The 140709-nt window shown below is 38.1% G+C and overlaps 13 protein-coding genes and 2 non-coding genes across 24 annotated transcripts; 8 read left to right on the forward strand and 7 right to left on the reverse strand.

The window, feature by feature from the left end:
- Positions 1–9035: 9035 nt before the first annotated feature.
- Positions 9036–11576, forward strand: LOC112195376. Of its 2 annotated transcripts, none has more exons than XM_024335794.2 (9): positions 9036–9194; positions 9831–9907; positions 9999–10064; positions 10159–10256; positions 10359–10396; positions 10491–10578; positions 10666–11001; positions 11093–11158; positions 11292–11576. In XM_024335794.2, the coding sequence occupies exons 2-9, from the start codon at positions 9844–9846 to the stop codon at positions 11442–11444; spliced, it is 909 nt and encodes a 302-aa protein (XP_024191562.1). In that variant the 5' UTR covers positions 9036–9194; positions 9831–9843; the 3' UTR covers positions 11445–11576. The 2 variants fall into 2 exon arrangements, with proteins under 2 accessions (XP_024191562.1, XP_040372803.1); XM_040516869.1 differs by lacking the exon at positions 9036–9194 and adding an exon at positions 9221–9686.
- Positions 11577–12767: 1191 nt separating this feature from the next.
- On the forward strand, positions 12768–15564 carry LOC112195375 (uncharacterized protein At5g02240). Its single transcript, XM_024335793.2, has 7 exons — positions 12768–13121; positions 13618–13889; positions 14006–14042; positions 14136–14233; positions 14365–14426; positions 14898–15021; positions 15150–15564. The coding sequence occupies exons 1-7, from the start codon at positions 12848–12850 to the stop codon at positions 15267–15269; spliced, it is 987 nt and encodes a 328-aa protein (XP_024191561.1). The 5' UTR covers positions 12768–12847; the 3' UTR covers positions 15270–15564.
- Positions 15565–16029: 465 nt separating this feature from the next.
- LOC112195377 (UPF0161 protein At3g09310) lies at positions 16030–16983 on the forward strand. The gene is made up of 4 exons (XM_024335795.2): positions 16030–16226; positions 16326–16385; positions 16469–16609; positions 16687–16983. Exons 1-4 carry the CDS (start codon positions 16049–16051, stop codon positions 16743–16745), a joined length of 438 nt encoding a protein of 145 aa, XP_024191563.1. The 5' UTR covers positions 16030–16048; the 3' UTR covers positions 16746–16983.
- A 118-nt stretch (positions 16984–17101) lies between these two features.
- Positions 17102–20530, reverse strand: LOC112195372 (scarecrow-like protein 9). The gene is made up of 2 exons (XM_024335783.2): positions 20312–20530; positions 17102–19853 (listed from the first exon to the last, which is right to left on the reverse strand). The coding sequence occupies exon 2, from the start codon at positions 19739–19741 to the stop codon at positions 17438–17440; it is 2304 nt and encodes a 767-aa protein (XP_024191551.1). The 5' UTR covers positions 19742–19853; positions 20312–20530; the 3' UTR covers positions 17102–17437.
- Positions 20531–22003: 1473 nt separating this feature from the next.
- Positions 22004–26991, reverse strand: LOC112195373 (telomere repeat-binding protein 5). Of its 4 annotated transcripts, none has more exons than XM_024335784.2 (12): positions 26869–26991; positions 26746–26774; positions 26214–26279; positions 25510–25676; positions 24566–25409; positions 24192–24383; positions 24016–24075; positions 23845–23924; positions 23373–23608; positions 22960–23274; positions 22818–22881; positions 22004–22421 (listed from the first exon to the last, which is right to left on the reverse strand). In XM_024335784.2, the coding sequence occupies exons 4-12, from the start codon at positions 25588–25590 to the stop codon at positions 22269–22271; spliced, it is 2025 nt and encodes a 674-aa protein (XP_024191552.1). In that variant the 5' UTR covers positions 25591–25676; positions 26214–26279; positions 26746–26774; positions 26869–26991; the 3' UTR covers positions 22004–22268. The 4 variants fall into 4 exon arrangements, with proteins under 4 accessions (XP_024191552.1, XP_024191554.1, XP_024191556.1 ...); XM_024335786.2 differs by having other exon boundaries at positions 26199–26279; XM_024335790.2 differs by having other exon boundaries at positions 22407–22548; positions 26869–26986.
- Positions 26992–28174: 1183 nt separating this feature from the next.
- LOC112195374 (oxysterol-binding protein-related protein 3A) lies at positions 28175–32538 on the reverse strand. The gene is made up of 10 exons (XM_024335791.2): positions 32296–32538; positions 31766–31859; positions 31064–31180; positions 30883–30955; positions 30645–30763; positions 30222–30343; positions 29848–30024; positions 29194–29338; positions 28848–29026; positions 28175–28616 (listed from the first exon to the last, which is right to left on the reverse strand). Exons 1-10 carry the CDS (start codon positions 32379–32381, stop codon positions 28373–28375), a joined length of 1356 nt encoding a protein of 451 aa, XP_024191559.1. The 5' UTR covers positions 32382–32538; the 3' UTR covers positions 28175–28372.
- Positions 32539–36135: 3597 nt separating this feature from the next.
- Positions 36136–39431, forward strand: LOC112193454 (RHOMBOID-like protein 1). The gene is made up of 6 exons (XM_024333601.2): positions 36136–36692; positions 36787–36950; positions 37222–37385; positions 37470–37729; positions 38482–38608; positions 39120–39431. Exons 1-6 carry the CDS (start codon positions 36364–36366, stop codon positions 39240–39242), a joined length of 1167 nt encoding a protein of 388 aa, XP_024189369.1. The 5' UTR covers positions 36136–36363; the 3' UTR covers positions 39243–39431.
- Positions 39432–45051: 5620 nt separating this feature from the next.
- On the reverse strand, positions 45052–45203 carry LOC112195620. Its single transcript, XR_002934676.1, has one exon. It is a non-coding gene; the product is annotated as a small nucleolar RNA snoR135 (small nucleolar RNA).
- A 19296-nt stretch (positions 45204–64499) lies between these two features.
- LOC112194966 (cyclic nucleotide-gated ion channel 1) lies at positions 64500–76461 on the forward strand. 3 transcript variants are annotated; one of them, XM_040517212.1, is made up of 7 exons: positions 64500–64699; positions 64902–65337; positions 65416–65634; positions 66488–66768; positions 66964–67075; positions 75337–75618; positions 75787–75946. In XM_040517212.1, exons 1-7 carry the CDS (start codon positions 64605–64607, stop codon positions 75796–75798), a joined length of 1437 nt encoding a protein of 478 aa, XP_040373146.1. In that variant the 5' UTR covers positions 64500–64604; the 3' UTR covers positions 75799–75946. The 3 variants fall into 3 exon arrangements, with proteins under 3 accessions (XP_040373146.1, XP_024191005.1, XP_024191004.1); XM_024335237.2 differs by having other exon boundaries at positions 64501–64699; positions 75774–76461; XM_024335236.2 differs by having other exon boundaries at positions 64502–64699; positions 75337–75621; positions 75774–76461.
- Positions 76462–78013: 1552 nt separating this feature from the next.
- Positions 78014–85498, forward strand: LOC112193385 (ribonuclease II, chloroplastic/mitochondrial). Of its 3 annotated transcripts, none has more exons than XM_040516845.1 (15): positions 78014–78403; positions 78853–79012; positions 79145–79258; positions 79353–79430; positions 79499–79642; positions 79983–80204; positions 80438–80620; positions 80889–80951; positions 81068–81174; positions 81251–81400; positions 82281–82440; positions 82861–83256; positions 83906–84130; positions 84788–84983; positions 85074–85498. In XM_040516845.1, the coding sequence occupies exons 1-14, from the start codon at positions 78147–78149 to the stop codon at positions 84914–84916; spliced, it is 2388 nt and encodes a 795-aa protein (XP_040372779.1). In that variant the 5' UTR covers positions 78014–78146; the 3' UTR covers positions 84917–84983; positions 85074–85498. The 3 variants fall into 3 exon arrangements, with proteins under 3 accessions (XP_040372779.1, XP_024189292.1, XP_040372780.1); XM_024333524.2 differs by having other exon boundaries at positions 78015–78403; positions 79511–79642; XM_040516846.1 differs by having other exon boundaries at positions 78265–78403; positions 78842–79012.
- Positions 85499–99038: 13540 nt separating this feature from the next.
- LOC112192943 (expansin-A6) lies at positions 99039–101080 on the forward strand. Its single transcript, XM_024332891.2, has 3 exons — positions 99039–99257; positions 99380–99698; positions 100322–101080. The coding sequence occupies exons 1-3, from the start codon at positions 99110–99112 to the stop codon at positions 100629–100631; spliced, it is 777 nt and encodes a 258-aa protein (XP_024188659.1). The 5' UTR covers positions 99039–99109; the 3' UTR covers positions 100632–101080.
- A 4011-nt stretch (positions 101081–105091) lies between these two features.
- TRNAK-UUU lies at positions 105092–105164 on the reverse strand. The gene has a single exon. It is a non-coding gene; the product is annotated as a tRNA-Lys (tRNA).
- An 8-nt stretch (positions 105165–105172) lies between these two features.
- On the reverse strand, positions 105173–106135 carry LOC112192675 (16 kDa phloem protein 1-like). The gene is made up of 4 exons (XM_024332520.2): positions 105945–106135; positions 105763–105828; positions 105524–105671; positions 105173–105401 (listed from the first exon to the last, which is right to left on the reverse strand). The coding sequence occupies exons 1-4, from the start codon at positions 106072–106074 to the stop codon at positions 105260–105262; spliced, it is 486 nt and encodes a 161-aa protein (XP_024188288.1). The 5' UTR covers positions 106075–106135; the 3' UTR covers positions 105173–105259.
- Positions 106136–107345: 1210 nt separating this feature from the next.
- Positions 107346–110761, reverse strand: LOC112192674 (receptor-like cytoplasmic kinase 176). The gene is made up of 6 exons (XM_024332519.2): positions 110299–110761; positions 109610–109899; positions 109126–109261; positions 108851–108993; positions 108620–108743; positions 107346–108131 (listed from the first exon to the last, which is right to left on the reverse strand). Exons 1-6 carry the CDS (start codon positions 110348–110350, stop codon positions 107668–107670), a joined length of 1209 nt encoding a protein of 402 aa, XP_024188287.1. The 5' UTR covers positions 110351–110761; the 3' UTR covers positions 107346–107667.
- An 11710-nt stretch (positions 110762–122471) lies between these two features.
- On the forward strand, positions 122472–125493 carry LOC112193592 (transcription factor AS1). 2 transcript variants are annotated; one of them, XM_024333781.2, is made up of 2 exons: positions 122472–123117; positions 124195–125493. In XM_024333781.2, exon 2 carries the CDS (start codon positions 124245–124247, stop codon positions 125322–125324), a length of 1080 nt encoding a protein of 359 aa, XP_024189549.1. In that variant the 5' UTR covers positions 122472–123117; positions 124195–124244; the 3' UTR covers positions 125325–125493. The 2 variants fall into 2 exon arrangements, with proteins under 2 accessions (XP_024189549.1, XP_040372706.1); XM_040516772.1 differs by lacking the exon at positions 122472–123117 and adding an exon at positions 123678–124023 and having other exon boundaries at positions 124191–125493.
- The last annotated feature ends 15216 nt before the right edge of the window (positions 125494–140709 follow it).

The following is a 140709-nucleotide window of genomic DNA, read 5'->3' on the forward strand; positions in this document are numbered from 1 at the left end:
GAAGGTTAATGATTTTTTTTTTTTTAACTCCACCCCTCCCTACCCTTGATGGGGCTCGAACACACAACTTTTCAAATGAGAAATCATTGTCTTACCATTCCACCAAACACACACTCCTAGTTAATAATTGGTTTATCTAATAATAATTTTATGGTAAAATTTTGTAGCTTAAATGGCTTGAAAATATGGGTTTAATTAGGTAATGACTCTTTCTGATAACCTCACTCAGGTGGGTCGTTATGTGTACTATTGCTGAACTATGAATGTGCTGACAATTTTCTTTTAAAAATAATCGCAAACCTTAGTAAAATGGAATTCTTACGTATATACCAGCAACATTTTTGAAAAACGAAAACAATTAAGGATAAAATTGAAAAAAAATAATAGTTATTTAGATCTCCTATTATATTTAAGTGGTAGCTAAAAACCTAGCAATCGCTCTGCTGAAGTTGGGATTGAAAATCCTTATTTTCAATTTAGAATTTCATCCATGATTATGGATGCCTTCCCTTCTTGGGGCTTGACCATAAGTCATTAGATTGGAGGCGGTTCAGGTTCTGCTTCTTCTTTCTTATCCTTATTGGTTGGCCAGCAGATCAAGGAGGAGGGCTGTGGGGTCCCAATAGCGTTAGGTCGTCAGTGTGGATGAGTTTTGGAGCGCGTTGGTGGTTGGAGTTGCCCGCAACTATGGCAATTCTGTGCGATGGGGCAAGGGTAGAGGAGGCTAAGATATGTCCCTAAGAAGGTTCACTTCACCTGTGCCTTTTGATTTCTCATGACCAATGTAGAACAATTTTTCGATGTGCTTTATTGTTCCTTAAAAAAGTGAAACTATTTAGGCAATTGTTTTTCAAACAGCCTCCTTTGGGTAATTCGTTATATATGATTTCTATGTAATACCACCGATAGTTGGGGTTGTCCAGAATACGTCGAGTCTTTTATGCGCTGATATATCGCTACATGTCAATGACAAACAAGGGTCAGAAGGAGACCGTGGCTGTCAGTTTATAACCCACTGATGCCTAATTCAGTATCGGTGAAAATGTTAACAAGTAAAGGTACGAAAAGGGAATAGAATGTTCTTACTAGATTTGGCAACATGTGGCTTTTTTATAGCAATTATTGGGACTTTCTTGTCTGCTGTTTTCGATGTGGGAAGACTTTCTTCCATATTGGGGATTGCTCAATAATATTAAGTTAACTTGGAGGGTGGCCATGAGGCGTTTGGTTGTTGTCTAGATATTTCGGTGTGTTGCCTCCAACTCTGGCAGATTCTCTAGGCATGTGGTGCCAGTGCTCGTGTGCCACTTGTACATGGTATGAACAACACGTTTTCTTTATTAAAAAAAAAAGATAAAATTAATTGCAATAAATTGGAAAAATAAGAATTGTTGTAAATGATTTTATTTTAAGAAACAATTATATTTTAAGAAATAAAAAAAGAAATTAGAATTCATATTTCAATGAGTAGCTACAATTGCTAAAATTAAGGATAAGTTATCATATCATATTAATTTTCACTATCCAAAGGATACATCAGGCATATAGGACAATACAAAAAATATTAATTATACAACAATACACTACAAAGAAAGTTTAGTTACTCCCAGTAGGGCTGGTTTCGGTAGTACCGGAGCTTATGAGTCAATACCATGTACCTTACCAACTTATATTGGTATGTAAAAAACTATACCACTACTGGCCACATAATCCGGTATACTAAGAAGTCGGTATACTGATTTAATCGGTTAGTTCGGTACGGTTCGGCACCATCCCGAAGCAGATGAATGAGGGAGGAGGAGAAGAAGAAGAAGAAGAGAGCAGGAAAAAAAAAACTGAAAAAGGAGAGTCCAGAAAGAAGAAAGAAGAAAGAGGAAAGAAGAAAAAGAAGAGACGGGCCGGGAAAAGAAAGAAGAAAGAAGAAAGAGAAGAGAGTCAGAAAGAAGAAGACACTAAAAAGAAGAAGAAGACAAGAAGAGAGCAGAAAAAAAAAAACTAAAAAAAGAGAGTCCATAAAGAAGAAAGAGAAGAGTGTGAGAGAGAAGAAGAAGAAGATAAGAAGAGAGCAGAAAAAAAACATAAAAAAAGAGAGTCTAGAGAGAATAACTCAAGAAAGAAGAAAGAAGAAAAAGAAGAGAGTCAGAAAGAAGAAGAGAGAAGAATAAAAAAATGAGTATTGTTGTATTATACATGAGTTCCGTACGGTATGGTATACCGTGTATATATGAAAATTCAAACCATTACCGTACGGTGTATGTGGAGTCGGTACAGTTGTACCATACCAAGAGTTCGGTTACCGCAATGTTGGCTACCAATTTCTTTAGTTCGGCACGGATGCGGTTGGTACGGTTTTTCTCGGCACAAAATGCCAGCCCTAACGCCCAGTACCATTTGGTCTAGTGGTATAGTCTCGCCTTTATAAGTGGGAGGTTGTGAGTTCGACTCACGAAAGACTTGTAGCTAATGTAGCATTTGGATTGTTTATCTAATAAAAAAAAGAATTAGTTACGTGAATTTTTTTATTATTTTTTATTTTTAAGAAAAGACGCCACTCCAATATATTAGCAAATATAGATAACATTATACAATGAACCACCCCAGAGAGACTATGTTGGAATTGAGCCACTACCTAGGAACCCAAAGGACCCTGACATAATACCACCCTAAGATTAAGGTCCGAGAACCAAGAACCCGATAATACTAAGGCTAAAAACCAAACAATTCAAGTTATAGCTTCAATTCTTCTTAAACTAAAAGCAAAAGACCTTCTTTCAAAAAAAAAAGAAAAAAAAAAGCAAAAGACCTTAATGAGAAGGGATAAACCCCAACTCATCAGCAAAGGGCCTAAACCCAACAATACAAGCCCATATCCCAATCCTACCAACATAAGCCCAAAGCCAAGGAACCTAAGTATATAGGCCCAACCACCATGCAGGAACCCTAGCTTCCACAGTGCCGCCATCCCACCCGACAGCCACTTCTCTCGCAATTCCACTAGTTTGGAACCACCTCAACCTCACGAATCGACCACTATTAGCGGCAACGACCATCATGGAATAGACCCAATCATCACCGCCATAACCTGGACTGCCGCTAGCATTACTCCACTCTTTGTCCGCAGCCTTAGTCATAGCAACATGCTGCCAGACTCTATTTCCGCCATACTTAACGAACCCAGTAGCAAACCCCCATCCAACCAGTCCACTACCACCCAAAGAGAAGGAGATAGACTGCCACCCGAGGATTCAAACCCACATAATCCGTTGTAGGCAAAGACGGCCTGAGGTAAGTCAGTCCCATCTTTTCCACCCTATACCTACCAACTTCTAATAGAGATGAAGGAAAAGAGGGTAGCGGAGGCCACCCATATGCTTGAGACTGGACATCGCCGCCATCAAAAGATGTAAGGCCTCGAGTACAAAGACTCACCGCCAGAGAGAGGAGGCGAGAAGCCATCTTTTTCCTATGGTAACACATAAATTTAGATTTAGTTACAATTATCAGATACATACTTGAAATCTTTGTTATGTGGATTAGGTGTAAATCAATCAAAAAAGGGAAAAATTTAGGAACAGTGCACAAAGTTTGGCCCACTATTAATTTTCGTACACAAAGTTACAAATTATGAACTTTGGTACATGAACTTATAAACCCGACCAACTTTTTATACACGACGTCAATAACCCCGTCAGTGGGTATGTCATTATACATATAATGAAGGGTAGAATATGGTTTTCACCGCAAACCCATCTCTCTTCTCCTTCGCAGTTCGCATAACCCTTCTTTATAATCCCTCCTCTCTTCTTCTTCTTCCTACACCATCCTCCGATCATCCCTCTCTCCCCACCACCTTCCTTAATGACGTTATCAACGTCAAGGCATCGATGCTGATTTGAATAGCAGTGACACAGACTCTCACATAGACAAAGCGAAAGAGAGAGCTGCATAATCACACTGGAAGAATCTGAATGATACATGCTGGAGAAGAACCACACCTTTTATGGCGTGTCGGTTTTTTATTCCACGGCCAAGAGTGGTTCGCTGCATTTGAGAACTAGAAGAAGAAAAAGAAGCTAGAGACGAAGGAGAAGCTGAAATTGCGGTGGATTGCAGTTGGAATCGTCATCGTGGATGGGGAAATTTATAGTGGTATGATATCGGATTAGGAGGCTACGGCGGCGAGAGAGAGAGAGAGAGAGAGAGAGAGAGATGGCATACGCCGGAAAGAACAGATGGAAAGGTTTGGTGGTAGGAGTCTTAGACCTGGTTCTGCTTTCTATGCTCGTGCCTCTTCTCTTCCTTCTCGGTATTCACAATGGCTTTCAAGGTGAGTAGAGGAGTGAAGCCTCTACTCCTTTCACACTCACTTAGATTTGTTTCCTTTGTTTGTATCAGATCTGATTTGAAATCGATTTCGTGACTCTAGTTATGGATCTCTCTCTCTCTCTCTCTCTCTCTCATTTGTGTTACCTCTTGCTTTTTGTGTTTGCAATGTGCAGGATATGGTTCGGAGCAGCCGAATTCGCCTACAGTAAGGACTTAGTTTCTGGTTTGTTTTGGTTAGGTGGAGATTTTGTGCAAGAATTTCCCAAAAAACGTTTTATCAGAGTTTTGAGAGAGATGAATCTGTGGAAATTGATACTGTGGAAATGGGAGGTGCTGATTTTGGTTTCGATTTGTGGGAGGCTGGTTTCGGGTTGGATTAGGATTATGGTGTTCTTTGTGGAGAGGAACTCATCCTGAGGAAGGGACTGTTATATTTTGTTTATGGGATCAGGAAGGCTGTTTAGAACTATATTTGGCTTGGCCTTATTTGATGGGTTGGCATTTCGGGTTGATCAAGAAGGTGAGAAGGAAACAAATGGTAGAATCCAAATGAAGAAGAAGAACAATTTGTATTGAGGTATGAAGAAGAAGAAGAAAAAAAATCTGATATTGCAGAGAGAGGGGAGAGAGATTTGCAGAAGATGAACAATGAAAGGACATATTTACCCCTAAAAATTGCCACGTTTCACACCTTCTAATGGCGTCATTAACGTCGTGTACAAGTCTTTGGTCGGGTTTATAAGTTCATGTACCAAAGTTCATAATTTGTAACTTCGTGTACGAAAATCAATAGTGGGCCAAACTTCGTACACTGTTCTTAAAATTTTCCCATCAAAAAAATATGTATGGATTTTTCCAATACTTCTTTAGAAAATTGAATTTATATTTAATTTCTCTATAAACATCTGAAATAAGAATTCTAATATACAAACAAAAATAAGTGGATGTGCACTCTTATCAAGATCAGGGAAGCCTCCGAGTTTTGAGGAGCAACCTCGACGGGCAAAACCTAGGTTTCGTGGAGCAGCGGTGGCGTTCTTCCCTCAGGCAAGGCGACGACCGTGGGAGTGACGAGGTACGGCGACGGCGCCGAGCTGGTTCTCGGTGACAATCGTGGGGTGCGGCAGGAGTTTTCTGATCGAAGGCTTCTCTGATCATGGGTGCGGTGAGGGGTTCTTTGTTTAGAGGCTTCTCAGATCGTGTTGGCGGGTTTCGATCCAAGCGGTGACAGACTTTGATCGCGGCGAGGGCAGGGGTGGTCCACAACATTGTTTGATCCAGGTGTGTCCGGCTCCGTTCGAGTTTAAGGGTGGTTGGGCTGTGACGGTGCTTGGATCCGGATTCTGATCCGTCCTGCCAGGCTAGGTGGCGAGGAGGCGTCGGGGTCCAGACTTGACCATGGCCACGGTGGAGGTCCACGACCGGCCGTCGAATTGGTGAAGGAGGCTGCTCTCTTGAAGCCTGACGAGGGCGAATCTAGGAAGGTGTGGGTAAGAGATGGGCCTTGGCCAATGGGCCTCCGCCTGCCTGGGCCGTTCCTAGTGGTCTGGCTGGGTAAGTCCATTCTCTTATTCCCTTCCTTTTCTTGGACCAGGCCTGATTTAGGTTTTTTTTGGAGAGTGGTAGTTTTTCAGTTTTCTTGTTTTGAATAGTTGAGTTTGGCTCGGCTCACCTCCTATTTTGTCCTTGATTGTGGCTGTGTGCTGCTTGATGAGTGACGATGTACACCATGAAGGTCTGAGGCGTCAGTGCTTGTTATGTCAGTTGCTTTGATTCGGGGTTGGATAGGTGATGGGTTATTTATTTGTTGCATTTTCTTTTTCTAGGTTTAGCTAGTAATAATTTGGCTGCTTTAGACAATCTGATTAGGTGTTTGCCTGCTTTGCGCAGTCTATATTGTGCTTATATTTGTACTATGAGTGGTTTCTTGAAACCCTCTAGCTTGACGGTGTGACGTCGTAATATATTGAAACCTGATTCCATTTCCCTAAAAAAAAAAAAAAAATTCTAATATACAAATGTTAAACATTTACTGAACTTGGGAAAATTAAATCATTAGGAAACTAGTAAAGCAAGTCAAGTTTAGGTGAGAGATATATATATCTGTACGTACAGATCCACTTGCAAATAAAAGGGGTTCAGTAAGGCCAACATAGAAAACGTTTTATTGATGTCATGCATCATATATTTAGTATTAGAATTTGAAAGAAGCAAGATGGATCACAAATCACAATATATATCTTTGCGTTGGCAACTGGCTAAGCGGATGTAAAGTATTGCCCATATAAGACGTAAATTTGCATCATTGCAATGACACCTGTATTATTTAAAGACTACTTCGACCAATTATTCATACGAAAATTGTATAAGATAGATAGCACAGCAATCATATATACCATCAACAATCATTTAAAATTGAATATGACATATTGACATGCCCCCGCCCCAATTATGGAGGTTATTAATCTCTGGTATATTATTCACAGAAAATTAATATTGAAGATACAGACATATATCTAGCTAGCTAGCTTCATCCACAGTCTATTGATTTAAAATACTGAACCAACTAGCTAGTATTGGATATTTTGGCATACAAGTTTTATCATCTTTGTTTATATTTGTAGGCAGTATGACCCTACAAAACCAGTGCGTGTTCTGCATGTTGATGTAATAGCTAGCTTTTCTGTTCATGATCGAGCATGGAAAATGTGTATATATAGCTTAACTATATGATTTTGCTCGCTAGAGATACCACAACTGTATATACATATCTAGACCAAAAAAAACTGTATATACATACGTGAAAGTATAATCAAGTACAAATTCAACCAAAACTTTGATAAAGAAATAAACCAATCTACTAAGTCAGCAGTAAATGAACATCTTCCATGATTGTTTGAAATTGAATGCATAAAATACCAGTTTTTCTGATTGACCAATAATTGGTCTTTAGACTTGATTTGCCTTGCTCAACTTCCCTTCTTTCCAAAACAAAATGATTAAATGAATAAAGTTTAAATGATTATAAAGTAAATACCATATGCAATGACAAGTGTGGACGCTCATTGATTAACATCGGCCGTATGTGAGCATTGTCGTGCTCATCTCATTGATCAAAACCGACCCGACGTCGAACTCTGATTTATTGAAAAATTAAAATACTTTAATATAAAAATATAATAAAAGATAATATTTTATTAAAAATTATAAATTTATTTTCTTTATTATATATACCAGAGCAATTACTTAAATTTCATTTTTAATCTTTTTATTCATCGTTAAATCCTAACTCTTTCTTTCTTAGCAATCATCATCTTCAATCGTTTTCATGTTGTGTGCCAACAACTTTTATGCCTCAAAATATATCATGATGAAGTCTGAAAACACCAACTTGGAGCCTAAAAATGAGATAATTGCATTTTTATTTTCATGTTTCTTCGTTTATGAGACTGATTGACTAAGACTTCATGAGACTAATTGATTGAGAGAAACGAGAAAGAAACCAAAAAGAACTGAGAGAGAGACGCAGAGGAAGCCAAATAGAAAAGAAAAAGAAAAAAAAAACAGTTAAATCCTACATTGGAAAAATGTATTTTAGGTACTACAAATGGGTGAACAAAGTAAACTTACAATTAAAAAAAAATATGTAAGGTGAGAAGAAAATTAGGATGAACAAAGTGGTAATTAGTAGGATGACAATAGCAGCACCCATTTATTTATCAAATAATGTGTTTGCAAATATTATTACTTCTCTTGTTAGAAATATCCAGATTCAAAATGGAACTAGAGTAGGACACTATAATATGGTGAATTTAGTATTGTTTAAACCAAGCTATTCATGAAATATTTTTTGATGATAGTGTGAAAGAGTGATTCAGACCATCCAACTCCTATATATGCTGGCTTTTGTCCTTACTGGTGATCACAACATGATTCCAGAAGGATCCAGATTAATGGATCCAAAACTAGACATCCTAGGTCGCAACCATATTCTCAAAACAAAATTTAGTACCATATTCAGAAACTTAAAAAATCTCACACAACTTAATTTTCTCAAAAAAAAAATATATATATATATATATGTATATGTATGAAAAAATAGAGTTGTAAGCCAGTTTTTTTCCTAATAACTCCTTAGTTATTTAGACTTTTTTTTTCTTCCAAATTAGCCATCACACTTTCTCACGGCATATTAAGCTAAGTATGTTCCACACGCATGCATCATAGCATATACCTCCCTGGCTAGAATTAATGTTTGATTTTGATTAGATCAGACATCAGAACATAATATAGAGATTATCATGCATGGTTGGCATCCACTAGCTAGTTTTGGACAATTAACCAGTCACCACTAGTCAGTCTAGTTTTCTAACAAGGGTGTGTTTGGAATTAGGAAAATTTGTAAGGGATAATTTGGACCTGAAAGGGTAGTGTAAGGTGGTGGCAAAACTGGAAATTTCTGGACAAATAGAGGGAGTCCACAAAATACAGCATCCTGTTCAACTTTTTCAACCCTTCAGAATTTCCTGCTTTCTTTCCTGTTAACTTCGATCTCCTCCTCCTCCTCATTTTATTGTTTACTTTAATGGAATTTTTTTAAATTAACCGAACGTGATTAAGATGAAAAAAATAATTGAGTATAGGCGTATTAGCCATTAAAAAATTCAGAAACTCGTGGGAATAAAGCCAAGCTTTGCCTATATAAACCCGCCTCTGCCTCTCTCATTCCTCCTCCCACTCCATCATTTCTTCAATACCTTAAGCAAAGAGCATTGCTTTCTCTCTTCAGAGTTCTCTTCTTGCAAGGAAGAAACTCTCTTTCAGTTTCTTTCTTTCTCTCCCTTATCGGGTAGTCACATTCTAATCTGGTGAGTTTCATGGTCATAGAAATGTTATTGCATTTCCAGTACTCCTTATTTTGAAGATTTGGGTTTTGATCATACCAGATTGCCATGATCATCTTTTTCTTCTTCATCCAAATAAAATATCATTGTTTTTAGTTCTTCTTGGAAAGACCCTTCAATGAGTAGTACCTGCTCCCTAAAGTTATGATACACTGGGGAAAGTGCTTCATAAAACACATGAACTTTGTTTAAACTTACTTTGATTGTAGCTGCTTTAGGCAGTAATCTATGTGCTTACATAAAGTAAGCACATCTTTTAAGTTATTAGGTGAACATACATTAGAGTTTAGATAACACCAATCAAAGCCATTGGTCCACCTCTTCTTGATTCAGTTTATACTAGAGGTTGTGGATTGTCCATTCAGAAACTAGGAAAGCCTTATCCTACCTAGCTTCCTGGTGCTGGCCTCAGAATCAGTTTGTCCCCCCTGTGCATACCCTTTTCCTCTTTTGGTGGTAATCTGAGTCAATAAGGGCCACTAATTACTTCTGCAAGGAAAAAACAATCAGTTTCAGCCTCAAAAGAAACTTAATATAAGCTTGTTTGGGTTAAAGCTATCATGCAACTTGGTATTCACTTCTTTTTGCCATCTTCTGAAGGTTTTCTGATCAAATGGAGTTCCATGAAGACCGTTACAGGCAGGCTCAGAGGCCAAAATATGATTGTCTTCTATTTGGTAAGACTTTTCCTTATGGTAATTTTCATGTCAAATTTTGAAAATACCTTGGAAAGTTCCATCTTAACCACTTGTTTGAACTTATCTGCAGATCTAGATGATACCCTTTATCCCCTAAGTACTGGTGTTGCTACTGCTTGCCGCAATAACATAGAAGGTAACTAATTTTGTTAACTCGGGTATAAGTTCAGAGACTATTTATTTTCTACTAATGCATATATTTGATCTCCCTATGTTCTTTTTTATTGTAGATTATATGGTTGAAAAGCTTGGCATTGAGAGGAGCATCATCCCTGAATTGGGTAACCTGCTGTACAAGAATTATGGAACTACAATGGCTGGACTTAGGGTACTGTTTGATATTTCCCCCATCTTCTTTTGGAATTTGTTTTTTTTTAATTGCTAAGAAGCTCATTAATGAAATACGTATTTTGGGTTTTCTTCCTTGCAGGCAATTGGCTATGACTTTGACTATGATGAATACCACAGGTGAGAAAAGCCTTTCTATTTGATTATTCTTTGACATATTCTTGGCGTTTTTGGTCCTGAAGTATTATTAACCTATGGATTTTCTATGCAACAGTTTTGTCCATGGTAGATTACCTTATGAGAACATAAAACCAGACCCTGTTTTGAGGAGTCTTTTGCTCAACCTGCCTTACAGGAAAATTGTAAGCACCTAGTCCTTTACTTAATATCCTAGTAAGGCCAAAGGTTTAAACTTCCTTCTAATTGATTCTGTTTTCTATGTGGAACAGATATTCACAAATGCAGACAAGGTCCATGCTGCTAAAGCACTAAGCAGGCTTGGTTTAGAAGATTGCTTTGAGGGAATTATCTGCTTTGAGACCCTCAACCCTATTCACAAAAGCACTGTTTCTGATGATGAAGATGACATTGAGTTTGTGGGATTAAGCACTGCTCAAATTCCTGCCACAACAACTACTAGTAGCTCTGAGATTTTTGACATCATTGCCCATTTTGCTCAAGCAAACCCCTCTTCAAAATTACCCAAAACCCCAATTGTGTGCAAGCCATCAGAAGCTGCCATAGAAAAAGCCCTCGAGATTGCCCACATTAACCCTCAGAGAACAGTAAGTTCTATATTTCTCTCTCATGGTTTTACTTGAATATCATTACCACACTACCATATTTACTAATGTTTTTAAATTTTGGATGGTTCAGCTGTTCTTTGAAGATAGTGTCAGGAACATACAAGCTGGCAAAAGAGTGGGTCTTCACACTGTGCTGGTAAGTCACTGGAAACTTTATAATTTTTATACCACAAATTATTGGCATAATTAGATAGGATAGGACTACAGATAACATATAGAATCAAGGATTTGGTCACTAACTGATGGTTTTAATTTTATTCAATGTACAGGTTGGCACATCACAGAGAGTTAAAGGTGCTGACTTTGCACTAGAAAGCATCCACAATCTGAGGGAAGCACTACCAGAGCTTTGGGAAGCTGATAGGAAATCTGAAGTTGGTTACCCTGGAAAAGTAGCAGTGGAAACTTCAGTCACAGCTTAGAGTAAAAATCATGTTTTGTGCCAACATGCACTAGTTTCTCTGAGGAAAAAAAAAATCATGTTTTTGGGGTCTCAATCCCCATTTGTCTATTTAAAATAAAGATATATAATTCATCTTTGATTTTAATTCTAATATACATGCTTGAGATTTACCAAGTAATTAGTCTGGATTTACTAATGGATCTTAAAAATGGGATAGTTTACGAGAGGAGCACAAATTGCTAATGGATCTAACTCGATAAAATCTGACAAGGGACTTCACAAAAATACTCATCAAGAAAATCACGATATGAGATTTAGGATTGATTATTTTGAGTATAGAATTGCTAAAGCATGAGTTTAGAGTTATGTTATGAAACTGAATGGAACATTCAATATTTTTCTTCAGACTATTAACGTGGACGTTTCTTTGACGTCTATCTTACTCCTTTGCCTCGTTCAATGGAAGCATAGGCCAAAGCAGTTATAATTATTAGAATCCAACTTCATGCTAATCACGCGATGTATATAATAACAAAAAGTTTAGTAGTATGTAAATAACTCGACATTTGTATCGAAAGGGACACACATGCGTATCTACATTTGATCATTCAAGTGCGTGGCGGTGGCATAATTGATCCGCTCCGCTAGAAGCAGTGTGAAAACGACATGTCCTAGATCACAGGTGATTATCATATGCAGTTCGATATTTTAAGCTTATTGATGACAATGAAATGTGGAGTCATTAGACACAACCAGACACTTGCGTTGACATCATTGACTAAAAATCACATGAAGTTTCTTGAATTAACTAATAACTTCAAAGAAAATTGCAATAGGTTTTGTGTTGTTTAGTGAGTAGTGTGTGTGAATAGCATTCATTTTCTTCACATGGCCTTGATTAGTTGGGTGGTTGGGAAAGAAACCGGTTTAAAGAATTTCCTTGGCTACAATTAGGAATGGGTCTTATAGAGTGACACGAAAATTTTAATACTCTATATCTGAAACCGTTAGATTAGTTCATGTTGTGAAGCTCCTAACAAATTAATCCAACTACATTGTACTGACTAGAGTTATGTGCATTATGAGCCGTGCAAACAGAGCTTCTGAGTTGTGGACATGTTTTTTTCAGTATTTTCTTCTCATATTTTGCCAAGTAAATAGAATCCATATATAGCAGAAAGATACATTATGTCATAATCAAGTGGTAAAGAGTTGTGAGAATTTACACCCACACAGTAACTGAGTAACAAAAACTTGATGAGGGTAAAAATTTGAAACTGTCAGAGATAAGGTTTTAGGTGATAGGCAAAGAATGAACCAGCAAAGGTTTTAGCTTTTCTCCTTCTATACAAGCTCTGGTTCAAGAATTTGGGGTTGCATTTTTGTGGGTTTATGGAAATTGTTCCGTACAACTAAGGTCTGATGGCAACGGTGGCAGCTGGACCACGTGTCCAGTTGGTGATATCAGATCATTACAATAATTTCCGTCAGTGTCATAAATGTAGTTGGGTCGCATTTCCACAAAGGTCGAGTCTTTCTTCTTATAAGTATTCCAGTTCATTGTTCTCTGCTTCATCTTTATCTTTGAGTCTTGAAAAGAGGGTGAGGAAGGGTTTTAGGAGAGGAGTGGCTATAACGGCGATGGCGGATTCGGGTACAAGCACAGTCCTTGTCACTGGAGCTGGTGGCAGAACTGGTACTTTTTTTTCTCATTCTCTCGTGGTTGTGTTGAATTGTTAAAAGATTGAATCTTTTTTATATTAATTGTTAAAGTCAAGATGGGTTCAGTTGTTTATGTGGTTTTGCACTGAAATTTAGATTTTTTTTTTTTTTTTTTTGCTGGGTTATTGATGCTGAGTCAGTGAGTCAATAGTCTTGTTTGTAGCTGCAATCGAAAATGGTTATTTAGGGGTGAAATTTGAAGTGGACCAATTACATTCATGAAGTCAACAGTGTAGGAGTTGAAACTAGAAAGAGAGATGCAATTAGGAACCGTGTGGAGAAGCATGTGTGATTGCAAGTTTGGCTGACAAATGCAATTAGGACTGAAATGAAGTCATTTTCTGAATTGTGTATATTTTGAGGTGTTGCTCAGATCTATGTCCATGAAAGTGGGAGGGGACCTTCTTCTTCTTTTTTTAATGTTAAGGAAGAGATTGTGAGTGTAATGTGTTGTTGGTTGATTTTCACAGGCAACATAGTTTATAAGAAGTTGAAGGAGAGGTCTGATCAGTATGTTGCTAGAGGTCTGGTTAGAACAGAAGAGAGCAAAGCTAAAATTGGTGGATCAGATGATCTTTATGTTGGAGATATAACAGATGCCGACAGCATTGTACCTGCGATCCAAGGTATCGATGCCCTCGTGATCCTTACAAGTGCTGTGCCAAAGATGAAACCTGGTTATGATCCAAGCAAGGGTGAGAGGCCCGAGTTCTACTTTGAAGATGGGCAATATCCTGAACAGGTAATTTTTCAACCATTGTTATGATTAGAATCTTGGTAAGTAGGAAGTCGTTGTAACAGTTGTTTTTGTAACCATTGTTTATCCTCCTTGTTTTAATACATGGTTTTGCTTCTTAGGTTGATTGGCTTGGACAGAAAAACCAAATTGATGCTGGTAGATTTTTTTATCCTTCTTTCCACTTGTTATTTGAACATGGTTTGTTCTAGCATTATGTCAATTTTGATTATGTATAATGATCCTTAACAGCTAAGGCTGCGGGAGTGAAGCAAATTGTATTGGTTGGGTCTATGGGTGGAACTGATTTGAGTAACCCCCTAAACAGCTTGGGTAATGGAAATATCTTGGTTAGTAATCCCTGTCTACATTTGAATTACCTCCTTTTCTGGTAGCTGTCAAGCCTAATATTTGTGGAAATGAAATTTCATCCTGCTTATATGATAATCAAAAAAGTATGATCCAAATGTCTGCTAAACAGGTTTGGAAGAGGAAGGCAGAGCAGTACTTGGCTGACTCTGGTATTCCATACACAATCATAAGGTTGGTCCAGTTGTAATCCTCAAGCACAGTATTCTTAGTTGGTGGATCTTATAATGTCATTGGCTGGTTTTTCTTATAATCATGTGTATTGATGACAGCAAACCTCGCAACTGAAAAAGTAGTAAGCCTGAGCATTGGTACCTACTTTGCTTTGACTTTTATACTCTAATCTTCAACAAAAGATGTTAGAGAACTTCTGAAACGCCCACAGAATACATTGTTCTTGTGGTCCCTCATAGCTTAGGGTACTGAAGCTTAGTTGCTTGAACCAAAGACAGAAATCTAGATTCAGTTTCCTTTCAAGTTTTACTGTGATATAATTACAACTTTTGGATATGAGCATACCAGTCAAGTGTATGCAAATCACCACATCTTGGTAGCTGGTAATGATGGATACCAGTCACTACATGATCATTTATTCGGTAATTCTCTTTGACTAGCCAATTAACTTGGAGCTTTATGGCTGATCAGGGCTGGAGGCTTGCAAGACAAACAGGGTGGTGTTCGTGAACTTCTTATTGGGAAAGATGATGAGCTTCTGAAGACGGAGACAAGAACCATTACTAGGGCTGACGTCGCAGAAGTCTGCGTTCAGGTATATATGTGCTGTCAAAATGAACAATTTCCTAATTTCCTGGGAAGCCGTCCATTTTTGGTCACTGGTGGAGTGGTGGTGCATTCTACTGATTTGCTTACTTTTTCATGCCCCTTTATTTTGATCAGGCATTGCAATTTGAGGAGGCCAAAAACAAGGCATTTGATTTAGCCTCCAAGCCTGAGGGAACCGGAACACCTACCAAAGATTTCAAGGCTCTCTTTTCCCAGATCACCACTCGTTTTTGATTTAATGCTGTCCCAATTTCCGCCTCAAGTGTTATGTTAAAACATCTAATTTCCATCTTGTTGTACTGCCTGCAAACAAGATTTGAGATTTACTCTTGTGGGGAAAGAAGAGTAATAACTAGTATATGAGCATGTCTATGGCAGTGAAGCAATCTTAGAGTTGTATTCAAGGGGTTTCATCCCCTAGCTTATGAAAGGGTACATCTTTATTGGGTGCTCTCAACTTCAAATAATCTAGGTTTGATGTATGACTACCCTTCTTGATAATGGGAGCTATGCTAGTTTTACAAGGAAATTTGGTGTATGACTACCCTTCTTGATAATGGGAGCTATGCTAGTTTTACAAGGAAATTTGGTTTTCCCCTGCTTATTTATATTGTTCATATGAAAAGCCTGTGTCCAATTTGGGTTAAAAAAAACATCACCAATTGATTGCAAATATATAATACTATGATCATTTCTACACAAGATGATAAGAAGACAATAGAAATGAAAGTGTTTTTATAAACAAATAGTACCAAAATTTTGAGTTATTTTGAGTCGGTCGACATTTTGATTTCCAATATTCTAAAACTATCACATTGTTTTAGAGTGTTGGAAATTGACCCAAATTATAGAAACTGTTTGTATCATTTACTCAAAATGAAATCGTTCAAATGTAGCTAACTAGCTATTGAAGGTTACTACTTTTTTTTTTAATTTTACTCGAACACACGAAACGACGTCGTCCTCGCGAACCTATAAATAAAGTTGGCTCCACTTCTCAAACGCAGCTGAAAATGGCGGTTGTTAACTACCATCAACCTCTGGGTTTAGCTGTTCAGCCCCAATCCCAAAACCCTAACTTCAATTCCCGCAAAATTTACCGAACCCAACTCAATACCTTGAATTCTCGACGGCGCGGAGTAGTCAATTGCTTGAATGGAGACTCAGACTCCAACCCAAACAGTCCACAAGGTACTTCTCTCTCTCTCTCACTCACTCACTCACTCCCCAAAAACCCTAACTTCAATTTCAGCAACAAATTGAAATCGTTCAAGTTGGATTGTGTATCAGATGAGGAAGTGAACAGTTTGGGAGTCAAAGCCGCGTTGTCGATGCTCAAATTCTACAAAAGTAAGCTTCTTTTTCGTTCTGTGAAAAACTGGGAATGGTGGGTTTAAGCAAATTGTTGCAATTTTGGTGTGGAAAAAAAACAGGGGAGATCTCGCCTTTGATGCCGAAAAGTTGCCGGTACGTACCGACTTGCAGTGAGTACTCGATGGAAGCTTACAAGAGATATGGGGTTGCAAAAGGTACAGTCTTGACTGCTTGGCGTCTCTGCCGCTGCAATCCCCTAGGTAATTTCTTGTTCTTGATTTTCTTGTGTTTGATTTTGGGGCTTTTGAGTTTATTTGAATTCGGTTGTTTTTTGCAGGTGGTTCTGGTTATGATCCTCCTCGATGGTTCAATGAGCCAAATATGCCCGAAGAATAACACAATCCCATTTGTTGTTCTGCTATGAAATTCTGGTTGTTTATGTTATAAGCAGTGTGTGCCATAGTCATACATGGTTGAAATTAAATTCGAAATGATTGCATAAAGATGAGCCTAGATTGCATTATTTTATAGGCAGAAGACTACTGTCTAATCCATGATATATGTAGTATAAGGATTGGTGCTAATGTGGTACCAAATCAAAGGAATAAAGGATGAATGATTATATTGGCAAATATCAGTTGGTGGGTCTCATTGTGCAATGAAGAAGCACCTTTGCTTCAGGGATGACTAGTGAACTATAATCAAAAGGGATGCTTTCATAACACACAAGCAGGTATTATACAAACTCGAAGAAAAGGAAAAATTGTATTTTATCTAGCTGAAATCAGAATACCCCTAGTGGAGTAAATGTACATCACAACTACTATCAACTAGTGAAGAGAAGTGTTGTATGATAATTCTGAAAGATTTCTACAAAGGAACATCAAAGCAGGGCTCTATGACAGTGTTACAATAATCAAAATCAACGATCGAAACCAGCTACCACATTTACCTGCCAAATTACCAACGAAGCAATCAACTTATGAAGAGCATAAATCGATTAACACAACTACCTTGACTCAACCCGGTATCCCCTTGAAAAGCGAAGAAGCAGATTACAAGCACTAATAATGTGGCTTTCAAGCTCCTTACGAAGGTTTCCAAGCAGAAATGGCAAATATGGTCCGTCCCTTCCATCCCTGCAACAGCCAGCGCCCATCTTCATCGATAACAAAATCCTTGTGGTAACTAGATTTCACTTTCCGAGCCGCCAGCTTCACAAGTTCTCTGTCGAAAGGTATTTGCACAAACCCAGCCCTCAAGTTGCGGACCTGCCACTGCTTGTAGGATTCTGGCCTTTCCACTCTTTCCCATCCCTCACAAGCTATAACATTCAAAGCCTCCCTGCCAATTATCTCTTTCTCAATCACCATCCTCTCCCGATCCTCGCGGGGTACAACTGTTTCGAGCATGTCAAACATTGAAGAAAAATGAAATAAAGCCTCTCGGAACCTGGTGACAAAGAAGGGGGCGTTGTACGCTCCATTAATAACTCCATGGATGAAAATGTCTGGATTAGTTCTCCTTATCAGATTAAGAACCCTATTTCGAGCACTGTCCACAGCCACACTTTCATCAAGCAAGTTCTTACCCCGATACAAACAGTTCACAACAAGAAACTCATCCCTTCCAATTTTTAGTTCCTCAAGTGTAATGTTTTCCCATTTCTTTGCAATAGCATTGTACTCAAATGGCACGTGGAATGTCTCAGCATAAGCTGCCAAGCGACGTCCTGTTTCCTCTACTCCTTCAGCGGGCCGGAATCCTGGTTGCGGAAATTCAATTCCAGTAATCCGAAGCTTTGGGGGTCCACCCTCCCTCATTGCGATCCTCTGAATAAGGGTAGGCCATTGGAAACCATAATGGATACCAAAAACTATGACATGGAGTCTCATCGCTTTTTGTGATGAAGTCATTATGGTCTTGTTTGAGACAAAATTAGACAACTTAGTAAATGGACATGCAGCAAGGAAAAGATGGTAAGCTTTCAAGACATCAGCAGCAGGTGTTCTTTTGCTAACAAAGCCTTTATAGATCTGGCTACCAGTACCAGCCAAGCGAGCCTCGAGGCCATCAGCAAAGCAATGAGCCAGTCTCTGAGTCCCATCTCCAAAAGGCGAAGAATGCAGCCTCACCTTCTTCAGCAGCTCATTTGCAGTCCTATGATCATCAGCTGCAACTGCTTGTGCAACAGTAATGAGGAGACTTCTCAAATCCACAACATCCTTTTTGTTACCACTTTGTTTCTTACCACGACCTTTTCCTCCATTTGATCCTTTGGATTTCTCTTTCTGAGGCACACTTTTGATCATTCCATTCTGCAACTGCTCCCGTTTGGATATTAAGTGCTCTTTACCCTCTCCTAAGCTACAAAGTAAAATCTTATCAAACATCTCTGATCGCAGAGTAGATTCAGTAGAAACTGCCGCTTGCTTGCTACTCCTATTTTCTTCCACATCCTCATCATCCTCCCTATACGGATTCTTCCTCCCCCTTGGACCACAGGAAGAACACTCCCCTTCATCCTTTTTCTCCGGTTTAACAACTTCCTCATCAGTCCTAACCTTCAAAGCTTGAGCCGACAACCAATTCACATCAAGATCAACAACCAAATTAGTCTCACCAGGCAGAAACCTACTAGCCTCTTCAACCCCCTTATTGAACTGCCAAACAGATCGAGTCTCAGTACTGAAATCAGGGACGTGAAGACTGCTACTAGGAGATTCCACCAGCCCATCCAGGCTACTGACCATAGTTGAAGAGCCATACGATGAATGGGAAATGTTATAAGGTGGAAGACCTTGAAATTGAGACATATATCCACCTGGACTTTGAATCCAGGTACCATCACTGAAATAGCTACCACTGTTACTACTACTAGTAATATAGCTGCTGCCATTTCCAGAGAAACCACTGTTACTACTACTAGAAGTAATATAGTTGCTGCTGTTTCCCGAGAAACCATCATCTGGGATCTCACCATATGGAACTGAAAAATCATGGTTTACTTCTGGGGAAGGGGGATATTTCTTTCCAAGGACATCATAGAATGACTTCTCGGCTGCTTGAAGTTCCAAAGACTCTTGAAGCATGCAAGTCTTATCCTCCATGTCTTCTTCCATAAGCATCTGGTTAATGTATTTCAAGACTTCATCTGAAAAGTCACAATCTTCCTCCTCATGACTCAAGCTCGAGACAGACGATAAATCATTTGGGGTTAGATCGGGTCTAGGGTAATTGAATTCCCTATAATCGCTACCTAAGAAAGGATGACTACTAAATGGGGATTGGGGCACAATGTTCTGATGTGAAAGAATGGAAAAAGGTCGGTTGCTTAATCGAACTCCATTTAAAGAATCAGAGAAACTCCGCAGACGCGGATCCATTGTCATCAACTTTGTTACCTCAACAGACAAATCCCAAATCCCAAATCCAACTCCAAATCCCAGTACAGTTTTTCAAAAGCAGCAGAATTTCCTTGCAAATTAGATTCCTCCTTCAATCCTATAAAAACCGTTAAAATACAAGAATGAAAATCAAAACCTCCCCAAGTAGATCTAAAAACATGGCCCCTTCAGAGATGCACAAGCAATCGAGTCTTAAACTAAATTTAATTATGAACTTCCAACTCTATCGTCTCCACAGAAAAACGCCAAATCCAAAGGCACTTGGTATCTTTATCAAAAGCAAAAGAATTTCCTTCCAAATTTAGTATCCTTCTTCAACCCATTACAATACTAAAGCTTCAAGATTCAAAAAACCAATTAAATTTTCTTAACCCAAGGAAAAGACTAAAAATTTCATAACATAATCAGAGAAAGAAACTGAATTTATCTATAAAATCTAAAGGGCATTATCTATTTCAATTTGAAGGTCAACCATAAACAAAGAAAACTTTAACAATAAGACAACAACACAGAAATGCTCAGGAACAGAACCTCAAACATAGTAAAAGCTCTCACCTTTGACTTGCCTGAGCTCACTGAGAGAGAGAGTCAGAACAGAGATGAAGCAGAGAAACGGAACTCAGAGGAGGTCTCGTGGTTTTTTAAGGTTGTGTTTACCGGGTTATTGGACGAAAGACAGCCGTTGATTTAGGGACCGTTCCAATGTCACCGCTTATAGACGGTCCTTTTCCCACTGACTATCTTTTTGGGGGTCAATTCTCCCACAGAATCGACCTCTTTCTCTTCCATTTGGCTTCCTAAAACTATTATGGTCGTCTGGACTTCAACCCCCATCCCACGTGGACACGTACTTTGTCTTTTGCAAGACAATCTCACTCGTCCTTTTTATTTTTGTCTGAAACATTGAACCTCAGTCATTGACCGTTTGGATCTTCTCTCACTTTCACGGGTTCACGGGCCATGGTTTTGAGTTTGATGGAATTCCTACCTTCACTGGTTTCGGTAGTTTGTCCATGTATTGCTAATTTGCTATAGTATTTTCTTTACTGTTATGAGGATAACCATACATTTTTGGGTCAAGTAGACAAGTCATAGATTTCAAACTAGGATGAGGAATTTGCATTTTAGGACAACCTTACTATCACAACGTTAAGAAATAGGAATCGATCATTCCTGAAAATTAGTGAAGTCTATATTACTCACCCTGTAGAAATATGCCTCCATAAAACTTAAAAATCAAGTATGTAACTTTGTTGATTTTAGTGGGAATCCCAATAATTCACCTTTAAAAAATGTAGTAGAGACACATATCAATGAGAGAATCCCATTCATTCTCAAAAAAATGTTACAGAATCACTCAGAAATGGAAATGAGTAAGAAAGATGGAAGGAAAACGAATAAGAACATAAGAGGGCGGGGATATTTCCAAAAGTAGTAAAGGACCACCAATCCAAGAAAGAAACTGTGAGCAGAAAAAAGAACAGGGGCTTGGTATCAAAAGCAGAGAGGACCACCAAATTGATGACCAAATTATCATTCAGATTGAGAGTGAAAAACGTGTCCATCGCGTTTGTAAGTTGACTCATCCTTTTGGGCTTTGTTTTCCACCAACAATGCAATGAAAAAATACCAAACTTTGAAGAATGGTGTTTGATGGTCATTGGTCAAAAACATGTTTGGCCATTACTATCATTTTCCATGCCAATGTATTTCATCGACCAAATACAAAGGACTTTGTTTTTAGTAGAAATCGAATCCTCTCCAAATCTGGAATTCAAGGCAAAATCTAATATTTAATCAGGGATCTTACAAGGTTGTGCTTATATTAAGAGCTGACCTGACCTAATACTTAATGCCATAGATGATTCTGGTTACAATGATCGACGAAATACAAAGGACTTTGTTTTTAGTAGAAATCAAATCCTCTCCAAATCTGGAATTCAAGGCAAAATCTAATATTTAATCATGGATCTTACAAGGTTGTGCTTATATTAAGAGCTGACCTGACCTGACCTAATACTTAATGCCATAGATGATTCTGGTTACAATGAGCCTTAAAATACTTTGGCAAACCCCAGCTGATCACATGCCTTTAACTAAGAGGATTGAAAAAATTGACTTGCGGGAGAATAAAATCTCTGACAGAGAATCCAACAATTGGTAATATGATGTGCTCATTTCCTGGTACATGTTATCAATAACACTTTCATTGCAAGAAAGAAAAAAAGAAAAAGAAGACAACAGATGTGAAAGTTCAACCAGGGGAGGACCGCAAGTGAATCAACTGTGAGCATATTCTTGTTGCAGAAACAATCATTTACATAACACACAACACTGTTACACTGGGAAAGAAAAGCTGGCTTGGCATCTAGTGAATCGAGTGAAAGTAGCATATTACATTAGGGTCATTTACATGACAATTTTTCTATCTGTCAGCTTTACATACAATTTACGAAATTGCGAGATTGCGAATTCTAAAGTTAAGCTTTATTTACCCGCTACATCTGAGTTCTCAAGCTGCTGCTCTGAGCTGCTGCTTGGCTTGCCGCTGAGACCAGTAGGCATGGGCGGCTAGGACTCTGTCCAAAAGCTCCTGAGGAACAGGTTCTCCTCTCCTTTGCTGAGGTGAGATCCTTGCTGTGTGCACCAATGTTTTCCACTTGTCCTGCACCATTCCCATTTTCCACATTTGCTTAAAATTTCTACATTTCCCGACTGCTTTGAGACCAAAGCCAATATTAAGGGTGCACATGGTGTTTAACTATTCAAACTTGACAAAGCCTTGATCCCAACTAGAAGAAGTTAAGAAAAGACTTGTTATATTCACAGCCAGAAATCTAATTCGATACAATTTGATATCTTATGCCATCTTACTATATGTTACATAAAAATAATAGAAACGAGGATGAAAGAAGATACAAAAAAAATAGCTTAAAATTTAATAGGCGAGGAAAGTGAATTTTTGTTGGTATAATTTACAAACCATTCAGGAAGTTTTGCCGAAAAATTGTTGAAAAAAGAAAAAGAAAAATCTACTCTGTAAATTAAATAGAACGCTCACCTTCAAATCCACATAAGTTCGATGTTTTGCATTATCAAAAGCACGCATTTTAACATCACGCCACCTGCAAAGCAAGAAAGTAGACGCGTTGTACGACTAAATATTCATCAACCCTAGCAAAAAGGACAATAAGCAAACCAACCTTCCTGTTCCAAGTTTCTCAACAGCCTGAACTAATGCTTCTACTTCTGAAACAGAGAAAGGTCTCCTCATCCGGCGCTGTACATATGCTGGATGCCCAGATCTCCTATGAAAAGGAACCACAGCCAGTGGCTTTGCGTTAATTGGTGGAACTGCAACCAGAGCTTGGGATGCTGGTGGGGTTTTGTCAATTGAAGTACTAGCAAAAGAGGGCACTGCATTCAAGCCTTTGTCAACACAGCTACCCAAATTGGTTGCTGGAGGATTCAGGGAGACATTTGAAGTCCCTGGTCGTGAGACCAAAGATGCAGAATGCCTGAAAACAGAACATAATGCCATATATATGAGCTTCAACAGAGGGTAAAGAACCACAACATGATTGTTCATTTCATTAGCTACTTATAATATCATTACCTGGTTAACTCTTGAGTTCTGCCAGAAACAGAGGAAGGATCATTGCCGCATTGAGAATATATAAGCTTGGAATGTTTGGGCTCCAAGGTAAAACCCAAATTGTCAAGCTTGTCATCATGCGAAATCCCAGTCTGAAGTAATGTTTTGCTGTCATCTCTGACCTTCTTTCCCTGAACTAGGATCCCAACATGTAATCCCTCTCCAAGTATAGAAGTTACAGCCTCCATTACTGTCCTCTACACAAAAATTATACATCAGATATATCACCAATTAAATTGGAATATAATAATATGACTTCCTTAATATACTCTGTTCCCAATTCCCAACATAATCAAGAGAATAACAATCTATGCAAGAAATGGAAAGAAAATGCCTCACAATTCTTCATACTGGTGTCGCAAAAGTACAAACCCAGGAAAAATATGCCACAACCAGTAATTTATGAGCCCGTGACCTCAGGGAGAACACATACCTTCAATGAACCAACAGTTGCAGTTGTAGGAATTTCAAAGAAAAGTTCGGGAACTTTGAAGGATTTAATACTCAGCCTCACTGATTAACAAAAGGAAGTGTGTAAGAAACTTTAGAGTAAACGACAAATATGAAGAAAGACTGCAGTAAAGGTCCTCACAGACACTCTTACCATTACGATCATTGGACTTGGAAGGTTCTCGACCTGTTGTTGAGGATGACCGTCCAATTGCTGCATGCAAGAGCTGGATTATTCAACCAAACTTGAAGATATACCTAAAACCTAAAGCCTAAGTGCAAATGAAGAGTATATAAGATATGAAAAGCAGACAGCAATCATCCTCGAACCTGCGTTGCAGTTGCCACCATCTTCTCTCTTGTCAGGTGAACTGCATATGTTTTCACAGTTACAGCCTCTATCAGACGTAGTAAATGGCCTCCGGTTAAAGAAATTTCTCTTCTTAAAAGGATAAATCTTCTGTGATCTTTGATGTGCGTAACAAGGTCTCCCATTACGGTAAACTTGCTTTATTTTCCCATCTAAAGGCATTAATTCAACATCAAAGCTATTATATATCATAAAGAACATAACTGTCTAGAAAGGTGTGATCAATACACCAGAAGTACACTAGTGAAAGAGGGTTCCATGGAACCTAACAGACTAATCATAGCACCTATACTGTACCTTACTTAAAACAACAGTGGATTGTAAAGCCAATTACCAGTTCTATGATAACCCCCAATCTTCATATCTGGAGCTATTCTCCAGTGCTTGGATGCTGACAGATTCTTTATTTTCCTATCACCAACAGATGTGTGCTCAAACTCCTCTACCATGGTACAGGGTTGGACATACCCAACAGAATTTTCGTCATCATCTCTACTAACTACTTTAACACAATGGCAGGGGAAAGAACCATGAATTTTGCATTCCCCTGAAAAAGGAACCTTTACATCATGTTCAGAACAGACCAATTCAGGAGGCTTTCCTTCCATTTCTAGCAAATCTTCTGAACAGACTAAAACATTGGCTTTTCCATCCTTTACACTTGTATCCTTTGATGGTTCAGCCTCTAGTTTCCTCTTTAGTACAACATGTGCTTTGTCTTCCTCTTCAATATAATCCCCAGATAAGAAACAGTCACTGATTACTTTGTTAGAATAGCTTCCACAAGAAGAACTGCTGTCAACCGTACCCAACTTTTTAGCAAAACAAACCTTCCCCGAGTGAACATTAGTTTTTGATGTCCCACTCATCTCAAAACTAAAGTTTTCTTGTAGATGTGAAAACTGATTCAGAGTATGACTTTGCCCTTGCACCCCACAGGCACGGAAAGAGGCTTCTTCATCACAGCTTCCCCACTCACAAGGTTCTTCCTTCAATGAGTTTCCTTTATTCTGTTGCTTCCTTATGGTATCATCAAATGTGTAATGAGGATCCTTTCCACTAGAAGCATTACTAGGTAGAGGTTTTTCACTCTCCAATAGTTTACCAGCTACACTAGCCAAAATCTCAAACGCATGAATCTGGTTGCCTTCAAGTTTCTTCCTGATAGGTCCCTTTCCCTAAACCAAGGATGACAGAATGAGATCAGGAGTAACTACTTACGCACAAAAGAAAAGTTACCACGCAACCATAAGATGGATCATGGGAGCTTTTATTTACCCTAGCTGATCTAGAAGCTCGAGGAACCTCAGGCACTTGGTAGCCATTGAAGCCATAATCCACCCTCCTCTGCGGTACCATATCTCAGAGATTCATCACAAGTAGAAAAAGTCATCAGCTAAACTTAACAAGCTTTCTTTATGTTCCAAGGCCGCCTGAATGAGACCCTGTCAAAAAACAAAAAACAAAAATTCATCAAACAGATCATGGCCTTTCTTTATATCAAATGATACTCTTTCCATGAATATGATCTTAGTTTTTTCATGCTTTTCAGCAGTTAGACCAATTGGTGAAGAAAAACAATTTTTAAAGCAGAATCTAGCTCTGCGGCTAACAAGTGTACAACAACAACCAGTTTATTGCAGCAAAGGAAAACTCAAGACACACTGAACAACAGGAGATCATGATAAAAACAAAATTCCCAAAAATTTCTGCAAAACCAAATGCAGTCCTCCTTATGGATCTTTACCTCTGCAATTTCATTTATTCACCCAATAACTTCTTCATTTCATCAAGAAAACGAGAAAAAAAAAATCATTTTCCTTACATCTACTTTCAAATCTTCGAAAGTGTTAACTAAATAAAAATGAAATTTAGACTAAGGTATCAATAAGCAAACAGAGGAAAATCAAATGCACAGGTGAGTGGAACAGTGAATGTCCAGTGTTAAAACAGACAAGAAGGCTAACAGTTAATTACAGAACCTCAAATTCATCCCATTGTAGAAAACAATATATGCCAACCAGAACCTAGATTGCACCCTTCAATTTCTGCAAAACAAAACAAAAATCACACTTTCTTATGTCACAAAGACCAATTTAAAAATGCATATTAACAATCTACACCATTAATAAAACAACAAGTAAAAAACGTTAAACCCTGGCAGGACATAGAAACGGCAGATCCCAAACACCTCATGGTCATGGAGACCAGACCTGACTCTCCCATTTGTTTAATCAAGGCCTCCATACAGTTAACTACTTCAAAATCATATATATATAAATATATATAAATTCACAAAATGTTGGAATTGAAATTCCACCAGAAAAGTGAGCGGACATGAAAATGACAGGAGAATTAAAGATCAAAACTTGAAGAAAATTGAAAAGAAACAAAACCAAAAAAAAAAAAACTGAGATTGTATAAACAGAAATGCAAGAAAAAATAATCTGGGTCCTCATTTTTCATGAACAAGTAAGTACCTTTGATCAGACCAAAAAAAAAAATAATAAGTACCTTTGATCGATGAACACAGAAACCTCAACCTGAAAAACAGAGAGAATTAAAGTTGTTATTTTTGTTTGGAAGAGGAACCAAAAAAGACAGTGCTTGTTGTAAATTACAAAAAATAATTCTCACCTATGAAAATGGGTTGTGTCTGATCACCAAAAACCCCCAGAAAAACCACCCAACTAGTTTTCTTAAACCCCCCAACTGTTTATAAAGTTTGAACCTCATCCTCATAATTGAGCCAGCCGGTAACTCCTGGGGGGGTTTACCGGTTGCACTAGTTAACAAAACCACTTGGACCAGTTCCTGCGTCTAGGACACATCACTTCTGTATCTGACACGTGTAGGTCTCTCCACTATTGGGGGTTAATCTTATCTCGTTCACAAAAATAGTAAAACCCCCTCGTTTTGGGTAGAGAAAAGTTTCCTTGGTCGTCTCATTTTGGGGTAAATTGGAAAATGCAATTGACCGTACCGTACACCAGTTTGAAGAAATTATCAAATTGTCCCAAACTACCACGTGTATGTGGCGGAAAAATATGTTCATGAAAGAATTTGTTTGCCTTAATTGATCAGTCTGTGTGTATTAAGTGTTTTTATCTTATTAATCGTGATTTACAGATACGTGTTATTCTCGCTTATAAAAAATTTATTTTAGAATTTAAATACCGGCCCGAACTTTAATAACCCTATCAAGGAGCAAACAGTTTGCAATATAGGATTGCTTATGTGCCCACTTTAGAATTCATGTCTAGGAATTATTGGTATTAATTTTTTGTGAATGTTACATTGTAGGGACCTTAAATTGTAATGTAGAGTCCAATGAATGGCATTAATGGTTGCAAAAGCTATAAAAACCCTTGTGAACATATTCTTGTCTTGATAAAGTTACAGACATGTCCCTCTTCTACTTGGGGTTTGTTGGAAAGAAGTTTAGATATGAAAGCTAATTTCTCATCCAATTTTAGCTAGAAAGTGCATATACGATGAGTCGATGACTACTATTCTAATCCCAAAATAAGCACCAACTAAACCAAACCCTACCCACATTACCACATCACAATGGCATGAGGTTCCCTGACCCCATGAGAGAGAGAGAGAGAGAGAGAGAGAGAGAGAGAGAGAGAGAGCAAACATAGTAACAAAGGCAAAGAACGATAAGCTAGGAGGGATATGGGTGGGGGTGATTTAGTTTGTGGTCAGAGAGAAAGTAGATAAGGGAGGACCAAGTGAAAAAAATGTCTGAAAACGTGACTGAAAGCAATGCAGGAGCCAAAATGGTCCACCACAAATTTCCCCATCGGTTACATCAGGCAGCTCCAAACCCATGCTTCTCTGAAAAGGCGCTTTGCCAAGAAATTTGGAAGCAGCTACAGTATCACACGTGCCACCATCACAATAGTCATAACAACAGAGCTATAGGAATTCTCAAGACTAAAACACAAGCCAGACATTCAACTGCTTTAATATATGATCTAGGCAACATACCAATGTCATAGCAAGGCAGAAAAGAAGCCTAGCAGACTTAGAATTCCATCGTGATACCGACTCTAACAGAGAGCCAAGGTGAAAAATAAATAAATAAATCAGCGAAAATATTATACAGACAAACACAATCACATTAATAACACCTTCAGGCAGCCAAATTCTCGTATTGCCAGGGGTTGAACTCTATTGATTTGACGTCAATTGCTTCAACGCTGTCCGAGTCATCTATTGCGGCCCGATGTTCGGTGTATTTGCCATTGTATTGGTACACTTGCAAGTCATCCCAAGTTGTGGGACAGATTTCATCTGTTTTGTCAAACCATCTTGGAGTGAACTCATGACCCTTTTCCTCTCTATTTTTCTTTTCAGCTCTCTGCCTCTCCTCCAGACTGAAAAATAAAGTAGGTAGACAGGTCTAAGGCGTCAGCTTCTTTATCCTGGTTGTCTTGAAAAAGAGTGCTAAATCATAAAGTTAAGCATCTGTGCAGTGGATTCTTGCCAACCATTAACAATGAATTCTGTTTATTTTCTTATTGTAGCATGTGTTGGTTTGTGTTTGTAGTGTTGTGTGTGTGTGTGTGTGTGTGTGTGTGAGAAAGAGAGAGAGAGAGATGGGGGACCTGCTCTTTTCAAAGCCAGCTTTAGGTATGTCACCTTGCTCCAGTGCAAACCTATCAGGACGCAACCGAGAATCTGATGCCAGTAACTTCTTAGGAGCAGTGTCGAAGCTGTTTATTTTATGCGCAAAATATGTGTACTGGAATTTGTCATTTTCTGGAACTTCAGCAACTTTCCAAGACTGAAATGAAACAATAGAAGAAGATTTTATCAGCTTTATAAAAGGAAGGAAGAAAAGAGAAAAGAAAAACACTTTTGTTTCTTAGGTCATCAGAAAAGAGCAGCATGTTTTCCTCAAAAAGATTCTATGAAGTTCGAGGTGTAGCTGGTAAGTAGTAAGAAACCAACCTCTTTCAATTCAGTGCCAGGAAGTGGTTCACCTTCTGCGTCACAGGGTTGATAACTCATTGACTCATTCCACTTTCCAGTCATCAATATCTTGGGTTCCTCGGTCGAATTATAAACATATCCATCAACTTCATAGCGACCAGCTCTGTAAACAATAATACACATGAGAAAAATCTGTACTCAACATAAATCTGACACTAGTTAATAACTTAAGTCCTTGAACCCAAACTATGTCAATGTCCCAAAAGACTTCAGTTAGCTACATAAGGCTTTTCCCAAACTAATTGTGATCCTCAATTATTGGATTTCCTCCCCTGACACTATGTCCTGCTTAAGATCTCAGCGTTACTAAATGTTTCTGATCACTGGATCCCATGCATAAATTATACCCAATCAGATATTGAGATCCACAAGATGCATTTGAATAGCAAGTCCTAAAAGCACATGTTTGCCACATCTTTATGGATAGTTGTTCATATGAGGCAACTCACAAAACAACATCAAGACAATTTTAAGATTTTAAAACTTCTCACTTAGTAGACGTCTAGAAGGTTGTTTTTGACCTGAAACTTTACTTAAATCACCAGATAACCCCCCACAAGATGCTGCTCAATAAGCACTCATTACACTATTTCAAGAAAAAGGTAGTCATACCCAAACCAGCCGCATGGTTGAAAATAGAGCACAACTTTATCCCCTGTGGTCAAATTGGTCAAAACCATATCTCCTGGTGAATCAACCCATGTCCTTCCAAAAATTAAGTTGTTGACTTTTGTTGGCGGGGGTGCCAAATCTAAGACTACACCAGACTTCTTGAGGGTCAAACGTGTCCTGCATTGAAAACAATCAGAAGTTAAGCAAGTTAACTATAAAAAGTATGCTTAATACGCGATTCCAGCATTCATTTGAGGAAGAAGTTTTTAGTTCCAAAATTCATAGTTTACCACTTGAGTTCAAAGGAGTTGACATCATAAAAAGGTATTTGTTCACAAAACTATAACCATAGAGGAAGATCAAATAAGAATTACCTTCCAACTGGATAGATATCAATCGAGTTCCCTAGAAATTTGGTTTTCACCTTTGAAGTTATGTCATATATGAAATGCTCATTTTCTGCATGAGCAGCACTCATAGGAGGGTGATGACTAACCTGAAATGTTTATTTAAAGAATATATAAGTTATTTGTGAGTTAATACAATAAATACTATTCATATTCTTAAACTACCATTTAAAAGCCGATTTAGGGTTTAATGTACCAAACCCTCATAATTTTATTTCAACTATTTTATTTATTTCAAAAAATCCACCCATTTTATTTATTTTAAAAACCTCAGTTTCAAACAATATGAGGTTTTCAAAACAAAAAAAAACAAAAAAAAAATCTTTTCTTTCCATCAGAAAGCACCAAAAATCATAATTGAGAAAGGACAGCTTTGCTCTAAGAACTCACCTGTTCTGCTACAAATGTAATGCCACCATGATTAACCATTTCGTAAGTCTCACCAAGAATGGGGTTGAATGGCTTCCAGGTGCGTTGAAAGGCATAGTAAACAGATATAAAGAAAGATGCTGCAACCATCAACAGTAAGTTAGTCTACAATAGAGTACATGCATGAACCAACATGGGGCGAGAGGAAAGCTAGAAAGAGGTATCAGACACACCAGAGAGAGAGAGAGAGACTACTTACCAGAATATACCAATTGCATGTATGGATCCTCACATTCATCTGCCAGATCTAACAGATGGGAGTATTCCATCAACTGTGACAAAAATGGAAAAGTGTGAGACACATTGGGAACTGGGGAAGTATGGGAGCAGATTGAGCAAAGTATACAAAATTTCTATTACAATCTACGGATAACACAAACCTCTGCCATTTTCTGTAGCATAGTCATTGGCTCAAAAATAAGAACGGGAAGGGTCACCATTGATGTGACGTCAGCACCTACATACTTCTGCATTACCTTCCAGTAACCATCCCGATCCTGAAAAGAATAAGGAGAAGAATACTTTTTTAATGAGTATGCTTGAAAGCACTAGCAAGTATAAAAATGGTGGCAGTTTTTTTCAAAATTAATACCAATAACCATATTACTATCACTGTGGGAAAAGCATCTGTCTATTGTTATAAAATTAAGAAGATGACATCTTACAGGACTTATTTACTTGGCAGCTAGGTGGGACAACTTCTCAAGGCCATAAAGGTGATTGCCAAAGAGAGTGAAGAAAAAATGGCTTTGACACTGAAAAAAGTCCTCAGACATGCTAGGTAGATCTCTCATGTTGGTAAGTCTATATTAGGCCACCCTGGTGGTGATCCACCAATGCTCCAAGGGTCCAGAATAACATAATTAACTTGTGTATTTATATCACCTATCGAATATTGTATTGTTATAAAATAAAATGCTACTCTATATGATAATGCCACTTCGAAGGCCTTCAGACACATCTAACTACGATCACGCTCGAAACACAACCTTTGATAAACCTTATGTTGCAACCTTTACAACTACACTAGACCAAATCCTTCATTTGCAAAACGGTTCTGTCATGGCAGAGAAGTAACATACCTCCTGCTTCCATCTTCCTTTACTGGCTTCTTCATGAACATCATCCGTGCCTCCATCTGGATTGATGACCTCCAGGCCCTCGTACCCCACTAATCTGCACAGCGAAAAATGCCACAACTCATCACACACTAATCTTTGAACCGGAAAACACTTCCACATCATGCATTTTGAATTCAGTCCTATGAATTAAGTCAACATGCTCTCATACAATCCCTAGATCACTGCAAACATTATACGAGTATCACAAGTCAAACAGTCAAGCACGCATCCAATTCGACCTAGAACCAAGATCATCACAAACCAAGCTAATCAACACCGATAAAAACTTCAAAACTAGCAAGCGATCCATTTCCAAGGCAAATAGAACACAGAAATCCAGATCAACCATCACAGCAACAGTTAGCAGTGCTTGAATTGAAGTAAAATTCAACAAAACAAAACAAAAAAAAACAAATCCGGTAGCTAAAAATTGCGGAAGAAACAAAGCAGCTGGAAAGCCTGAAATCAGAGCAAAAGGAGGGATTGGATACCCGTTGACGGATTTGGTGACGGCGCTGAAAGTGGAAGCTATGGAGGCGAAGAAGCCTCCGCCTTGCTTGGGATCCTTGGGCGCCATCTCCGATTACAAACCCTAGGGCCCCCCTTAGTCTGGTCTGAGTCTCTCTCAAGTCTTCCGGGAACAAAATTAAACGAGTGAGCGAAGCAAAAGAGAGAAGAGGAAGCGAGGCCTTTTTATTTTGAGTTTTTTTAGAGAGAGCGATAAAGGTGAGGTGGATATGTTGGGGTTTTTTTTTATTAATTTATAATTGGCGAGTGAGCAACAGCGAGGATTGTTGCTTTGCAAACGAGTCATCGTTGGCGCTACTTATGTTTGAAGTCAGAATATGGGAAAGGAGAATTTTGAAGGGTGGCGGCACGCGGTGCGGGGGGCGCGTGGGGAAAGATCTATAAAGGCGGCTAAAAGGGAGAAAGCAGTGGAAGCATCGAATCAAAGCCGGCGACGGAAGGAACGACGTGTCGTGGACGCGGGTTAACGCGGTGAAGGGAAGAATCGCTGGCTGACCTGGTTGTCCATGATTGTGGGTACGTGGCCATGTGGCACCCACTACGAGCTTCGTTAATTATTGGCTTAGTCAAGAAGAAAGTTCAAAAATCTTGTCGTTATAAAATTAGGTCGAGGGGGAAATTGAAATTCGTTGTGTTTTTGCACATGATATCATCAAAGGGAATAAATCTTCATAATATAAGTATATGAATGAACGGCAGCAAATCATTCAATCACGCTATCTAAGGAAATGATCAAGGAAGAAATTTGTTGTGTTTTCGTACATTATATTATCAAAGAGAACGAATATTTATGGTATAAGTATACAAATACACGGTGGTGAAGTAGTGAAACAACCTTCAAATTCGAGCTTCCGGCCTCCCTTACTCATGTTTAGGTCGAATTCCTCAATAATATCTTGCCACTTGTACAAGTTTAACAAAAGTGAACGTTTTTTGTCTTTTTATGTGCTTTGGGGATAGAATGAATCTTATCACACTGTTTGGTAGCACAGCCACACTTGTGTCCATGCTCGGGTCATTCCGGCCCATTTGCCACTTCCAAATTCAACTATTCAAGACTCAAGATCATTTGTTTTGGTCAAAGTCGAGCCCAGGCCACAAAGAGTAAAAGCCCACTAGCCGAAGGTTATGGAAAATGAAACAGCCTCATATCTTCAAAGCCCAAAATTATATCATTAGATTTTGGTGTTACACAAATTGACCGGATGTAGAAGGAAATTCCTTTTTGATAACTAGCAATTGACAAGACAGGAGTTCAAATCAAGTTTGATTTGTTCAAAGCTCCAGTTTGAATATGAGATTCTTTATCTCGCAATTAACAGCTGAAAACACACAAATGTAGAGAGATATGCTTCCACATTTCCTTTTTTATTTCAATTCTTGTGTTTTGACCTTTTATAGCTCCATTGTCGTACCGGTATCATTTCAATCGTCGTAGGTGTTCGAATGTTCATATGGTTATGAGATTGGTTTGGGCTGTTGTGAGGCTTAATTGTGATCTTTTCTCTTCGAAGTCTCTTTTCATGAAAATTGATCGAGGTTCTTCTAAACACAAACATTGACATCATCCCAAATCTAATATTATTGATAGGAAGGAACTTGGTTGAAATTTGGTGACTAGTGTGCGACACAGTACACACTAACTGCCTTGTTTGTTTTCTTCTCAAACTCAAACCTCAGCTAGCTTCACATTTTAGTTAGACATACATTTGTTCCAATCTTTCTTCCTCATACTAATCTTTTCCAATGGTTGGTGAGCAAACACATATGTAAATATTTAATTAGTAATTTTGTTACTGAATCATTTTGATCTTAGTTAGTTGTACAAGCATCAGGAAGTTTGCAGAATGCTTGAAATAATTCATTTCTACTGTTGGAAAACGAATCACATAATTAGACTATGTTTTTGAAGCATTAAAAGTTTTTTTTTTTTAAGTTTGGAATCCAACCTAGCTGGAACGCTCAACCCTATGTCATGTTCCATTTATTGAATTTAAATTAGACAACAAGGGGGATATAAAACTTGTACCTCGTGCCTCAGAAAATACATGATAATAATCCTCGTAGAGAACATCCGCAATAATAGCAGATATCTCCTCTAACTACACATCATCTATTACAAATATACTAGGAAGGTGAGTAAGACGATATGCTACATCATGTGCTTCCTTATAGAATGTTAGATTTCAATATATTGGAAGGACGACATATAGGACCTGCAATCTATAGACTCAAAGATTTTGCCTATGTTTATGCCCTGGAGTTGGCCCAAGTGATGAGAGGAATGAGAGGGAGTCAATTTTTTTTTTGTTTGAGAATTAGGTTAAAATTAGACTAGATCAGATATTCATTTCTCCTCAAATGTAAGCACAATTTTTACTAAAATGCTTTCAGTGAAGATCAACGGATAGGGAAAAAAAAATCAACGACTGAGGTCATTAAAGTAAATAAATCTGCATCTACTGTTGCATTATTTGAATTAATAATATCTCTTTGAAAAAACACAAATTTCTGTCAATCATATATCATATATCTCATCGGAAACAGTCAAACAACTTGATATGAAGATATTAATACATAAAATCATGCCCTCATTCCTCCATATAAATTGCTTAGTTTACTACTCAATCATACAACTCTTTTGCATTCCAAAAATATAGTATTTTAAGAAAACATTCTAGTCGGCTACATGTTTAAGAGGAGAGCCGTATTAAGTGCCAATTTTATATTTTTCATTAAGCACTAAATTTGATAAAAATTACCAATATAAGAATTTAAGAGCATAGTTAGGATATTTTTTTTAATTTTTTTATAAAAATCACACGGTTACTCAAATGTTTTCTAGTTACAGAGACTAATCCGTGCCGGGAAATCATGTCAGAATGCTTCCTCCCCTTAGCCACCAAGAATATATTGGGATTTAACTCCAATAAGTGTTTGCTGGATTTGAACTCGGATGTGAGGGGTTCCACACCTGGAAACTTTTACCAACTCGACCATCTATAGTGGTTAACATAGTTAGGATACTTGACAAAAGCGCAAAACATTATAGTCGGCTCCATGTTTAAGAGGAGACCCTTATTACGTATTAATATAAAATTTAGGAGTGTAATTAGTTTTTTTTTTTTTTTGATACCCTCTTTTGAGGATTGATCGCAGTATCCTCAAAATCTTTATAGACTAATCTGCTGGGGACCTGTACAGCCAACAAAACACTACAACCCCATCATGGCATAACACTAAACCAACTCAGTGTTCGAACACGTCGGGATTTCACCATCTTGAAAATCTCCATAAGGAAACCCAGCGCATCCACCGAATCACTTGCAATAGTTAGGAGCGTAGTTACTGCTTACACTAGAATAAAACAAATCTATTTAATGAAACTTTATCCGTATAAACAATAAATTTAATGTTAATTTATGAGTTTTGCTGTAAATCATGTCTTTTGAATCAACACGTGATAACGTTTAACTTATTGATTAAATTCTCGTTATGAATATTACGTATCCAAAATAGGACCCCGATCGGACGGTGGAAATTCAAAAAAATAACGAAGGCAACGGCCACCGGCGGCCCAGGAATCCTTCGCCAAAGAAACAAGGGCCCTACTAAAGTTTTCCGTACTTCATGTTCAAAAGAAGAAAAAAGAAGGTTTGTCCATAATTAAAGGCGTTCGTTAAATATCTCGTTAATAATAATTTGAACACACAGAACCTCTCCGCCGTGTGCCAGCTGTTACTTTTTAAACGCCACGTTTCCAAAGTTTTGAACAATCCAATTGAAAAATGCCGTAGCTTAAAGCTAAAGTATTGGGTGGGCGCCATCTCGCTGTCGGCAACACGAAGCAGTTCATTGCAGGCCAACCAAGCCAAGCCAAGCAGCTCAACTACTGATCCCATTGACTAAACTCATCTCACGATTCTCAACCCGCATTTTCTGACCCTGTTGTGTTCCCAAACCTCACGACTTTTCGTCACTTTCTTTCATCACCCAACTCGACTATTCCCAGCTCTGATCCAACATTTTCAATGGCGGCAGATCACTCTCAATCAGGCACCACCCAGTTGCGGCTGAACTCGCGGCGGAGCTACGTGGTCCACCCCGTTGACATTGAGACGCCACCTCTAACTTCCCCGGCTCCCGCCACGCCCGCCGTGTTCCGGGAAATCAAGCATTTCAAGAAATGGGTTGTCTGGTTGATACCTGCTTTTGTTATCATCAATACCATCATGTTTATCATCACTATGTATGTCAACAACTGCCCCAAGAACTCGGTCTCTTGCATTGCCACGTTCTTGGGGAGGTTCTCGTTCCAGCCTTTTAAGGAGAACCCTCTTCTTGGACCATCATCGTCTACGTGAGTGATCTTGGTTTTCTGGTTGGGTTTTTGTTTGATCTCAATTGGGTTTGACCCTTCAGATTGATTGATGGTTGTGGTTATTGGTTTTTAGGTTACAGAAGATGGGTGCTTTAGATGTGAAAAAGGTGGTTGATGATCACCAGGGGTGGCTTCTCATCACTTGCAATTGGCTACATGGTGGAGTTTTCCATTTGTTGGCGAATATGCTGAGTCTTTTGGTTATTGGGTACCGGCTAGAGCAAGAATTTGGTTTTGGTATGTATTTGAAAATCAGCATTGTTTTCAACTTTTTGTTACTACTTGTTTGATGAGTATAAGCGTTTTCATATCATTTAAGGACTTATTCTTGCAAAATGGGTGTATGAGATAAGTTACGTTTCCATTGTGATTGGTCCGAAACATTTTGATGATATGGTATTTTTAATTTGGTTGTCTATGATAGACACTAGGTATTGTCTGTTCATGTCAATTTACAAAATTAGCTCAATCAGGTCTCTTGCTCAATTCTTGTGTGCTTTTGTTGCAGTGCGGATTGGTTTGCTATATGTCATCTCTGGACTTGGTGGGAGTTTGATGTCTTCACTTTTCATCCAGTCAAATATCTCTGTTGGTGCTTCCGGTGCACTTTTTGGATTGCTGGGAGCCATGCTTTCTGAACTTATCACTAACTGGACGATATATGCTAGTAAGGTAAGAGTTCAACTGCCTAGAAAAGGCTCTTCACATTTACAAGAACTTTGGTGACAATATCACTAATTCCGTATTATTGTTCAGTTTGGAGCGCTTTTCACCCTCCTGATCATCATAGCAATCAATTTGGCAGTGGGAATTCTCCCACATGTGGATAACTTTGCTCACATTGGAGGATTCCTTTCGGGTTTCTTTCTGGGGTTCGTATTTCTTATCCGCCCTCAGTTCGGATGGGTTAACCAAAGATATGCTCCTCCAGAGTACAGATCATCTGAAGTTAAATCTAAGTTCAAGACCTATCAGTGCATTTTTTGGATCCTTTCGCTGGTTATTTTAATCGTTGGGTATGCCAATCTGTTTCTATGCTCTTCTAGTACTCTCCATATTTAGGTTGTCATCTCAATTTTCTATGGAAATGTCAAGTTCATCTACTCGTGAAGAAAAATAAAACAATTCTCTTTATAGAAAAACTAAACTAAAATTAAACCTTCTAATTTGAGGATATTATGGACAAGAGTGATTTGCTTGACAGCCAATCTCATAACTGTGACGTATCCCTGTCTTCTGTTAGTTGTTTCGGAGTGGCCAATTAATATCTTTATTACCATCTCCTTTGGAACTTCATTTTCTGCTCACCACCATTTCAGCCCCAAATTTGTTGGTACTTGTTCCGAAAGTTAGTTATAATTTATAAACCTTTTGATCACCAAAATGATGGAAACACTGAAGTGGATGATAACTAATGTTCTAGGTGTTCAATGTAATCATGGGACTTAGTTTCTTCAATAGGAATGTAGACCATAATTAAGCTTGGGTAGTATTGTAGATGCCTACACACAGAATGATAGAAACTTTTTGAAAAATAGTTGTTTCTCCAATATTCATCCAGAAATGAAACATCTACTGCGTGGAGAAGCTTTATTCTTCTGTTAGTACTAAAGAGAAATCCTATTCAAACTTGGAAGAATACATGAGGAAAATATAAACTGCAGTTTGTTAGTCTTGAACCTTCCAAAAAGCTATTGGAACATGGAATTTTGCTATATGTATACTGTCTAAAATGTAAAATCTTAATATTGTTTGGCTCATTTGACAGATTTACTGTTGGCCTGGTTATGCTTCTTCGGGGAGTTGATGCAAATGAACATTGTTCTTGGTGTCATTATTTGTCTTGTGTTCCTACATCAAAATGGAGCTGCAATTCAGAGCCTGCATACTGCTCGGTGAGTAATGCAAACACTTCCCCTTCCCTTCTGTGCACGCTATTAAGGATATGCAGTCATTTTTAAAAACCAGTCCATTTTCCCTAAAATGAGCCCTTTTCTTTGCTGAGTAAAGGGGCTTGATCTACTGAATATACCATCACCTGAATCATCAAATAACTAGGAAAGAAAATAAAGAAACTGATGGATAGGTAATTGTAATCAATACCCCTTGAAGTCATACCCTCGAGGTTGGAAATGACCCTGAAGTTGGTGTAAAATAATGAAAGCTTGGTGTATGCACACTTGTTTAATTGGTTATTACACGTGCTGATTTTGAAATTCCGTGTCAAATGGATTTGGTCATTAGCAAGAGTGAACTGTTTTTGGTGTGTCTTGTTCTGTGTACAAGAATGGTTCGAGTCCATTTACACATGGCATCAATGAGAGTTTGATTAAAAAGATTCCGTCTGATATTGTCTTGTGAGATACTGCATCAATCTGATTCGTGTGTGCCATAACCTTATTGCAGTCAACCCAGACAGGTGACCAGCTCTTTTTAACATGCTCAAGCAATGGAAAGAACGGCACATATACATATCCAAATGCAAGCAGTTCTCAGATCCAGGGGTTATGTTCTCAGCTTTGCAGTTGATTTATGGAGATTACAAGGGCTCAAGTTAATTTGGCATTACTGCCAGATGTATAAATTGATTTTCACATGCAGGTTTTTGTGATACCAGTTACCATACGCTTGTTGTTTCTTTGTATTTATTACCCTGTGATCTTCATTCTTGATCTTTACTATAAAAAGTTGGATATCATTGATTGCTCTGTTTCATACTATCATGTGTAACTTTGAAGTGGTGCGGCTATTAGCCCTACATAGAGTCCAAAGCAAATATGTTAATTTTACGAGCAAAACTTATATTTGAACTTGGAAAATGCTGGAGATTTCAAAAAAAAAAAAAATTGTAAAAATATACCACATAACGTGGCACATGTCACGTTATAATTTTAATCATTTTAATCTTAATAATTTTCTGCATGTCTTCTTATTTTATTTTATTTATTTAAAATAAAAATAAACCATTAAAATAGAAATTTTTATTTTAATATCTTGTTTATTAGAAAACTAGATGGTATTGATGAATGAGAGTTTCTATTGGGACCTCCAAATCTGCTCAATTGACCTCATTCTATTATGAATTATTAAATGACATATATAACCTACTATAAAATGACTATTAAGGACAATAATTATACCAAAAAAATATTATATTTATTTTATATAGACTTTCCAATTCAATAATATTAGATTGTATTCCTTATTATTTTCCTTATCTATTTTCATTTTCCAATTTCACTACATACTCATTAAAGCATTATATATTTAATAAGAATTAAAAATATGATTAAGATCATGTGATATAAAAATGTATGATATATATGTTGAACGCATATTAGTGAGGGAAAACAAAATAAATCCTCTTATGATTTATGATATAATCTAAGTCAATCCATTATATTTGCAAAAAAAAAAAAAAATTAATTAATCATTTGGTACAAAAAAAATACAGAAAAAAATAAACAATAAAAAAACGATTTTTTTTTTTAGAATAAAAACAAATGATTTTTTTTTTTTGCACAGCTAAAGTAGAAAAAAAAAACATAATAGTTCATGGCATTTTCTTATTGATTAGACATTAATTTTTGAGACTCATGTTTGATTAAGAAATGTATATTTAGTTAAGATTTATAGAGTGATTAAATCATTGAAATGACTAAATTTTTTATTTTAAAGATAATAATTTGTTTGCAAATTATATGAGTGAGGTTATTTGAGGAAATTTAGTGAGGTTTAGTGAGTAAATTTAGGGGGATGTATTGTAGTTGGATTTTAGTGGATTTTTTTTAAGTGATAGATTTCAATAGATTTTATGACTTTATTGATTTGTAAAGACTTTTCAATAGATTTGTAAAAAAATTTAGGATTTTATATAAATAGATTCGTATAGACTTTTTCTGATTTGTATAAACTTTTTGCTAGAATTTATGGATTTTGATGGAGTGTTTTTGTTGGCCCAAAACCAAAAGAGTGAAAAAAAACAAAAACAAAAAGAAACAGAAAAGGAAATAGAGATGAGATGGAGAGTGAAAGCAGATAGTGTGTACCCAGCATCGAGCTCCCAAGCAAAACTTCCCAATTCGATTCTAGCAGTGGCCAAATCGAAATCCCTTTTGGTTTGGGATGAGGCAAACGATATCCGTGAAGGTCCTTATCCATTCAAACTATCTCGCATTACTAGATATTATGTAGTGATAAAACCTTTGGTTGTTTTCTTGAAGATCTTTGCTCCTCAATTTTCTAGTATGTGAATTTAACTCAGATGCCAGGTTTTTGATTTGGCAATCTTGGGTGCTATATATATATATATATTCTGTTATCAATAGTTTTCTTCTTGGATCATAATTGTACTACCAATGTGAGAGTTTACAACCGCAGACCTTACTACCACTTGAAGGGGTAAATAACCTTGTCCTAGAAAGTATAGTTTAGGAAGATTTTCTCAAGAATTTTGCAAAGATGTTGTTGCACTATTCCCCTTTTCTTTTTGAATGGGATACTTAGGAATTTATGACTGTTGAACTGACAATTTACTAGTGGAACCATACTGTTTTCCCTAGCAATAGAATGAGGTTGAAACTCTAATCTTGTTTTGTATTACCACTCCCGTAAAAGAAAGGGGTGGACAACGAAAATCACAAGCTGATAGCCCATCCCCTGGTGTTAGACAGTGTACAAAGGCTAGACGATCAAAATTGCATGTCAAGAAGAGCAGTGGAATTGACAAAGCATATGAACAAAATCTTGAAGATGAGCATGTAATTAACGGAATCAATCTCCTAGGATCGGTATTATTTTCACACCAACAAGAATTCTACTGAAGTCAACCTAGGGCTTATGGTACAATTCATAGATGATCAAAATATGGATACATACAATAGCAATATGTACAGGAGCAAAGAAAATGATTGAAACGAGAGAAAGGAGATCCAAGTTTCAAGAAAAAACGAGAGAGAAAAGAAACCCTAGAAAAGAGAGAAGAGGTTTCACGTACCTACGTCGAGCTGCTTTGAAAAAAGAATACTGTGGAAATCTTTGGTGGAGACGTTGGATTTCTTTGGAGCTTTGGTATTTATACCTGAGGCTCTGCAATCCACAAGAGTTCACTACTTTATAAATTCTATAAAATTCGTAGATTTTTTGAATACCTTCAGATTTTTATGGAATTAAAATCTCCCTTTACAAATCCAAATTGAATACCCTAATACTTACAACAACTCTTTAAAAGTCTTATTAAATCATAATTGAATACCCATAGATTTTTCAAGTCCAAAAAAGTCTTTAAAACACCTTAGAAATCTAAATACAATACACCCCCCTTAGTATTTGAAAATTTGATAAGAGGTGTAAAAAGCATAGAGGTCAAGTGAGTAAATTTGGAGATTCTAATAGAAAAACTCTTGATGAATTAATATAGCTTTGAAGGGTTTGGTTATTAGAAAAACATAGCAGAAAATTATAAAGCAACTGCGTGATCGAGTTCTCTTCAATCTCGAAAAAATTTGTTCTCTTTGCCTTCCCAATCTCTCAAGAATGACCAAGGGCTTGAAATAGGGGAGGTTAATGTTTCTATGTATCCTAAGGGCTAAGAGCAATCAAATAGTCAAGGTTTGCTATGATTGTTCGTCTTGTGATAAAACTATATATGCTTCCTCTACGTGGTGCTATTGGATGAACTTACAATAATTTTTCAATGCATGGAAGGTAAGGGCAGAACTCTACCAATTTTTTTTTGTTTTGTTTTTTTTGTTTCTATCATGTTGATTCCTCTGATGTACTACAGTATCAAAAGTGGTAAATTCATAAGTTCAGACTTCAGAGACTACATGGTCTTTTTATGCTTTTCAAACCAAAATAGTTCATAGATGTCAAAACAGAAAATAGGTAAATTCATAAGTTCTGACTTGAGGTATGCCACGTAGGATGCCATATCATTTTTTTTTTAGAGAATAAACAATCTATTAATAACCAAACAGGTTATAAAGTTCCAGACCTTCAACGAAAGGGACTTACATGAGCTAAAAAAGCTCAACCCCAACCCAAATTAACCTATAACCAGACCTCTGTATAACAATACAACCCCGCCACCAACATTAAGATGAACTGTTTCCACCCGTTCAGATACCGCGTCCCAAAACAGCCAGACCACCTGTAAGGGTGATTCACCATCACGCTGATAGCCAGAAAGTACCGACAAAAGACCAGAAGCACCAAACCGACCAAGACACCAAATAATGATAACGACGCTACCTAAAAACACCCAAACCCTCGCTCACAAGAGGAGGGACTTATTCCCAACAAAAAAAACCACCAAACATATCGCCCAAGAACTAGGCCCAGCCCAAAAACCACCACTCCCATCCATGACCAAGCACAACCAGCAGATCCATCGACCACCAGCAAACGCCAAAGCCACCAGGCCATCGTCACGTGTCAAAACAGCATCACGCCTAACCCCTTCGCCGCAGCCCCGCCCTGACACGCCACAAAAACCACCCCAGCACTAAGCTAACAACCCCCACAGATCCAAAAACGAGATAGGACAGGTCCCTTTCGGGATCGGTACCGCCGCATCTAGATCAGGACAGCCACAACCCAACATGCAGGGATGGTGGTGAAAGAGATCATTGTTGAAGCCCCAAGATCCGTCTCTGCACCACCGCCGCAAAACCTCCATGAACCGGGATAGCAAATCGAGATCGATCCGACTACACCCGGAGTCGACAACCCATCCACCAACCCAGAGCCACGCCGCTGCCATGGACCCCCATCACTACGCAGAAACAAAACTCCCTTCCCGGACCATAACGCAGCTGCCGGGAAGCCACCGGCGTATGGCCGGGGGAGAAAACTCTCCTTCTATTTTTTTTTTCTCCCCGCGCGTGGGACTTGTTCCTGTGCCTCTCTTAGGTTGCCATATCATTTGGTATTAGTTTTTTGTATAATTTTTTTATGTATGTAGCATTGTAGCACTACTCTTTGAACTTTTGAAGTACGAAAATCAAAATTGAAATTTCAGGTTTCAACATAATCAACCACGTGGTGTGGTGTGTTGGTAGAACGGCCTAGTCTGGAATCCCCAAATCTAGAGTTCGAATCCCAGCTCCATCCCGTGACTATACATGTAAATAGACCGGATTTTGATCCAGACCCGCTCCAAATCTGTGGCTATTGGACAGGTTTGGATCGAAAATTTTGATTCGTTGATCGGTTAATGATCCAAACCTGTTAACATGTTTATTTAACGGATCAAATACGGATTTAGATCAATCCGATCCGTTAATGAACCGGCCCGTTTTCGTAATAATAAAATATTATTTAAAAAAATATATAAAATATAAAATATGAAGAATTTCTAATACAATTTTTTTGCAAAAATCTAAGGGACAGTCCATCACCCAAGATTCCAATAAACATTAAGAATTTTGATAATGTAATTCTACTTTTGATGTTGTTTTAATATTTTATTAATATCTTATGAGGTATCATGATATAAATTTAATATTACTATTTAAAATTTTAAAATATTTGAAATTATAAACGGGTCGGGTATCCATTAATCCGGCGAATACGGATTTGGATCAAGCTATCAATGATCCGCCGGGTTAACGGAGCGGGTTTGGATCAATTTTTTTTTTAAGTAAACGGGTTTGGATTTAGGTCGATCCGGTCCATATATATACAGGTTTACCCGTGACCAACATATTTGAGGGACCCTTTGGGTTCGTGCGTCTGCGGTGCAGTGGATTAGTTTGGCTTTGCCTGGCTTTCGTCACAATGTCGGTGCAGGTGTCCTAGCGCTGGGATACCACTGCATAGGTGTGTGATAAAAAAAATTTAAAAAAAAAAGGTTTCAACATAATCTATATTGTATATACTTGATTGAGTTGATTCCCTTAAAATTAGTTACCTTTCGAATATTTGGAAAATCATGTAAAAATCTAGAATGAGTGGTTCTATTTAGACCTCTCAATTTACTTCTTAAACCTATCTAAATTTTTGTTAAAATTTAATTCCTATTTTACCCCTCTTTTATAATTTGATAAAAGAAAACTAAATAGAATGAATATCGTTGGCTAGGCACTTAAAAGAGAAATTTTAAATACACCTACCTATTTCCGTAATATACACACTCATTTTTTGAAATTTTCTTTAATACATCTTTACCCTTGTAACTAAGAATAACCTAGGAAGAAGGGGAAAAAAAAACTTAGATCCAGACCACCATGGTTGAGAGGTGCAAAATTTATCATATTTTCAGTCTATCGTTATTCGCTATTTTATAATCAAATGAATAAGTTAGAAAAAAAGGGTAAAAGAAAATGGACAATACGAAAAGGATGAGATCGATGATTGTTGAAACTTTTGATAGGTTAAAATGAAATCAACTAACTGCACACATCTCTCGCAAATCAATATTGCATAGATTTCTCTAGGATCAATGTTCATTGCTTATAGCACTACGCCCATACACATAATCCATGTTATCGTCTTACCAACTTATAATATTCAAATTATAAATACAAATGAATAATCAAAACATAAATTAATAAACTTAGACCAGGGCATAGAGAAGAGAAGAGAAGATTAATGAGAATCATATGCCAGAGTGTCCAAATTAAATATAATTACAATCCAATTGAATCAGGAGACATAACTATACAGTCTATACTACAAGAACTCATTATTCAATCTAATTGTCATGGCTGTGAATAGGGGTGTGCAAAACACGGTACAAACCGGCCAAACCGGTCAAAACCGACCGGTAAATATGGTTTGGTTAAGGTTTTTTAACTTTAAAAATTGAAGGCTAGTTCAATACCGAACCAAACCATTTATGAATTGGGTTGGTTTGGTTTCTCTTTTACTTAAACCGCGGAACCCGAACCAACCGGTATGTTTGAAATATAATAAGAAAAAGTGTTAAATATATATATATATATATATATATATATTCATTTGTCCAGTCGTTGTAAGTAAGTTCTAAATATCTAATTATAAATTTATTCTCAAATGATATACTACCATATCAAATCTAATTCCCAAAGGCCTAGAAGTCTAATAAATAATCGCCACAATTAATTTGATCCTCTCATTTCACATATCTCAATCTCTCATTCTCTAACCTTTAATACTACCCTATTAAGCTAGTATTTATAGCTAAGCCATCAAATCATTTAATCACTTTGAATCTATTCTAGATTTTGATTTTTGAATATTAGTTTAGGATTCGATTATTGTATTTTAAATTTAGATTATGCTTATTTAATATAATTTTATTATTTAGATTGCATTTTACTAGAATTTTTTTCTTTCATAAATAGTATGTTAATATAATATAGGTTAAAACCACCTAACCGACCGAACCAAACCATCTTTAATTGGATTGGATTGGATCGGGTTAAGCTTATTTTTTTTTAATGATCGGTTGTCCAAAATGCTTAAACCGCTCACTTTAGTATAGTGACGGTTTAGAATCAAAACCGAACCAACCCAATCCGTGTGCAGCCCTAGCTGTGAATCTCTAATTTCTCTAGAACCCAAGCCTACATCAAAAAACACTAGCCAACCTTCATCAACTTTGCAACCTCCATCGCCATCAAGCAAACTCATAAAAAAAAGTATTCCTTCATAAGAGGAAATTGAGGAGAAAAGATTGGCAAAAAAATTTGAGAGGTGTGTATTAAGTAAATAGGCATGTGTATATAGAATTACTCCACTTAAAAATAGCTAGTATTTTTAAAGATGCTCTAAGCCCGTTTTAAGAACTTATTAAATGTATGGGAGAGAATTACTACAGCCATAATAGGGAAAAAAAAAACTAAATTTGGGACCTCATATAAGAGTATCTTTAGCAGACTCTCTATTTTGACTACTTAGCTATTTTAGAGAGTATGTTTAGCTTTTATCCATTTTAACAGTTGCACCAGACTCCTAAGTGGCTCTCCATTATAACTTTTAGCTATCTCACTCCTAAATATAGAGAGCGAGATGAGGCTCTCTATAATTTAAAACCATTTTGAGTTATTTTATGTAATTTATAAATACATTTAAACTATTTAATCTTCATTTTAAAAATAATATAAATTCAAAATTATCTAAAATAGAGAGCACTAATACAGACGTATTTCTAAAGTGGCTAGCCAAAATGACTTTTTAGCTACTTTAGCTAAAATTTGACTCAAAAATGACTAGCATTGGTAAAGATGCTCTAAAGCAGTAGCAAAATGGGATTTTCCTCCCAATATATATGAACCTCACTATAAAAAAATAATAATAATAATAATAATAAACTGTTTTTCTAGATGCGTTCTAGGTTTGAGCTTGCTGCAAATAAAGAGAACTTACCAGATATATTTTTAAAATGTTCAAACTAAATTTGGGACGTCATATAAAGCAATAGCAAAGTACCTAAAAAGCTTTTTAGCTAGGCACTTTTAAAGTATGTCCGATAAGTTTTTTTTTTTTTTTTTTGAAATAAAAAATATATTTTTTTTTTTCGCTAGGCACTTTTAAGTATCTTTAGCAGACTCTTCATTTGGTTCCTTAGATATTTTGGAGAGCATATTTAGCCCTTTATCTATTTTAGCAACTGCACCAAACTCCTAAATGGCTCTCTATTATAACTTTTAGCTATCTCTCTCCTAAATATAGAGCCAGATGAGGCTCTCTATAATTTAAAATATTCATTTCAAGTTATTTTATGTAATTTATAAATACATTTAAACTATTTAATCTTCATTAAAAAAATAATATAAATTCAAAACTAGCTAAAATATATAGCAATGGTGCATACATATTTTTAAAGTGGCTAGCTAAAATGATTTTTTAGCCACTTTAGCTAAAATTTAACTAAAAAATGGCTAGCATTGCTCTAAAAAGCTATTTTGGCTAGGCACTTTTATACTATGTCTGATAAGTTCTCTTTATTTTAACAATTTTTGAATTTATATTAATTTTTGAATAATAAGTCAAAGATCTATGTAAGTCTTTTAATTACATTGAATTGGTTCATGTAAATATGCAAGCAATTTTGTTGCTCATAGGTTGGCTAGCCTCCCTTTTGAATTTTCTATTCCGACTTAATGGTTCACTTCAGCTCCAACTATTATTTCGGATGCCCTATTATATGATCTAAATCATATTTAATTAATAAAATTCATTGTTTCTTAGTCAAATTTTTATTTTTATTTTTTAAATGAATAAAAAAGTGTTTTAAATTAGCATAAATTTGAGAGAGTCTCACCTCGCTCTCTATATTTAGGTGCGAGATAGCTAATAGAGAGCCACTTAGGAGTCTGGTATAGTTGGTAAAATTGATAAAAAAAAAAAGGGAAATTTGATTCTACACCCAAATTCACACACACCTTTTAGATTAAACCCATCTATAAGATTGTTTTAATATACACCTAAACCTATTAATTACGTTTAGCTATAAAAAAAACTACTAAATAGGATAAATATTAATACCCATTGTTGTTAAGAAATACTAATTAAAGCTGTCACCATCCCCAAACTTTCTGCAGATGCAAGTTTTGAAACGGTTGGGCAAAGACATCGCCCAGAATTAATCAACTCTTGATTCCAGCAATTGAAATCAATACATGGGTTGGAGATTATGTAATCTCCACATTCAAAAGCCTAATCTAAATCAATACATGGGTTGGAGGTTATGTAATTTCCAAATTCAAAAGCTGGAATTATAGGTGCCTAAGTCATTCTCTGAATAATTTAGGTACAAATTGTGAACTCCCTAAATGATAGGTACCTAAATCATTTGCTTATGTTACCCACACGATGTTTAACACCTGAATGATATACAAAATTATGCAATTTTACCTATGGTTCATTCTACCTAAGTTATTCCCTGATTGATAGGTACAAATTGTGAATTCCTAAATGATAGGTACCTAAATCATTTGCTTATATTAAAACTCACGTGATATTTAACACTTGTACATACAATAGGAAAAATTATACAGTTAGTCCAATGGTTCATCTAGAAATACCAAAATTAGCAAGTGAAAGTTAATGACAAGGGTGTTGGATTATTCTATTTCATTTCCGGTAAATGAGGTGAAATAAATATTTTACTAAAAAGTCAACCGCTATAGTTGAGGAATATTTTACATATTCTATTCAATCATAAAGGTTAAATAGTTAAACTAAAAAAACATGAAAAATCATAATAGACTTAAAACCTATAAGGAAGGTTTAATTATGTGAATGGGTGTAGATTAAAAGAAAATATAGGAATGGGTTTTTCCTAATAGAAGCTTCATTTTTTGGGTTTTTTTTCTAATTTTCCAAAAACATAAACATGTTCTCTAAAATAGTTTAGGGCGAAGATGGAGACTCTATTAGAGATTATCTTAAGCCCAATAGAATAAAAACATAAAATCCTCCGGCTGCTCTGTAATTCTTTTACACTGCACATATAAGATGGGAACATCATTCTTGTTTACTGCTACAGTTGTGGTTGCATTCATGCTGTTTAAAGTAAATTTAGAATAAGTTTTGAAACGAGACTACTTGGCATTCGCCATGAGCAATTGCAGGCTTCTTAGCTAGAGAAGTTGTTAGTAAATTTAATTAAAAAATATTAAATTCATTTAAATGAAAATTCAAAGTGATCGATATGTATATGTTCTTCTATTCAGGCCTTCTTATTTGGCATTTGGACCTCCTTAGATTTTTGTACAATTTGAAACTCCATTTTATCCCTCTGCAATCTGCATGTATTAAAAAAAAAAAAATCCACCATCTCCAATCACACCAGCAGCGACCATGACTTTATGTTGCTGTCCACTCAATAGGGTGCAAAGCCAGATATCAATAAAAAGACTACCTTTTAATCTTTTATTATCCTCAATCGGAATCGACCCCCTTCTCCGATGAAGAGACACAGAACTACAGGGGGGGGGGGGGGGGGGGGTGGTGAGGGAGAATCATGGTCTCATTTTCAAAATCTCAATTTGGGTAAATTAATCGATAATCTATTTAATAGGGGAAGAAACAAAACCATCAGAAAAAATTCTTTAAATTCAAAGAATAATCTGGGTAACAGAAGAAAAATCAATATGATATTCATGACACTGCTGAAGGAATTCCTAATTATGAACACAGTAGAAAACAAAGATCTGAAGAGAACATGAAACTGCATGTAATTCATCAGACCCAAAAGGATTTGGAAGCCAAAAAAACATAGTAAACAACTCCAACTTTATTTGGCATTTATCTTAGCCTTAAACGATGGACGTGTTGTGAGTCATAGATATTTTAGGATTACAATTAGGAATTTAATTATACTAATTGTATAGAATCGGGATTGTAATTGTGATTTGATTACTTTCCTTGTTAGTCCAGAATTAGGGTTGTATAAGATTGTATAAATATGCCTCTGTAAATTATAATAAAAAGTGTGTGAGAATTCATCCTCAAAAGCTTCTTGTTCTCTTAGTTTTAACTTGGTATCAAAGCCAAGAATCCGATCCCGGATTTTTGGTCTTAGTTTGTTGTTCGTTGCTTCTGCAATGTAAAAAGAGAAGAGTGTTGCAGTTCAAGTATCATGAGTGGAGAAGAAAGTTCCAAGCAGATTGTGACTTCTGATGTGCAGAAGGTGGAGGTATCTGTGAATCAAGAATCCTTAGGAGGGGGATTTGGGGGTGCCAAGTTGAATGGCACGAATTATCGTACTTGGAAGAAGATGATGACTGCTCATCTTTGCAGTATGGACAAGATGGGATATGTGAATGGATTGATTAAGACACCGAATGAAGAAGATGTAGGATATGCAAAGTGGGAAACTCACAATGGTGCTGTGATGTCTGTGCTTTACAAGGCCATGCAGATGAGGTAGTACAATTAATCATTGGGTGTGAAACTGCAGCAGAAATTTGGAGCACTCTGAAGCAATTGTATCTGAATGACTCAGATTTTGCACAGATACATGAGCTCCATACCAAGGCGTTCATGATGACTCAGGATGGGCGGCCTGTGGCAGTATACTATGCTGCCCTCAAAGGCTTATGGCTGGAAATTGATCAAAGGCGCCCTAACAAGATGAAGAATGCTGATGACATCAAGTTACACAATGAAGAGAAGGATCTAATGAGGCTGCATATCTTCCTTCATGGTCTAGACGACAAGCATGCTAGTGCAAAGGGTGAGTTGCTCAGGCGTGGAACTCCACCTACTCTTGAAGATGCCTTTGCATATATACGCAAAGATGAGACTCAACTTGATAGTACCAAAGCAATCCATTTGGAGTTATCAAGTCTTACTGTTCAAACCAAGCCTTCATCGTCAAAATATGTACCACCACCTCAACAACTTCGGCCACAACCAAGTTCTCAAGGAGGAACACGGCCGTACTGTACTTTCTGCAAGAATTATGGGCATTGGAGGACTAAATGTCACCGATCGAATGGGTATCCGAATCAAGAAAATACCTGGAATAAATCGGGAGCTAACCAGCATGGCCGTACCACTGCTGCAAATTTAATTCAGAACCCGGACTACCAAGGTATGGAGGAAAGGACGAAGATTCATCAAAAGCCCAGTTTGGCAATCATAAATTTGATGTTCTAGAATCCCTTTTTTTTTTTTTAACCACTTCAACATCAGTCGTTACCTTCGAAAAGAATGGAAATATGGAAATATCAACTATACCAAAAAAACTTCTAACTATACTAAGTAATTTCAAACTGCTTGAAGAAAAACAAAACAATTAACATCGTCGATCAGGTAAGACTAACAGGAGGTGTGTTTTTTTTTTTTTGGTACGTTAATAATCACGGATGTAGGTAGTTTGGAAAACAGATCAAGAAACGTGTAAAAGAGAAAGAAAAAAAAGGGTAAAATAAGAAGTTTATGATAGAAAAAAAAAAGTTAATTACATATAAGTGCATCTTTAAATGTTTTTTTAGCCATAAGGCTACCAATTAGTTTTTTCCCTTATAAGGCCACTTGATTAAAAAAGATGTTATATTTTATATAAAAAATTAACATATTTATATAAATGCCACTACAGTAAAAAGTCAACAATCATTTTCTCTTTCCTTCGGCGAGGTCTCAAGTCAACTCCAGCGGGTCTCCGACCGACCTCCGACCAACTTCAGGAGAACTCCGACGGGTCTCCGACCGACCTCCGGCGAACTCCGGCTACCACAAAAGCTACTGTCACTAACACCAAAAGCTACTGTGGCTAGCAACAAAAACTACTTTGATGAGATTTCCAGCAACCTCTGGCGAGGTCACAAAAGCTACTATCACTAGCAATAAAAGCTACTCTGGTGAGATTTCAGTTGACCTTCAGAGAGGTCACAAAAACTACTGTCATTGGCAACAAAATCTACTCTTGAGATTTTCGACAACCTTCGGTGAGATAATAAAATCTACTGTCACCAACACTAAAAGTCACTCTCACCAGCAACACAAACTACTCCAGTGAGATTTCCGGCAAGGTAAGAAAAGCTACTGTCATCAATAGTATAAGCTACTCTCACTAACCACAAAAGATACTCTTAACAAAAACTACTTTAGTGAGAGTTTCAACGAGATAAAAAAAGCTATTGTCATCAACACTAAAAGCTACTCTCATCAACAACAAAAGATATTCTTACCAAGAATAAAAGCTACGCTTACCAACAACAAAAACTATTATCACCAACATCAGAAAGTTGCTCTCACAAATAACAAAATCTACTCTCACCAATTACTAAAACTACTCTCATCAACAACAAAAAAACTATTCCTACCAACAACAAAAGCTACTCTAATCAACAACAAAAGTTAATCTCAATAACGTCAAAATCTACTCAAACAAACAACAAAATCTATTCTCACCAATAACAAAATGTCAAAATCTACTACCAAGTAACACAAAAGCTGATCCCTTAAATTAAGAATAATAACGCTACTCACAATGACTAAGAAATCTGTTCCCAACCAATACAGAAGCTACGATGAAACATCAAACAAATATAAATTGAAAATGTCCACTACTTGAATCAAATTACTCTGATTTCAACTTCAAACAAACGCAACTCAAGATCTTGATAAAGTAATCATCACATTCATCCATCTATACCAAAACAAAATGACAATCCTTCTTAACAGAAACTTCAACAATTCTCATTCTATCATACAATTATGAAACAATTTCAAAGTGGAACAACTTCAATCAAAATGGAACAATTTCAATCACAACATGACTAATCTGGTGATTTGTTAATACGAGATCAAGGATAACAGTGCTAGAATTCACCGAATCAAGTTATAGAGTGGAGACCGAAGGTTCCAGGCTTCTGGTCGTTGAAGGTCATCATCCGGATCCACGACCTCAGCTCGCTCGAGCTTCTCGACTATGGCTGCGCTATGCTTTGGACTCGCTGGCGTTCAATCGCGTTCAACAGACCTCGTTCTCGCCGTTAACCGAAACAACGGATCTCCCAACCTCAATCCGAGCTCAATCCACTGCAGCCGCGATCCAAGATCCAAAGGTTTACCTGCTTGTGGAGAACCAGATGTTTCGGGTTAGGCTCGAATTACTTACCGTCGACGATCAGATGTTTTGCCGGTGAGCTTGTGAGGTCTGAGGTCTGCAACGGCGTCTTGTGGGTTTAGGAAGGGGAGAGAGAGAGGCAACCGGGTCGTGTGGGTTTGTGAAGGACTGAAGGGGAGAGAGAGAGAGAGAGAGAGAGAGAGAGAGAGAGAGAGAGAGAGAGAGAGAGAGAGAGAATGTGTGGAGCAGAACATTTCAGCTCGTTTAGATAAGGTGGAAGGGCAAATTTGTCAACTGGAGAAAAAATTGAAGCATTAGGTTTCCTTATAAAGACAAAAAATATAAGATGGCCTTGTGACTAATTAAAGTTTCAAAAGATCACTTGTGTGTAATTTTCTAAAAAAGAAAATTAAGGGAAGTCTAAATGCCAAATTGAGATCTAAGAATAGAATCACTCAAGAGGGGGTCTCTGCGACACTATGTTTTAAGTATGAAAAGTTTGTGGGGGGTTTTGTCGAGTCTATGGCCTTCTTAAGCATCTACTGTCTCGGTCAACTGTTCTTGGAAGAGGCTGGGAATGTTGCTCCGTCGATTACCTCTTTTAGTTCTAACCCTAACCCTAAGCTCAGGATACTAGATGCCTGAAAACAACTCGTGGCGGCTTTGAATGGGGATGAGGTAGCCAAGGATTCTGCTCCAAAGTTACCGGAAACGCTGATATCCCCAGGGAACTGCGTTCCAGAAACGACATACCCAATTGCGGTGCGTCCGCGACCCAGATCGCTAGGTTGAGCGATCCCTTATCAGTCCTCCATCTAACTTGATGTTTACCCGCCTGGTGTTCTTGAATATGATGTTTCCTCCATCTTCTGCGACTCAATGGCTCTATGGAGCCCTCCCTTTGAAATAAATCGATCACTATAGTAGACAAGCCTTTGAATTCCACGGCTTGATTATCCTCTTATTCTATTTTTAGGTTGAAAAATGCTAGAGATCCCAAATTTTTATACAAAATTTAGATCCCAAATGATGTGGCATGCACCATGTTAGCATTTTGCCTTAAAAATATATTGATGAGGTGAAATTTATTCATTTTTTATTATATTATATTCAGCCTAAACAAAAAATTAAATTTAATCTCTTATCATTTTATGGGAATCGCCTCCACAGCTCCACCAGTCCACCCTCACCATACCAATTAATCTCCAAACTTGATCCCTTTTTGCTCTTGTTGGAGGTTCAGTTCATTCACCCATAACATGACATAAGCAAAAGCTGCTCTCTCTCTCTCTCTCTGAAGTTTTCTGTTGCAAATCCCCACCATTAAAATGTATTAAACCCTGCATGTTTAAGTTCTTCCTCTTGTCCATCGTGATTTTTTATTAATTGGGTTTTGATTCACATCCCTTTTCCTATATTTCCAATGAATGATATGAGACATGAATCATATTCATGTATCCTTGCTGGTAAATAGTCTAAATAACATAATTATCAAAATATGGAAAATCCACCTCACTAGTTTTCTAAACAAAAGCTGATGACATAGCATATGCCACCTCATTTGGTATTAAAATTTTGTAGTGCTTTTTGGGATCTGTAGCACAACTCTTTTAGGTTTATCTTTTTTTAATTTTTTTATAGAGAATGATTTATCCTCTTTCTTTTCTGGAAGAGATTTTTATTCTTATTACTTCTGAAATAAAAAATAATAACTATCCTTTTACCAAACAAGAAAGGATAATGAATATTTTCTATTATCTATAATTTTACCTCTTTACCCATTCTAATTAATGAGGTTTTCATAGTATTTGTATAAGGGATAGTTACGTAAAAATAATTTGCTATTAAGATTAAGATTAACTAATATATCCTAGCGTATCGCGTACCATAAAGACTGACGTACCACGTGCCCATACCGCAACGTTCCACGTTTCAGGAATCTGCTCTTTGGGCCACTGTTTTCAAATGGAGGTATGCCTACTTTCTTCACTATTTTATGCTCCGGCTCTGGCAGCACAGATGGCGTGTTTTCCATCACCAACTCCAGTGGTGACTAGAATAGAGGACCGTTGGTGGATGTTGACTTCTAGTGATCCTACTCCAACTCCTGGGTTGAAGCATCTGGCGTATAATGCGTTGATCACCTATTCTAAGATATCTAAATACCTAGTTCCTTTCACCCCGGTCTAGTTGGACTTTGAACCTTCTCTTAGTCTGGCTTCACAAGCAGGTATCCTTGAGTTTTCCCCAGTAAAGAAGTGCAAGATGGGACATCCAGTTGGTAGCAAAAACAAGTCTAAGGAGGAGAAGCTACAGCTCTAGAAGTTGAACCTTTCGAAGGACCAAAGTTTCCCAATGGTACTAGAAAACAAAGGAAGAAACAGGCGCTCATTGAGCTTGCAGGTCATGATGGATCTACTGAGTTAATTGATAGCCCTAGGGAAGCCCCTTCTGCATAGAGAGGTTCTAAGGATTTTAAATAAATTAGGGTCGGATCTTGAATTTTTCGGTGATAACCCTAGTAATGTCAAGATACCGGTTACTTAGACCTTATTTCTAGGGTAGCATTACATAGGTAGTTTTTGAACTTCCTAGAAAATGATACAATTAGTATGTAACCCGATATACGTGATTATTTTGTTTGGACCCACATTTATTTTTAATAGTTTGGCACCGGCTTTAAAAAGGGGAGTGAAATTCACACTCTATGTTTCCATTCTTAATATTTTAAGTTTTGTCTTTTTGTAGTGTAGATTATAAAAACGTGATGCTAGCTAGATATATACTAAAACAGAAAACATGAAGTGTTGATTATAAAATGGGAGTGTGGATTTCACTCCCATTTAAAAAAACATATATACATGGGTTATATTGTAATCAACAAATTACAAAATATTGGTGATGAAAAATTCAATGAAGGATTTTAACTCACCAATTAATGCGGATTGGAGCGGAGCTGACCAGGAATGATCAAGAAGCTTCCCTCGCCGTTGACTTGGAGTTGACCGTCGGCTCGAAGGAAAAGGGGGTACCTGCAGAAAACCCTCCGACGCTCAAGTTAGAAACTATTTGAGTCGTGTGTAATAGAAAGAGTCAAAATCAGATATCATAATTGGTCATCATGCCCCCTATTTATAGGTGATGGAGTGCTTGCACCACAAGTCGCTTTTAATATCGCCTTTATTACCTGTACTTATTATCGCCATCATGTCGCGTTAATTACATGATTTATGATCGTCATCATGCCGCGTTTAATAGACATATTTATGATCGTCATCATGCCGCCGTTAATAGCTTCCTTCATAACAGTATTAACAATGGTAGTTATCATCGTATTCATGATCGTCATTACTCGCATATTTATAGCGAAGTTTAATCGTCATGATGGTGAGTCAAAGTTGTTGATTACCCGTCTACCCCCATAATGCCCTCAAATTTTCATTTTGGACACTCGTCCTAAGAGGAAATTTCTAAAATCTAGCCCCGGCCAGAGCTCAACTCAGAGGCTCCCTATCTTTTGACACCATACGATCTCTTTCTCCTACTAACCTTGATGCTGTTGTCACCTCGAACCTCGATAAGATTTGACACCTCGATAAGGTGACACTTAATGCTTCACCAATATATACATTAAATTATTAAACATATCAAGTATCAACGCTGCCATATGCACTAACCTTCAATGTTCGGTGCGGTCGCCTCCTCGAGCATTTGCCTTTTCAAATCTACGTATCCTTTAGAGTTCACCTCCTCAAGCAATAACTTTTTTCCTTGCCGAGAGCTTTTGTCCTTGCAAAGAGATTTTTTCTCATCAAGAGCATTCTTCCTCGCTCAAAGCTTTTTTCCTTCTAGTCTGATAGACAACATTTTATTCATTTTGGCCACTGACCTCAGATATTTATATGTGGCCACCAGTGTCACGCCCCGAATTTCAGACACAATAATAATACAATTACATCAAATACAGAGCACCAGGCATGATGGTTCGGACACCAATACTAATTAACTGAGAAATTTTTCCTTTAAACAAGGCAACCAACGATGTCCCGAACCCACAATATAAATACAGACTCATTCTTCATAGTCACATATTACATTAAGCAAAATTTACAAATTAAACTGAAACATCAATTCAATAAGTAACTGCACACGCTACGCTCATTACACAGTGGAAGACTAATAAGTGCGTAGCACAATTAGGTAATAAACCTACCACTACAACAGCAAGGAAAATCTACGGCTTCAACTACGCTCACCCTAACCTGCAGGATAAACCCCTACACAGTGGAATATTGCACCGGGTTGCAAACACAAACTCAGTAAGTTTTTGCAAGCTTGTATGAGTAAATTCAAAACCAGCAACAAAAACAACATGCTTGAGTCCTCTCAATCTAACAGACAATAAGCATATTTCATAGTATCAACATTCCACTTAATTCAATAACATGCATCCACAAGGCTACTCATAAGGAATATATATGCTCATGTCTCAATTCAGCATTCAAATCCATGATCATAGTCCAAAACAAAACCCTTCAAGTAATGTTTGAAATCATATTTGACTCTCAAAGGCAAATTACCAAATCACCATATCCAAAGCCATGGTAATGCAACTCAAGGAAACAACTCACCCAAATGATGAGGAAAACAACTCACACTTTGATTCCTTAACACATGAAATAAAGGAGAACAACTCACGCTTTGATTTCCTTTCAAATCGTAATAAAAGAAAGCAACTCACACCTTAATTTCTGTCAACACGAAATAAAGAAAGCAACTCACACCTTGATTTCTTTCAAATCACGAAATAAAGAAAGCAACTCACATCTTGATTTCTTTCAAATCATGAAATAAAGAAAGCAACTCACACCTTGATTTATTTCAAATCAAGAAATAAAGAAAGCAACTTACATCTTCATTTCTTTCAAATCATGAAATAAAGAAAGCAACTCACACGTTGATTTATTTCAAATCACGAAATAAAGAAAGCAACTCACACCTTGATTTCTTATAAATGATATATAAGGAAAGCCACTCCTTGATTCATTAAAACACAAACTCATGAGTTAGATATAACTTTGCTCCGTTACCCCATGAATTACACTGACAGACATACTATGGCTCTAACTGAAATCGTAACCACTCGTCTTGCCAAAAACGTGATTACTCGATATACTGCCAAAAGTCAACTTGTGACATTAAATCCTCAGGCCTCTCGGTCCCTCGGAGTATAACATTTAAAGAAGTCGCGCAGGACTCAAAATGTTACACAAATCTCAATGCTTTTCAAAAGAATAGAAATCAACATTTCCACAATCTTTTGTTTTCCGAAAAGCCACACCACAAAACAATAAATGAGCATAATCATGCATATTATTTTCATCAATCAACAAAATCCACCATACATATATATTTCACGTAAATATATATACGTAGTCATTCACTCAGGAATACCTACTAATACCAACTATAGTTTGCAGTTAATAAATATGACTAATTTTAGCTTACCCCCTGAGGTTTGGGGTCGTCATCATATTAATTAGTCCCTCTAGTTTCAATTTAATCAGTAACACCCTTGTACTCTACAAATTCATCAGCCGTGTCCAATTTTTGGACCTCTGACCAAATTGGACGTTAAATCTGACATAGGGGCCCACTGTAAGGGGTAAAATAGTCATTTCAAGATAACAAAAAAATCAGAACAAAAAATACCCACTTTAGGGGGATAATTCAACGTCGTTTGGCCTATGCTCCACCATCCCCATCCTCCTCTTCACAGCCCAACTCCTCTTCCCCATCCTTTAGTGATGATTATATACCTTTTCCACCTTCTACACAGGTGCAGAACTTTCACAGCTTTTTCTTCATCTTCGAGCTCAGAATCCTCGTCAACTACTCTCACCGCTTGCATGCACTATTTGGCCTCTTGCTGCAAACCCAGCACCTCACCTCTTCTCCACCATCATCTCCCCAATTGACTCGAGCTCGCTCCTCTTCACAAATGATTGCTGCACTCTACTCTTCTTGCACGCCGATCTCCTCTCCAATTGACCCGGATAGCAAACCCGACTGGGTCTGATAGGAAATCAGTCCTCCGGTCACCTCTCCGTGGCGGACCATCGGCGATAGCTTCCTTTCCTCAATGCTGACAACCCTGTGGCCTTAGATAGTCCAAGCATTGAACGAAGGAGGAGAATCGATGACCCGAAGCTTTGAGTTTTCTCCAGCGAGTTCTGCAAATTGCCGCAACTCCGGTCACCGATAGAGCTACATGTGGTATGAAAATTGATCATTTCGTCGTGATCTATGCTCTAGTATAATAAGTTTTTCAACTGGATGAAGTTTTGACAAATCAGTTTCTGGGTTTGTTTTGGGTTCGGCGTCGTTGCTACCACCGCCGGCGTTACCATGCATTACAGCCGTGCTAGGGTTCCTTAAACACTTGGATATTGATTTTTAGTTTTAGAAACAAGGTTTGAGCCTTAGTTTCGTTTAATTTCAGAAATTAGAAGGAGGGATGCAACTCTGCGACTGATTGAGTTAAAGCAAGGCTCTGTCATTCGAGGACATCAGTTCAATTTCCTACTCATTCCCAAACTGCGTTTGGAATCAAGCTTGAAAACGGTGACCTGTTGTTGCTACGATGAAGGTATATTTATATTTGTATTATTTGGAAATTTGTGGAAATTAAATGGATTGTGGTTGATTAAGTTGAAATCGAGTTCTCCTTGGTTATTGATTTTATCAGATTGTGTAGCTTGGTAGTTATTTGAATTAGGGAGAAAATTTGGATGACTTGATGAATCTGTTATTGGTATTTGGAATGGAATTGGTTTCTTGTATTACATCCTTGACAGAGTTGACATTAAAAGAATGGTTGTGCAGAAGTGGTTGAAAGTATGCATCGGGTGTCCATAGTAAATTCGATGGAATTACTATCTGTGAAAATGACCGTTCTACCCCTAAAGGGAGCCCGCATAACAGATTTAACGTCCAATTAGGACGGAGGTCCAAAAATTGGACACGGCTGATGAATTTGGATAGTACAAGGGTGTTACTGATTAAATTGAAACTAGAAGGACTAACATGATAACGACCCCAAACCTCAGGGGGAGTAAACTGAAATTAAACCTAATAAATAACTCTCAAAACGATAAAGGTAACTCCGTTCGTAAATGAACATTGTGAGATTACTTACCTCTGAATCCCGCTGCGTCTTCACACATAAATCGAGATAAGCACTAATCGATGTAATCCACTCAACACACTTTCCACGTACCTAATCACATCAAGGTCACATCTTAATACCACTTGTGGTATGAAAGCATCTAATTTCAAAGAAACGATTAAAGTTCGAATCCCCAAATCAAACTACAAACCGAAAGTAACGTCAATTGAGGTAAAACGTCATCCGAGACCACCCAGAGTCTCCGGAATGCATCTACAATTGATATGCCAAAACCATAAGTCGATCGGACGTTCGAATCCACATGGATCGAACAATCGAACGGTCTGAACCGTAAAAATCATAACATATTCATACAATCTTCAAAAATTATGTATTATATATCAAAACGCTCGTATCGACGAGTAGATGATATATAAAACCAGAAATTGTTCCTGACATGGTCGGAACGCAGCCACAGGAAGTGGTGCACCGCCACCGGCCAAACTCAAAATCACAACAATCAAGCCATCCAAAAATGTTCGTCATGAAGAGTTGAGCAACTTTTATACCTAGAGCTAAGCCTAGATCGGTCTAAATCGTCCTAGATCAAGCTTGCAAGATTGACCAATTGATGCCGTCTGATCAAGCTCCAGATTTATTGTGCACAGCTGATCTTCAACCCTTGATCTTTCACTCCTCACGCAAAATCATCCTTCAAGGCGTGTATGGGGATGATCAAGAGGAGGAGGAGATTCCAAAACCGAGAAGGATCGGCTGAGACGTTGCCGGAAAAGTAGATTTCCGACCGAGTCCCGATCGTTTCAACTATTGGAGCTCTAATCTCAACTTTTCGGTGAACCACCACCACCACAGGGCGACGCGGGAGGCTGGTCTGAGTCGGTGTTGGCTTGTCCCATTGCTGAAGGTCGCCAAAAAAGCTGAGTCGGGTTTCTGGGTTTGGGTTGAGTCTGACGCAAAAAAGAGAGAGAACAAAGGATCTGATTTCCGAAAATGGAAGCCCAAATGAAAATAGTAAATTTCCCGAAATGGAAATTTCTATTTATAGTGGTTTCCAAAAATATCCGAAACTTCCATAAACCATAACTTCCACATAGAACTCCGATTTCCTCATTCCACATGTCCACGAACTCATATCAATGCACTCTACAACTTTCGTGAAAGAAGTTTTTGGAGAAACACAATGTATAAAAAGTCAACCTTTGCACCCCCCCTAAAACCATACTTTTCTAATAAAAATTTGTCCGAAACACTTCCGCTTCATCCACGAACCAAATACTCGTACCAACAACCACTAAATTAATTCCAGAAAATCCTTGGAAAATAATAATGAATTTTTGGGGTATTACAACCAGCCTTATATATTCATTTCGGCCACCGGCCTCATACATTCCTCTTGGTTCATCTTGGCCACCGGCCTCGCATAGACATTTTGGCTACCAGCCTCGTGCATTATTTCGGCCACCAGCCTTGCTCTTACATTTCAGCCACCAGTCTCCTGTATTTATTATGAAATGAGATTCGGTTATAGCTATCCTCGCTTGTTCGGCAGGCAAGGTTTACCATGAAATCACACGATTAAGCAAACAATATTTTATTTATTTTGGCCACTGGCCACAAATACATTTCGAATACAAAAGGAAGCGAAAATCAAACAAATGATTAGTAAAAGAAATAACGTCAGTCTACGTTACCTGGGTTTTGCCCCCTCAACCCGGATTTCACCCTCGACCCTTATAATAATATCATCCTTGTCTCTTGGCGGGTTGCATAATAGATTTTCATATAGGGTACCTGGGAAGAGTCCTTCTCTAAAGGCGATTGTCGCGCATTGAGGGTCACAATTGATGTGCATCATCTTTGCCTTGAATCTCTCGAAGAAATACCCGATTTTCTCTCCTACTTTTTGCTTGGTGTTGAATAAGGTCGCCATGTCCTTTTTTGCTTGAGATTGCAGAAATATTGAGAGTTGAAGGTTCGGCTCAACGTTTCGAAATCTAAGATTGGTTGGGGCTTGAGGTCTTAGAACCATGTCGATGCAGTCCCCGTGAGGCTTAAAGGGAAGAGTTTGCACATCAGTTTCTCGTCGGTTGTCTCGATAGACGTCTGCTGTTTGTACCCCTTGATGTAGTCTACCGGGTCGGTAGTCCTGTCATACTTTTGGAAAATGAGGGTGGTGAACCTGCGAGGTTTCACCGCATTGAGGATGTCGTCATTGAATGGAGACTCTCCGACGTCCCTTGCGATTTCGGCCGCGAGTTCTAGAGGGTCGGCATGCTTGCATGCACCAATCATTTTCTCCATCTTTTCGTGCCACGATTCGTTGCGTGTTCTCTTGGATTGGCCTAGTCTGGCTCAATCGTTTTGCCCCCCATTCGATGTGCCTCTCATCCCCTTAACAAAGGGCTCTCTGGAGACTCCCCTGGTAACGCCAACGCTGCTGGCCCCAGCATTTGGTATTATGTTGTTGGTTTGGGGACGGTCATCGCCAACGTCATCGTCTGACGAGTCGCTATCAAGTTGTAGAATTTTTTTGAGTTTTTGCAGTCGGCGGGCTTCGCGGTCCTGTTTTTCTTTCCGGAGTTGCTCGAGTCCTTGTCTCAGCCTTTGCTTCTCATCAACCGGAGGCAAGTTCAGGTCACCGATTGGGTTTGGGATGGATCCATTCAGGGGCTGGTAGGGGAAAATTTCATCACTTCCAATCTTTAGTGACAAAAATGGGATCCCGTCAGGGGCAGCTCCTGCCATCACTTTAGGGAAAAGTGTTTCCCATAGACGATGCCACTTGTTGGTGACGAAAAATTCCGTGGAGGATTTTGACTCACCAATGAATGCGGACTGGAGCAGGAGCTGATCAGGAATAATCCAGAAGCTTCCCTCGTCGTTGACTTGGAGTTGACTGTCGACTCGAAGGAAAGGAGGGGTACCTGCAGGCTGCAGAAAACCATCCAACGCTCAAGTTAGAAACTATTTGAGTCGTGTGTAATAGAAAGAGTCATAATCAGATATCTTGGTCATCGTGCCCCCTATTTATAGGTGAGAGAGTGTTGCACCACAAGTCGCTTTTAATATCGCCTATTACTTGTACTTATTATCGTCATCATGCCGCGTTAATTACCTGATTTATGATCGTCATCATGCCGCGTTATTTATGATCGTCATCATGTCGCGTTATTATGATCGCCATCATGCCGCGTTATTATAATCGTTATCATGTAGTGTTTAATAGCCTCCTTCATTGCAGTATTAACAATGGTAGTTATCATCGTATTCATGATCGCTGTTACTGGCATATTTGTAGCGAAGTTTAATCATGATGGTGGTGAGTCAAAGTTGTTGACTACCCCCACACAGAACAATAATAAAAATCAACTTTCCATATTTTTTTCTCAGCACAGAACTCTCCCATTCTTTAGAAATGAGTGCCCTACTGCTCTTGGTAAAGAGTGATTTTTGTGCAACAACTCTAGTATTGTCCTATCTTACGCTTTTTCTACAAAGTCAAAACTACATTAACTTTCATCTCCTTCATGTCAACTTTTGCAACTACGCATAGGATTCAAATTTGCTCACCACTACCACCATTCAATATAAAACTGTCATGTGTTATAAAACATAATTATAGTTAATTATGATGTTTTATTAAACAAATAAATTTTAAGTATTAAATTAATTATATATGATGTGACAAGTTTTAATTAGATAATGATATCACTACAAAATAAAAATGGTGAGCAAATTTGAATCCATACACGCATAGATCCCTTCTCATTTTTTTTTCCTTGTCATATTTCTTTAACAACCATCTTTGATCAATATATAATAGTGGCCAGTCAACTTTCTCGTATGATTCAACAAATAAGTGCACTACAAGTCTAGAGCGAAAATTACAACACGTGATGAACTCCTAGTATATGGCGGTCATCGTCTCGCGGTCTCGCGTCTCGCCCTTTATCATTATATGTCTGTCCTGTTTTTGCTGGTGGGAATAATAAATTGGTAAGCCAGCGATCAGCAGAAGAATACAGTATTAAAAAATGACTTTTGGTACCCAAACGAGAAGACCCATTAGAAAATGGCTCGCCCTGGGCTTCAACTCCAACACTAAATTGTCTTAATAAATTAAATCTTAATTAGTTATATATATCGACTTCTGTCTTTGAACATTTGATCAGATTTGCTGCATCTTCAATTCTTCATGGCTTCATCTGCAAAGTTCCAAAATAATTGCCCGCTTCAGCTTAATGATTCGGTACAAGTGGAGATGGGTGAAGTGTCTATTGACCATGCAAGGTAAGTTTATTCCAGTCTGAGACCATTTCTCTTGGCTAAATTTTAAACAAATAAATCAGACCTGCTCTTCAATTTTTCCTTTTTTTGTGCATCAAAAGTTCAACCGATAAAAAAAGATAGTATGTGATCGATTTTGGCATTCTGCATGCACGCAGTATGAGCTTCTATCAGTAGTCTAATTCAGTTTCTGTTTGTTGAGTAGCATGCCAGGAAATTCGATTTCAAAGATTGAAGAGCGGAAGTTGGCCATTATTAAAGAGCAGGATTCGGAGGATATGTCAAATATCGACATGCCTATTTTGTACATATTTAAGAAGATTATACATACAGTGTTTCTTATCCCAGCGGTGTTACTCGTAGCAATAATATCACCGGATGAGTCTCAATTTTTCATATTCTCTAGTTTCATCTCTATGTTACTGGATCCTTTGTTTCTGTACATTCCTCTCATCAAAGAGGAGACTAAGTGCCTCATGTTGGACAAGAAGTTGATGATAGCAGCTCTTATTCTGCGAATCGTCACAGATCTTCGCTATGTAATGAAAATAGGCTCTAAGATTAAAAAGTGGCGGGGATCTCCTAAGGAAATAGCTGGGAGCATCGCAACTGACGTTGTCGCTATTCTTCCTATTCCACAAGTAAGATCAATAACACTTTCTGGCGTAGCTAAATTGTTTCTTAATCCATATCTGATAAATGTTCTGTAATATCTGCAGGTTGTCGTCTTAGTTTTCCTTCCGAGAATGAGGAGCTCTGGATCTTTGAGTATAATGAAGTTTCTCAACTCGCTTATTCTATTCCAATATCTACAACGAGTTTATCCTATCTATAGATACTGCAAGAATCTTAACAAGAAGATACATTTGTCGAGTGCTCCTACACGGGCTTGGATACCAAGTTTATTCAATATTCTCATTTACATCCTTGCCAGTTATGTAAGTTTGCTTCCTACCTCAAAATATATATATATATATATATATATAATATTTTTTAGTTATATCCCACCTCAATATATTTACTCCCTAAGTAATATATTTTTTTCCCAACCAAAGAGTAATATATTTGTTAATGGATTATATCATCATAATGAATAATAGTAGGTAAGTAGTTCACATCCAAGATTGATACATGTGAATCCTTAAAAATTAATAATGATATGTAAAAATTCATCGATGAAGAGAGACATTGTCTTTATTTTGTTAAATTTGTCAACAAAAAAAGAAGAGAAAAGGAATTGTTAAAACCTAAATGAACCATATCTTACTGAAAACTAACTAAACTGAATAGATGAAGCATGTTTAATTCGGTGACGATGCTGGTTCTAAACCAAAATCAATCGATATTTAGAATTTAATAGAATCCCTCTAATTTTGTAGAAAATGAGATTTGAACCCCTCTCCTATCCATACCAATTTTATCTTTAACCTTAACCATCATGCCACAATTTTCTATTGTCGTGTATTTACTAACTCTAACCCGGTCAGCAACAATTTCAGATTTTGAAAACTGACATTAATTGGTTTACTATCGGTACCAACTTAAAATCGCCGGTAATTGTTCCAAAGCCCGGCTTACTTTTAGGGAGCCTTAAATTACTATTATTATTGTTTTTACGAGCATGCTCAAAATGTTAGGGAGCAGTAAATTATTATTGTCTTCAAAAAGTAATATATAACAAAATGAACGAAAGAATATGAAGCCGCGGTTGAAATTTGAGGTTCAAATAGTATCAATTGACTTAAAATTTAGGTACTGTTTATGAATTTTACATGTTTCTTCATTTATTAGGTACTAGGGACGTTTTGGTATTTTTTCTCTATCCAACGAGAGATAGACTGTTGGGAATATGCTTGCCAAAGTGAAAAAGGATGCGAGTTTAGCACTCATTGTGATGCCAATACATTCAGAAATGTTACATTGCTAAAACTTGCTTGCCCTATAAATCCACCGAATGCGGCAACATTTGATTTCGGTATATTTCTTTATGCTCTTCAGTCCGGTGTGCAAGAGTCAACAAACGTACCACAAAAGTTATTGTTATGTTTCTCGTGGGGCCTACGAAATTTGAGGTTTGCACTTTGCACTTCTCTTATATAACCCTTCTAATTTGTTCTTGCTTTTAGAAAGGTGAAACTGTAAAATTTTGTGACACACATCTTATGCTAGTGGTCCTAATTAATTCAAGAATGCTACAAGCCCTTGTGCTCCCATACATTTTTAATTATTGTATTTCAATTATTAATTACTCCATTTTATTTTTGCAGTTCTTTTGCTTCCAACCTCAATACCAGTACCTATGGATGGGAAACCTTATTTGTGGTTGCTATTTCTATAAGTGGCTTGGTACTATTTATATATTTCCTTGGACATGTGCAGGTTCGTCATCAATCTTTGTACCATTTGTAGGCTTAAAACTAATGCTGTTAGAGCATCTCCAAAAACATGATCTAAAATTCTCTTATTTTCTTCAAAAATATACCTCAAAGTTAGCTAATAGTTTTTGAAAATTTGCTCCAAAAATACTTAAAATTTAGTTATATTTGAATAATTCTTTATTTTTAATTGGTTAAGCAAAAAGGCATTAATGCATTTGTAACAAAAATAATAATAATGTTTTAGGAAATCAGGAATTGAGAGAAATTTGCTGTGTATTCTCATTGATAATAGGGGCCTCTTTATATAGAGGATTACGATGCATAGAGTTAGAATCATACAAAGAATGAGAATATCTAGATTCTTCTAATTGAACCTTATTACCACTAGGTCAAGTAACCTAGAGTTTGGATTAAACACAAATAGAGATATCCTTAAACACTCCCCCTTGTGTTGTCCAAACGCGGTGCTTCTCTCATTGCCTCGTTAAAAACCTTGCCGAGTAACAAAAACTCAGTGGGACAAAAATAACCTCGGTCGAAGGGGAAAAAGAGCACAACACACCCTTCACGATTCGAGACGAACATGTGACGAACATGTAGACATTTCCCCCTGATGTCTGTGCCTCCCCCTGATGACTACGATCATAGGAGTTCAGATAATTTCCACAAGCCAATTCTTGCCACATGTTTCTCGAACGTGGATTTAGGCAATGACTTAGTAAACAAGTCTGTCGCATTGTCCTCATATCTAACCTGGTTTACTTTGATCTTGAGGTACTTCCGTTGTTGCTGATTGTAGAAGAATTTGGGCGATATATGCTTGGTGTTGTCGCCTTTGATGTAGCCTTGCTTCATTTGTTCAATGCAAGCAGCATTATCCTCATAAATGCATGTTGGCTCATCTGTGGTAGACTTCAAACCACAATTGCTTCTAACATGCGTAACTATGGATCGAAGCCATATACATTCATGAACTGCTTCGTGAAAAGCAATAATCTCTGCATGATTCGAAGAGGTAGCGACTAAGGTCTGTTTTGTATACCTCCAAGATATCGCGGTCTTTCCCATGGTGAAAACATAACCAGTTTGGGAGCGACCTTTGTGTGGGTCAGAGAGATATCCAGCATCAGCAAAACCTTCCAAAACACTTATATCATTTTGGGTTGGGGAGAGGGAACGCAGTCCACCATGTGTAGCGTCCCTGGCACTTGATGGGTCCGAATCCATCATCTCTCTATAGGGATAGAACAAGCCCATATCAATCGTACCACTTAAGTATCGAAAAATATCTTTAACACCAGTCCAATGGCGTCGTCTTGGCGCAGAGCTATATCTAGCTAACAAGTTCACTGCGAATGAGATATATGGTCTTGTGCATTGTGCTAAGTACAACAATGCGCCTATTGCACTTAGATATGACACTTCTGCCTCTAGCACTTCTTCGTCGTCATCTTTTGGACAGAATGGATCAAGACTACGGACGACCATTGGGGTGCTTGAAGGCTTAATCTTATCAGTGTTGAAACGCCTAAGCATCTTTTGGGTATAAGCTGATTGATGAATCAGGATACCGTCTCTACGGTGCTCGAGTTCTAAACCGAGGCAAAACCGTGTTTTCCCAAGATCTTTCGTCTCAAACTCGGATTTCAAGTGTTCAGCGGTTTCCCTTAACTCTTTAAGGATGCCAATTATGTTCATGTCATCAACATAAACCGCTACTATTGCAAATCCGGAACTTGTCCTTTTTATAAACACACATGGGCATAGTTCATTGTTGACATATCCGTTCCTAATCAAGTAGTCACTTAGACGGTTATACCATATCCGTCCGGATTGTTTCAATCCATATAGTGAGTGTTTCAATATAATCACAAATGCGCTCTGTGGTCTAGAGCCACTTGATTTGGGTAACTGAATTCCATCTGGAATCCTCATATATATTTCCGTATCTAGATCCTCATATAGATACGTAGTAACCATATCCATAAGCTGCATATTCAGTTTTTCGGAAACTACCAAACTGACAAGGTAGCGGAACGTAATGACGTCCATTACGGGAGAGTAGGTCTCTCGTAGTCGATTCCAGGGCTTTGTGAGAAGCTTTGCTCCACAAGGCGAGCTTTATATCTTACAATCTCGTTTTTCTCATTACGCTTTCTAACGAATACCCATTTGTGACCAACTGGTTTGGTGTTGGGCGGTATTGGTACAATTTTGCCAAATACTTTTCTTTTCGCTAGAGAATCAAGTTCTGCCTGGATCGCATCTTTCCATTTTGGCCAATCAGCTCTACGTTGGCATTCATCAACAGAGCGTGGTTCGATGTCATCGGTCTCAATAATCTCACGCGCCACTGAATACGCGAATACATCATCAATGATGATGGAGTTTCTTTCCCACGTCCCATGTACACTAGTGTAATTTACAGAGATCTCTACGTTCTCATGGACAGGTTCTGACATTGAGGCGTCCCCCAATGATGTCTCTTGGACATAACTGTAATCTGGAACATTCTCATGGGACAGATTTTGAGTATCGATGATCAAAGGATTTATCTGTGCCTCATTCGCTTTCTTTCTAGGGCGACTATCCTTCGAACCAATTGGTCTACATCGCTTCCTTGCGGGACCTGCGGCCATAGATGCCACATCATTGCCATGTTGGGCAATGGCGCCATCCCCTGATGTCATAAGAGTGGTGTGATGGCCAGTATTTGGGACATCGATCCTTGCAGGCACGTTTACGGCAGGTATGTGTGATCTCGTCACTTTGGCAACATCAGAAAACGCATTAGGCAGAGTGTCTGCTACGTTCTAGAGCTCGATTATTCTTCGTACTTCTAGTTCGGACTGTGCGGTACGGGGATCGAGATGAGACATAGTGGGGACAGACCACGACAATTCTTGTCGTTCCTATTGAACATCTGTGTTCTTATCTCCCCCTAACTATGGGAAGACTGTCTCATCAAAGTGACAATCCGCAAATCTAGCAGTAAAGAGATCGCCTATCAAGGGTTCAAGATAGCGGACAATAGTTGGAGATTCAAAGCCAACATAGATGCCCATTCGTCTTTGTGGACCCATCTTAGTACGTTGTGGCGGTGTAATAGGCACATAGAAGGTACACCCAAAAATGCCTAAATGCGAGATATCAAGCTCATATCCAGTCACTAGCTGTAACGCAGAGTAAGATTGGGTTGCAGTGGGTCGTAGACGAATGAGTGTCGCTGCATGCAATATTGCATATCCCTAAGCAGAAATAGGGAGATTGGTGCGCATAACCAATGTTCGCGCTATCATTTGTAGTCGTTTGATAGCGGCTTCTGCGAGACCATTTTGGGTATGAACATGGGGACCTGGATGTTCTACATCAATCGCCAGTGACATGCAATAGTCATCGAACGTTTTCGATGTAAACTCCCCAACATTATCAAGTTGAATCGACTGAATAGGATGGTCAGGGTAGTGAGCCCATAGGCGGATAATCTGGGCGAGGATTTTAGCATAAGCAGCATTTCGAGTGGACAAAAGCGCGACATGTGACCAGCGTGTCGACGCATCAACCAATATCATAAAGTATTTAAAAGGTTCGCATGATGGTTGAATTGGTCCACAGATATCCCCTTGGATTCTCTGTAAGAACGGAATGAGTATTTTTGGATCCTTTGCGTAGGACGGTCTCGGTCCTAATTTCCCTAAGGAACAGGCTTTGCAAAATGAGCGAGTGGCCTTAGAAGTAACCAATGAGGATTTTCGTTGGGTCTGAGCATCTGTAGCGCTATTAGAAGTAAAGTGTGTGACTACATCTCCCATTATGGCGTTAGAGCCATGGAAATTGGTTTGTGTGGCGTCATGGCCACCAGGAGGAGCAACCATGGCGTCATGCTCATGGTTGGCGCCATTTATGGAGTCATCACTAGGAACAGGGGCAGCCGAAAGCAGCGCCAGAAGCTGCAATTTTCGCGGTCTTGCTAATTCCTGGAATCAATTTTTGATTCTTGCTTCTTCTTACTCTGAAAAAGTTATGCCCGTGTGAAGTCTTAAGTATACGGAGCATCATATCACGACCAGGATGTCCTAGTCGGTCATACCAAAGCCAATATGTGTCTGAATCCAAGAGATCTGCTCTTATGACATTATTGGATTCAATTGGTCGAATTGTAGTGGCATAAAGTCCACTAGATTGACACATAAGCTTCTCTAAGATGCGCTTCTGTCCGCAATCATTAGAGGTAATGCAAAGGAATTCTATTCCGTTCTCATTATGCGTTTCCGCATGGAATCCGTTGGCTCTAAGATCTTTAAAGCTTAATAAGGTTGGATTTGCCTTAGGAGCGTAGAGAGCTTCAGTGACTTTAATCAAGGTGCCATTGGGCAAAAGGAATTGGGTCATTCCATGTCCTTGAACTAAACTTGATGGCCCAGCCATCGTAGTCACAGATGAATATGTAGGCAACATCTCTAAGAATAATTGCCTATGTCGTAGAATGGTGTGCGTAGTCGCACTATCCGCAAGATATTGAAGTTCATCCATTCCTAAAAGAAAAAGCTCGTAATTAAAAAGGAGTCATAAAGAAAAGAACTCAACTTTTATTAATAGGCCAAAGGGAATTACATCATCGTTTCTTTTAACCAAAGAAAATCTAATCCAATAAACTAGTTAATACAAAACAATGGTAGTCGTCTAACTTCTTTCGGTAATTCTAATGTAAATGTGACCAGGTAAGTAGAGAGATGTCGGTGGAGCAAAGCTCGCTTAAGTACCACTTATCTCAAAACCTTTCTAGACATCACTTTTACATTGAGTACGCCTACTTTGAAGAAAGACTAATATCATTGGCATCTACTACAAAAGTAATATGGCAATTGCCTACATCTCTTGGAAAATAAAAAGACTTAATCAAAATCGCCAGTTTCTGGGTCTTGATCCTTGTAGTCTTCCACCCTTAGATCGAGATCTCCATCTTGATCGTCTTGTTCCATGTAATTTGCTTCCCTTGCTTCACGATACGTCTTGTATGCTTTGGCAACGTTCTGGGATGCAGTACACTTCCTTGCCCAATGTCCACTTGATCCACATCGAAGACAAACATCTTTATGGTCAGGCTCCCTTGATCGAGATGCTTTTGGTGCATGTGTTGGATGACTATTATTCTTGGTGGCGTCACCACCATAGCCGGAGGCTCCGCCTCTCTCTCTCTTCACACGTTGACCTCCATGGTTCTGTGCACGCCTCTCTTGGAGATTTCCTTCCTCTTTAGGGTGAGAATATGGACCAGAGCGTCCAAAATTGTCCCTACTCTTAGGGTTTCTCTCCTTGAGTCCTCCCTTGGGGGCGCGACTGTAGTTAGACTCCGGAATAGACTTAGTTCCCACGGGTCTAGCATTATAGTTCTTCACGAGTATGTTGTCATGCTTTTCAGCTACGTTCATGGCGCCAATAAGCTCATGAAACCTCGTGATACGTCCTGCTTTCACATTAATCCGATAATTCTTTGAAATCATTAGGGCAGAGACGGGGAAGGTAGAGAGAGTCTTCTCAATCAACATCATATCAGTTATGGTTTGACCATAAAACTCCATCAGGGACTTGATACGAAGAGCTTCCGAGTTATAATCAAGCACAGACTTGAAATCACAGAAGCGGAGGCTATGCCATCGCACTTCTAAATCAGGAAGCAGGGAGTCACGAACGTTGCCAAATCACTGCTCAAGTTCAACCCATAGCTTTCTTGGGTCTTTCTCATTGAGGTATTCAGTTTGGAGCGCGCCATTCATGTGACTTGTCATGAGAATGATGGCTTTAGCTTGATTTGCTTCAAAAACAGTAGCTTGCTCAATGGAGAGCACGTTCTGACTAGGCTCTTGGATGGCTTCCAGAAGTCCATCAGCCTTAAGATGTTGGCACACATCTCGAACCCATCTATGGTATCCTGCTCCAGTTGTCTCTAGTGGAACAAAGTTCAGCTTGTTCAGGTAACTCATCCTGAAAAACAACACAAGATTATGGTTAGTTTCGGAGCAAAAAGGCTACCACGAAAAACTATTAAATTTATGAGCATAGTCGCTTCCAAGAAATTAGAGATTTTTCTGAGCATAGTCGCTTCCAAGAAAGTCCGATTCCAATAGGGGTTTTGGATTTAGATCGAAACAATGATGTATGTGGTCGATCGTTTTCTTCTCAACAAACTCTAAGTTTGGAGGACTCTACAAGCTCCAATCTTGGAGTGAGCATGAACCCCCCACAGTTCGGTTTTTTTGGTCTCCCCTATAAAGAAGAAAGGGGGGTAGAAGAAGGGATGTTGGAAGTCCCCGAGAAAAGAAGAAGAAATTAAAAAAACTTCAAAAACGAGAACTTTTAGAAAAAATTACCTTAAAAAGTAGGCGGAAAAACTTGACTAAAAAGTTGGCCGAAAAAATGTCGCCGGAAAGTGGCCGAAAAAGTCACCGAAAAAGTGTTGACCGGCGTTGACTGACCGTTGACCGAGGTGCTGACGTGGCAGATCAGAGCTGACGTGACAGTTTCGATGCTGACTGGATGCTGACGCAGGCGCTGATGTGGCGCCTGAGGTGGGTGACGTCAGTGGGCTACTTTCTGGGTTTAGGCTTCTGGGCCTGAGCTGTTCCTCTGGGCTTCGCTGCGTCTGGGCCTCGCTGCTTCTGAGCTGGGCTTACAGGGATAGGGCAAAGAGAGAGTCTGCGAGCTGAGGGTGAGGCGGCGGTTCAGGGCAGGCGGACTTCTGGTGAGCGGTTCAAAGACTTTTTGGCCTGTTCCGGTGGTGAAATTTCCGGTTCCGGGTTTTTGGGGTGGAGACGCTGCAGGTGGTGGAATATGGCCGCAGGAGGTGGTGAGGAAGGCTTTGAACCGGGCAAAGGGACTTTTGCTACTTCCAGTGGGCGGTTCGATGGTTTTCAGGCCGGTTCTGGACTCCTGGAGTTGAGATCTTCAAGGTGGGCGGCGGTGGTTTCTGGGATTTGAAGGCTACGAATTTAGGATTTCAGGGTTAGGGCTTCGTGCTGATAACGTGTTTTAGGGAATCAGGAATTGAGAGAAATTTGCTGTGTATTCTCATTGATAATAGGGGCCTCTTTATATAGAGGATTACAATGCATAGATTTAGAATCATACAGGGAAAAAGAATCTCTAGATTCTTCTAATTGAACCCTATTACCACTAGGTCAAGTAATCTAGAGTTTCGATTAAACACAAATAGAAATATCCTTAAACAAATAATTGATTATGTACGTGTTACAATTTTGTTGGTTATTGCCATTTCCTATATTCTCTCTTTTCAGTATAGGTGCTGAAAACATAAAATTTAGGGGTTCCCTAGCCTAAAATAGGGAATGAGATAGGGAACCATTGAATTGTTGATATTGAGAAAGGGAGATGATATTCACACAAACTTAAAAAAAAAAAAAAACTATTATACACCCTCTTCATGTTCTAATTAACAGTTTAACACACAAAAGGCTGTGTTAGTAATTTCCAACAGAAAAGGTTGTGTGGATATCACTTCCTTGAGAAAAATCCTTTATATTTTTTTGTGTTAGGAGATATGTTGGAGTTGTAAGAGCATCTCTAAGAGATTCTTTAAACATATTTATCAAATGAAAATGATTTTATTTTTTCAAATTTTGGTTTCAATAGACCTCTTCTATTTTAGGGGGATTCCTAAAACTCATATTTTCATTACCTATTTGTATACTGAATGTGAGAGAATATAGGTGAGCGATCAAAATTCCAACAAGATTGTGGCAATCAGTCAATCACTCGATTTTATGTGGGAAATGTGATGAGTTACATGTGTTTAGTATTTACTCAGTAATTAAACACGGGAAGTAAAAATTGGCACTTTTTTTTTTTTGGAAAACTACGTCTCCCTTATTTTTCATGTGTTTTTACAATGCACATGTGCATGAGAAAAGAAAGAGGGGGTGTAGTTTATTAAAAAAAAAAAAAAAAACACAAAAACGGAGCAGTGTTAATTTCACCTGCTTTAAAAAACATCAAATTTTCAAATTTTGGTCATGATATATAAAATGGGCGGGAGACCTCTAGGAAATGAACAAAGAACATATAGCTCTTAGGTTAGACCAAGTGGTGTGGGATGAGATTGGGAATTAGATTAGGTCAATTGAACATACTTATTCATTGTCGGTTTGAATATATTTGTGACTTTACTGTCTGATAATTACTATATTCCATAATTCTATGTTATTTCAAGATTTAATTAACGAATTAAACCTTCATGTGGAACAGACATTTATGCAGGTTGCTGGCAAATCAGAAAGGTCCCGTCAAAAGTGGAAAAAGATTTTGGAACCAAAAATAGAATCCATGTTATCTGAATATGACCTCCCTGCTAAAGTGAAAAAAAGCATAGACTATGTAGTAAAAAAGAAAGATTTAGAAGACCCAGATCTTCTTCTGGAGAATATGTCTTCAATTTTTACCTTCAAGCGTGAAGTAGATGACCAGACTTTACTAGCTGAATTAACTTCCATCAGACATAGTCTCTTCTTGGAGAAGTTAAAGAGAGTAGTAAGTTCCTCTGATTTTGGACTATACCTAAGGAGCGAGAGTGAAATCCACACTCGTGTTTTTACAAACAGCACTCACAAATCCTTTAAAAGAAAATTATCTTGCCCTCTTAATTAATAATTCTGTTTCGTACGTGCTTGTACACTTCACCCTAGCTCCATCGCCCAGGTACTTGCATGAACGATATGGTGTTGAAGGAGATATGTAAGCACCTTGATCCAGTGATCTATCCTAAGGGAAGCTATATTATCCACGAGGGGGAGCCTCTTGATATGATGTTCTTCATCACCCAGGGCATTGCACTCGAGTACACCACTGACCGCTCAATAACCACTTCGCGTCTTGAGAAAGGAGACTGCTACGGTGAAGAGCTTATCCTAAGCTGGGCAGCAACTGCAACAACCTCGTTTTCCGACTTGCCTAACTCAGGCAGTACTGTCAAGGCCCATAAAAATGTCGAAATCTTTGCTATCCAGGCTGCCGATTTACAGAGAGTTTTGTCTCAGCCGTCGAGCCAATATTCCAGCAATGAGGTCACCCATGCAGCAGAGACCAAGGTTATACAGAGCGTTCTGTCTCAATTGCGTGATTTATTAATCAAACCACGTTGGCTCACTCTGGGCTAAGATACTCAAATTAAATTAGCTGTCTAGTAGAGGGCCGTTTACTATCTCTGCTCTAAAATATGAAGTAACCGCATTCACCATTAAGAGATGAATTTTTGTGAATTTTCGGCTACCCTTCAGTTCTTGACAAGCTATTGGAGATAACAGATGTGGTATAGCAACAGCTTCTAAGTTCTAACCTGACTAATCCTATCTTTTTTACTTTACCTCAAGTTGTTTATTGAACAGTTTTATGATAGCTATAAATCTATAATATTGCATCTCGCATTGTGAACTATTTTGTTATTTTTGTTTAATAATATGTCTAAAAATTAAACGAATCTACATACCGATTTATGATGTGCTTTTTGAAGTAAAAATAATAATAATACACTATGATAAAGAATGACAGTCTCAATATATTTGTCTAGACGATTTACTCGATATATTTACTTATAACTTTTTGGGATTCTTAGCTTCTCGGTCCTATTATGCAGCCTGCCTGATAGGTATTTTTCCCTCACCTGCTTTGATATCTTTTTGTACTCCTTGCATTTTGATCCTTGTGTTTTGATATTTCGTAATTAATTTCGATTATGACAAACATAATGTAGTGCAAAATTCAAAATACAAAGTTGCAAATCACGATATCACCCACCCAAAATCAAGTTGGTCCAATGAATAGAAATTCAATTAACCATAAACCCTTGCCCAAAATAAAATAAAATAAATTTTTCTTTTTTTTATGGAAATAAGTCAGCCCTTTTTTTTTTTACATTTCTTAGAACCTCATGAAACCCTATTCCAGAAAAATAAAATCCCAAAAAATTCCGAGTACACCCACCTTTTGGTAAATTCACGCACTTTTTTTTTTAGAAGATAAATTCACGCACTTTTATTCTAACAAAAACCTAGAAACCTCAAAACTTACATAAAAAGGTTCCAATTAAGGTACTGATTTTTGCGACCCAAACAAAAATTAAACAGCATTATGGGCCATAGAGACCCAATCCATCCAGCCCACTTGAGGCCCAATATTCCAAACCACGGCAAACCCTAGCATGCACAAAATCTCCATTGACGGCAGCAATGCCGCCGGTGCCGCTACACAACTTGGTCGTCCACCACCACAGCATGATCACTGCCACCATCACCAATTAGCGGATCCAACCCTTTTAACAGGGTAGCCTTGTCCCAATCTGCATCGTTGCTGCCAGCGCCAGCAAGAGTAGAGAATTGCGACCAATACCCAGATGCAGCACAACCACCGATGTAGCCTAAAACCCCTAAATAGCTACCGCCGTCAGAGACACGACCCAGCATATCTAGAACCCACAAGCCGCCGCCACCACCATCAATCGATGTCATCAACCAATCTGCCTCAAAGTCCATGAATCTAACCAGAAAAACCAAGAGCAACTCATGGTCACCAACATCCCAACTCAAGAAACCAGGAACAGAGTCTGCCCCATATTGATCTCCATCCCCAAACAATAATCCAATCCCAGCCCGAAATCCATCATGACGATGAATATCGCCATTAACCTCCGTCAAGATAAGGCAAACGGCAGCACCAACCACCACAATGAGGAGAAGAAGTAAGAGTAGGCCTCAACCTATACAAAGATCGCCAAGGACAAGCCGTGGAAAAGGTGTAGAGCCGTCAACCTTGATAGTCGGCCGTCACAAACCCTAACAGGGAGAGAGCTAGGTCGGGAGAGAGATTTCATGTTTCTAAAACTATATAGAGTAATAGTTATCATATGCTGAGTATCATAGAAGTTAAATAAAATAAATACTTATATAGCTCCATGTGACAAAAAGAAAGAGCGGGTGTATCTTCATCCATTTAGTCACCGTCATATCCCATTATCGTTAACTCCCTCGCCATTCCCCCCAAAACCTTTCATTCGCCGGACGGTAATGGCGGTGCGAGCCGTCAGCACCTGCTCAATCTTCCGCTCCGCCTCTTCCCCTACTCTCTTCGCCTTCCGCTGCTGCCCGTGCCACTTCCAATTCCGCCGCTTCTCCAAATTAGGCATCCGCTTCCCGCTGTTTTGGTCCGACAAGCCCAGTCCCGGCCATGGCGGCGCTCAGAGAAGCTCCGTCCACAGCCTCGTCGATAGCGTCATGGAAGAGCTCCAATTCTTGCGCACAAAAAGAGTTCGCGCCTCCGCCAAGTTGGTTCCCTCTCTCTCTCTCTCTCCATTTCTTCAATTTTTATTGCAATTGATGAGCTTGAATTGATGCAATTAGGAGCTTCTTTGGTTGGTGAGAACTTCATAGTTTAGTTAGAGCAAAAAAAAAAAAAAAAAAAAAAAGGCCAAATGGCAATGTCACTGCTCTCACTGAAGTAGCTTTTCCGAGTTTATATCGGAATTTCTATGAAGAAAATTGCAATTTTCCTTGATTACGTGCCGTTTGGTTGCTTAGTACTTTTACGTGAGGAGACAGAGTTAGAGTTTGAGAAAAAGAAAAAGGATTTATATAGTTGACTAGTTTACCAACCTTAATTTGCTTGGAGATTGAGACTCCAAATTGTATGGGACAGACAGTAATAGGCTTAATGTGATGATCAAAACCGCTAAGAATGTTATACGTGTAATATAAAAGTATAGTAATGGTGCAGGGTGGAACTCACAAGCAGTGGAGAGATACTAGAGGATAAGCTTGTGAACCGAACACTGCAAAAAGGGGTGCTGCTTGAGTTCAAGAAGGATGCGGAACGAGTATTGCTGGCTGTTGCTCAGAAACCCGATGGCAAGAAGAACTGGATGGTGTCCGATCAGGTTCTACTAGAAACAACTAATGCGGCATATTAATAGGTTGCTAGGTGTTGGAACTCACTGTTCTTTTTTACCTTGTGGCATGCTTTCCTGCTGGTTTAATTATTTTATTGGTATTTATCTTACCTATTTCAGAATGGTGTTACATCATCCATCAAACCACAACAAATTACATATATTGTTCCCGGTGTTGAAAATTTTGACCATGCAGAGATTTCAGACTTTATTCAGAAAGCTCGGGAAAACTTGGTTCGTTCCTACCCAATCAGTTACAGATGTGGATATCTTCTCCCATCTGGTGGTTTGTGTGTTTGTTAAAGAATTTTCTTTTGATCTGGTGCAGGATCCAGCACTGCTAGAATTCGCTTGGGTTGAACTCCTTGAAAAGAATAAGCGGGTGAAGGTAGAAGAACTAGCAGAGGTACTAAACTCTCTGAGCTAAATATATATTTATATTATATATACTGTTGCTCCTCAAAATGACCATAGCTCATTCCACAGATGATATTTGGTAGTGTGGAGTCCCTAGAATGCTACTGTGCTCATCTTTTGCTTTCAGGAGACGAAATATACTTCACTGTCCTAGAGACGAAAGGTTCTCGCTCTATATATGGACCTCGATCTGCTGAGCAGGTACATCTATACTTTGGTTTACCATTGTCTTCTTATAGTTGGTTTCCAAGAAATGGATCGTTTAACATTTCAACATTTTAAAGATGCTCTGTTCATCCTAGAAAGGTTTGATGCATGTTGGCATTTAACATTTTCTTCTTTTCGTTTGTTTTATGCATTTTTATTTTTTTGAATCCTATTATTTCCATGTTCTTATTCTTCCTCTGATATTCTTTGCATATATAAGGACAAAATGACAATTTGGGTAGTGAGCTGAGTAACTCAGATGTTGGCAACAGTGATTGCCTCCTTTCTTTTCTAATAATTTAACATGGAATTCTCTTTTTGTCTGAGAAACTAGGTTGAGGAACTTCTACGTAGGAAGCTTGCAAAGGAGGCTGCTGAGAAAGAGCAGCAGGAGTTTGTAACCCTGCTGAAATCTGCGAAGGCTATGCCTTTAGATGCTAAACCTCCTAAATCTTCTTGGATGGTTGAAGAGAAAATCAAACACAGAATTGAGTCTCTTGAATGTTATGCTATTGATGACTGCAAAACCGATGACCAAAGGAAAACAGCTGGAACAGTAAGCAAGTGTGACTTAAATGACAAGTTTATTTTATTGAGATAATAGGCATTTCTAAGGTGTGAAAGATTATTGCTTGTCAAAGATAAAAGTTTAAATAAAGAGATTATTTTTCGGAAGAGCAGCACTTATGTTGACCTGGTATTTGTATTGCTCTTTTTGTGGTACATCATACTTGTATAACAGCTCCATTCGTAATTGCTTATCCTTTCATATATACATTTTTTTGTCAGATCTTAAAGGCAATGGGTATGGTGAAAACAGCATCATCAGCTCTGAATCTCCTCATAGATATTGGGTATTTCCCTGTACATGTGAATCTGGACTTGTTGAAGTTCAACATTCATACGGATCATTCAGATGAAGTTATATCAGCTGCAGAGAGTCTTCTGTTAGATCCATCAGATCCAGATGAGGTTAGCTGCTTCCTATTATGAATGTTATGCTCATGGGGCTAGATATAATTCAGTAGTAGATTTTCAGATTCCTTATTCTACCACTGTATGATTATTAAGTGCCTTGTTGTAGGTTTTATATGCAACAGTATATGTGCGTATAATATATATATATATATATATATATATAAGGTCAACCCTCTTCCTGTTGTATATATTAGTACTTATGAGGGAAGATTAGGTTTAATAGTAGTAGTAAAGTTCTGAAAATATTTTTCTTCCTCTTTAGATTGAAAGGAAAGATCTCACTCACCTGAAGGTCTATGCCATTGATGTGGATGAGGCTGATGAGGTATTTATTACACTTGCCTAATAATGTTATCATGCTTTACTATCAAAACAATTAATGCTTACTCTTCCAAATTTGATATTTTTTCATATCACATTTTGTTGATTGTAATATGTCAGCTTGATGATGCCTTGAGTGCAACGAGGCTGCAAGATGGACACATTAAAATATGGATTCATGTTGCAGACCCGACTAGGCTTGTTCAACCTGGGAGCATACTAGACAGGTTATCTCTTGAAACACTCAAGGCATAGTGATAGATGTTTGTGTTTCACTCATTCTGATAAAGTCATAATGTGTAGGGAGGCTATGAGAAGAGGAACTTCCGTCTTCTTGCCCACTGCTACTTATCCCATGTTCCCAGAAAAACTTGCCATGGAGGGAATGAGTTTGCAGCAAGGAGAGATTTGCAGTGCTGTTACAGTATCTGTTGTGCTGCACTCTGATGGCAGGTAAACAGTTATTTTCAGGTGTTTTTCTCCATATTTGAGATTTCACCCGAAACAGGTCTGGTTTCAGTAAGTAGTTTCTTTTACCGGATACTAAATAAAGTATCTGAGCTGTAAAACTGTTTTCCAGGGTCTATGGACCCTCACTTCCCATCTAGATTTGTGAATATGAGAAGAATTATGTTGGGGTTGGAGATGGATTGGATCAGATATGTTGTGAAGTTGGAAGGAATCCATATTTCTCTACAGACTGAAAAGAGTAAAAGATCAGAGATGGTGGTTTCAATAAACAGTTTATTTTGCCAGATGCTAAATAGAGTATCTTAGCTATAGAACTGTTTTGTAGGGTCTATGGACCCTGGCTACCTGCCGAGATTTGTCAATATGGGTTTAGAATTATCTTGGGGTTGGAGATGGGTGGTATTAGAAATGTTGTGAAGTTGGAAGGAATCCATATTAAAGGGTAAGTCATTGATTCTTGCTTATCAGTCTGTTATCATGAGATCAACTGAAAAAAAAAAAAAAAAGAGACATTTTGGTTTTGTGCCACATCATATTTGTCTCTTATGAGTGACGAGCAATGAGTCAATTATACTTAAGTTTAGAATGTCAGACAAGTTCACTTCTCAATGTGATATCCCAACATAAATTTAGGGTCTTCTGGATTGCTAGATATATGGGTGAAGTGCTCTCACCTCTGTAGACAATTATGCCACAAAGTACAATCATCACGATCAAGTGAGGTGGAGAGTTCTTTGAAACATCATGGTGTTGGTTAATTTAAAGGATGTTTTTCTTTTCCACTCCTATACCAGAAAAGAACAGAAGAAATTTCACTGATGAACTCTATCACACATTCATACTCTCTATGTTTATTCAACAGTATTGCAGAATATTCAGTGGACAACTCCATCATCAGACCAACATATATGCTAACGTATGAGAGTGCATCTGAGCTTCTTCATTTGAACCTGGAAGAAGAGTCTGAACTAAAAATGTTGTCTGAGGCCGCAACTCTCCGGAAAAAATGGCGTCGTGAACAGGTTAGACTTGATAATTCAGACAAAACTTAATCCTATAGTCTTCATGTGTAGTAGAGTCCTGTGATTCTTCATGATCCTGTTGGTTGACTATTCATTTTCATGGTTGTAACTACCCATAACTGTACAGAGATCTAACATAGATACTGATGTGACTATGTTTAAATCCTTAAAATCATGGAATTCAAAACCATGTGGCATATTTAGCTTTACCAATCGCATTATCTGTTAAAAAATGTGACATAGATGTTTGTATGACATGGGTTTTGAATTTGTTTCACATTTTAATAGGAAAGATTGGTTCAAGATCTAAACAAGGATGTGTTTGATACTTGGTAGGCATGAAATAAATGTGTGTGTGTGTGTGTCTGTAGACTGTAACCCCCCAATTCTTCTGTGTCAGTAACTATATCATTTTTTCAGGGTGGCATTGACACAGCCACATTGGAAGCACGCATAAAAGTTGTGAATCCAGAGGATCCGGAGCCTGTAATAAATCTCTATGTTGAGGACCAGGCTGAACCTGCAATGCGACTGGTCTCTGAGATGATGATACTCTGTGGAGAAGTTATAGCTACTTTTGGTTGTAGCAATAACATTCCTTTACCATACAGGGGACAGCCCCAATCCAACATCGACACATCTGTATTTGCCCATCTTCCAGAAGGACCTGTTAGAAGCTCTGCCCTTGTCAAAATAATGCGTGCTGCTGAAATTGATTTCAGGAAACCTATACGCCATGGAATTTTAGGACTTCCTGGTTATGTTCAGTTTACATCTCCTATCCGCAGATATCTGGATCTACTAGCTCACTATCAGGTGAGGTGTTTCTATTCATCACATGGCTCTTAATAAACTACAGTCCTAATGTTGTCCTTATGTGGAACAGATCTTCCTGTCACCAAAACCATGTACTGATCTTGATCTTGTTCTGCCTTTCTCAAGCAGACAAGAAAGCTATGCCTTCCTAAATGAAGGGTAATCAGTTAAATGTTTTTGCAAGTGTGGGGAAAAATCAAAGTGTCTTTCTGTCTATGTTTCCTCTGTTGGTCATTATTAGCACTCTAGAATGTACTTGACAAACTAGATTTCAACCATGTATGCATTTACTAATTTTAAATCTTATATTAGCCACATTCTTCCTGCTGGGAGAGTTACACTGGAGTCTGGAGTAAAATTGTGCTTCAGCATTTTTTTTTTAATATATTTAACCTTATCCATCAAATCTTTTAAATCATGCTTAATTGAGCTCAAATTTGATTAAAACCTCATCCATCGACTCTTGTAAATTTCACAAACCCAAGCTTCAACAGTTGAGTGAAGGTGGCTGAGTCGAGAGCTATGACTACATGTTAGATTACTACTAATACATGTTTTTAGTTTTTAGTTTTTAGGTGAATTTATGTTCTAGTACTGTATTCAGCCAATCCATTGCTTAGTTGTTAATCATTTTTGAATGGATATGCAGATCAAAGCATTTCTTATTGGAGATTCTCCTCCTTTCTCAGCTGGTCAGTTGGAAGGGATAGCGTCTATAGTGAACATGAATACTAGAGTAGCAAAGCGGCTCTTTAACAGCAGTCTGCGGTATTGGATATTAGAATATTTGAGAAGGCAGCCAAAAGAAAAAAGATTTCGTGCATTGATTCTTAGATTCATTAAGGATCGCATTGCAGCCATACTGTTAGTTGAGGTAAGCACGTAATGATTATTTTTTTCTACTTCTTCCTGCAACTATTCATGTCATACATTCTTTGTAGTATAAAACTGTGTGGATTATATACAAAGCTGAACTGCAAACAAACTGCCGGCCATGCTAAAAGTCTATCAACAGAATATATGTAATTGATGCATACAAGGCTATCTGGATTTGAATTCATATTATGTATCTCAATCAGAAGGAACAGTGTGCTGAATCATTGTTTTAGTCACAAAGCCCATACAACTTACAATGTAAGACATGGGGGCCGGAAAGCCACATAAAACTTACAAACCTGACACTCCCCCCCACCCCGCCCCCCCCCCCCCCCCCAAAAAAAAAAAAAAAAAACTTGCTAGGACAGTTTCTGATTCATTGATCGTATAGGCTCATGAATAATTTTAATGGTGATGTTTAAAGACTGTCCCGGTAGTGGATGTAGCTCTAGTGTGAACATGTTATTGTACATGCCAATTGCTGAGGCTGTATTCTTTTGATTCTTTAGTATCTGTTTGTGTTTTCTCTGCTCACCTGCTCCCAAGTGTTCTTTCATCTGATGTGAACTCTTAAGCTTTTATGGCTTTGATCACATGCAGATCATTGTTGGTGTGTTGAAGTTGTGTTGATTGTTTCAAACTCAATATTTTGCAGGTGGGACTTCAAGCATCTGTGTGGGTGTCTGTGGGATCACAAATTGGAGATGAAATTCTAGTTCGGGTAGAAGAAGCTCATCCACGTGATGATGTGCTTTTTCTCAAAGAGGTGGTCATTGATAGATAAAAATAGGCTTGTTTGACGGTATCTTTTCATCAGAGACGTCTTATTGCTGATATGTCAATCCATATGGGTGAGCACTCTTCTCTTATTACACAGCTGTAGGATTCTTTTACTTATATAGGTTAGTAGGCACTTACATGCCGCCCCTATTGTGTAACAGAATATTTACCACTGCAACATCTGCAAACTCAAGCTCACAGGGTTATAGATCAAATATCGGTGAGGAATTGTTGCAAGCATTGTCACCTGCGGCAGTTGATGTCCAAGCTGCACTCTTTTCCAACAGAAGTGTCAAATATGACAAGTAGAGATTTGCTTGAAGATGTTGTGGCCTCACTCCACTTGTTTTTTGGTGGGCTAATGGCATTGCAGTTCTTCGGTTATATTTCTCATTGCGGCTAATTGGTAGGGGTCATGTATTATAGCAAGTATACCAGAGGGGTTTTTTGAGTTCCCAAATTTTGGTTAACCCTAGAAGTTAGCCTTTGTATATCATATGTTCAGTTAGAAACTGGCTCCTTATTAAATCAGTTATCAATACATGACATGTTTGCAATTAGCAAAAGATTTCAGTTTCCTATTCCCCATGTGGTTGTGGAATGGTTGAGACTTTTCAACAGCACGTAGAATGGTTGTTAGAAATGAATCTGATTGGATTACAAAAATGAACTGGCTATATTGGTACAAAAATGAACTGGTTATGTTCATCACTTCATCTCATCTTTCATGCATTCAACTCTTTTCGAGAGATTTTGTATCATAGTATCTAATCATGCATTGGAGTGGTCCGAGAGGACTTGTCACTTACACACCGACCCTGCTTTCCTTTTATTTTATTTTTCTTAATTGATTAGATAGTATCTAATCAATCTCATACTTCAGTCCGATGTTTGGCCCCCATGTATCCAGAGAGTCTGATGTGAGGCGGGACGTGGCTACTTTGCCGACGAATTGCTCGTCAGAAAATATGATATTTATTATTTAAATCACGCACCGGACTATAACTTTTGCAAATAAAACTCCGTTGGGTGAATTTTATTGACGAACAGATCGTTGGGAGACATTGAATTTTGAAAATTTTGTCATAAGAGTTTTGTCAATAAAATTATTAGTTCATTATGACAGAGTTGGGATAAGTTGTCTTTTAAAAATTTAAGCAATGACATGTCAATGAAATTATTGTCGGGACAATTTTACGAGCGAAATTTCATCGCTTGACTTTTGCCTCCAAATTTTATTTATTTTAATCAAATATAAGATACTTTGTCGATATATTTTCATTGGGAGGGATGTACCCTTATTTTTGTTTTATTTCCCCTCAAATGTTACAAGCCAGAGTGGCCAAGACACATTTGCTGATGGACCATGGTCAATAGCATTGTCACCTTTAGGGAGTGAGACGCATATTCTCCAATATGTTGCACTATGTTATTGAATGGCGTTAACGTCATGTCGTAAGATAATGGTCCCGTTACATTTCATTAGTTTTGTTCGTTGTAAAAATAACCAAAGGGGGGATAAAATTGACACTTTTTTTAATTGACATTTGCATGGAAATGGGTGTGCATGGTTTGTGAAAAATAGTTGTCAATTTCACTCTCCTAACTAAATGGTTTCTCCGCCTTTTGGTTAAGATCGATTAAATGTAGGAAAATATAGTTAGTTAGCTATACTTGGCTTTTATGGTCAGTCATGTGAGAAGATAACAGATATTTTAACCGAGAAATTAACTACCTGCGGCATGGGAGGCATGCTCTTAACTTCAGTGCAGAGAAGAATATCGGGGGGTGCATAAGGTCTGCATTGAACAGTTCAATTATTTTGCTCACGAGACTCCTTCACAGGATCCTTCATGACTTGCAGAAGCAAATCTTTGTTGGTTAAGACTTGTGGGGAGTTTCACATGTTGTAGAGGCTGCAATAGAACTGGACTGAAATGTGGTGCTCTAATATATAGTGAAAAGTAGGGTTTTCTGTGTTTGATGATCATGCACAATACAATACATGTGGAGTGTATATTGATGTTTGCAATAATAATGCCTAGGGTAATTAGTACCCTAACACATGATCGATCCCACTGGCCACCATATACATTATTTCTGTCTCCATTTTGTGAGGCTACCAAACACTACTGCACTAGCCCTTTTGGGCATAATGAGTTGGGTTGTTAACTATAATGCCCAAGGACCCTAGGTTAGTTGCTGCGGCTTCATTTGGTCCTCAAAATCTCAAAAACATATTTGCATACATGATGAGTTAGCCAAGCTAGCTTAGCTACCAAGTACCAAGCTCGTGAGGGTCTAAGCGGGTGTGCGCTTTAACAAAGGACTCTCTTAATGAGATGTTCTGCAGTGTTCTAAAGCTTCAATATTCTCTATCTCATGTGCAATCCTAACCAGTCATCCAGTTGGACTATTATGCAATCTATTATCCCAATTTGATGTGAGCTTAAGAATCTTTTGTAGTGCAGGTTAAGAATGTGAGCTTCTCACTGGACCATTCCCCTTTGTATTATGCATTTCCCCTATGAGTTTAGTGTTGGTAAAGTTCGATCGAATTGAATGATACGTAGACCACATAATGACGGATACACTAATAATGATGGATACATTAATTATTTTCTCCCAACTTGAATAATAGACCAACCAAACATTTCTCTTAAATTGAATGATACACAATGTTAGGATTCAAAGCATGCATTGGATATATTAAATATATAAAAAAATTGGAAAAAAAAAAGTTGCTGCGACTGCCTCAAATCTTAATTAATAAAATTGTCGAATACAAGAGGGGGACATTGATTATAAACCCCTTATTACAATAAGCATCTAAAGAACTTCTTAAAATGATATCAAAAGTGAAAAATGTATTCAGCCATGCACCAACTAGCAAATGCTGCTCTACTAGTTAATGTATTTTCTTTGACATAACAGTGACATATGGAAAGATAATTCGATATGTAACTTGATTACAACGTAGCATAATGATAAAAAACACATATTTCCTACTATATTGCCACCGAAGAATCAATCCAACGACACTTACCTTCACCCTACCACTAGGCGATAGCGACCATTTGACAAAGCTAAGAACTTGCTGCCTACCTAGAGCAGACGAGGCATGTTGAGTGCACACACAGGCACATAGCCCGACTAACCCTACACAACTAATGTAGGGACTTATTACTCGCAAAATGTGCAACAAAACTAAATAACATAAATAAATAAAAACTAAAACAAAAAAACAACCAAGGTTGGGCCCAAGAATTGAATCAAACCCAACAACCAACGCAGGTAACAAGGAGATCATTGTCCACATGCCAGGCCCAGCCCAACTCTGGTACAGCCTCCATCGACATCCCACAGCCCATGTCGCACCACCCCTTCCGCGCTCGGCCTTGTTGCACCACCACCTCAATTCCCCAAGGCGATAGCTCCACCGCCAGCACAGCAGCCACTCGGTGTATCCACCGCTAGTGCTGCATTTCTGCATTCCACTTGTCAAGACATCGATCCTTTCGAGATCAGATCTCCAACCCAAAATTAGGCACCCTGAAAACTTTCGCCTCCGCCCTCGTTGGATCCTAACACCTGACCCAGACCCCCACCTTCGCCCCACGACAGCACTCTTAGCTGCCAACAAGAGCTAGACCAACACCCAACGCCCAACAACGACCATGATCCCCTCCACCATCTCCCTCAAATAGCGACAATCCAGATTGAACTCCCACAATTGAGAACACAACCTTCTCCATCAACACACACAGAGACAAAAATAGCCCGTCTGACGACAACACTCCTAGGACGCGCTGCCAGATGGAGAGGGAAAAAAAAGTGACAACAACTCTCTAGCGTGTAAATTCTTTTTTTTAAGGGGATCGAATTGAAATCTGCACTCCCCATTTCATAATCTACACTCCTCATCTCATAATCTACACTTCATGTTTAATTTGTTAGTATATTAAGTTTTGTATTTTTATAGTGTGGATTTTAAAACATTTCATGTTAAGATACTAAAAAATGAAACAAAAAATATGAATTGTAAAACAGACGGTGTGAATTTCATTTCCTTTTGTTTAAGAGTCAAATTTCATTTCCTTTTATTCAGGATGTTCTCTACGAAGATTATTGTAATAGTAATTCTGTAGCTCGGGGTTCAGGTTTTATGTCCTCCCCCGATGCAAAATTTTAATTCAATAAATGGAACCGGGCGTGGGGCTGAGCCTCCCAGCTAGACTGGGTTCCAAACCCCTTTCAAAAAAAAAAAAAGTCAAATTCCTTATGATTACACCGGATAATTTCTGAAGAGCCACATCCTGAAGTCCCTGAACCCTTATAGGCTTATAATTAGACAATTATATGAGAGAGAGAGAGAGAGAGAGAGAGAGAGAGAGAGAGAGAGAGTTGTGAATTGTGATGGATGATAGGTCGGGGGAAGATTAGTACACCACATGAGGACCCTGCAGACTCTAGTTTGGAGTATATTGTCTCTGGCTTCTAACAAGCTTTTACCCACATGACATGTTCCTATCAAATATCGATCTTTTTTGTCAGCCCATCCACTCTTGTTTCTAGTTTTGATGACATCCCTCGAGATCTCGCACTTTCGATCATATATACGTGTGCCTATGGTATGGTATATTATTGGGTTCATTTCTTCTGGGCTTTAATGACTGCAAGTTCAGCACAAATCATAATTGATGTATAGACATCTAAGAGATCGAGAGTGGTCGTTTTATTGTTCTTGAACGACGAATGTTATTTTGGTTAGAGGAGAGATCGATCTAATTGTCTCATAGGTTGTATTATTCCTAAGGGTTCCGCTGAAAGTTCTAGGACCACCAGTAGATTTTGGCTAATAGTCTTTCCCAATTGTATCATGTCTTCTTGTTCAAACGCGAGTTTTAATCTCCTAAGCTTCGGACATAAGTATTATCCTCCTAACTCAACTAAATTTCTATCCTCTCATTTCATAAACAAAGAAGAGAGGTAATCTTCGAACAAACTTTTGCTAACTATAAACTACATTACATGATGATGAAAAGAATGTCAAAGGTTGGTAGACACGATTACTTGATAGAAAATTAAAAAAATAGTTATATAAACATTCCCTCTACAGGAGATATAAGACCCATGATAAGTCATGTAATTAAGTCATGGCTTACGTGATATAACAGAGTCGAGTTCATGGGGTCGTCGTCTATACAAATCAAAAGCCTTTTTATTTAATTTGGCAACAGAAGCTATATAAATTAGTTTAACAATTCCATAGGCGATAGATCGTGATAATGCCCACGTTCTTTGAGTACTCTATATTGAATAGCAACTAGCTAGTTCAATAAGAAAGGAATTTCCCATTAAAAATGTCAATCCTTGTAACATGCAAAGTGAGAAAGCTAGATTAGAGGGGCGTAGTCAATGAGAAATTTGTGCTCTTTAATTTATAGAAATCTATCAACTCACCATATAGAACTAGCCGTACACATGCATTGTTTGTGGTGCAAGTATCATTCTTTTTCGATTGTTAAACAAGTCTAATTTTATACCAAACATCAAATTATATATACACAAATCACAAAGTCAAGATTCGAGAATGCAGTTAGAAACTCAAAGTCAACAGATGAAGCCATTTAGGATTAAGTTTGTTTAGATCACGCAGAGGCATGTTACTATATTCTACGAACAGATTAGAGAAATAACCAGTGTTGTTTAATATAAACATAACAACCTTATAAAATGGAAATTTCCAGTTATAGAGGTAGCTAGAGTCATCCATAAGCATAATTATTCATATTAGTTTAATGATAGGCTAACATGAGAATCCTTAATTTGGCTTATCAAAATGGCCGGTACGGAATAAATTTGGAGTACTCTTACCTGTCCTCTGCTTAGAAAATAATACAGAAGAATTAAGTTGTAACATGATCAGTTTCTGCTCCAGATCATAGCTGAACAATAAACAATATACTACATGAATGGTTTAGCTAAATATATGGCATTGGCCAACTGATCCCTTCCTATCTGTTTGTACAGTTTGCAGAACAATTCTTCCATAGAATGCATGCATTGATGAAGATGGAGCCTAGTTGGCTTACGACCACCCACATTTAATATGATTTTAAGTCAGATCTAAATTTGCGATTAAAAGCTTTAGTGAATAGAAAGAATACCCTCCCCGAATTTTCTCATATTTGAGTTCATGCATCTGTCGTTGAGTTAGTTTATGTATGATAGAAGGAAATAGAAGAGGACATCATATTTCTTTAATTCTCGTACATATTTGGCATCCAAAGAAATCTTGTATCAAAATGTAATTAAGGAATAGTGCTTCTTTTCTTTCTTTTTATTTTTTTACGAAACTTCACCACTTCATATGATCGTCAAATAAAAACATCAATAAATAAATAGTTAATAATAATTCATAATATTGAATCGAGGTTATTAGGTTGGACCGTTGGACCCAATTGTTGTTCTTTTTATGATCGGCGGCATCGGCAACATTCATTCACATTGGATTAATCTTCTGTTTGACTTTGAAATGATAGCCCGGTTTTTAAATCATGCAACTCGAACCCTAGTTTTGAAGCAAAGTTCACACAAGCCCCAATCTATTTTCATGATTGGATTAGCAGGCAAACAAACAAGTAATATAATCTCATATACACAACTGGGGGCAGCATGATTTTAAATATGTCAGTAGTGCATGAAAGCTCATGATTAGGGCTATCTTACTGGAGTGCAATTATTCTCAAAGCCATAAAAATATACAACGATACCCCAAAAGGTCATCATAGAATTGCATATGCAAATCGATCGAGCTTTGGATCCTTAGAAACGTATATATATTCACCGTACACATGCATATCTATATTGCAAAGCTATCAAAGTCAACATTAGATCTTAGACATGTATGGATTCACGTACCCACCATCACGACCTAAATGAACATTATGAATGAGACAAAAACGACTTGAACAAACCCTAAACGAGCGGTGCTTAGATTTTATTAAATTTGTTATCACTATGCTTGATGGTGTGGAATTTGGTTAACAATTTTCTAAGTACCTATTGATTTTCCCTTCTTAAAGCAAATCCCAAAAGGCAAATTAATTACCAATCGTAAGTCATGTCATCTCTCACTTTCTGTTTCAGTTTTTTTTGGCTCTAAGAGTAGTCTTTCATTTCCTCAAGATGCATGTTTTGTGCACTTGGATGCTATAAATATGCATCCACTATAACATACAAAGAAGATATAGAATAATCGGATTGATACTAACTTGTAAATGAGTTCATTGTTCCAGAGAAGGAAAAAAAAATTTGTTTCTTATACACTTAACTAATGAGTTATTGTTCGTTACAAGTCGATCATAATTTTCCTGTAAACTTGATAATTTTTCATGATAATCTATCAGTGAGCAAAACAAGCAACTGCAACTGCAACTGCATAATTGTGAGAGAAACTACTCTTTGGCATATAAGGTATACAATCGATTTAATTGACGTCAATTACGTCTTCTTTTATTAATTTTGAGGGAAATCCGCACTTTAGAGATTATTATTCTTGTAAAGTATGAAACTTCATGCTTTTAAGAAAGATATAAGATGTGTGACGAATTATGTTCATCTTTTTATACTCAATTATAGATATAAGCTTCTATACCACATCTCTTTGGTGAAAACCCATGTTCTCGCCATTAATTAGATTAATGTTTTTGACTAATTAAGATGCTTAAGACATGTACGGCGTACGTATCTATTATATCATGCATCATTAGTGACAAGTCATGTTATCCGGCCATTTGATTACTGTTTTCGAATTCAGTACACGTAATTAAGGACATGGCCTCTACTACTTTTCCAATTCGTACGTAAAGGACTACACATGTAGAAAAACGTACCCTACATACATATAGATCATAAATCACATGCATGCCCCAGTCCCCATCGAAACGAAACGTGGAAAGTTTGGAAGGGAAGATGAGGGAAGACGAAGACGAAGAAGAAGAAGGGTTCACATGTCTTGGCCTGCATGGCAAATTATACTGAATATGGGTACGTTCTGGTTGGTGCTGTAATTTAGTTGAGGCACCTAAACGCCACCTAGCTCATAACTAATCGGTGACCTGGAAGATTTGCTAGATCTGGTTGGTCGGTGATCCAATTGCGTGTCAAAAGTGCACCACATCACTACCACCACCTTCGCCTTTAATGGACCAGAAAGCTAGCTAGCCAGTACTGGTAGTGAGACCGATCAATGAACGCATGCATAAACAGATACAAGAGAATTCTGTATCTCCATCCTCCAAAGCACAAGTTGCATACCCTTATTTGGAGTGTTAATCGGTAAAAGGCCAAGGTGTGTTGACTCGTATGTCACAAAGGGGTTTGTACTTCAAAATTAGAACGGCAAATTTCTGTTTGTTTTCCACTTAAGTCCAAAACAGATTTAAGAAAATTACAATTTCAGCTTTAAAAAAAAAATCATACTATATTTAGTTATAGCATTCAAAGAGCTTGTAACTGCACCTTCATAGTGAATTCGCAACATGTACATGTTATCGATTTGTACACACTTGATCTGAATTCATTACGAATATTTTTTTTTTTTAATGAATAAGAGATTAGACGATATTAGCTCCTCGGAGACAAACGATGTAGGGAACAAGTCCCACCCTCTATCACGAAAGAGAGGGGTTTGCCACACTTTGGGAACCCACCGCCGGTCCCCCTATTTTTATTTCATTACGAATATTTATCAATCTTGATTCATTCAGTAAATAAAATTTGGTCATTTTGTATACTAAAATTGCTATTTTTGCAATGTTTTATTGATAAAGTCCCTGTACTTATTTCAATTGTAAAGTTAGCATCAAATTGACAAGTGAACAAAAAAACAATCTCAAACAACATTTTACTCCTACTCCTATTTATCAATCTCAAACAATCTCATGTGAAAACATACATGTTGTACCCCATCCAATTGGCGCAACATGTACAATTGAGAAGGGATGCAGATGAAAGCAACATATGTGCCCCCTACATGACACACTGTCATGTGTATCCTCGTGACAATTCGATGAACGTAACTAACTCCATATGGAGAACCAAAATAGATGCACAAAAGCATGGAGATTTTAAAACCCCACAAGAATACAATTATATATTTTTGTCAAATTTAGTGTGCGGCCGATAAGTTTTATGTTATTGTCATTAATTTAATCTTATGATCATGTTTGGCCATTTAGCTCACGATGCTAGCTAGCCTATGTCCGCATCCAATTAATTTCGCAATATATATGTTTTTAGTTCCTTGATTGATATTCTTAATTTGTTGCCGATCCTTAAGTCTCAATGAATGTTGTTCTCGATCAATTAAGTGTATAACTTAATGAGGAATTCAGGTTTCTATAGCTTCGATCATAGGGCATCCATAAACTAGTCTTATTGTGAACTAATAAGCGATGGAGATGGATAACAAACCAGAAACATTACAATGGTTCGCTAAAATAAATGCTCATAGACATCATATCACGTTCTATGTAGTTATTTTCCTAATTATGATAAACACTAATGCAGGGTGATGGAGTTTAAGATATCTAAATATATATTAGTTTTTATGTATAAATTTTACACTTTTAAAAAGACTGCGTTCACGAATACAAAAAGTATTTTATAATTGAGTTTATGTCGATATAATTTGATTATTGTTAATTAAAACTACAGTTTCGTAATTGATAGTATTCATCGATGTGGAGAAAAACTTGATCATATATGGGTGGAAAGTGAAGCCAAGAAAGCACATGGTTATGGTGGTGGGTTATGGATTGAAATGGAGAGGAGGAGAGGGTGAGTCATCTGGAAGAAGAAGAAGAAGAAAGAAGCAAAACCAGAAACAATAATAATTCTATTCACATGCATGCGCATCGAGTTAGCTAGAATTAGCCTTTTTAATTTAATTTGGATGAGCAAATTGGGCAGGACACCTTCGACTTTAATTTGAACTTTGAATCATCACTCTTTTAGTCTTTCCCTCCTCTCTGCCCGCCCTTTGACTCACGACGCTTTTAAGTTTGGTCTTTGGTCGCTATGAAACATTAATTTCCAATAGGTTGCCTCAAAACCGTTCGTTAGGTTATTAAGTTTGAATTTCAATAATGAGATGCTGAATTTTTTGAAAAGATTGCGGATATTAATCAAATGCATAAATGTCATTTTCGAACATTGTAAGATGAGCGATTTCATTAGCTTATAATTTTATCAAGACTAGAGCATAGTCACCGTCAATCAAAACTCAACACACAACATACAAAATTCGACATCCTTCAACAAGTTCTCTCGTATGCGGATGAACTTTATCCGATATGTATGTGTTCGAGTTATGTGACATATTGCACGTAAACTAAGCTCAATCCAATAAAAAATAGTGAAAATTAAAATTTCTCCACAGTTTTATCTAAATTTTAAATTTTATTGAGATACATATATTTTATTTGATAGAGAATAGCAGAATTTAGTAGGGCTGACATTTTCAGCCGAGACAAACCAACCAGTCGAGTTCGAGCTGAGCCAAGGAAGTCGGTAACCGACATTTTCGGTAGCCGAACTATTGGTACAGTAGTACCGAACCGAGAGAGAGTTGACGGTACGATAATGGTTTTGATTTTTAGAAAAATACGGTATGCCGTACCGAACCGTATATAATATATATTATTTATTTATATATATATTATATATATATTGATCTGAACCGTTGATTATTAATAGTTTTATTGCATATTAAATTATAACCGTTGAATTAAACTAAAACTTTCCAAACCCTAAGGTGGAACTAATTCAGAAACATCATTCAGTCCCTCACTCCCTCAAAGCCTCGAACTGAGCTGTCTGGAATCTCTCTCAGACTCAAACCCTCTCCACCTCTCGTTGACTCGATCTCTCCTTCGAAGTCCAAACTATCCAAGAATTAAACACAGAATGTGTTAATCTGTTCATTCAAATCGTGTCTACGGCCGGTGAGTCTTCCCTTTTGGTTACTTTTTGTTTTAATTTTAGTTAGAAGCCCTTGGATTCATTCAATTCATGTTCTAAGTTGAGTGATTTCTAATGTTTTTGCTAGTTTGCATATTGCTTGCTAATGTTGAATCTCAAGTGGAATCGATCTTTGTTGCAGTGTTGCCATTAATTTCAAGTGAAATCGAATTAGTCTCTTTCAAGTGGATATTTTATCTGTGAGTTTTAAACCCATTATTTTTTTTTTTTGGTCGGAATCGATCTCTGTAGGGTCTCTCAATTATGTGATGTTCTAGGCTTTCAGGTTTTGGTGATTAACAAATTATCGGCTTTGTTTTTTGTTAGGGTCTTTGCTTTTGGATAGCAGGTCCCGATTAGCATTGCTCTTCATTATTATAGAGGTGAGGTGAGGTGAGGTCCGATTGGTAGTCTTCTCTTGAGTGTTATTAGATTTTTGGTTCATTGCTGAGCTTCATTGACACCAAATTTCATGTGTTTGGTAGCATTGCAGTTTGACAGATTGTAGATTTTTGGTTCAACTGCTACTGTCTATTTGTTGTTTTGTTTAATTCCCTTGTTTCTTCATATGAACTTTCAGTTTAGTTATTCAGATTATTGTACATTTGTATGAACTTTTAGTGAAGTGATTTTATGAACAATGAATTGGAAATTTTGAATTTGTATGAAGTATGAACAATTAAGTGATGAAATGAAGCAATGAAGTTGATGTATCATGAATGAGAGTTATATCCTTATTTTTCTGATTTTTTTCATTTACTTATTGGTCTGGGCTTTTTAAAATTACAGATGGGTCACATTGAAATTTTGGCCCTATCATAAACTCGGTTTGAGGCCCTACCAACCGATACCAACCAAGTCTCTCGGTATACCGATAAGTTGGTATACCGACTTCGGTGCTCGACAGTGGTTTGGCATTTTATGTACCAAACTAGATCGGTATGATACATGGTTTTGGGCATGCGGCTCTTATACCGAACCGAGCCAAGCCCTAGAATTTAGTATTTTTTACAAAACATATTTTATTGTTCATTTTATTTCCTAAGTAGATAATCTTTTTCTTTCTTTCTTCATAGTTGAGTACAAAACCTCTAAAATGGAAAAACACCAGTAAATGCAAACAAAGTCGGTGTTGGTGGGCGTGCCCTTCCCATGTGGGGTACTGGGTAAACCCTAAATCAAATCAATCATAGGGCAGCTAAGAGTTAAAAGGGCTCGGATCATCCACCCGGAAAATCCTGAACCGTAATTGACGCGGGTCCCAGCCACTGTAAAAAGCAGCCCTCGTCAGCCACAGCACCCCGTTACGATTCTACGGACGACCGGTCCTTCTTTCACGCGCTTTATCTGTACTGACCTTATTTTTAATTTTTGAAAAATCCGAGTCCTTGTTTGCTAATTAGGAGCATGAAGTCTAAAAAGGTCGTGGTTTCGGAGCTTTGGATTCCCACCTTCACTTTCTTATCGGTTTCAATTTTGCAAGTGTATTTCTGTTTGCAAAATTACAAAAAGAAAAACGGAGAGATACCAAATTTCCTTCATCAAACAATCACAGCCTTTTGCTCATGCCTCTCTCAGCTTGTGATCCAAGCAAAATGGATTCCTCTCACCACTTCTTTTCTTTGTCTTGAACCAAGTTCATAGATATTATTAGATATTCTACATTTGTTCTTTTGATTGTGTTGTTTTGGCTGGATTAAATTTTTCGTAATTCCAAATTGAGAATAAAATTGATATGTCGAAAGATAAAGATACATAGTGATTATACTCTTTTTATCTTTTAAGTTAAAATAATTTACACTTGTATTTATTTACGACGTATCTTTCTTTATGAAATAAATTTTAGGGAGTGAAATTCACTCTCCATTTTACAATCCACAATCCATGTTTCATTTTTTAGCAACTTAAATTTTTTTCTGTAGTAACTTAGTTTTGTCTATTCATCAAAATGTCTATCAAAAAGGGAAAGAAGGAGTATGAATTTTTATAAATTTTCTCCATTAAGCTTGAGTTTGATGATGAACTCGTCTGCATGTTTGGAGGAAGTTCTAGCATTGAATTAATGTGTAACTGTCGAGCAAAGAGGTTGATCTCTCTATAATCAGACTATTGTTTTTTTTATTCATCGATGATGTAATATGGTCGCACTTCTGTTCTGTTTAATGGCCTTTGGGATTGAAATAGTTGGCACCATGAGGCACAAGATGTTCACTTCTCACATGCGTTATGAAATTGCTTTGCTCATCAAAAGAGTGATGCTATTTATTTTTCCCTGTTGCTTTACATGTTTGCAAAATTATCTCATATTTTTCTTTCATGACTCGTAACATATATACAAAATTGTTTCAATTTTTCATGATTCTAAACATTAAAATAAGATGAAAAAACAGATTGCGTGACCAACATCTGAAATATGACATATCCCAGCTTAATCAATATTTGAAGTTAAAACGAACCAATATTTAATAACCTCTTACTTAATCCTCAATGAGGGGTCATCCTCATGCACATTAGATTCATTTCGATCTTAAGAAAGTATTATTCAATCACTCAATTAAATATCTTCTTGGTATTAAAATTATGGCCAAGTGGGCACTGAAAATTGCTTGCAATGTGAGATATCCTCCTCTTGCCCAAATTGAAAGGGTGCCTTTCACAATTAAAGAAATTATCATACATGAGTATTAGGAATTATAATACCCAATAGATCATTAGGAATTTTTGGACACTTGAGGCTTACACCATCGAAAATGTGAAAACTACAAGCTTTGATAAATCAAGGCCTTAAATTTAGTAAGAGACTAATTAATATCCATGTGGGTGTCCCCATTTGGTCTTCAACTCGGCCAAACAAAATCAACATGAAGCCATGCATGAAGGTGAAGAAGTGAAGAAAAGCCCATGTGTGGTGCACATGTCCATCAATTCATTGCTTCCCACCCCAATCCTCTCCCTTCGAAAAAAAAAATACAAAAATACAAAAATTTAATTTGGGTAGATAAAAAAAAAAAAAAAAAAATTGGAGAGAGTGAAAGAGGGGGGAGGGCATTAATGACCCCGGATACCCTCCTCACCACCTCCATAAGTACCCCCACCTTGTTCCCGCTTTTCTATTCGCCCCACACCAAACCAAGCCCACTACTCCAATCCTCTCTCTCTCTGTGCTGCAATGGCTTCCCTTCATCTTCTCTGCATTGCTTCACTCGCCTCTCTCCTCATCCTGGCTAATGCCAGAATCCCAGGGCCTTACACCGGTGGCCCCTGGCAGGACGCTCACGCCACCTTCTACGGCGGCAGCGACGCCTCTGGAACCATGGGTAAACACTCCCATTCTCTCATAGTCACTCCTTTTCCGCTTTCGATTTGAACCCATTACGCCGAAAACCCCCCATTTTTTCACTTTGTTCTAATTTGTGTTCTGTGTTTTCATTTTTCTCAGGAGGCGCATGTGGGTACGGAAACCTTTACAGCCAGGGCTACGGAGTCAACACTGCTGCACTGAGCACTGCTCTGTTCAACAATGGCCTCAGCTGCGGTGCTTGCTTTGAGATCAGGTGCGGCGACGACCCCAGGTGGTGCACCCCCGGAAAGCCCTCCATCTTCGTCACCGCCACCAACTTCTGCCCTCCCAACTTCGCTCAGCCCAGCGACAATGGCGGTTGGTGCAACCCTCCCAGGACCCACTTCGACCTCGCCATGCCCATGTTCCTCAAGATCGCCGAGTACAAAGCCGGAATCGTCCCCGTCTCTTACCGCCGGTAAAAAACAAAAAACCCTCTCTCTGTTTCTTTCACGCGCATTCTCTCAGATTCCTTGCTCTGCTCACTGTTCACTGTGCGAGTCGCGTCAGATCTTACACTTTTTTTCATACTGGTTTGACCGAAGTGCCCTCGTTATTTTCTACCTTTTTATCTTTTATTAAAGCGCCGTTTGGTCGCCGGGAAATCTGGTTGTTAGTGGAAAATTTAAGCGCCGAATCCGCTTCTCTCTTCCCGAACATTCTTCGTTTTCTCGGAAACCAAACACGGCACCCATAACGGTGAAAGCTTTTTTTAACAGTCACCGGTTGTTTGAAGTGTACTGAGTCGGAGTGAAATGACCGAACTAGCCTTACTTTACTAAACCCTTGTGGCTTGGTTTGGTAAATAGTGCTAGGGTAAAGGGTATAAGAGTCATTTGTGTAAGGGTTTGTTAGAGATCCTTCACGGCCTCCGATGCTCTGTGTTGAAAAGGAACCAACTTTTTTTGGGGCCTCGCACTACTTTTCCCGCATCTGAAATTCCCAGTCAAACAGTCAAAACCTAAAAACCCTAGTGGATTTTAACCGCGGTCATAAATGTTTAACCGTGCCTTTTGGGTTTTGTATTTTTATCTCTTACAGGGTCCCATGCAGAAAGAGGGGAGGGATCAGGTTCACCATCAACGGCCACAAGTACTTCAACCTGGTTCTGATCACCAACGTCGCGGGCGCAGGGGATGTTGTGAGCGTGAGCGTGAAGGGCACGAACACCGGATGGATGCCGATGAGCCGGAACTGGGGGCAAAACTGGCAATCCAATTCCGTCCTGGTGGGCCAGGCACTGTCCTTCAGAGTCAGAGGCAGCGACAGGCGAAGCTCGACGACCTACAACGTGGCACCAGCTAATTGGCAGTTCGGGCAGACCTATTCCGGAAAGAATTTCCGTGTTTGAGAAAAGCTCACCCGATTATCCTTTCCGTTTTTACTTTTTAACCTTTTTTTTTTTTAATTTTCAATTTCGTTCCCGCCTTTCGATTTTTCCTCAATTTTGCCGGGAAAAAATTGGAAGTGGAGGGGAGGGAGTAAAGTGATAGAGAATTATGGGTGTAATGGGGTTCTGGGTACGTAGGACAAGAAAAGCAAGGAAAGGGAAGGGAAGGAGATGGTGATAATATTAGGGTTAGGAAAGTGACCAAGTCTAAGTGTGTCGGTTGCTACTTTTTTCTTTTACTTTTTTGGGTGATGCTTTTGGTTTTAGTGGGGTTTCTTTACTGGTCAAGTTTATGTAAACCAGTAAAATTGTGTGGGGGCTGAAGCGGCTGCAGGAACAAACATGTTGCCCGCAGCTCTCTTTTTCTATAATATATATATGATTACTATGTGACCTATAATTGTGATTTTTGAATGTGTTTTACTTTGTCTATCTGGGTTTTTACCCTTTGTAACTTCTTTCAAATTGCCTATTCTAACTCATAAAAGTTAAAGCCAATGTGAATGTCTCTAATGGGGTTGTTGCGGAGAGTGGTGCTCAAAAATGTAGTTAATGGGCATGGTGACGGTGCATCTCGTGTAATCTATACTTGTATGGTTTACCTAAAAATTTAAGTAGTACGCTCACGCTCACGCTCACCACACTCATGTGATACAAATAACAATTGATGAATCGGAACCGGCATTATCCTTTAGGTTCCTCTTCATTATATTGAAAATCATCTTGTTAGTTGTACTATCTAGACATAAAAAATCTGTTGAACAACATTGATGTGTTCATTAATGATGTAACCAAATGACTAAGGAAAATGTCGTTTCAATTGATATTTTTTGTTGCTGTCAAGATTATGATTTTTTTTAGAATGACCCAAAATATGAATTGTTTCTGACCATTATGACCCGTGTTTTCAATAAAACTAACTGCGTTTTTCTCATTTGTGGTGAGAAGGATGAATGACCACAACCTCATGTTTCATCTTTAACTACTGATCGAGTTTTCGATAGAACTCCTTTGTCATGAGATCTCTAACCACTAGTCTTGTTTACGCCCATCTTATCGATGGTAGTTGAAATTTCCATTCGTATTCAATGCGGCAATCAATTTTACATGACGTTTCCCTCGAGAATTGTGTTTGACAAGAAGGAAGCAATGGCAGCATATGATATCTGATACCTACCAGATTACCTGGAAGAGTGGCTCAGATGCTCATCTCACACATTCATGGTTTCTTACTTCATTGTTCTTTCCCAAACCGATTGAGCTAAATCATCTGGAAAGTTGAGTTTCACATGCCTAAACGAAGAAAGCTCCACATGAATTGAAGTTTACCCAGTTTTTCTTTCTACCCAACTCTGTAACTGCCATTGTGACCTTGTTACCATATCCATCAGTCAGCAACACGATGAGGATCGGTGATCCTTGTCATAATATTAAGGTCTCTAATATTAATGTCCGCGCTTCTGCGGTTCGTTTCTCTTTGGCTATGAGTCAACATCATTCAATTCATTTTCATCCATCTATTACCAAGAAGCACTGATAGAAATTTTTAATGGATTTTGACAACTTCCTATCGTTTATGGGAAGTTTTTTTTCAAGATCTAGATTTTTTTTTTAAGAAATAGATAATTTCATTACTTATCCATGGCTAGAAAACACGTATATCAACAGAATTCAAATGACACAAGCCGCCAAACATATGACAGGTGACTCTCATTGCAAACAAATACACACACTTATTTATGCACCTAGCACGATGAACACAAATCCACACTACCTAAACCCTTGCTAGAACAACTCTAATGGCCTAGAGACCTCAATCGGTGTACAACTAGAGAAGTTAAACTTAAATAGCAACATACTAGAATTCAAATGTTAGGTATCAGGCCAGCCCACACCAAACACATCAAGAGGTCCAGCCCAAGCCGAAAAAAGAGTAGGGGAAATGGGCTGAAACACAAATCCCAACCCACTAGCCCCCACCCTCGCTCCAGCGCTAGGCTAGCAAGAACCGGAACCCTAATGGGTTCACCGGAGCCGCCGCTGCCGCTGAGTCAGTCCTGTGGCGGTGGCCCTACTCAAATAGCCATGGCCTCCATATTGCGCACCAACTTGCCGGTGTGTGGCCGCTAGAAAACACGACCTAATCTGAATCAAGAAAGAGCCGCTCGCCTCCTCCCGAAGACCGACAACAACGTACCAGTCGCAGCATCACTGCTGCAGGCCTATTAGAAACTGCCTCTTCTCTGCAAGGTTCTGCGATTCCTCCCCACAAACCGAGTGTGCGTAAGACCCGAAACTAATCTAGAGATCTACCGCCGCTGCTTCGCTCACTGACCTAGATACTCGACGCCAAAGCGTACTTCTCACATGCGGAGGATCCTCGGAACCGCCGCTGTGCTTCCGCATGAAACCTAGGGTTTCGGCCTGGGTGCTCCGAGAAAAGGGGAGCGTTTTTTCTCTTAGATTTCTCTATTTTTTGGGTCACAAAATTCTGAAACTCTTCATTGGTCATATTTCTTCAAGATCTAGATCATTACCAATAGGGTGTTTTTAAACATAACTCGTATTTGTCAATTTGTGGCAACGATTGTGTACGTAGAAAAATGCTTTCGTAGAATGCTAGTAACTTTCTTTACCAATTTTCTTATCCTAAAAAATAATTTTGTTCCGTAATCGTAATTGTTCATTTCCTAAATCATGCTTTACCGATTATTTCCAAGAGAATCAACCAATTATAGATGATTTTAGTAACAATTAGATTCTCGTGACAAACTGTCCATTTATTGGGTAACAATTACATGACTAAACGAATTTCAGTTTTGTTGATGAATGTTCTCAAAAACTGATGTACGAGTCGATCGATTCCAATGATAAAATAACTCTCTGGGATGTAATGGAGAGTGTGAAAGACTGGTGTCTGGTGAGGAATATGAAAGATTGCTACTCACTAGTATTTCTCAATAATTTTACAGCAGTCTTTCAGTGATTGTTATTTTGATTGGGAATATTGGCAGTTTGCACTTTGCACCAACCATTCTTCTAATGTACCCATTTGTCAGTAAATGCATATTCTGGGTAGCATCTGCTTGCCTCTCCCAGTCCCTCTCTGGCACTGAATGACCTGTCTACATTTGTTCTTCTCAATTCTCATTACCTCTTCTTTTTCACCCTTCCACTCTTTAATTTGGTACCAATTTTTGTCCTTTCAAAAATCAAATTCCTTCCTCCTGGTACTTAGCTCCTTTGACCTTTCTGTACTAAAAGCTTAAAGCACCTCCAAAACCATGTTGCCAAAATGTTCCTATCCTCAAATGGTCACAAATTCAAGTTGCTAGAAACAATTTTAAATGCCCTCTTCAACTTCATATCTTAAAGGCAATCAAGTTTGTTTGTCCAGCTACTTGTCTTCATCTTCATCGTCATAGATTTCAATCTTTTGTGGTCCTTCTGCAAATTCAAATTCAAATAAACCCAAGAAGGGTTTGTATCAAGTGGGATAAGAGCTTTAATTTATTTGCTTCCAAACTATGCCTCAAATGGAACCACCCATTTTTGGGGTTTCCAAAGGCTTGGAGATAGTAAATGGGTGCTTACTGCTAAGCTAAGGTTCTGTTTAGATATAGTAGATACTTTTGGAGCCTAAAAAGAGGACTACTCTATCCAGTATATCAGTAGAGAGAAAAGTATGTATGATATACCTTATCCAACTTTCGGTGAAAAAAAAGACCAATGAGGCAAAGATAGAGGTCAAAATTTTGAGGATTTATTCCTCAGAGTATTGATGTTGTTATTCTTGTGTTATCACTTTCATATTGTTCTTATTAGTCAAGCACAGATTGACAGATAGTAGTAGCCTGGAATCTTATGCAAATGGGGTTTTGAGGTTATATGGACAGATGGTGATGTTGAGGATAATTCAATTTGAATATATACTTGAGAATCCTATCGAAAACTTGCTCAATTTTCAGGGAATTTTTGTCACCTATTGCAGAGGCCACTGACTTGTTATGTTTTGGTCCAGAAGAAAAATGATGATACTGTATGATATTATTCTGCACAAAGGGTTTTTTTTTTATTGTTTTATATTATATTACATCACAGAGTGAAAATTGAACCTCTAACATATTTTAATCAGTTAAGTCCAATTAATTTTCACACTACCTCTTAGAAGAAGAAAAAAAACAATAAAATGCTTCTGAAAATCATATTGCACTTCTTTTATGTGAAAGTCTAATTTAAGATAAACCCTAAAAAGCGTTTTTATGTTTTTATTGTCTATGAAATTAGAGAGAGAGAATCGAACCTCTATTTCATTTTCTAACCATCTCAAAAAAAAAAAAAAAAAGATTTTTATTGCATTTCTTTACAGGTCTAATCTAAAGATACACAGATTAACCAGAACATTGAAATAAAAATTTAAACGCCGTCTGTGGGAATCGAACCCACGACCACGTGGTTAAAAGCCACGCGCTCTACCAGCTGAGCTAAGACGGCTTGTTGAATGATGAAAGAACTAAGTTTTACAAATATAAAGTCATAATTTATTATAAATACAATGACAGAGCACAGCCTTTGCTAAATAAGGTGCTCTATTGGTTTATGGAAAAAGATAAAGCAACAGAAATCTCTCCGGCGTAAGTCTTGTCTTGAAGAACAACTCTATACTTGGCGCTTCGAAGCTCAGCATTCCCTCTGTCCGTGCCCAAAGCTATCAAATCCTTCACATAAATTCTGCACACAAATATGTTTAATAAAGTAACAAATTTAGTACAAAACTGCTACATGAAAACTGTAGAGGTCTAGCCATCAAATGCTGTGTAGTGTGTAGGTTTACTTATATGAATACTACTTACGTAGATTGGCCAACAAATACGTCGTGGTCCAAGATCTTATGTGTATTCATGATACGAAAATGAAGCATGTACTTGTGATTTTCATCCCCACCCGGATACTCCGCCTCGAATCTAAATGTTTCATTCCACACTGGTTTCGTTCCTTTTCCTGCATTTCAGTAATTTTTGACATACCAATTAAACCAAATGATGTCTTGGTACACATACTTGTGGTGTGATCAGACGTTGGGAATGCTAACCTTTAGCAACGCAGCTTGTATGCTTTTGATTTCCATATTCGATCACAACGTATGTGTTCATCTTCACTGCAAATCAATTTCATGTATATATGATCTCAATCAAAGACTTTACAAAAAGTTTCAGGTAAAGCAATTAAAATGTATGAAACTAAGCAAAAGAATGTTGCATGTAAATTATCTACCAGCAAAATCCATGTTTTTGAGGTCTCTTGCTTCAATCAGCTTCACCTCCAGTACACCAGCTCTGTCTCCCATCTCTATCTCTCCAAACTCTCTCTTTGATGAGTGATTTAAAGACTTGATTAGAAACATTTATATCAAACTGAAACTAGTTCAATGTTTTGTTTATGGAGAATGGAATTAAGTCTTGGTCGTCTCATGCAATTGGTGTTATAATATATATACAAGCAACTACGTCAGAAACTTCTACCTTCTAATTTGTTCTTCTCTAGCTGTTATCGATTTCGGTACGTTAGAAACTTCCACGGTGTAATTCCTTCTGGTTTTGAATATTGTTATCAACGAGAAGAATTTCATAGCATCTATAGACTATAGTGTATTTCGCCTTCGCTCAATTTCAATTATGCATTTTCGCTCCCTCATATATATTTGGAAAGTAATCAAATTGCTGATGTACTGACTAACTTTAGGCTCTTGTGGTATTACTTGTTTAGATTGCCTATGTGCTTATTTAATCTTACTTTCACAAAGCTGTTTTTCGGCACTTGTCAATTTTCGTTTTCGTTTTCGTTTTCGTTTTCGTTTTCGTTTTCGTTTTCGTTGATTAATTGATAGTTTCTCTAGTTTCTTCCTTACATTAAATTGGACTCGTTCTTCCGAGGTTTCATCATGAAACCTTAGTTCGTCAATCGTCATCATAATCTGTAGCTGTCTACCTACTTCAAGGTCATGATTTGATTAGAAGATGTCCAATTTGGCCAGAAATTAGTACTAAACTTCTATACGCTAATGGAACATAAACTAATATGATTAATTTCCAAACACGTCTTGTGGCCTTCAGGCAACTGGCAATTGACTTGAATTTAAATTAATTCAGTTAGCTGGTCAATGAAGAAATATAATTAGTTAGACGCCTTAATAGTTTAAGAAAGCTTGGATTAATTTGTTGCATCACTTGGTAGAACAAGTCTATACGCCCTTCTGTCTTAATTCTCAGGAAATGACAGGGAGCTGTATATCCTCATTGGGAATTAAGGTCCTTCTAGATATATGCCTGAAGGTGAGACCAAGGTAGCCTTGATCTTGTTTGAACTTTCGAGCTGTGTCATGGTTCATCAGTATCAAACGTTTCAGTGTTGGGTTTTGTTAATTAATTTCGACCACATTTGGTAGGGTCGTGTTTTGTTTATTCTTCTTTGATTAACGGAGAAGGGGGTAACTGAACTTCAGATCCATCCGACTTCAAACAAAGTGAAGAGAAACATAACGGCATTGAGTGCATCACACTAAAATGGAATGCCAATGAGGCTAGCCATTACTTCTGTATTTCAAAAGAGTATAGTATTTGATAGGTAATTCTCAAAATTCCTGTGAAAGAAAGAAAGGTGAAGACTATCTTCTCAAAATTGAAATGAGATGGGCCATATATACATTGACAGTGAAGTTCTACAAGGTCACACGAGTTACAAAGGAAACCAAAAATACTCTCTGAGCATCACGTACACCAGATGTCCTGGTTAAATATCCACATTGTTTTTTCAAGTAACCAGAATTCCATAAAACATTTGTAAGGTAGGCTCAAATACATTCATATATACACAATCACTACATACTTACTACTCCAACAATCTTGGGTATGTACAATTTAAGCTCTCATGACTTGACATAACACTTTCCCTAAACCTGTACTTCAAGTAATATCCGCGGCATGGAAACTTTCTCCTGTCAAGCAAAAAGTGGGTTTGCAGAAGGCCTTGGATAATTAACAGTTACTCTATTGGGAGCATCATTGGTGCTGCTTCTGTGAGACCTAGGTGCATTATTAGAAAGTCCATTACTAGTTGCATGGTGCTCTTTCTGAGTACCTTTGGGCATGTTCTTTGTTGTGTCCTGAAGCTGCTCCAGTGTAGTTACCACTTCATTCATGTCCGGCCTGTACTTAGAATCAGTAGAAAGACATTCAAGTGCTAGGTTCGCAGCCTTTTGGGCTCGATTGAATGAGTATTGGCCTTCAAGTCGAGGGTCTATAACACGTAAAACTCGCCGTTTGTCAACCAGGTACGGTTTTGCCCATTCTACCAGGTTGTGTTCACCAGTTGGCCTGTTCCTATCTATAGCACGTCGTCCAGATAACATTTCTAGAAGAACAACTCCGAAGCTGTATATGTCACTCTTGGCAGTAAGATGACCTGCCGAAGCAAATTAAAGATGCAATTAGTGATGAGCACCGACTGTAGGTCTGTCCTATAACATACAAGTCTGTAAATTGTAGCCACATCCCATCATATGCCAAAAAGTAAAAAACTGACAGATTCGTTTTAGGCGTTTAATGCATATTTTCACAAGTATCCCTCGTATAATCAAACGGAGAAAACTGGGCATTAGAGAATACTTCATTGGAAGCAACTACTGGTTTTTGACCCACGCCTATTCACTTTTAAGGTTGATAATGAGTGCAATAGGCTAGAAATTCATGAATTTAAAGGACTGCTGTCCTTCAAATTTCTTAAACAGAATGAGGTAAAACTTTCCATTACTTGGAACAAACTAATCATTAGCTCTGTAAGACTACAGTAGTACACCTTCTCGAACTGAAATATCATCCGAAAGATAAAGAGAGAATGGCTTGTTTCTAAAAGCCAAGATAAAAATAAAAAATGAAGTTTTAAAGTAGTACCTGTGGCTAGATACTCAGGAGCAGCATATCCTTGGGTTCCTATGACCCTAGTAGAGACATGGCTTTTGTCGCCAGTTGGTCCATCCCTCGCCAGCCCAAAATCAGCCAGCTTCGCATTGTAGTTCTGAAACAAAAGTAAAACAAGGATTGAATGAACCCTGAAACTTGGCAGATCCAACCATATTGAATTCGAGTTAAATGCAGATTGAAATATGCCAATGAGTTACCTACCGAGTCAAGCAAAATGTTGGCAGACTTGAAGTCACGATGTATGACTTGTTGTTCAGCATTGTGCAGAAAGGCAAGTCCCTTTGCAGCACCAAGGGCAATTTTCATTCGCAGGGTCCAAGAAAGAGGCTGAAAGTGAGTACTTCCTGTTGAAATAGTAACCAATGCTTCAATATAATGACATAATATAAAAAATGCAGTAAATTTTCTAGGAAGGAAACTCCGAAACGTTCAAAAATGATTGTCATTTGCCACTATAGAGGATGCTAGGAACTCACTCCTGAATAGATGATTTTCCATGCTGCCCTTAGGCATGAACTCATAAACCAGGAGCCGGTGCTCATCCTCTAAGCAATAACCAATCAATTTCACAAGATTAGGATGCTGTAGCTGTCCAAGATAGTTGATTTCTGTCTGTGCATCCAAAAACCTTGAATTAGTTACTCCACTAATGCTCCGAAAACCATGCCAATCCTAACTATACAATGTTGCAATGCAAATTTCTCCTAATCTTACAACTTACAAGCAATATGAAATGCACATAATTCTAACTATAGCTGTCCAAGATAGTTGATTTCTGTCTGTGCATCCGAAAACCTTGAATTAGTTACTCCACTAATGCTCCGAAAACCATGCCAATCCTAACTATATAATGTTGCAATGCAAATTTCTCCTAATCTTACAACTTACAAGCAATATGAAATGCACATAATTCATGCCATAAAAACTAATGAAGATGAAAAGGAGGTAAATTCCACTTACCAACCATTCCTTGTGGCCCTGGAAACCATCTTGGTTGAGTCTCTTCACAGCAATTACCATGCCAGACCCAGCCTTGGTAGCTATAAGTGTACTTTCATCGATCCAACCTTTGAAAACGGAACCAAAACCGCCATCACCTAGTACACTATCGGGACGGAAGTTTCTTGTAGCATTTTTGAGCTCACTGAAGCTGATACTGCTCAAATTGCAGGATTGCAAAATCTCCCCCTCACTCCGAGGAGTTATAGGCATGGAGCTCGATGAGGCCTTGCTGCTTGAACCATTGTATCCTACAGAAAAAGCAATTGGACATTTCACCAAAGACTCAGTCAGAGCTGAAAACATACTAAACTTTCTATCAGTGATTCAATCCAGTTCATCACCAAAACAAGTTCACAAAACAAAACCTCGAATCTATATCTATCATGGTGTTACCAATTTGATAATCCCCTAAATTCTAAAAGTACAACCAAGTATACAAGATAGGGGAAAATAAGAATTTATCAATCACTATTAAAGTAGCTAATTTAGAGACTTGGCAACTAAATCAAGTAGAACTTGCAACTCCTAGCATTCAAAACCTGTAAAATTAGCTCTAATCTAGCAAACCCTTCAGGAACTAAAGACACAGTCTTTTTCTGAGTGAAGCAATAAACAAGTTGTCTCCAAAAGAAGAACACTAACAATACCTGTATTAGAAGGACTTACAGACTTGATCTTGTTACTCCAGCAAATCCCCATCAAAACAAAACTTTCCCAGTTCTCTCAAACACAAGTTCACAAACTTAAACAAAACAAAATCTTGACTTGAATGAAACCCAAACGCAAGACCCTTGAGAAAAACAGAGAGATCTACTGCCAGAGTGATATTTTGTTTTCTGGGCACAACCACACAGAAAAGGTTACACCTTTTGATTCACAGGGATCCTAGCTACCCATAGTTGACAGTAAATGATTTGCTTTTTCGGTTCCCTCCTTTGTTTTTCTCTGCGTTTGGATATTTGGATGAGAAGCGAAGCTAGCAAGAAGTTGAGAGAGAGTTAGAAAAGGGTGTTGTGCGCCTTTGCCATTGGAGCTTCCTGCAGGTCGCCTTTTTAGACCTTCGGGAAGGACAGAGGTAAAGACGGTTGACTTGCTTTCTAGCTTCTTTGTCTTTTGCTCCAACTAACGCACATGGTAACATTTATAATTTGGAATGTATCATTTTGAACAGTTGGAGATTTGTTCTTATTGAATTTGTCGTAGAATTTTCTCATATTAATTACTGAAGTAACTGGATATTCGAAATTCTCTGTTTTTGACCAGTAGGTACCGCTAATGCAGAAACATACATATGTGTAGCCAGACAACCAGTAATGGACACAAGAATGAATCTTTCTGTTCTGTTAAAGGAAAAAAACGAAGAGTGAGTTGTTTATTGGTGAAACTGTGAAAGAATGATAAATTATAAATCTCACATTGAAAATCATAAATTATAGTCATGAGGTTGTGACTTGATGCAAACAAAGGATGTAAGAAAAAATAAATTTTAAGCATAAGGAGAAACAAACCAATATCAATGCCCTCTTAGGATAAAACAGTACACATGTAAGTGTAAATTAAGGTTGTTACTACTAGGAAGTAGGAAGAGGTCATGGACTCATGGGGGATTCCGTGCACAATAATTGTTAGGGTTGGGATACCTGATCAAAAGAAGAGTCGAGGAATTGACCTAAAAAAAAAAGTCGAGTCAGTCGTCAAGGTGACAATTGACAGCTCAACGATGCATAGTGTAGAGGGACAACTCCAAGATGCAAAGCAGAGGACGTAAAGTTGAAAAGTCTTGATCAAAAGTGTCATAGCCAATGGATCATGATATGAATGTTAGGGTTGTTGTGTCACTTGTGTGACCACACCGTCTCTGTTGTACAAAATGTAGGTGGTTAATACTAAATATTTGGATAAAACCTCACATCTAGTTGAAATGTGATTAAGTTTGAACTAATAATAGTGTTCAGCATTACTGGTGAACCACGTTTGTCTCATTTTTATATGGTATCGGAGTAATAGTTATTATATTCTCATTATGAACACCATATTCTAACCTCTAAACTCGTTTATTTAAACTAAGATTTTAATAAGATGCACTGAATCCATTTTGAGTGTATTGAGTGAAATTGTAACTAGCATTCAAAAAATGAGTTTGCTCCAGTGAATTGACAACGGACGAATAGTTAAAAGTTTCATTTGACCACCAATTTTTTTTAATGTGAAGCTTAAGTGATCATGCATTCTAAAATAAGAAGGAGGCAGTAAAAATATTTTTTTTTTTTAAACCAACCCAAATCGGGTGTCAATTTCATTCAACTTTCATCACAAGCCAAAGTGTCCATTACATACCCTCCTGCTGCCTTTTTTTTTCAGACAGATCAAGAAGTTTGTGGTAATACTCACACGTGGTACATAGAAATAGGTCTACTAATTAGACATTAAATACATAGATATAGCGGAAATCCTCATTTGGTACTACTCCAAAGACGCTAAAGATACATAGAGTGCACAAAAGTGCGTAGCTTCCTAAAGCTAGGAAATTATTGTAAACAGGTAAACTAAATTTAACAAAAAGAAAAGAATTCTAATTGAATTGGGCTAAGGCCTGAAGGTTAGCCCTAGGCTCAAAGAGGCTCGACCAAAGGGCCCAACTCATCTGTGTTGAACAATCCGGACCATCAATCCTGACGCAGCCCAAAGAGACCCGCGCTCTAGCTGTCGTCTAAAAACAGCTCGACCATGCGCCTGATGCCAAACCAGAACTAGTACACCACCATCATCCACCTCAGAGTAGCGAAAAACATAAGACAAATCGGAATCCTCGTATAACCTTCGAGAAGTGCCAACCCCATAGCCCAGCCATATGACCACATCTCCTGTCCAGCAGCGACTCCAGGATAGCAAGTCGATCACTATCGACACTGCTTCCGGTTGGAGCGTCCCTGGACGAGTGCAAGATTTATCGTCGCTGTGGGTTTGTTTTCTCTCTCTCTAGGGAGAAAGTTAGGGTTTCTAAATTTTTTATGGTTTTTTTTTCGGTGAAAATATAAATAGATAATGGAGCGAAACTAATTAGAACTTTGATTTAATGAAGATTTTTTATAGTGGAATTTGGTGGGTATGCGAGCTTGAGTTGCACCAAGTCAGGGGGAAAAGCTGTGACTGACCAAAATAAAGTTGTCTGGAACCCACCACAACAGGGATATCTTAAGATGAATTTTGATGGAGCTTGTGACTTGAAGAATGGGATATGTGGGTGGGCGTTGTCTTCAGAGACCACCTAGGTGGTTTGAAAGGTGCATTGGCTGTCCCACAAGTAGGAAATCTCTCTCCTAGGTCAGTAGAAGCTCTAGCACTTCTCCACGGGCTTCGTTTTGCTGCTCATGTTGGCTTCTCCAATATCGAAATCGAAGGTGATGCTCTCTCAGTCATCAACACATTGCATGATAGTTCGGAGGATCTTAGTTCTGAAGGTCATATTATTGATGAAGTTAAGTTTTTAGTTCAGTCTTTATTTATTTGTAGTAGTCACTTTGTGAAACATGTTGGCAATCATGTTGCCCACTGTTTGGCAAAAGAGACTTTAAAAGTTAGTTCTCCTTTGCTTTGTTTGGAGTCGGGGCCGTTGTGGCTCCATGAGTCTGTCAGTAAAGAATTCCAGTGTGGACTAGTGTGGTCGATCTTGTGTTTTGCAACCATGATGGTTATTTGCACAAATAATTGATCCTTAAATCGTTGTAAGCAGTTCATATTAATGAAGTTCTCTCTTGATCAAAAAATAAAAATAAAATGGTGGGTTTGATGGGTGAGCGTGATTGTTATTCTAATTAATCAACAACTTGATATTTACATAATCATGTACTTCAGGGCTATTCCTTGTCGCCTGTCAGCATGTTTGGCAGATTCTCATTCATTACTAATCAATTTCTATCGATTCCATGTTTTTTATTAGGGCATCTCAACAATGATTAGTCAAATTTAGCTCAGCATTTGCGTATTTGATGGTTTTGTTACACCTTAATTAGTTTATCATAGTAATTAGTTTCTGAATTCTGACCATTTCTAACTCCAATTTGTTTGCTTTTCATCAAATTGGGGTCCCATTTCTCCATTTTTAATAGGAAAGAAAGTTTCATGAATTGTGAGAAGACTCGTTCCTATGTAGAACGAGTTGAATTGCCAAGATTTTATTCGTTTATAATACCGATTTTTCAATTTTTCATTTATAGGATATGATTATTAATGATTCCTTAAACTCGATGACCTATATGAATATGTGATCTATTCTATTGAGGAATAAGTCAATGTACGTTGTCGTTGCTTCTATTTAGAAATCTAGAGCTTCAAGAGAGGCATATATATATTTTAAAGGAGGTATATTTTTCCTTTAAGCTTTAACTCCTCGTACAGTTCCCAAGGATTCGTTACTGAATCTTCAAAGCTATATGCAATAATCATTTTGCTATTTACTAAGTGATTAACTTTCGACAGGTTGATATTAAGATTATTGTAGAAGCTCAATATCTGATAAGTCGTTTTGTTTGTAAAATTAGTCCTACATCTGGGCTAAAATGGTCATAGGCAACTTATGAGTTGATAAGCTCCAAATGGAGAACATAACTCTACATTAGAGAATTTTAAAAAATTGTTATCTGCTACTTATGCACTTATCTAACCGTGTAAGAACTAAGATGCTGTAATAGTTGTCGTTTGACATTATTTTGCACACATGCATAAGATTTTTTTTTTTTTTTTTTTAAGTGAGATGGATCAGAATAGATTATGCAATAACAATATATCTTTTAACAAGACCTAGCTATAAGAAATTGAAATACAACTGGTCTTTCACGTGTGCTTAAAAAATTGTGCATCAATTTTCATGATACCTTTAAAGATATAAATAATTTTGTAACTGATATGTATGCGTATGCTGATTTGGTTCTTTTGCAAAACTAGTGAGAAAGACTTGGTTCTGTGACTTCTATCTTCCATGCCCTTCCGGAGGGAGGCACGCTCGACTTTCAACTTTAACCGCACGAAGTCTAGTTGTTGGGGAGACTTTAGCTTGTAGTTGTAGGCTTGTAGCCTCTTGCTCATAAAGTCATAAGCATTCTTCTTCTAATGGATACTTACAGGTTACAAATAATAGAAGCAAGCAGGCCTCGTTGGGTCTAGATTGATTGAAAAGTAGGGATTGTGGTTAGATCACCGGCCCCCGTTAATTTTGTAAATCAATGTCTGAATCATGTCGGAACCACCACATGGATGGGTGTCCTCCCCGTCACCAAGTCCCATATATCAACGAGTTTCAAGGTGGGTGGACGGCAACACCAAACACACTATCTTTATATATCTTGACTTATTTTCATTGTAAAACAGGTTAAAAGAAAAACAGTTTCCAATAACTTTTGTAGTAAAGTAACTAAGAAAAATACATTTTAAAACTTGCTTATTAAAATAATTTATTAGTTACTTGAACTAAAACTTAGCTAAAATGTAAAGAAGTTTGTTAGAGTTGCTCTTAATTTTTTTTTAATTATTTACAAATGAGTTTATTGTACCCATTTAACTTAATTAATACTTATTTTGTTTCTCAAATATGCATAAAATGTATTACAAATTGTTGTCTGATATGGGATCAGTGTTGGCTTCCTCCTTCGTTATATAAGATTTGGGGTCTAACTTAGTCTAGAACAATTCCATAACATAAATAGTTCAATCTGGATTTATGAAATTGGCAAACGCTATTGAAATTGGTATAAGCTTTCTGGTTTGATGGAGATGAAATTTATCATGCGGTTCATCGTCACATGTATAACACATGTACAATGATATTGTTGCCGTTTTTAGTTGCGAAAAGACCATAAGATACTTTGTTTACATATTCATCGAAGTCTTTTGAGTACTCCTTCATTCAATCCATATAGATTCAATCCATATAAATCTATATGGATTGAATGAGTACTCGGCTTTTTCTCTTCTCGTTCATACACATTTCCCTTTGTTTATACTTCAGGGTATTATCATTTGGGCTCAGGACTTCTCTTTAAACGTTTGGGTCCCAAATTACTAACCCATTAGGTATTAACTGCTTAAAAGTCAAAATGAGTTTGTCTGTCTGGCCCATCCACTCGGGCTTTGATGAATTGCACCTATATCTGTCTCATTTTTTTAATTTTTTTAAATTCTGGATTAATAACAAAGTCATATGCCTTTTTTTTTTTTTTTACTAGAATGCCGAGCATTCATTAATAAAAAGTTTCAATAGAATTTTGATCAAAGGAAAGAAAACAAAAGTATAACAGTGTTTAAATGAAGAAAGGAGCGAATTTGTTGAAAGTGATCTGAGATGTTTCCCTTTCACCGAACCAAGATGGTGAAAAAGTCTGTAACCTATAGTAGCTACTCAATTGCTCAGATTCAGACTCAAACTGAGACGAACCACTCAGGTAAAATTCACACATTATTTTTTCACATCTTCTTTCTCTACTCGTCGATCCCTATACGATATGCAGCTTCTTTTGCACAGTTTTTTTTTTTTGCTCGGTTGTAATTTTCTAATATTTTTACTGTAGTAAGTACCTAGTGCAATAAATCAAGCAGTGTGTTTTTATGTGACAGTTGCAATTCTCTCTCTGGTTTCTCACCACAGAAAACTTCATAGCTTTTTTCAGAGAGAATTTAGAGGTGGGATCAGAGTCAGTCCCCAGTGGGGGAGATTAGGAAGGGAGGAGGAGGATCTCCCTCAATCTTCACGATATTATGTCTCATCCCCCCTGATGGGTCACCTCAGCTGTGCTCGTACTGTGCTAGCAAAACGATAAAGAAACCAGCGACTTTTTGAAACAGTGATTCTTCAACATCTACACACTAAAATGTTGAGTTCTACTTCTCTCTCTTCTGAAATGGGATTCCAAATTTTTTATTTTCTTACAAAAATTTGAGACATGTTAGTAGGTGACAATTAATACAACCCTAGCATACAAAGTTAGCAAATTTTGTTTTTGTTTGACACAAGTGTGAATGGTGATAGACGATTTAAAATCATTGAAAGGTCATAGTGGCGAGATATTTTTTGTCGATATTTTGAGTACTCACAATACCAAGCATCACTTGGAGAGGGAATACATTATTTATGTGGGATTAAGATCCTCTGAAGTTAGATTTCTGCAGTTTTTGTAAATTTCTTAAAATCTTGGCCATCCCAAAAGTCCAATGGTTGATCAGTACGCCACATCATCTTGCATGACATTTTATTTTATACCACACAACTGACGGCAAAACTCTGTCTCTCAGTTCATCTTCAAGTGTACTAACTTCCTATTTCTTTACTTCTTCTGAGATCTTCTTCCCCATAAATGTAGTTTACTTGGTCTTGCCCTATTCTTTAGATCTAAGGATTTGTTAACATAAGTTATTTGGATTGCTGTTCACTTCACGATGCCCGTAACACATGAATAGAGGAATAATCAATTGACCCCAAATTCGTTTGTGTTCTGGTTCAAATTTGTTTTGACCCAGATTCATTTGGGATCTGATGGTTGCTGACCCAAACACATATCTTTAATGCTAACGTTTTGATCATTTTTCATAACTTAAATCACATATTCTTTGTGAATCATATATGAAAACCTTTATTTGTTTATAAAATAAAGGAAGGTGAACAAAATGAGATAGAAGATGCCCAATTCAATCATAAGAGCAGATGAATATTGATCTGCTTGTGTTTCGTTGATGGAGGGCATCGATGGTTTTTTTTTTTTTTTTGTGCGGGAAGAATAAACGGCGTAGTTATTATCAGTTAGGAAGAAAGTTCATAAAGTCATCTCAGCTGATGTGGCAAATTTACCAACCTTTAGATCACTCGGAGGATACAGATTTTATGAACTTTATGATAACTTCACGGCTCCTCACTTTAGAGGAGCCGGATCCATTTATGTGACCTATATATATGATTTACATAACGATACACGTATTTGATGTCCGCTTCATTGAAAGACACCACACAACTTCATACTATAATTATTTATATAATGTTATTCAATTAGTCCCTAACATGTTTTTAGGAGATCATCGAGAGTGTTGTTGATCGTCTAGCTAAAGTTGTGTGCGAGTCCTTTGATATTAACCTTGGGTAGTTCATGAGGCAACTCAACAATGAAATTTCATGACACTTCGTTGAATTAATTAGTAGCCTTGTAACTGTTTCACTTAACCTTTATCTTGCTATATGATGTATATCACAGTGTATTATGATTCAATTTGGAGTTGTCTAGTCCAAATAAGTTGGATTATGCAGAAGTCTATACTATATAATTATTAAGTTTTATCGTATTTTATAAGTGATTGATATATTTGTTTAATGAAGAAATAAGTGAATATAAACTTATCGAATTTTTTGACACTCTAAACATAAGAGGATTAAAAAATATAAACCGATTGAATTGGTATTACTTTATTAAGTTCATTGAAACAGATAATTATGTATATCGGATATTGGTGATTGAGTAATATGAAAATGAATTTTTCTTATACTATACTTCATTAAATGAGAGAATTCAAAGTCCGCATGAACTCATGAAGGGAAAAGATGCGAAACTAGGGATGTAGTTACACGAATGACAACCCAAAACTCTTGCAATCTTTTACATAGTATAAGTGTGCGACTTAATTGGGTGTATTACTTATATTCAGTTGGCGAAGTTACAACCTTTTGATCTCTTTCTCAAGTTATGACTTGAGCTTGAGTCCCCTATAATTGTTTTATTTGTATCATTCTCCCATTTTTTTGCATCATTTTCTTTTCTTCTGTTCTTGTTCTTCTTTCTTTTTTGTCTGTTTCCCCATTTTCTCCTCAATTTTTCTCTTTTTTTTCCATTCTTTTGTTATAACTTTTCTCTTAATATTTCTTAAAAATTTCTTCTCTTAAAGGCAAATCTTGTCTGTTTTTTCTTTACTATTTCCACATTTTTATTATCTCTTTTTTCCTTTAGTTACAATATTTTCTATTACTCTTTCTTCTAAATTTTAGTCTGAAAATCTATTGAATTATTATCGACAAAATAAATAAATAAAATTTCTTACGAGCAAGTCTTAAATTAGCCAATCTCAAAACTGCATCCTGACTGCGTCCCTGGGCAAAATCAGTTCCTCTCATTTGAGATGGAGGGAAGGTTGGGTAAATTTAGTTGCAGGGGGGAGAGAAGCATGTGAGAATTTATGAGATGTGGTGGCAAGTGCGGTAACTGTTTTGTAAGGGTTTTTTTTCCCCTCACTGGCACTATCGACCCCAAAATAAGAGAGAGACAGAGGAGGTGGCCCATACCCGGCCCAAAACGACGTAACTTATCACTGACAGCACTGCCGAGGGGTTTTCTGAGCGGAGCAGAAGGTCGAGTCTCTATCACACTCGTCTCCTTGTGCCGCGAAACCCGGACTACAGTCCCCCCCACCCACTCTAGGCCCACCTCCACCGTCCCCTCTCCCTTTCCTAATCATCACCTCCTCCTCCGATCCTCTGCTGCGCCCCTTCCCTCCTCTGCACTACCCTAGCTAACTCCATCAGTCACCTCAGCTACTCGCTCCGTGTAGGGAACTGGGCGGTGCCGGTGCTAGCTGCGTAGACCATTAAATAGGCTTCTGTCTCTTCTGTGATCGTGACCTACGTAAATGGAATCTGAGTTCTATTCATCCCCATCTCGGAACCGACGGTCAGCTTCAGAGCATGCATGGGTGCCCTCATTATTGCACCCCCAGTATCGTTATCATACAGAACAGGCGTTTATCTCAAGTTTAGAACGAGGCCAACTAAATGTTTACTAGTTATGGGATGATTGCAATTGCATGTTTATATAGCAGCCGGTCCGATGAATAAGCTGATATAAAATCAACAATTATTAGTTTCATTCTTTAGGGTCAAGCAGCATATTCATCATCTTTTATGATTAATGCATAATAATTTTTTAATTTTCTAATCTAACCATTCAAGTTATACAATGTAATACAAACATTAATTCTGTAAAAAAATCAATCAAATTAAAGATATTTTAATTATTCATTTATATGAAGTACATGGACGGTTCATCATAATAGCAATAAGTGTTGTTAGAACAGTCCATTTATTTGATTCTATTATATAATTAAACAATTTCCAATTCAATTGATTTTTTACAGAGATTATCTTTAAATGCTAATTTAAGATATGGACCGTTGGATTATAAATTTATTGAGTGAAAGTGAGTTAATCGATAACATGGGTGAACCTAAAAATTGTTCATATAAAATTAGATAGTCTTTATTGTAGAATTATAGGTCAAAAACATGTGTTGTATTGGTTCTAGGGTGTTTGAAGTTTGCCATTGGTTATAGTAAGTTAAGATTGAGGGTAAAATATTGAGTTAAGATTCCACTAGATGAGATTGGATCTCCTCTAGTTAGGCCTGGGATCGGTTTGGCTTGGCTCGGGAATGAGCCTATAGGGAGACCGATATTGACTTTATAGTCGGCTTGGATCGGTTTGGGATGCCGGAATTTTGTCAGGGATACCGATTGGTCTCGAAACAGATTGATTCTGTACAGTTTCGGTCCTAATCGGTTTCAACAGTTCGCTGGTGTAAAACCAACCATCTTTCATGCAACTGCCTGTGCCTTTTAGGTCTTTAAGATAACCCAACCTCACAAACCCGCCTCTGAAAGCAGATGGACAACAGGCTGAAGGAGCTTTCGAGCGGCGAAGGGACGCCGGCGTCGGTGAGTGGGAGGACTGAGTCTATGGTGTTGATGGAGGATGATGAGCCTAAGGAATGGGAAGCGCAAGTGGAGCTTGGTGTGCTAATCACTTTTGTTTCTCTACTCCAAGGAGGAAATGATCTGAAGCGCATTCGATTCAGGTAGCTTTTTTTCGTTTTGTTTTTGGAGTTGGATCTGAAGCCTAAGACCAACCTTCTTAATCTCCATCTCCATCTTTATCCCCAAGCGATGGTTGACGAACCGTCACATTTAACCAGTTTACCCGTATCCGGATCGATCACGTCCACCCCGGTCATGGCCACCGTCCTCACTCCCTGCCTCAACTTCAGCCTTGCCCTTTCTGTCGCTGGCAACTTATTCCACTCGGGCTTCCACGCGCACGACACCACCACCCTTGCCGTCTCAGTCAACCCGTACCCATGGCTCACCACGAATCCCAGCGACTCAATCCGAGACAGAACCGCCATGGGCAGCGGAGCTTCAACAGTCATGATCTGGTTTCTGCTCGATTCGGTCAATACGATATGCTTTTGACCCATATCGATGCCGACCCATTTACATAGGTTTCGGTACGGTTCGGATCAGGATTCAGGCCAAAAGACTTATCATACCGACCCGATCGGCTTTGGCTCGGATAGAACAGGATCGGTTTCGGGATCTCGGTTTGGAATTTCTAGGCCTACCTCTAGTAACAATAATAAAAAGTATTTTGGAGTTTAATAAGCATTCAGTCGAACCACTGCAAGTGGCCTGATGGTTCTTGCCTAGTTGGGTGTGCTCCCCAACCTAGGTTCGAACCCCAAAGCTGTCAAAGTGGCCAGACACTGTGCTGCAATGTACAGTTGGAACATTTCACATGTGCCAAAGGAGTTTATTTTGGGCCTAGGAAACCTTTAGGTTCTCCTTGACAAAGTAAAAAAAAAATCATTCAATCGAGCCAAGGAGGAGGAAGTGAGATTTAGTTCTCATATAATGTTAAAGTGCACATAAGGAAGAGACCAACAAATTTGAATGTCCACTTTTGTCGCCTTCTTGTTTAACATTTCGTCACATATTTGTTAGAAATTCAAGCAAGATCTCGTACTACAAATTTTGTTATTGATAAGAATTATTTGTCATTTCTTATGTTGAGTGTAATTGTGGGATTCAGAGCACTGACGTGTATTTGTACAAATATAAATGAATAGCTGGATAACATTAAGTATAATTTTTGATATAAAAGAGAAAAATTAACTACAAATATCAAGAGATGAGATCATTAAATAGATGTTGGATCAATCACTCTGTCGGTGCATAAATTTTTTTATATTATATTTTCGGTTAAAAATCATCTCTCACTAATTTAGATCAAGAGTTCAAGACTAAACTACATGCACCGAAATTTCCAAACGATCAGCTCCATAAAACCGTTAAATATATAATTATTTATTCTCCCTAATAACCATCTACATTTGTCTAGAAAATTGAGGATCAGAGTATCAGACTATGGACGTAACGGCGGTAACGCCATTGTAAGAATAATAGTCAACCGCTGAAAAGAAATTGAAAAATAAAATAAAAAATTTGGGAGTCAAAAAGACCACTCATTATTGTTCGCCCATTTGGCAGAGCTTGTCCTCTGAATATATCCTAAAGTAACTAGGGTCCCCTATTATAAAAGACACTGTTTGGGTAAAGCGTCCGATCACCTAAACCCAGTAGACGACACGTGAACGTCATGGCCCGCATCTCAATTATGCAAATCCGGCCGTCGCATGGTACCTTGATTCCCCTGCCCCAGGTTGCATCATCTAAACCCGAATCCGGTTAATTAAGTTAGACCTAATCACGGCTGCAATCCCCTCGCTCGGCTAATCAGTTAATTCTGAATTTAGATTCAATGTTGAATAAATATAATATGACAATTAGAATGCTCTAACTCGAATTGTTTAAATACAAGTTAATTGGCTATCAGAATATATGGCTCATCCCGACCGTAAGTCCTGACTGTCGGTTTTTTTTGGTTAAAGGTGACAGGCAGGTGATTTAAACTTTAACGTTCCACGTCGAAACCGATTTAGCTTTAATACTGGCGGGATTACTCCCGCAAAACACTGGTTATAGCTGGTTTGGCGAAGCCCAAGAAAAACCCGTACAGAGAGAGAAGACAGAAGACAGAAGACAGAAGAAGAGAGAAGGAAGGGGACGCAATATAAGCGCTGAAATCGAGGCCCCAATCAATCAATCACTCACACTCACTCGCTCATTCTTCTCTCTCTTCTTCGCAGTAGTAGTGCAGGCTTTTTCATGATAAGAGGTTGTCCGACTCTGGTGGTGGTGCTGGTGGTGGTGTGGCGAATTCACGACCTGACGTCACCGGCTGCTTTTGCCGCTCTTGCCGGCCATTCGCGTGCCCTTGTTTCTCGCTCACTGTCAGATCTCTCTCTTCCTCTCCTAGTCGTCTAGTCTCTTCTCTCTTTCTCTCTAGGTTGGGATTTTTTTTGGTTTCTCTCTCTAGGCCTCTAGGGTTGCTTAACTCTCTCTGCCTTGGAGTTTGAGTCGTCGTCCCCCCCCAGCCTTTTTTTCATTCTCTCACCCTCTCTCACAGTCACATTTAATTTAGTTGGAGGAATATAAAAATTTATTTTCTTTTTTCTTTTCTCTCCGTTTTTATTATCCCAACGTCTTAGTGGAGGAGAAATGCGTCGAAGACGAAGCTCGGGTCTCAGGTGGACGAGTTAAACACAAACGTAAGTCTCTCTCTCTCTCCTGGTCGCCATTGATATATTCCAAGCTTGTTCGTACTTGTTTAGCTGTACACCTGCTGGTTCATAGCTGAAACAGGAAGGTTTGTTGGGTTATCATATGCTTTTGGTGTTCTAAGCCTTGTCTTCAAGAACACCGTTTTTGATGATGACTATCAGTTCTTTGCAGGACTCTGGATTTTTTTTTTTTTTGGGTTTTTGGTTGAATGAGTTTTAAGTAGGATGAAGGCTAGATCTTGAGGTTTTGTATTCTTCCTTTTGGTTTTCTAGGTGGTTGATATGATAATCAGTACAAATTGTATATAATTGTGATTGAATTATCTGATAGTGTTGTGAGTCTTTATATGCTACCTGATTGTATAAATCAAATGGGTGCTTAGTCTGGTACCTGTGTGTGATTTTAATTAAATAGACCATTATAATTTATAAAATTTGTTAAATGGCGAAAATATGAACTTAATGATCTTTTTATTGTTCTTAGCGTTAGTTTTCATTATATTGTTTCTGTCTTACAATCGTCAATTTCCGGGTCAATACCAACAGGTTTTTTTTTACCAAGAGCAGTTTCATAGACAAGCTAGTCTGTGACAGTCTGCTCTGTAATTTTTATTTGTTCACATTCTTTTCCCTCATTCAAGATCTTAGCTCAGGCTATAGAGATAGGAAACTGTTCTCTTTGGGCCATGGTACATTGAGATCACACATCGGTCTAATTTTGTGGCTTTCTTGTATTCGGCTATTAGCCATTGAAGCAAAATGATGTGAAGTGCTGTTGAAATTGTTATGCTGGATCTAAAGGGAGCATGCAACATATTTGCTGCAATTTGAAGCGACTTTGGCTTGAATTGTTGTGAACCTTTGACCGTTATAAAGATTTTTATTGGTTTGGTGCAGGTGCCTTATTATTTCTGTCAGCTTAATCTCCTTGTTATGTGCTCATACTCTGCTTTCACTTGGGTGTCTTTTAATTTTTTTTATAATTTATTCGCATCCCCCTAGCAAACATCTTACATATGGTATCATAGTAGAAGCTTGACTAATATTATGAAATATGAATTCCAGATACATTATGAAGAGTTTCGGTTTGAAGCAATGGACAGTGGTATTTGCTCATGGAAATGAAGGAGAGGCAGCGTTGGAGACCTGAAGAGGATGCATTGTTGCGTGCATATGTGAAACAATATGGACCAAGGGAGTGGAACCTTGTATCACAGCGCATGAACACACCCCTAAACAGGGACGCCAAATCTTGCTTAGAAAGGTGGAAGAATTATCTAAAACCAGGCATCAAGAAAGGATCTCTTACTGAAGAGGAACAGCGTCTTGTCATTTGCCTTCAAGAGAAACACGGTAATAAATGGAAGAAAATCGCTGCTGAGGTCCCTGGTCGTACTGCTAAAAGATTAGGCAAGTGGTGGGAAGTGTTCAAAGAGAAGCAGCAGAGAGAACAGAAGAACAACAAGACAGTTGTTCAGCCTATTGAGGAGGGCAAGTACGATAGGATTCTTGAAACTTTTGCTGAGAAGCTAGTGAAGGAGCGTCCAGCCCCAGCTTATCTCATGGCCACTTCCAAAGGGGCCTTTCTTCACAACGAAGTGTCTCCAGCGCCATCGATGCTTCCTCCTTGGCTTTCAAATTCAAATGTTACCTCACATGTCAGGCCACCATCTCCTTCTGTTACCTTAAGTCTGTCCCCTACAGTTGCACCCTCTCGAGCCTCTCCTCCAATCCCCTGGCTGCAGCCTGATAGAGGACCTGAAAACAGTAGTTTTGTATTGAGCAATCTGCCTCCTCCTGGTTCAGCCCCTTGTGGAGAAAATTTCGTGATATCTGAATTGGTGGAGTGCTCGAGAGAGTTGGAGGAAGTGCATCATGCTTGGGCAGCACATAAAAAGGAAGCCTCCTGGAGGTTAAGAAGGGTAGAGTTGCAACTGGAATCGGAGAAGGCTTGTCGGAAGAGGGAGAAAATGGATGAGATTGAGGCGAAGGTGAAGGCTCTAAGGGAAGAGCAGAAGGCTGCTCTGGAGAGGATCGAAGCAGAATACAGGGAACAAATAGCTGGACTACGGAGAGATGCCGAATTGAAGGAGCAAAAGTTGGCTGATCAATGGTCTGCAAAGCATATGCGTCTCACTAAATTTCTTGAGCAGATGGGCGGCAGACCCAGGCTTGCTGAGCCTAATGGCCGGTGAGAAATGCATGGTCATAACTCATTCTAGATTGTGTGAGGTCTGAATTTCTGGTTTAATTTTCATCTCATGTGTATTCTCTTCTGAAATGCTCTCATAGGTTCCTAATTACGTCTCTACTTTCTGCGTATTGCCTGGACTCATGAATATAAGGTAGTATTAACTTACATTATTTCTCCTTTTAGCAGCTATAACAATTATATTTGAATTGTTGCCTGGAACCTTATCCTTCCACACATTAGAAATGATTCCCCCCATGTTTTTTTTAGCTTTGTTCAGAAATTAAATCAACTTTTAGCTTGCACGAGTTGACATGATTATCAGATGATCCCTTAAGCAAGTCCTGCATTAGTTTAATTTGGTTATCAAAAACACCATATGTTGTACAAGATAGCCGCTCCTACAACTGGTAACTCTACATTAAACAGAGTGACAAACATATAAACTCAACTAGCATTTTGTCCTTGCCACAAACGTGGCATTTATCCTTAAACCATTTAAAATGTATCTGGGATGGAAGGGAGTTGCAGTTTCTGCCATGAAAGTAAAAATGGGAGTTTCCTATGCTTTCTTCGAGTGTAATGGGTTGCGATGTGGTAAATTTGTGCCTAAGAACTAATGTCTTGAACGGTTCCTAGTGCAGCTGATATATAAGTGAGTAAACCGATCAATTGACCGATTGAATTAAACCTAAATCCGGATCCATTTAGTAACAAATAAAATTTCATCTGATCCGATTCGATATTTCAATAGAGCATTAATAGTCAAATTCATTTCCGTATCGGGCTGACTATAATCTAGTAATCCGATTTATTTACTATAAAAAGTGTTATTAAATATAAGCTGTAATAAAATATTTAAAACAATTTAAAGATTTTTAGTTTTGGTTAGACAAAACCTCTATACAAATCCAAACCTGTCAATTTATAACCGATTTGATCAAAATTTCGTCCACCGGCGAGTTTAGAACTGAACCGTCTTGGTATCCGATGGCTCCCACCACGTCAATCATGGTTCCATTATGTCAGCAACATTTAGAACCATTGATGGATGGGTTTTTATCATAGGTGGGGTCTGAACTATGTCTGACCGGACTGAATGGTACCTGGACTTTTAAAATGATCAAATAGGTACCTGAACTTCCAAAACCACATCATTAAGGTACTTCCGTCTATATTCCGTTAATCCTCCGTTAATTGCAGGGATAAATCAGACATTTCACCCAAATTGACCACTAAAATGACTGTTATAACCTCATCTGACATTTTGTCAATTTCCCTCTCCTTTCTATCTTAATTTCCCTCCAAAAAAATTGACTCTTCCCCAACACTATTCATGTAAAACTTTTCATCAAATTTTACCTCCAATTATTGTCTTTCGATAAATAATAATCAACATCTCAACATCAAATTTTCTTGAATAATTTTTATTGTTCTTCAAAAATTAGCCTAACATAATGAAATACCAAATTATTCAAGTTTTACCTCCAATTATTGTCTTTCGATAATAAAATTAGCCTAACATAAAAATTATTTTGGTATTTCATTATGTTAGGCTAATTTTTGAAGAACAATAAAAATTATTCAAGAAAACTTGATGTTGAGATGTTGATTATTATTTATAGAAAGACAATAATTGGAGGTAAAATTTGATGAAAAGTTTTATTATGTTAGGCTAATTTTGGTATGTCATTATGTTAGGCTAATTTTATTATCGAAAGACAATAATTGGAGGTAAAACTTGAATAATTTGGTATTGCATTATGTTAGACTAATTTTTGAAGAACAATAAAAATTATTCAAGAAAACTTGATGTTGAGATGTTGATTATTATTTATCGAAAGACAATAATTGGAAGTAAAATTTGATGAAAAGTTTTACATGAATAGTGTTGGGGGAAGAGTCAATTTTTTTAGAGGGAAATTAAGATAGAAAGGAGGGAAATGGACAAAATGTCAGATGAGGTTATAACAGTTATTTTAGTGGTCAATTTGGGTGAAATGTCTGATTTATCCCTGCAATTAACGGAGGATTAACGGAATATAGACGGAAGTACCTTAATGATGTGGTTTTGGAAGTTCAGGTACCTATTTGATCATTTTAAAAGTCCAGGTACCATTCAGTCCGGTCAGACATAGTTCAGACCCCACCTATGATAAAAACCCTTGATGGATCTATCGAAAATATCAGCTTTATATCATGTTTTCAACTCTTCATAGAGGTCATAAAAATAAGAAAACAACATATCCTCCACTAAAACCACGTAACAAGTGAAGTTTGCCAGGTTTCAAGGCATCCATGCAAGGTTTTGGAAGTTGGAACGAAAATTGTATCCAACATGGCAGACGTCTATAATCAACCATAGCATCGGTGTATGGACGAATTTCTATCTTAGGACATTGCGCTGCATACACAAGGCTCTCTCACAAGATCAAGTCAGTGAATTCTAATATACTTATTTGTATTCATTTACATATAGCTTTACATAGTATTCTGTTGATCGTAAATTTTCAGCCACTAAGATTGATCAGGGGTTATCAATCCTCACTTAAAATAACACTTTTGTCGACCAATATATTTCATTCTAAATATGTGGTCAGTCAGTTAGTCATTGGAGATACTTTAATACCACACACACACACACACACACACACACAAACACACACACACATAGTCGTTCGAGAGCGGACCTCCGGAACCCAGAAAAAGTACGGACGTCGCTGCTCCAGCCTCGATGTCGCTGCTCCAGCCTCGATCAAGAGTTGACGGGGCAGTGCGGCTTGCCGGACAGAGGCCAGGGGTCTACGAAGCCAGTTTGCAGTTGGGTGGAGTCGCCGGCGAGCGGTTTGCAGCGCTGTCCAGAACCTGCAGTTGCAGGTGAGGTTGCCGTCCATAAACCTGCAACCCCGACCTCCTTCGACCTTGATCGCTGCCTAGAAGCCGTCCGGCAAGCCTCGCGTAGCCGTCGAGGCCTGAAAGAGGCTACTGTGTCGACGCCCGCACTTTAGCGATAGTGCGGATATCCGTCTGTGATCCGGCCTCTATATATATATATATATATATATAGTGTGTGTGTGTGTTTATGGATCATCTCATTTTTATCAATATACCCTAATGTAAATGAATATGACTGACTAGTGAGTCAGAAAAAATAAGTTTCGTATGAGAAATGGAGACACGGGTATTTGGTTGATGTAGACGAAGGACCAAGGCACCAAGCCTTGCTGGGCCTAATGGCTGGCCGGTGAGAAATATCTGTATGGTGCCATTGATGGTCATTCTAGATTCTAGATGTTACATGTAGTCTGAATTTGTTAATTGTGTTCATCTTTATCCTTATTTGATCTTGTAGGTATTCTCCTCTGAAATGCTATTTGAGTTGCGTTATTAACTTGAGAGAATGAATGTAATGTAGCATCAACTTCAATTCTGTTTGTAATAGCAATCTTTTCCAGTTATATTTGAAACGTGACCTGCAACCTTGAATTTTCACATTTTAAAATAGGCCACAGATGTTTCAATGTTGGGCAATATTTGCCACAGATGATTCATTGAGTTAAGACTGATTCACATAAACGGATAAACCCATACAGATTGCACGCAAGATTGGGTTTGCATTTCCATATATGGTATAGCTTAAAATGAAATGGGAGAGATTGCTCTCAGTGCTATTGTGTCACAGTGGATCAATTACATGATTAAAAAGAAAGGGATACAGAACAAAGGCTTTATATGAAAGCTCATAACAACAATCTAGCTAACTTATTACAGCCTAACAACATACCTATAGCAGACCCAATATATGAGGCTAACAGATTAATTGCATTTGGATATTCTATGAATGAAAGTAAAGGAGAGTGACGCCATAGACGCCAATGTAATACAGTCCACTACTAATAATGATGTCTAAACAGACACTGTACCAATATTGTCTCAACTTAACAAGTCTCGATGCAATTAGTAGTAAATCTATATTACCGTTTGACACAATTCTATAATAGATTTCTCTAATCTTCAACACAATCTTCTAGCATATACTTGCACATTAAATATATATATATATATATATATATGTTAGTACTCTAATCAAAGAATGAATGCGGGATTCATATTTATGTGATTGTTTAGTACATATGTGGAATCACTGGAATGTCACAAGGAAAACTTCTCCTCGCAGCAGAATAGTTTCTCTCTTTAAATGAAGAGAAGGAACTAAGTAATTAGATTGGTAATAAATGGAAAATTTCAAGAATCACAATCAAAACAATAGGGCCATTATGAACTTCGATACCTCACGTATCAAAACTTTTGCTCTGTTCGCCCCGACCACCAGGGTCACACTCGTCTCTCTTCGCGCAACACCAGCATCTTCACTCTTTTTTTTGCTTGTTTCGCTGCTTTTCCTCCTCCATTCTCATCTCTTTTCATTTATCAAAAATTTAAGTCACATTAGCACGGATGTGCATTTGCACCGACATAAATGAATGAATGTGAATTTTTCAACATATTAAGGTCATCATCATTCAAGCTAAAATGAAACCCAGCATTCAAATCAATCCCATCTTTCATCAAATCATTACCAACTCTACTCACACTCAAAGGCACTCTCATTTTCTTGAGTTCCATCAAGCCAATTTCTACAAATACTCAAATCCTCATCGGCCCGCGCACTTTTCCTGGAATTATACTTATTAGAATCAGGCACGGATGTAGGGGTGGGCTGAGGTGTGCTGCAGCACACCCCAACATTTTGGGGGGAAAAATTATTATATATATGTATGATTAAGATATGTTGTAGACAACTAGACAAATAAAACTTTTATCCTCTTTCTCTCATCTTTTTCAGTTTTTTGTCTCCTCCTCTCTCTACCCGGTTTAGCATTTCTCATACTCAACTCTCACTTCTCTAATTCTGTTTGCATATCATTATTATAGGGGTCGGTCTCTCTTCTTTCCTGCACTCATTCTCATTCTCTCAACCTTGCGAAGGTATTATACTTTAACTTCTCTTCTATAATGAAATTTTTAACAAAATTAGAATGTAATTTATGTTAGAATTTGAATATTTATCAATTTCTTGATGTAAGTAATTAAATCTATTGACCCTTAAAAATTTAGCTCACCTCAAATTTAATTCCTGATTCCTTGCCTGATCAGAACCAACAAGTCTTTGAACAAAATTAACTGGCGTTTGAGTGCGGCGTCGTTTCTTGGGCTTTCGGCCCTGGACCTGAACGAGGAGCAGAGACAGCTCAGCCAAGTCCAATTCCTCATCATTTCCGTCTTCATAAATAACGTGGAAGAAGCCACATGAGGCAGAGTAGGTTTTGACGATTTCGAGGCCTTTGAACTCTTTCCTCACACTTCTCCCGACGAACTCCATTTCTGTTGTGTGTGTGATCCTGACAAGAAAACAAGTCTCTCTCTTTCTCTCATTAATTTTGGTCCGATGATCATAGCCTTTGTTTGGAGTTATGAGATTGGCATACTCATTGATTTCATGGTTATTCCAGTGCAGGGAGTAAAATTGGAGATCTTATTTCCTTGACTGTGCAGTTTAGGAGAAGGAGATGAACAACAGGGGATTGTGCTGCTGAGGTGGGTGCCGATGAAGGTGAAGCTCTTTATCGGAGAGTTCCATGACTTGTGCACTGTTGTACATTTCACTAATAATTTGACCATGGTATGTTGTACAATAATAAAGAAACAGGACAATGAATACATAGAATTGAAGGGTTCCTAACTTGAGAAGATCCCTACTTCTAGTGGGGTGTCCAAATCATTTAGGTGGCCCATTTCATGTGGGTGGCCTAAATCAAACCGGCCTGCTATTTCCTTCGTCGTTGGGCATGTTGTTTGGTTTTGGACCCAAGTGTGGCCCCAAGTGATATGCCTGGGTCCGGGTCTAAATTTTAGCCCTTAAAATAAAATTGTTTAATAAATGGTCTCCAGCAACGCAGGGCTAAATTTTAGCTCTTTCTAATATTATATTATTGTTTGATTAATTTTTTTAAATTTATGATCTTATTAGTTGTAATTATTCTAAGCTAGATTATATTTTGAGATGTAAATATTTTTTTTTCACATGCAAAATTTTGACAAGATAAAATATCTATGTTGAGGTGAATTATAAAGGAAAAATAAGGTGTGAAAAAATTTTGACAAGATAAAATATTTAAGCTAGATTTTAGGAAAAATTAGATTTTGAAAATTTTTATTTTTTGATAAAAAAAATAACCAAAAAAAAAATAACTAACTAGTGGTTGCATGTAATTATAGCCATTCATTTGGTCCCTGTAAATATGGCCTGGGCTAGCCAAAGGGCTACATTTGGCCCTTTAGCCCTTTTCTTGGTTGTTGTTGGAGATAAAAAAGAGGCTACAATTTAGGAAATGGCCCTTTAGACCCAATTACTGGAGATGGCCTTAGGGTTCTGTATTTGGCAGCTTGGAGAATTCTGCCACTTCACTAATGAGCTCGGTTTCTTCAAAGTTTCGTCTTTGGAATTTAGGAGGGTCGACTCAGAAAATCACATATACAGTCTTTCCAAACCTCCTAGCCCAAATGTTAGGGCAAGGTGGAAAAATTTTCAGTTTAGTTTTTACTTTCATAACTTAGCCTAGTTACTATGTTTTGTTTTCATAGTTCTTAGGCTCGCTTTTAAAATAAGTGAGCACTGCTTGTATAATGAGTGGTGCTAGCATACCACATCCTAAACTTGTCCTAGAGTTGGCAAGAGAAGGTATGTATCCGTGCCATTCTGGCTTGTGATGAATGGAATTGATTCCCTGGTTCAAAAAAAAAAATTACTTTGGTAAGTATGAGATAAAATCAAAAATTTTCATTTGAAAAATTATCCATAGTGTGGAAAGAGCAGGCGAACAAACCCTCCGGTAGGATGGTAGTAGCCCCACCCAAAAAATGTTTTATTATTTGGGAAAAGTTTTGAAAATTCAAGGATTTGTAGTACATAAAAAAAAAAAAAATTAAAACAACATAACTAAGTTGTACAAAGAGCAGATTTCGGAAAAAGTAATTCATGCACCAAGATATATGTGTATCTCCACAAATCAACTCAAAAAATATCATAAGCATGATCAAACAAGATGCATATTTTACCTCTCAATATAGTAACTCATTGATTCGATGATAAACTAAGTATTGTAAATTCTCTCAATTGCCCCATCATCTTCCCCGTCTTGGCCTGTAGAGGTCTTTAAGACATTGGTCATCGTCTTTCTAACGCCTAAAAAATAAAGCTAAACTAACTGTGCACTACCCATTGTCTCATTTACTCTCTTTTTATACATCGAGTGGATGATTCTAGAATCGTGGTTTTGAATACTAAACCGTGGGCTATCTCGTGGTTTTGGAGAATAGTAGGTGATCATGTGGTTTTAAAAATTATATACAGGTTTTCACACATGAGGTTTTGGTCTAAATTAATTTTGCGCGATGCCTTAAAACAAGAACTAGTTCACGCAAGGTCAAACAAAAAAGAAATAGGTGCGCACATTTTGGCCACATGCTGTTTTCCTATTTTTTCATGTTTGTATTAAATCTCCACTTTACTAATATATAAAGTTAAAAAAAAATTACTTATTTGTTACCTATTGTCAATAGTTTTTGCTTGATTTTGGTGTGTGTGTGTTTTATTTGTTTATTTTTTCATATAGGGTTTTTTTCGCAGAGAGAGTAGCGGCGCCTTCCCGTAGCTCTAACAGCGGAGGCTTCTAGTTGACGGCGTACGTGGTCTGCGTGGGAGGTAGAGGAGCGTGGTTGTCGCTTGGGCTGAAGATAGGCCTGGCAATTCAGCCCATGACCCGTTAACCGCCCATTAACCGCCCGCTAAAAACCCATTTATTTCCGCCCGATAACTTAACGTGTTAATGGGCTGCCAACCCGTTAGTTAACGGGCGGAAACGGGCTGCCCGACGGAACCCATCTAGCCCGGTTAGAAGAGAAAAAAAAAATTTAGAATTGTGAGCCCAATATGTATTAACTTTTGATAGTTCGATCTAATGAAAATCAACAATGAAAAAGAGTTTTAATGGGTAATGGGTTGGAAGAGGGTTTAAAAAAAATAAAAAATTAAAACATTTTTTAAATTATTTTTTAGAAGGGTTTTAATAGATATTGGGTGTGAAAAAGAGTTTTTAAAAAATGCAAAAAAATAATAATAATAAATTTATTTTTATGTTAGCGGGTCTTAATGGGTTTCAATGGCCAATTTATTGTTAACAGGTATTAACGGGTTTTAGTGGGTAATTGATTAGAAAAGAATTTTAAAATTAAAAAAAAAAACCTTAGCGGTCTTAACGGGTTCCAATGGGTAACCCGCGAACCCATCGGGCTCAACCCGTTATAACCTGTTAAGATAACGGGTTATAACGGGTTGAGCCCGTTAAGACAGCCAACCCGTTAAGTCCGCCCGTAACCCACCCGTGACCGCACTGTTGCCAGGCCTAGCTGAAGAGCAGGTGTTGGGGTTGGTTTTTTCTCCTTCCTAGGGTTGAGGAAAAAAGGATCTCTTCGATGGCCAAAGTTGGGATTCCGGGTTTTTGCAATCCGGGAAGAGAGATATATATTTGGTCTTGGTGTGTTTGTTGGATCAAGGTTGAGCAGCGGCAAGACGAGGTCGAGCCGACTTGGGTTTTCCGAACTTGGTCGAGCAACGAGCGACGAGCGGCGTGGTAGTTGCCGGCTTGGAGGTGCAGCGCAATGGTCCTGATTTTTCCGGCCTAGGTCGTCGAACCATGGCATGCTGGAAGAAAGGCCGTAGGAGATGACGGCAGTGCCGACATAGGCAGCCTGGCAGTTTTATGAAGCTCCTAGCTGTCTTGGGCTTGGGCTTAGGTCATGTGGGGTCAGTTTTTAGGCCCAAGTGAGTGGATCTGATTGTATTCCGGATTGGGCCAGGTTGGAGGGTGCTTTGACACCCTCATTCATTACTTAATGCCTTGGGTTGGCTTGGCCCAAGAGTTCGACCTCCTTGGGTGACTGTGGGCCTTTAAGGTCTCTAAAGTGCCAGTTGCAATTCAGATCATGGTTCTATGAAATTGGTAATTATCTCGAGTTGGACTGGAGAAAGCGACTTATAGATGAGGATTGACTCATATTTGTTTGCTGGGAAGTAGCTCTCTTTTAGTACCACAATTGCGTGCCTGGCAGATTGAGGATTATAAGATGATTTTTCCTCAGAAAACACAGAGTTGTTCTTTGTTTATGGGTTCGCTTTACAAGCGAACTCAAATTGACTTGTAATGAGTTTACATTGCTTAGATAGGAGCTTGGTCGTTTCCCGCCATTTTCTGTTTTTAAGTATATGTTAGAATCTGCCTTATTGACTAATCATCTAATGCAATGAACTTTTCTTTCAAAAAAAAGATCAAACTTCTGACCTAATATAATTTTAACTTATTTCTCACCCTTTCTCACTGTTAAGGTTAACCTAAAAAACTGTATGTGTTTTAATCGTACACACACATATATATTATATATAGCAAACTCCCCCTCAATTATTTACATTTCTGAATTTAAATTGGTCTTTGGTTACCAATACCAAAATCTAATAAAAGATGACATAATTACAAACATTTTAATTAAAAATAAATAAAAATAGAATGTAAATATTGATAATAGTGGAGCATCCACCCAGAATCTCCCCAATTTTTTCTCCTTTTTGTTATAACTCTGTACAAAACTTAATTTTTATATGAATTAGTTTTGTAGTCTTACATACAGTTAAAAATTAGACTATGTATAGTGTTTTTAGATGTTCAGGATCCTCTTTAACCAAGTGTAAAATCACCTCACAGAATGTAGGACTTAATGTTAAAAGCAAGTTCACCCGTTGGGTCACCTACTATTCACTGCTTTTTAGTATTTATTTCCACTCTCTGGATCACGAGCACAGTTTTTAATAAGACCTGGGTCACCCTAATGGTCACCAGGTCAGCTTGCAGGTCACCAGGGTGACCCAAAAAGTGACCCAGGGTGACACATGGTGATCCAGTGCACGAAATACACTGTATCCGTAACCCAGAGAGTGAAAATACACATAAAAAGCAGTGAATAGTAGGTAACTTGCTGACCCACTAGTGAACTTAGTCTAATAGGTGCGGGTGACAATGCACCCACCTCATAAAGTCCCATACTCCTATCCCATAAAAGACTAAGCTGGCCACCAAAGTACAATTAAGGGGTCAGGCCCAAAAGAATCATCTGAGTCATCTCCCCAGCAGAGCACATGGCACACCATTGCCCTCATGCACCACCGCTCTCATAGTAGCTTGCTCATTCACAACCGGATCCGGTTCGAACCAAATTAACGTAAATCAAACCCAATAGCAACTGAGAAGACCAACCCAACATCATCAGAGGGAAGCCGAGGCCCACCTTGTGTGAAACCCACATCATCGATGGTCGATGTCACCAAGCTAATGTATAAGGATTTGGAAACTGATGTTCAGTCTTGATTCTTGAATAAACAACATGGGTCGAAGTAAATCTCAACCTTTACTGATATCAAGAGATGGAAAACCAACCCCAACGTGCAATTAACACCATAAGTCTACCCTTGAACCTGCAAGAGGACGACGAACATACACTGCAAGAACTAACGCTCCTAATGCACGTCTTGAAACTCTGCTTTCCCTTTACGTGTCTTTTTTATTCATCCTCTGGCTACTTCCTAGCAGGTTCTTACATATCATATCATAGTAGAAGATAGATAGACTGACATGTGAGAGAATGGACAATGGAATTTGCTGATGGAAATGAACTAGAGACAACATTAGAGACCCAAAGAGGATGATTCAATCGGCAATATTAATTTGCCACAGATGGTTCAATAAGTTAAGACTGAATCACTGTAATAGCACGCAAGATTTGAGTTGTGCATTTCCATATATGGTACCAGAAGAATCAAATAGCTTAAGGAGAAAAAGGTTGCAACTGGAATGCCAAAGAAAAACCATTTAATCTCACCAAATCTTTCTCCCAAATCTAATAGAGTAACATGCATAAGCTTAACAAGTTTTCCAAATTCTTATAGCAGAAGGAATTCTAGTCCTCCTTGATTTAATTAGGTCTGGCCCTTTCAAAAAAAAAATTACGTCTGTCAAATAGTCCTTGAAAACTTGATGCTATGACTGCATATTCAGTCTCCATAGATATGAATTCAACAGTCAAGCCCACTGGGAGTTATAATTTTTTTTGTTATGCAGGGGAACAAAAAGAAATACCATTGCTGTAGACGATCAAACCCCATCAAAGGACGCTCAAGTTGCCACACCAGATCAAGACTCTGTTACATAATGAAAGCATCTTCATATCTGCTGTAACGAAATCTAGAAGAATTTAGAATCAGTTGGTTATTTCCTTCCTGAAGTTTAGGAGCTAAATTAACAACCATCTATGTATAAATAGCTGTGTACATAACATAATGATTAATATACAACCTCACAAGTTTTTCATGCTTAGCTTTCTTCTATTCTCTCTGTTTTCCTTTATGGTATCACGAGCCTTTTGCTTCATAGCCTAATCCTTTCGTCTTCAACCTTCCTCGTTCTCCAAACCCTAACTTTGGCGACCTCTACTTCATCCTCTCCGCCTTGTCCGACCTTCCCTTTGGTTCAGGCTTCTTCTTCGTCAATGCAAGTCCAAAATCTCGGTCCGGTCATTCCTGTTAGTCTCACTGAGACTAACTATTTGCTCTGGAAATTGGTATTTCTTCCAGTGCTTCACAAGTATCGTCTCCTCTCCATCGTCGATGGCTCTAAACCATGTCCACCCGAGAAGGTTCTTTCTTCCTCCGGCGATCTCGTTCCGAACGATGCTTTCATATCTTGGTTTGAGCGTGACCAGCAGCTTCTCATCTGGATCAACTCCACACTCTCTGATTCTGTCTTGCCTTACGTCATCGACTACACTCATGCTCGTGATCTCTGGCTCAACCTCGAAGCTCCTTTCGCCGGACTTTCTCAAGCTCATCTTCTCTATCTGAAATCTAAGCTTCAATCGACCAAGAAAGGTACTCTTTCTATGACTGCTTACCTTCAAGATAGTCTTATTGCACTTGGAGCTCCGGTGAGTGACTCCGATCTGGTTGCCTCCTGCCTTCAAGGCCTCTCCGATCTGAGCACCAGAATGGGCGTTTTTCTGGTCACCGCTGCTGAACTCCACAACCTCCTTCTCTCTGAAGAGATCATCATTGAGGACCGCAAGCAGCTCAACCTTGAGCTTTCTGCTCCTGCCTCTGCTTTTGCAGCCACGCCTACTCCTCCTTCCTCATCTCATGGTGGTACTCGTGGTGGTTTTTAGCATTGTGGTAAGGTCGCACCTCTTCCAATCGAGGTCATTCTCGTGGATCCTTCAACTCTATTCCTTCTCGTCCTCGCATTCAGTGCCAGATTTGTGAGCGTCAAGGTCACTCTGCGATTGACTGTTACAACCAAATGAATCATGCCTATGTTGGCTGCATTCCACAGGCGAAACTCACCGCACTGTTTGCTGCTCCGACTACTCTGGTTGAAGCTCCGGTCGCCTTCGTAGCTCAGTCTTCCTCTATTCTTCCTACATCGTCATTTTCACAAACAACTCTTGTGCATCCTCCATACTTTCCAACCTCTCCGGGTTTCTCCTTCTCTCCTGCTCTGGTGGCCAACTCCACTTGGCTTGTTGATTCCGGTGCTAGTCAACATGTGACTCCTGATCTTTCTGAGCTCTCCGAGGCTACTCCTTACTATGGTAACACCAAACTTATTGTTGGTAATGGTCAACATTTGCGAATTGCTCACATTGGATCGGCCATTATGCACACACCATCTACTTCTTTCCACATGAATAATGTTTTACATGTTCCGGAAATCACACAGAATCTGCTATCAGTAAATCGATTTGTATCTGATAACAATTGTGCTTTTGTACTCACTCCCTCTGGTTCAATGATCAAGGATTTGGGACTCAGGAGAACTCTTTCTCAAGGGCCAGTGCATGATGGTGTTTACCACTTCACTTTATCTTCATCCTCGCTTCACTCCACCCCTTCACCACAATCACCTTAAGTTCAATCTACTTCATTACTTTCTTGTGATGTATGGCATGCTCGTCTTGGTCATGCCAATTCTTAGGTAGTTAATAAGGTACTGCAGGCCATCAAGGTTCCAGCTGCTACTTCAAAACACTCTGTGTGTGTGTCTACTGTATGCAAGGCAAGGCTCACAAGCTTCCTTTCTCTCCTTCAAGTAGTATCTGCTCTGGACCTCTACAGCTTCTACATGCGGATGTTTGGGGCCCTGCTTCGATTTCTTCTACACTAGGACATAGGTATTTTCTAAGCTTGGTTGTTGACTGGTCCAAGTTTTGTTAGGTTATACCATTGTTCAAGAAATCTGATGTACCTCTGGCTTTTCATATATTCAAATTACGTGTTGAAAATTTTCTATCTACTTCGATTAAGACTTTGCGTAGTGATGGTGGGGGGGGGGGGGAATTTACTAGCACTAGCTTCAAACTTTATCTCACTCAGCATGGTATTCAACAACATAAGCTGTCCTCACACTCCACAACAAAACGGTGATGTGGAACGCAAACACAGGCATATTATTGAAATGGCACGTACTATTCTTGCACAATCTCAATTACCTTATTCCTATTGGCTTCGCGCATGTCTCACAACAACTTTTACCATCAACAGACTTCCTACTATGACCCTAAGTCTCCTTTTGAAATATTATACAATAAGGCCCCTGATTATCAATTTCTCAAACCTTTTGGTTGCTTCTGCTTCCCTTGGCTGAGTCTTTACACCACTCACAAGTTTGAACCACGCAGTAGCCCTTGTATTTTCATTGGTAACAGTCATGATCATAAGGGATATGATTGTCTTGATCCCATATCTGGCTGCATCAACACTTCTCGCCATGTTCAGTTTGATGAAACCTTTTTTCCATTTAAAACACTCAGTGCCCATACCTCATCTTCTACTCATTTTGACCTTCCAATCTTTTTGCAACCCTACTCACCACCCATACCTACTACATCCCCTCTTTCTCCACAATTATTTCCCTATATACCTGCTCAACACACTTCCTCTCCTACTCACCATCCTATGTCACCTTCACCTACTCTTATTCCATCACCTCACTCTAATCCCTCACATTCCATTCCCACCTTAGTCCCTTCACCATCACCTATTCCATCCCCACTTCCACCTACTCAACCACCATTCCCTACAACCTCTCGCAATATGCTTAGACATTCCAAACCTGCCCCACCACTTCCCATCCTCACTCACAACATGCTCACTCGTTCCAAAACTGGTCACAGTAAACCTAAAGTTTTTTTTTTCCACTAACCATCCATTACCCAAAGGTACTGCTCTTTTTGCCTCCTGCCCCATCACCCCTACATCTTACTCTCAAGCCTCGCAGCTGTATCCTGCGTGGACTGCTGCTATGCAAGAAGAAATTTCTGCTATACAACACACCAACACCTGGACTTTGGTTCCTCACCATCCAAATATGAATGTCGTTGGTTGCAAGTGGGTTTACAGGATCAAACACAAACCAGATGGCTCTATTGACAGATTTAAAGCTCATCTTGTGGCTAAACGATATCATCAACAAGAAGGTATCGATTATGTTGAGACATTCTCTCCTGTGGCCAAACCCAGCACTATCAGATTGCTCTTCAATCGATGTCAACAATGCCTTTCTTCATGGCCATCTCACGGAGGAAGTCTATATGGAGCAACCTCCTGGTTTCAAAACACCATCCTCTACACCTATGGTCTGCAAACTTCAATGCTCTCTCTATGGTCTTAAACAGGCTCCTTGAGCATGGTACAATGAACTTTACAACTCTCTCCTTGATTTTGGATTTACACCTTCCCCAAATGATACCTCTCTTTTTTACTATGTTGCTGATAATCACATTGATTTCATGCTTGTTTACGTCGATGACATCTTACTCACCGGTTCCTCTTCATCTCTCTGTGATTCCATTATTTCTCAACTAAAGTCTAAATTTCCTATCAAGCCACCTACCCTAGTTTACTATTTTCTGGGACTTGAAGTCCATCGTACTACTGATAAACTCTTCCTATCCCAAACCAAATACACTTTTGACTTATTAAACAAATATAACATGATTGGTGCCAAGCCTTGCACAACTCCATCTTCATCTTCCAAACTGGATCTCTCTGGTACTCCTATTTCTAATCCTACCGAGTATCGATCATTGGTTGGTGCTTTACAATACTTAACCTGGACTAGGCCAGATATCTCTTTTGCTGTTGGACAACTTTATCAGTTCATGCACGCCCCTCAAGACATTCACCTGCAAGATGCTAAGCCTGTTCTACTATACCTCAAGGTTACACTACA

This window comes from Rosa chinensis, chromosome 3 (genome assembly GCF_002994745.2).
Source record: "Rosa chinensis cultivar Old Blush chromosome 3, RchiOBHm-V2, whole genome shotgun sequence".
Lineage (NCBI taxonomy): Eukaryota > Viridiplantae > Streptophyta > Magnoliopsida > Rosales > Rosaceae > Rosa > Rosa chinensis.

Excerpts from the sequence above, each read along its gene's own strand:
- LOC112194966 (XM_024335236.2), top strand. The coding sequence starts at position 64,605 with ATGGCTTCATCTGCAAAGTTCCAAAATAATTGCCCGCTTCAGCTTAAT. Across the intron at positions 66,769-66,963 it reads TGGGGCCTACGAAATTTGAG|TTCTTTTGCTTCCAACCTCA; the intron begins GTTTGCACTTTG and ends TTATTTTTGCAG. Across the intron at positions 75,622-75,773 it reads AGAAGTTAAAGAGAGTAGTA|CTCCATCGCCCAGGTACTTG; the intron begins AGTTCCTCTGAT and ends ACTTCACCCTAG.
- LOC112192943 (XM_024332891.2), top strand. The coding sequence starts at position 99,110 with ATGGCTTCCCTTCATCTTCTCTGCATTGCTTCACTCGCCTCTCTCCTC. Across the intron at positions 99,258-99,379 it reads CGACGCCTCTGGAACCATGG|GAGGCGCATGTGGGTACGGA; the intron begins GTAAACACTCCC and ends CATTTTTCTCAG. Across the intron at positions 99,699-100,321 it reads GTCCCCGTCTCTTACCGCCG|GGTCCCATGCAGAAAGAGGG; the intron begins GTAAAAAACAAA and ends TATCTCTTACAG.
- LOC112193454 (XM_024333601.2), top strand. The coding sequence starts at position 36,364 with ATGGCGGCAGATCACTCTCAATCAGGCACCACCCAGTTGCGGCTGAAC. Across the intron at positions 36,951-37,221 it reads AGAGCAAGAATTTGGTTTTG|TGCGGATTGGTTTGCTATAT; the intron begins GTATGTATTTGA and ends CTTTTGTTGCAG. Across the intron at positions 37,730-38,481 it reads CTGGTTATTTTAATCGTTGG|ATTTACTGTTGGCCTGGTTA; the intron begins GTATGCCAATCT and ends CTCATTTGACAG.
- LOC112195372 (XM_024335783.2), bottom strand. The coding sequence starts at position 19,741 with ATGACAATGGATCCGCGTCTGCGGAGTTTCTCTGATTCTTTAAATGGA.
- LOC112195376 (XM_024335794.2), top strand. The coding sequence starts at position 9,844 with ATGGAGTTCCATGAAGACCGTTACAGGCAGGCTCAGAGGCCAAAATAT. Across the intron at positions 10,579-10,665 it reads ACCTGCCTTACAGGAAAATT|ATATTCACAAATGCAGACAA; the intron begins GTAAGCACCTAG and ends TATGTGGAACAG. Across the intron at positions 11,002-11,092 it reads ACATTAACCCTCAGAGAACA|CTGTTCTTTGAAGATAGTGT; the intron begins GTAAGTTCTATA and ends TGGATGGTTCAG.
- LOC112195377 (XM_024335795.2), top strand. The coding sequence starts at position 16,049 with ATGGCGGTTGTTAACTACCATCAACCTCTGGGTTTAGCTGTTCAGCCC. Across the intron at positions 16,386-16,468 it reads GATGCTCAAATTCTACAAAA|GGGAGATCTCGCCTTTGATG; the intron begins GTAAGCTTCTTT and ends GAAAAAAAACAG. Across the intron at positions 16,610-16,686 it reads CTGCCGCTGCAATCCCCTAG|GTGGTTCTGGTTATGATCCT; the intron begins GTAATTTCTTGT and ends TGTTTTTTGCAG.
- LOC112192675 (XM_024332520.2), bottom strand. The coding sequence starts at position 106,074 with ATGTTTCTAATCAAGTCTTTAAATCACTCATCAAAGAGAGAGTTTGGA. Across the intron at positions 105,829-105,944 it reads CAAAAACATGGATTTTGCTG|TGAAGATGAACACATACGTT; the intron begins GTAGATAATTTA and ends ATTGATTTGCAG. Across the intron at positions 105,402-105,523 it reads GTATTTGTTGGCCAATCTAC|AATTTATGTGAAGGATTTGA; the intron begins GTAAGTAGTATT and ends ATTTGTGTGCAG.
- LOC112192674 (XM_024332519.2), bottom strand. The coding sequence starts at position 110,350 with ATGGGGATTTGCTGGAGTAACAAGATCAAGTCTGTAAGTCCTTCTAAT. Across the intron at positions 108,994-109,125 it reads GGAAAATCATCTATTCAGGA|GAAGTACTCACTTTCAGCCT; the intron begins GTGAGTTCCTAG and ends CTATTTCAACAG. Across the intron at positions 108,132-108,619 it reads TCCTGAGTATCTAGCCACAG|GTCATCTTACTGCCAAGAGT; the intron begins GTACTACTTTAA and ends TTGCTTCGGCAG.
- LOC112193385 (XM_040516845.1), top strand. The coding sequence starts at position 78,147 with ATGGCGGTGCGAGCCGTCAGCACCTGCTCAATCTTCCGCTCCGCCTCT. Across the intron at positions 79,643-79,982 it reads GACCTCGATCTGCTGAGCAG|GTTGAGGAACTTCTACGTAG; the intron begins GTACATCTATAC and ends CTGAGAAACTAG. Across the intron at positions 80,205-80,437 it reads AAAGGAAAACAGCTGGAACA|ATCTTAAAGGCAATGGGTAT; the intron begins GTAAGCAAGTGT and ends TTTTTTTGTCAG.
- LOC112195375 (XM_024335793.2), top strand. The coding sequence starts at position 12,848 with ATGGCAACGGTGGCAGCTGGACCACGTGTCCAGTTGGTGATATCAGAT. Across the intron at positions 13,122-13,617 it reads TGGAGCTGGTGGCAGAACTG|GCAACATAGTTTATAAGAAG; the intron begins GTACTTTTTTTT and ends TGATTTTCACAG. Across the intron at positions 13,890-14,005 it reads ATGGGCAATATCCTGAACAG|GTTGATTGGCTTGGACAGAA; the intron begins GTAATTTTTCAA and ends TTTGCTTCTTAG.
- LOC112195374 (XM_024335791.2), bottom strand. The coding sequence starts at position 32,381 with ATGGCGCCCAAGGATCCCAAGCAAGGCGGAGGCTTCTTCGCCTCCATA. Across the intron at positions 31,181-31,765 it reads AAGGAAGATGGAAGCAGGAG|GATCGGGATGGTTACTGGAA; the intron begins GTATGTTACTTC and ends TATTCTTTTCAG. Across the intron at positions 29,027-29,193 it reads CTGGCACTGAATTGAAAGAG|TCTTGGAAAGTTGCTGAAGT; the intron begins GTTGGTTTCTTA and ends GTTTCATTTCAG.
- LOC112195373 (XM_024335784.2), bottom strand. The coding sequence starts at position 25,590 with ATGGTACCGCAGAGGAGGGTGGATTATGGCTTCAATGGCTACCAAGTG. Across the intron at positions 22,882-22,959 it reads GAGAAACTTGGAACAGGAAG|GTGGCGTGATGTTAAAATGC; the intron begins GTTGGTTTGCTT and ends CTTGCTTTGCAG. Across the intron at positions 22,422-22,817 it reads GAACTTATGTGGATTTGAAG|GACAAGTGGAAAACATTGGT; the intron begins GTGAGCGTTCTA and ends GGAATGGTGCAG.
- LOC112193592 (XM_024333781.2), top strand. The coding sequence starts at position 124,245 with ATGGAAATGAAGGAGAGGCAGCGTTGGAGACCTGAAGAGGATGCATTG.